We start from the raw sequence: 144,179 nt of genomic DNA, 5'->3' as shown, positions 1-144,179 counted from the left end.
AAGGAACTCCTGTATGTTTTGGTTGAGATATAAAAGACATTAGATACTTATAAATGAAATATAATGGGAAATATTGATGAAATGAATTACGTATTTTCATTTTCCGTATTCTTACTATAAATTTTTATTTTTCACTGCAGTGAAACATATTATTCTGTATTTTCACTAGTGTCTTGTTGGATTACTTTCTGCTATATTCAGCCTATATACAAAATTTAAGGTAAAATCTTTCAAATTCTTATGTCAAAAAAGGGAAAAATATATATCATAAACAGAAAATTCAAGTTTTTTTTCTACAAATACAGGATTTATTTTCATTTTGAGGTATGAAAATTATCATATTTCACTTTTGGCTACTGCCATTTTCACTCATGAAATATTTACTTTCATACCACTACTCTATGAAAATAAATACTGTTTTTATAGAAAAAACTAAAATATCTTCTATGTATTATTTGTATGTAAGTAATATACCTGCAGGCAACTTAGAATTTTGCCAAGTTTAACAATCCGTCTGTATGATCTAACATTGGATTAGCTTCCTATAGGCAGTGTATATGCACATTATGCACTTCTTATTGTATCTTTGGTGGAACAAGATCGTTTCTTGGTTTATACAGAGTTTATTTTAGTTCAATTGTGTAGGAAGCCAGAAGCTTAAAGACACATTTTCGAATCTGTTCCTGGGACCAACCAGTACTGAGCAATAAGTGTAAAGTTTTTTGCTTAACGAAACAACGACTTGCCTCTGACACACTGAATTTCATATAAATGTATTTGTAAATTTGCTTGGCATTACAGATTTGACACTTCCATTTGAATTTTAGATTTTAGAAAGTTATAGATAACAATAAGTGCAGTGTTGGTGGTGGTGTTGGTAGTTTACACTGTGGATCAGGACAGTAAGCCCAGTTTGGCCACAACATCGGTCCTGGGCAGGCTGTCAGGCAGTTTACCAGTACCAGTTGCCTTTACTTTAGCAAGGAAATGAAACTTCTGTACATAGCAAAGCAGTGGTACAGTGCGAATAACCATAGAAAAGATTTCATGATCAATCACAACGAAAGTGACCTGCGCCGTCCGGGAATCAAACCTGGGTTGCCTGATTCACAGTCCAACGCTCTACCTATTGAGCTAACCTGACAGCTCCTGTTTCTCTCTGATCTAAAGCTGTCTTTATACTGTGACCTCACCTTCCAAATCTGACAATGATAATAATTTGAATTGTTCCTGCAATTCCTCACTATATACAAACCTGTATGATTTTAAAACCAGCTGACATAAAACAGGTTTTAAATTCTAAATGAGAATTTCATCATTCCGACACCTTTTCATTGAGACGATTAACATCATTAAAAAAAAAGTAAAGGAAATACTTACTTCTCCCCAGAGACTGAGATAATGTTTTCTCCCAGACATAATTTCCAATGGTGATTTATAGAGTTGAAGATGTTTAACATAGTTGAACCTGTGATTGAATCCAGACAGGTTTTTGTAGACTATACAGCAATAAAGAATCTGTGAAAATCTTCCAGCTGAAATAAATGAATGTGCATAATTATTGAAAGGAATGAAGCTACTCTATGATATGTTGATATCTAATTAAGGCCATGTTTTTTATTCAGTCATGTTTCTTGTACTGCCATTATTATAATTGAGTGCACTAAGAAAACTTTACTTTTTGAAATGTGACACAATGTATAAATGGACATAAACTTATAATATGTGTTACAAATGCTTTATAAATTTGGTTGTAACATAACATTTATCTTTATTATTACATGTACAATGTATACCGAGCACCAATTAATTTTAGCCATGTCCAAACTCACCCCCTCCCTCCTCCCTGTCCGCTTTAGGGCAGTGTAAAGTATGAGCCTAACCAACTGATTGTACTTGAACAACCTAGCCAAAATTGCTGGAGTTTTGAAAAGGTGCAAAAGATCAATACATCTCACATTGCCATGGCATTCGGCTGTCCGGAAATGGTGGGCCTTCCCAGAAGTTTAAGTCCCATGCAGATATGACAATGATTGTTTAAAGAAAAAAATGGGAAAAGACTTTGAATCAATGATTTTGATTATTGTTTATTAAGTATTCTTTTAAATTTGTATATTTCAGGTCGACAAAGAAACTTTGGTGATATTCGATACACAGGAAATACTGATCCATCAAGTTATACACCCACTTATAGTGACCATACCCCTCACTACAGATCTAGTCATGGATTCTCAGGTAAGGAAACGGATTAAATAAAAAATCTAAATCAATGAATTTAACCTTTCATGTGCTAGAACCGAAGCATTATGCTTTTGCCACCAGTATAGAGCCAGGCCTGCCTGCACTTTCGTGCAGTCTGACCAGGCTCTATACTGTTGGCAGACAAACTTTAAATATTCAAATTGATTTACCTAAAATTGATAATGGACAGTGCCAAAAATTGAAGTCGGACAAGTCTATTTAAAATATTCAGCATGTTTAGGGTTAAGATGGTTCACAGGGCGTTCAATGTGACTCGGTAGCTGGGCCACATACCAGTTCAGTGTACTGTTATTTTTGGTTAAATTGTTAAAGGTTGGTAGTTCTACCCCAGGTTTTAGGCTCGTAGTTCATTATGAAGTTAAAGCTGGAAAGCACCTCATGTCTTTAACACAATGTATATATGCATATAACATATTAAATGAAACTGAACCAAACAAAAATTGTTCGTAGTTGTGAATCTAAAGAAGATCCTACTCTCAATATTGCTGAAATGAATGCAATTGGATATAAAACATACTGATGAAGTAAACAACAATAAGTGACTGTTACCTTGAATCAAGGTTCTGCAGATAGATAGATTCCTGATGGAATATTAAGGTTAGAAAAACTGATCATATGAAGGGTGATCATAAAATTTCCATAATGAAGGATTAGAACATAATTATGGAACATTTAAAATGAAAGAACATTAAATGATATTATACAAGTGTTACAAGTAAAACTGCCATACTTGTGTTGATAAATTCTTTCATGGAGCAATATGGAATTTTAGTTAAAGAACTGTGATGGAACATGAAACAAATGTGTGTTTAAAAAGATCATATTAGATGGATTCATTAATGGAATATTTCATAAAGGAGTGGAGAAGAAATTCAAGAATACATCAAGACAATGAAACTATTCTTAGACATGACTGAAGATTCAACTGTATAGAGAGGATCAGTACATTACCAAATAAGTTGATGAATTGGAATTGTTCATTCAGATGACACCAGTCAGTTATATCTACATTTAACCCTAACCAGGGGGAATAGCTTGAGACTTCAAGACATTTTGGATTTTTTAATCTCTGTTAATCTTTGTTCCTCATGGCAGTATCACTATAAAACACAGCAAGTTGAACGTTATTTCTGCCCAAATTTGGCATGAAAAAAACAACAACAACAACGAATAACAACAAAACTTGTGTGATTCCCCCATTATACCAAGGGTAATTGATCCCCCACTATACCAAGGGTAATTGTTCCCCCACTAAACCAAGGGTAATTGATCTCCCACTATACCAAGGGTAGGGGGAAGTGTTATAGAATTAACTGGTCCATGATTTGTTCAAGAAGCACCTTTTAGTTTCGAAAGTTATTAACTACATAATTGTTTTATCATTAAAGTTCTGCTGGCATGAACTATTAGACTCTTGTTTTGTTAAGTTGAGAGCATTGCCTTGGAATTGTTATGTTTACCAAAAATATATTTATATGATGATCTTTAGAATATTGTAAGATAAAGGCTTTCAGCCATTATATACAATGAACAACTGTAAGTAATGACCCAGATAGAACTTCAATTTTTCCTCAGAACAGTGTTGTTCTTAATAAAGATGAATAGACTTATTATGCTTCTAGATCTTTATCATATACAATGTACAATCATTGTATTATCACTTAATTGTCCCCCGCCTTTTCGAAGAAAAAAGGGGGATATAGAAATAGGCTCCTTCCGTCTGTCCGTCCGTCTGTCCGTCCGTCTGTCTGTCTGTCCGTCCGTCACACTTTCGTGTCCGGTCCATAACTTTGTCATAAATGAAAGGAATTTGAAATAACTTGGCACAAATGTTTATTATAATAAGACGATGTGTCATGCGCAACAACCAGACCCCTACCTCCAGGGTCAAGGTCACACTTGCTCATTCAAGGTCAACATTGCCTATTTGAGGGTATATGTCGTGTCCGGTCCATAACTTTCTTATCTATGAAGGGATTTTGTAAATACTTGCCATAATTGTTCACAATAATCAGATGATGTGTCATGCGCAAAAACCAGTCACCTACCTTCAAGGTCAAGGTCACACTTGGAGGTCAAATATTAACATAGTCTGTTACAGGGTATATTTCGTGTCCGGTCCATAACTTTGTCATTTATCAAAGGAATTTAAAATTACTTGGCACAAATGTTTGTTATAATAAGAGGATGTGTCATGCGCAACAACCAGACCCGTACCTTCAGGGTCAAGGTCGTACTTGCTCATTCAAGGTTAACATTGTCTATTTGAGGGTAAATGTCGTGTCCAGTCCATAACTTTCTTATCTATGAAGGACTTTTGTAAATAATTGCTATAATTGTTCAAAATAATCAGACGATGTGTCATGCGCAAAAACCAGTCACCTACCTTCAAGGTCAAGGTCACACTTGGAGGTCTAATATTAACATAGTCTGTTACAGGGTATATTTCGTGTCCGGTCCATAACTTTGTCATTTATCAAAGGAATTTGAGATAACTTGGCACAAATGTTTGTTATAATAAGACAATGTGTCATGCGCAACAACCAGACCCGTACCTTCAGGGTCAAGGTCGTACTTGCTCATTCAAGGTCAACATTGTCTATTTGAGGGTATATGTCGTGTCCAGTCCATAACTTTCTTATCTATGAAGGACTTTTGTAAATACTTGCTATAATTGTTCACAATAATCAGATGATGTGTCATGCGCAAAAACCGGTCACCTACCTCCAAGGTCAAGGTCACACTTGGAGGTCAAATACTTACATAGTCTGTTACAGGGTATATTTTGTGTCAGGTCTATAACTTTTTCATAGATCAAAGGATTTTGAAAATACTTCGCACAAATAGTCACTATAATAAGAGGATGTGTCATGCGCAACACCTGCATCCCTACCTTCAAGGTCAAGGTCACACTTAGAGGTCAAAAATTAACATAGTCTGTTATAGGATATATTTTGTGTCGAATCTAGAACTTCTTCATAGTTCAAGGGATTTTGGAATAACTTGGCACAAATAGTCACAATAATAAGCCGATATGTCAGGTACAACACCTGCACCCCTACCTCTTAAGGTCAAGGTCACACTTAGAGGTCAAAGGTAAACAGCGTCTGTTATTTGGTATATTTTTTGTCCCGTCCATATAATTACTTCTTCATAGATTAAGGGATTTTGAAAATACTTTGCACAAATAGTCACAATGATTAGATGATATGTCATGCGTAACATCTGTGTCCCTACCTCCAAGGTCAAGGTCACACTTAGAGGTCAAAGATTTACATAGTCTGTTATATGGTATATTTTGTGTCCAATCTATAACTTCTTCATAGTTCAAGGGATTTTGAAAATACTTGGCACAAATAGTCTCAATAATAAGACATTATGTCATGCACAACACCTGCTCTCCTACCTCCAAGGTCAAGGTCACACTTATAAATTTTTAAATTCCATGTTTCATTTTATTTCTTTAACAAATTTATTGTTACATTTGCAGATCTAGCATTAATCATAATTTTTGACTGAATGTCCTGAGATCCATACCTCAATCTTTTGAAATAGCACAATTTTATGCTTCATAGAAAACTCCCGAGGCGGGGGACGTTGGTAACTCTGTTACAAATTCTTGTATTTGAATGTAATGTCTTGTATAATGGTACCTGATATCAGTTCTGTAAAGTCTATTTTCAATTATAAGACGCATTTTTATAACTCAAATTTAAAGTATAGAGTAGGGAGTGCGTCTTATAATTGAATACTACATACAAATACATTATTCTAATACAGTAACGTTACAAAATATTAATATAGTGCCCCTTGTAGCTGAGGGGTTGTCTTCAATGGTTGAGGCAAAAGAAATTTGCAGCCACCTTTCAACCCTGCATGATTGTAAGAGGCAACTTAATGGGTTGGGATAACTGGAGTCTATGAAACTCATACATGTAGCTCCATCAGGTGAGGTGGCTTTGACCCCTTTGTATCACCAAAGTGAGCCAAAATCATCTTTCTTGTTTTGCCGTCTTGACTTTCACTGGTGCTCTGTAAAATCAGTCAAACAAGTGAATAAATAAACAGACTAGTGTGGTGGTGTTGAGTCTTAATGTATTGATATGTAATTAAAATTACCTGGAACTCATCTCTGCAAAACATACTTTCTCCCATTGAGTGATCCCACTCATTAAAAGCTCAATGTTTATAGTTTGTTATTTCCACTATATGTTTAATAAGCCTCTCAACTACCTTGATGAACTCTGCAGCCATATGGAACAGATCTTGCTGATAAACAAGTATTTTGTATCTATCATCCTTGTAACATTGGAAAAATTGATAATGAAAAACAAAAAGATGTCTTTGATTTATTATGAAAATATATTTTAGGAATTCTTGGCATGTTTGATTGTGAAAAGATAGATCATACTGTAAAGTCATCAGTGAATTAGAGAATAATGTTCTCCATATTGGACCAGCTACTGTTCATGCATAATTGTTTGAAAGGATAAATTGTCTGGTTGTAGAAGAATGTGTGGGTGGTTGTAAAATTATTAAGCAACCTGCTTTCCTCATTTCTATGCACATCTTTGCATGCAGCAGAAAAACAGCAAATAGCTCAAATGTCTCTACACCTTTTGCTAAAGTTATATTTCTGAACATATTATTCTTAAGAAATGACATTTGTTTTGTTAGGAAGGGTGTAATGAAAAAAATATGGAATATTTTAAGTCCCCATTCACTGACCCTTGTTAGGTATGCATGTTATCTGATTATACTCCTGTTTCTTTGATTATACCTCTATGGATATTATTTGTTTGTTTTGTTGGATTTTCAGTCACACCAACACTGTTACAGACATTCAGTCAACAGTGTATTAAGAGACGGCGCAAGGGAAACACCAAAAATGGTCGCTTAATGAAACGGTCTCTTAAGACAAAGCATGATAAAAAAAATAAAAATTAAATTAAAGTGGTCGCATAAGACAAAAGTCGCTTAATACACGTACGTGTTTGCATGGGCAAGTTAGACTGTATGTCGACTTTCCTTCTTCACTGGTATAGGAAGACCACCTGTGTCCCTTCATGCTCTGGCAGGAGTGGGCACCTGAGGAGAACCTCGGATCTTTCGTAAGCTAAAAAAAATCTATATCTCTCAATTTTTATGCTCCCACAGAGTGGGAGCATATAGCATTGCACCTGTCCGTCCGTCTGTCCGTCCGTCTGTCCGTACGTCCCGAAATCTTGTGAACGCAACTCCTCTTAAACCGGATGGCAGATTTTGCTTAAACTTACAGGGATGAACAACCTTAATGTGTAGATGGTAGTAAAGGAAGGAATTTTCGCTGCGACCAAATTTTTAACAGAATTATGGCCCTTTGTTGATTTTTTCACTAGATACTATGTAGAAATTTTGTGAACGCAACTGACCTCTTAAACCGCATGGCAGATTTTGCTTAAACTTACAGGGATGAACAACCTTAATGTGTAGATGGCAGTAAAGGAAGGAATTTTTGCTGCGACCAAATTAACAGAATTATGGCCCTTTGTTGATTTTTTCACTATATACTATGTAGAAATTTTGTGAACGCAACTCCTCTTAAACCGCATGGCAGATTTTGCTTAAACTTACAGGGATGAACAACCTTAAGGTGAAGATGGCAGTAAAGGAAGGAATTTTGCTGCGACCAAATTTTACAGAATTATGGCCCTTTGTTGATTTTTTTACTATATACTATGTAGAAATTTTGTGAATGCAACTCCTCTTAAACAGGATGGCAGATTTTGCTTAAACTTCCAAGGATGAACAACCTTTATGTGTAGATGGCAGTTAAGGAAGGAATTTTTGCTGCATACAATTTAACAGAATTATGGCCCTTTGTTGATTTTTTCATTATATACTATGTAGAAATTTTGTGAACGCAACTCCTCTTAAACCGCATGGCAGATTTTGCTTAAACTTCCAGGGATTAACAACCTTAATGTGTAGATGGTAGTAAAGGTAGGAATTTTTGATGCGACCAAATTTAAAGAATTATGGCCCTTTGTTGATTTTTAGTTTTCAACTTGTGGCACATGTAGTCCAAAAAATATTTGACCTAGAGTCATAAGATTGACAGAACAGTGGCGTATGGGGGCATCCGTGTCCTTTGGACACAGTTCTAGTTACCCACTACATTGATGGGCTATAGTAAGAATGATTTAGATGCCAGTAGGCACTGGGAACAATACAGTAGGAATAGTTTAAGTCGCAGTATGTGCTGGGAACACTATAGTAAGAATTATTTTAGGGCCAGTATGTTCTGGGAACACTATAGTAAGAATGGTTTAAGTGCCAGTATGTGCTGGGAACACTATAGTATGATTTATTTAAGTGTCAGTATGTGCTGGGAACACTATAGTAAGATTTATTTAAGTGTCAGTATGTGCTGGGAACACTATAGTAAGAATGGTTAAAGTGCCAGTATGTGCTGGGAACACTATAGTAAGATTTTATTTAAGTGCCAGTATGTGCTGGGAACACTATAGTAAGAATGATTTAAGTGCCAGTATGTGCTGGGAACACTAATAGTAAAGATTTATTTAAGTGTCAGTATGTGCTTGGAACACTATAGTAAGAATGGTTTAAGTGCCAGTATGTGCTGGGAACACTATAGTAAGATTTATTTAAGTGCCAGTATGTGCTGGGAACACTATGGTAAGATTTATAACTATAGTAAGAATGGTTTAAGTGCCAGTATGTGCTGGGAAACACTATAGTAAGATTTATTTAAGTGCCAGTATGTGCTGGGAACACTATGGTAAGAATGATTTAAGTGCCAGTATGTGCTGGGAACACTATAGTAAGAAGGATTTATGTGCCAGTATGTGCTGGGAAAACTATAGTTAGAATGATTTAAGTGCCAGTATGTGCTGGGAAAACTATAGTAAGAATGATTTAAGTGCCAGTATGTGCTGGGAACACTATAGTAAGAATGGTTTAAGTGCCAGTATGTGCTGGGAACACCACAGTAAGAATGGTTTAAGTGACAGTATGTGCTTGGAACACATAGTAAAAATGATTTAAGTGACAGTATGTGCTGGGAACACTAAAGTAAAACTTATTTAAGTGACAGTATGTGCTGGGAACACTATAGTAAAAATGGTTTAAGTGACAGTATGTGCTGGAAACACTATTGTAAAAATGGTTTAAGTGACAGTATAATATATGCTGAATGATTTATATTCTAAAATATGAAAGGAACACATAGTAAAAGGTGTCAGTTCTTACTCTTAAATTACAAGTAAAAACCAGGTGTTAAGCTTGAAAACATACAATAATGAACACAACTGTAATGAAGATTTTTCACTGCTGATAATGGAACTGAAAATACCTCTAGAAAATGTTATTTATGACTTTTGTATACCAATGATAGAGTACAGAAATAAAAAGTAGTTTCTTTGTGGCTCTTTTGAACCTCTTGTAAAATTCTAAGAGTAAAATATGTAATAAAAAGCCATAATGTAAGCTCTCATTGCAGGTAGTGATGAAACATTTATAGATTTGATAAGATCACTTGCATCTGGTGCTTAGTTATCTTTTGAACAGATATTTACTGGTATACCAATATACAGTATACACAGTAGGCAAAGGGAACACATTTGCAGAAATAGGTTTTGACTTTCTCTAAACTATTATTGATATACATTTTGTATGAGAAATGCTATAGATATGCCTGTTAAAGATTACCTAATGAACTCAACTGACTGAAAAACACCAAGGTTTGAATAATTTGTTATTGCTGTTTTCCATGATATTTCTTCTGGAATTTAGAGTTTCATACACATGGTGTGATTTTAATCTATGTTATAAAACTGCTGGCCATTAAGGTAAGTGAAAATAGCCTCTAGTTTGATGGAATAAGTCAGGAATGTATACAATTTATTGATGGTTAATCCAGGTGAGTGAAAACACACTGATATGAGTGGAATTATAAGATATTTGGAGAAAAATACAGAACCCAGCTATTATATAAGGATATTCATATTTGAAAAAACTATTGAGCAACACTTTTTCTATAGAATACTGTTGAAAAAAATACAAAGGAATTATAAAGTTCTGTGTACTTGGAATAAAATATGTTTTGGTAAAATAGCAGAACATTAAGAATAATAAAAGAAATATTTTATAGATTTGTGAAAGTATTCTAGTAAAGTATTTGTGAAAGTACACCAGTAAAAGATTTGTGAAAAAAATCTTGTAAAGATTTGTGAAAGTGTACAAGTGAAGGATTTGTGAAAGTACACCAGTAAAGGATTTGTGAAAAAACTCTTGTAAAGATTTGTGAAAGTATTCTAGTAAAGAATTTGTGAAAGTACACCAGTAAAGGATTTGTGAAAAAATCTTGTAAAGATTTGTGAAAGTGTACTAGTAAAGGATTTGTGAAAGTGCATTAATATAGGATTTGTGGATGTGCCCTAATAAAGGATAATTATGTGAAAGTACTCTAGTAAAGATTTTGTGAAAGTACCATAGTATAGATTTGTGAAAGTTCACTAGTAATAGATTTTTGAAAGTTCACTTGTACAGGATTTGTGAAAGTGCTCTAGTAAAGGATTTGTGAAAGTACATTGATATAGGATTTGTGAAAGTGCATTGATAATGGATTTGTGAAAGTGCATTGATAACTGATTTATGAAAGTACATTAATAATGGTAATGTGAAAGTACACTAGTAAAGGATTTGTGAACATTCACTAGAAAGGGATTTGTGACCTAATTAACTTAAAAGGGTTTGTGAAAGTTCATTATACACTTATAAAGGATTTGTTAAAGTACATTAGTAAAGGATTTGTGAAAGTAAACAAATAAGAATTTGTGAAAGGATTTTTAAAGAACAGTAGTAAAAGTTTTGTGAAAATACAGTAAATTTGGATTTGTAAAATTACCAGAAGTAAATGATTTATGAAAGTACCATTTTAAGGTATACAGTTTGTAAGAGTACCAAAGGTGTTAAGATGTATTAAAAATTTTATGCAGTAAAAACAATTTTTGATAAAAAAAGGGTAAACAATGTAACTTCTTGTTCAAAACATATGGAATCATCCGAATGTACTATGTTTCAAACTTAAAGAAAGGCGGAATGTTGTTATCAGGAATTTCAAGAAAGTTAAAGTTTAAATTCTCTAAAAAATGATACATATTAAAAGTAAAACTTTCCTTTCTAATTGGTAGTAATAAGTGAAAACATTTAGTTTGGTAAAAAATTGGGGGAAAAAAAACATATCTGTTTAATGATTATATTATTTGCAGAAGTATACTTTTTATGTCATCTTTTTCAGACTTTCCAAGAGAATCTTACGTCTCATCGCCAACTTTAAGTAGCAGAGGTATATTCTCCGATGGTGATAGTATGTCCAAGTATACACGAGGATATGACATAAGTAACAGAAATACCTCTGACTACACGGCCACCAAATCGTACGACTCACCAAGGTACGTGCACAATAAACTATGACATAGAGGATATTGAATGAGTGTTACTGTGTAGGTTCATTTCTGAATAAATTGAACGAGTTGAATAAAATTGTAAAAATACGAGCCTTTCAGGTGATCAAAATATTGTTTTACTCAACAAGTTCAATAAATTCAGTAATGCAAACCAACATATATATAATATTCTATTTATCACATAAAAAAAAAAAAGACTGTCTAAAGTAAAGAAGAATCATACTTCATTGACGTGCCTATAGTGAAACGATAACATTTTTGAGCGTCTTTACACTATGTATGGCTCAAACGACGTCATGTCAAAATATATGCATGGCGGTGCAATACCGTTTTATAGTTGCAAAATCGACATGGGAATGTGATAAATATTTATATTGAACTTCCCTGTTTGCATAATTTGTTACCTGAACAGTGTGTGATTAGCCTTAATCACCAGTATAGAGCCAGGCCAGCTTGCACATCCATGCAGACCTGTGGTCTTTCTCATTTGATTCCAAAGAGGCCTGAACCTCTTGATTTTGGAAAAAAATTATTGCTAAAATTTTTAATTTGAGAAGTAATGAAGGTGGTGTAGGTTAAGAATTTTAGGAAAACTGCATCAGATTTTACAGAAAATTTTGATAGGGAAGAAGCCTTTTTTAGGTATCTGCTAAATAAGGTGAAAAATCTCTGTAGACTGACCATGCCATATTCTGTTGGTAGCTCAATTTTAGTATTTGATAAGGAAATCCCTTAATCTTTAAATGAACTGTTTCAAATCTTAAACTGGGAAAATCTATTACACAAATTCAGCAGGTTTAAGTGTTAAACTCTTTTTATGTAATAGAAAGAGCATCAAAACAAGAGACGAGGGTGCATAGCCCCCCCCCCCCCTCACCCCAAAAATTTAACCAATGGACGAGCATCTGAATATATTTCTATCGCTTTCCCTTTCTCTGTCGTCACAATAAGTAAACCCCAGCAAAAATGAGCCAATCAATGGGCATGCTGTGGAGTGCAGGTAACTAATACCTGCACTCCAATTAACACACTGTGTATTATAGGTATATGATTTAACTGTGACACATTTTCAACAGACAGGTCCCCAAACTATGATACAACTTAGCTTTAGAGAATGAACATCAATAAATAATTATGTAACTATGTTCACAAAAGATATCTAGTTCAGACTAGTTGTAAAAACAGTTTCTTCTCTTTACTTTGTATGCTTCATTATTGTTATCTAATTAAATAAAGATTTTGACAGTTATTGATTGTTATAGATAGATGTTACAACTGTTTTCAAATAAATTGTTTCAAATTTTCAGATTTTATGATCGAGGTAAATTTGGTACAGACAGACCTGGTAGTGAGGCTGTATCTCCTCCATTTGAATTTGGTGTCAGTTACAAAAGTCCCAGAACCCATGACACGAGCACAAAAAGTCATGACATCACAACAAGAACTTATGACAGGAACACAATAATTGATGATGTCACCACCAGGAGATCACCTGCTAGAATCACAAGGTAACTGGTTTGTTCTTTGTATCTTGGCTTGTATCACAAGGGCCTGTATAGCTTAGTGGATGAAGATTGACAGTATTTGTCACCTTTATGACTTTACAGTTACACCACCCCCCCCCCCCTCATACCCTCTTCCAACTCTTCCAAACAGGTCATGCCTTTCAAATTTTGAAATTTTAGCTTGACAACCATAAGAAAAATGAAGAAAAATAAAAAAAAAACTATTAAAATATTCACTTTTCGTATATATAATTAAACCTCTTACAGCAGCATGCCTCCAGATTTCATGAAAATTATTTAAAAGTAAAATATTGTGAAAGCGAACAAAGGAAGTCATTTACACATTGTAATTGGGACTTACAACATAATTTACCAAAAGTGGTCTAAGTATGCAAAAATAGTCCTTACTAAGTTAGTCACACAGTAGAGATATGGTGATGAATACTTCTAGATCTTAGTGTATTATTGTTTTTCTCAAGTTTGATTTTCTTGAAATATTTTGGCTCATCTAAAGGCATACTGCTTTAAATCTATGATAATCAGGGAACAATTTAACAAAATACCTGAAACAACCATGATTCATACACATTAGAAATGTTACATCTGTTAAGGTATGGTCTTCAGGGACAAACAAATATTAATACATAAAGTGAACACAATATACATCTAACTGAATGTAATTACAGAACAGGATATGTCAGTGTTGCGGTGAAACCTCAAAAAGTAACTTCCTCTTTTATTATCATTCCTTGATCTTTTTTGTAATCAATAGGTAATTAATACCTTTGTTTAACTGATAGTTGTTATTTTGGAACATTCTCAAATCTCTGGGAAATATAGGAGGTGTTTAAGTATTTTGTGTTACTCAGTCTTGATGTTGTTTGACTTTGTGTTTTAGGGTAAGTGTTGGTTTCATGCACCAGACAAGATTCATTTTTATAGGCCCGTTTTTTAAACAGGTCGCATTTTAGTTTCCAGAGGCTGGTGGCATCCAATTTTTGTCAGGAACATCTCCTACATGCATGGAGAAATTTAAATGAAACTTAATAGAAATGTTCACTAGTATGAGAAGCAAGCCGTGTTGCTCACATGAAGTACATCTCTTGGTCAAAGGTCAAGGTCACACTTAGAGGTTATTGAAAATCACTTATCTGGAGCAAAACTTCTGCATCCACAAGGGGATTTCAATATAACTTGGCACAAATTTGTAAGGTCAAGGTCACTAGAGATGATAAAATATCCAGCTATTTTCCGGATATTGCTCAGAGCATATCTCCTATATGCATATCTAAAATGCCCATATCTCTGTCGAAAGCTTTTGTGACCTTGTTGCTAGATAATGATCTGTATGGTGACAAACAATTTATATCAAAATTCTTTGTTATCCACATATGTGTTCTCTTTTATTCACATATGTGTTCTTTCTTATACACATACATGTTCTGTCTTATTCACATGTTATCTTTACATGTATTCATATACACATGTGTGTTCATGTTTATTTACATATGTGTACATGGCTGAGAGGTTAAGGTTGCTGACTTGCCACTTACCACTGTTTGTTTCTGAGAATCTGTGTTACTTAAAACCCAACCTATAAAAGACTTACGTATTCTTTCTTTTTCTCTTATATGTTCTCTATGATGAGTTCTTTCTTACTCAGTTATTAAAATTTGGTCTCTCTGGACACTGCATGAACAGTAAATCAGAAAAGATTTTATTGTCCCCCTCCTTTTCGAAGAAAAAAGGGGGATATAGAAATAGGCTCCGTCCGTCTGTCTGTCTGTCCGTACGTCTGTCAGTCCTTCTGTCTGTCACACTTTCGTGTCTGGTCCATAACTTTGTCATTTTTCAAAGGAATTCGAAATAACTTGGCACAAATTTTTGTTATAATAAGACAATGTGTCATGCGCAACATGTCGTGTCCGGTCCATAACTTTCTTATCTTTGAAGGGATTTTGTAAATACTTGCCACAAGATGATGTGTGGTGGGCAAAACCAGGCACCTACCTCCAAGGTCAAGGTCCCACTTGGAAGTCAAAGATTAACATAGTCTGTTATAAGGTTTATTTTGTGTCTAGTCCATAACTTGTTCATAGATCAAAGGATTTTGAAAATACTTGGCACAAATAGTCACTATAATAAGACGATGTGTCATGCGCCACACCTGCATCCCTACCTCCAAGGTCAAGGTCACACTTAGAGGTCAAAAATTAACATAGTCTGTTATAGGGTATTTTTTGTGTCCGATCCAGAACTTCTTCATAGTTCAAGGTATTTTGAAAATACTTGGCACAAATAGTTACAATATTTAGACGATAATGTCATGCACAACACCTGCACCCCTACCTCCAATGTCAAGGTCACACTTAGCTTAACATGATAGATTTTTAATTTCCATGTTTCATTTTATTTCTTTAATAAATTTATTGTTGCAGTTGCAGATCTAGCATTGATCATAATTTTGGACTGAAAGTCCTGAGATCCATACCTCAATCTTTTGAAATAACATGGCACAGTTTTATGCTTCATATAAAAGTTCCCTGAGGCGGGGGGACGTTTGTAACTCTGTTACAAATTCTTGTTTAAATCGTTTCTGCTCTCTAATATCATTTATATGTGAGAATGTTGCTGATCTCTATTATGTGAGCATGGCCCAAAGGTTTATTAAAATATTTTGATGGTGTTGATGTAATCACCCTCCATAATAAAATAAAGGCTCTGTACTGTTGTTAGCTCACTTATTAATTACCTTAACCTTTCATTGAACTGTTTCATTTTCAAAGATGGGCAAAACCATTAAGAAATTTCAGGTTAGAGTCAAAATTAACCTTGAGTCAATTTCAATTATGAATTTTTGATTCATGATATACATGTTTATAGTTTAGATGACTGATAATATTTTCATCTGAACTTGAAGGACATAAAATAAAAAAAACCACTTCCTCCTTTATGAACAATCCCTAAATTATAGATAAGATATACTGGTGATACTGTGGTTTTATATATGAAGCATATGACATATTTCATATTGAAACGCATGATTTTAGGCCAAAGTCATATTGGCCTATCTAGTTGATGTCGAGAGTGAATGTCAAGGCACACTACTCATGCTAACATATTTAGACTTGGTTTTTTGGAGTTCCTTCCCTTGGATAAAGATAAAATATTGGTAGTGGTTATATAAATACCTATTTTTTGACAGTGATTTTTTTTCCAATTTTCAAAACTACCTGTGGCTTTCCGAAGGGGAAAATATAGCATGATAAATCATAAAAGGGGGAAAACCTGAAATCAAATTCCTACTACTGAAAATGGAATTTACCCACACATTTTATGAAAAAAATTGATATCAATTCAATATAACATGCATTGTACATAGCAGAGGCTATATAAAGGGACAGATTTCTGTCTTTTAGATGATATAAGTCAGATGCTGTTGAGTCATGTTTCTGGTAAGGAAGAGCACAAGGCATTTAAGGGGAAAATATTAGCATTTTTATGGGAAAATATATCTATTTTGGGCTAGGGGAAACAGCCATTATTCGGCTGTAAAATACAGTGAAAAAATCACTGTTTGATGAAGTCTTAAGCTGAATTTTTCAATAAGAAATGAATGCATATATTCTAATAATAACTTGTAATGGGTATAAACATTAATTTTGCAGTACATATTTAACTTATTCTTGGATGTTTGGAAATTGTTTTAGAAGAATAATTATATACTAGTCCAACTAATTGTACTACGCGACGAGATATTGTGCTATTTTGTGTCGGGGCAATATCTTGCGTAAAAGCGAGATTCTAACCAAGAACGTAAATATCGCAGAATCAGGCTTTGGCAAGTCAATATATTTTCACTAATTTATATGCATACATAAAATTTTACTAAAGTGTTGTAATATCCTTAATTACAACATACAGGATGTTTAAGCATCTTGTACATTCTGTAGTTTGAAGTCTTAAGTAATGATCATATTTTAATGACAGATTAAACTGTAACTAAAAATAAGTATTTTTGCTCCAGACACAAGGAGTAATTCAACACACAATTTGGCATATTATGTTTAATGATATAGCTTGTGTTAACACAGCATATATGTGTGTAAACCAGGTAAAAGTCTATGACATTGCTCAAGGTGTTTTATATCTTACCTATAATCAAGTTGTTTACTGGGGAAAATTGGCAGCTGCCCACTGTTACATACAAGCTACAATATTAATGGAAGTAACAGCATCAGTCTCCTTCCTTGTATTTCTTATGTATGTTTTATTATATAAATATGTAAATATATTGTATTTCTTATGTATATTTTATTACATAAACATTTATGTATATTGCACACAATTGATTGGCTATCAAATGTTGATAAATGTTCATTTAATAGATGAAGGCATACAATTCACCCCCACCCCCTCCTCCCCTTTCCCTTCTGTCTATCTGCCTGTTTGTGAGTTTGTCAACATTTTACCTACAAGACAAATTCCAGATGACAGTTTTTAAAATAATTGACCAGATTTTTATGAAACTTTACTAGAAGCATTAACATTATGTAGCTTTTAAGGAGTCTGTATTGAGTTATGTCCCTTTATGTAGTCAATTATTTAAACTGTGATGAAACAAACCAATGAACTCTGGTGTCATGTAAGGAAGCATTGTGTAAAATTTGTCACTTTGATTAGTTTGATTTTTCAATTACTTAGTATATTATCATGTGATAATGTTGATCATGGCTGATGACTGTAGTATTAAATACCCAATTTTGATGAGTTACTTCCCTTTAATTGTTTATGGTAAACTTTTCTTGGAAAGAAAATAAATATTGGTACAGATATTGGTACAGATCCAAACTGTAATAGAATTTTATCATTTTGTTTGATGATTTTTTCAGCTTCTTTAACATAGTCAAGTTCTTATTGGATGTATGTTTTTACTGAGTTATTTCCCTTTAATTGTTGTTAATTGGTATCAAAACAGAAGACCACCTATATTACTACAGGTGTTACATTTTCATCATGCTCTGAGCTTTGGCTTTCAAGGTATGTTTGATTCTAGCATTTAACACATCATTCTATGAGATATTTAGGAAACTAAGATTGTGAATGATCTATTCATTTTGTGCAAAATTCTAATTCAAGAGTTTCAGAGTGGCTGAATTTCCAGACTTTATACCAGTTGCCCCTTACTATGGTGGTTCAAATCTCACTACAAGTGGTGGCATGGCCGAGTGGTTAATTTGTCGGACTGTCAAGCAGAAGCCATTGTTTCCGTGAGCAAGAAACTATACACTCATTGCTTAGTACTGGTTGGTTCCAGGAACAGATTTGATAGTATTTAAATAAGTTTATAGCTTTGAATACAATCATACTTAAGTATATTAGTATAAACTAAATGTCCCTACTTGCTAGGACTTTGGATTATTTCATGTGAGCTATAGTAGCTTCCTTGGGTCAGTTGTTTTACTCCAATATCCTGTTGAGCCTTAGAAAAAGTATTTAGGAGCACCTTACATTTTCCTGTAGTCCCCACATGACCATAATATTTTTGATGGTACTTTAAAAACTTCAAAGTAAAAAAAAGAAAAAAAAGAGACACTATGGTTATTTCTAGAACAATGATGGTTGTGATTGTATTTGCTGTCTAAAAATAGTGCCGATGAACTGATACTTGTTTTAGTTTGTTTGTTTGGTGTCAGTTCTGTTTAATAGATTTATAGGTCTTTCACCTTTCCTGGAGAGCAATTTGGTGCTATTATTAGTGAGAAATTCTTGGAAATCATTTTGCTAATTGTTGTAATTAAGGGTTATTTCCCTGTTTGTATATTGATTTATTGTGGTTTAGTTGAAGTTTGTAAGAGTTATTTCCCTTTTGCAAAATTATATAATACTTTTAGTTGTAATAGTGGTATATTCCTTCGATTCTCCTAAATACTTTTGTTATATCTGATGCATTTTCCTAACTGTTCACTTTATTCTTTTTGTTTTTTTGCTTAAGCATATTACCCCCATTCTTTTTTTTCTGCAGATGAAAAAAAACATAACCAAAACAATTTAACACAGTTACATTCACCCTTCAACTTGTGTAGCTAATAAGCATAAATGGCGATAAATGATTCAAACATTTCACTCAGTGTTTTTTTTCAAAATGATTACATGCCGTATCATAACATCATTTTATATAGTGTATTTAAACTGTTGCTAGGAACTGATTGGCAGCTTGGTTGATAAAGATAGCTTTTCCAAGGAAACAACATGCTTTGTCAAAATGACAAGAAATGCACTAAGTTTTTTTTATTGTTTATCTGTTAAAATCTATGTAATGCCTCAAGATTGGTTTTGTAAATTGTTGTTATGGCATATAAATACTTGAAGTGTGAATTTAAGACTTGCATAATGACTTTGAGATTATATAAGTGGAAATTCTAGGAAATTCTATGATGCTGATTTCTGAGGTGTTCTGAGTTAAGTCAGTATGCATTGCATATTACTGAAAATTTGTAAAAATTGTTCTGTTTAGATAGTTAAATTTGTTGCCATAGTAATAAACATGTATTTTAATCATCAATATTCAAGTACATGTACATGTGAATCATTAAGCATTATGGTTTATTGATGGATGAAATTTTTTTTTACCCCTTGAAACATATCAAATTCATTGATTGAAATGATTAGATTATTGTCATATATAATTGACTCTAAACATGTTGGTGGACACAGATTCTACTTACTTACCTGTGACTAGTGTAGACCAAGGTCAGTCAGCACATCTGGAAATCTGATCTTAAATGTATGACACTGTTACCCTATTTAGTCAGTACATATTTTGAAGTTTTCTCTTTAAGTGCTCAGTGGATTTTCCACATTAAAGGGTAAACAAGTTCATTACAGATATTTAATAACATGGTAAGGGTTAATAATTATTATATCAGTTTATAATATTTTGATTTTCAAAACATTAAGGTTAAAATGATTTTAGCATTCTTTTTGCCCCTGCATGAAAACATATCAAATAATTAATATTCTGCCTTCCTGATTGTGTGTTAATACATTAATTTAGTTCCTCTCTCTCTCTAAACCACTTAGCAATGTGATGTTGATAATGTGGTAAGATCTTTGCAAAATGCAGTTAGTGTTTACTGAGATGTTATAAATTGGAAACAGCTGAAAGACACCCTGCCATGTGATGTAGTAATTTTAATCGCTCAAAACACCCATCAATTGTTGTGAAACAAGTTAATAAAATTTTGTACAGGAACAACCAGTCAGTGTTGTTGGCAACCTGCGGCTTTCTTGACGAGATTTTGAGATTTTTTATAGTGGTGTACAGCCTGAATTTCTATAGTGGTATATAACCTGTTGAGAGATGTATTTTGACAACTGATGGCCCATTATCTATCAGGAGGATAAATATTTGTCAGGAATTCCACCTCCTTATATATTGTGTTGTTTAGCTCTTTCCTGAACTATTGAGGGGTGGTCATAAAGATAGTTCAATGTTTTTTATTTACCTCTCTCAGGAGTTGCAGGAATATGAATGAGTGTGAAATATTGATTTATTACTTAAGTTTTTCTTGGAAAAAAAAAAGGTGTTTTCCATGTTTAAGTTCTGTTAGATTGAAGTTGAGCTAATATGATATGATCAATGCAATATGGTCAATAATTGGCGGCATGGCCGAATTGTTAACTCGCCAGCCGCATGGGTTCAAACCCCATCAGGGGAAAGTTGTTTTTTTCTTTACACTCATTGCTCAGTACTGGTTGGTTCTAGGAACAGATTTGAAAGTGTTTCTATAAGCTTATAGCTTGCTAACAACTGAACTAAAATAAATTCTGTATCAACCAATATGGTCAACAAGTAAAAAATTGCTGGGAAATGCAGCAATATGATTGTCACGGCGAAAAAAAAAAAAAAAAAAAAAAACCACACAAAAAAAAAAAACCAACAAAAAAAAAACCCAGTTAAATATATTGATAAGGTATCTCCAAATAGCATTGTTTTGAATTGACATGTTAACTTTTTTCAGAAGGTTTTTAAAAAATCATAATCATGTAACTTGTTACAAAGAGCCATGTTTATATGTAGTAGAGCAGAATAATTATCATTCTTGTGTACTGCATACCTCTCGAGTGAGATTTATCCACCTATGAAGGTTCATGTTGATATCTCAAAGGCCTTTGTAGTTATGCTCTGGACAAAATTAAGTATGAAAAATAACAAAGGGCAATAACTAAAAAATAAGGCACGGTAGGTGTCTTGTGTGCTGCACTCCTCCTCAATGAGATCTATCCACCTAATAAGTTTCAAGTTGATACCTCTAACACCTTTTTGAGATTATTATTATTATTATTATTATTATTATTTTTATTAGCTCACCTGAGCTTGCTCAGGGTGAGCTTTTAGGATCGGTGAATGTCCGTCGTCCGTCGTCCGTCGTCCGTCCGGCCGTCCACAATTACTTGTGAACACTCTAGCGGTCGCATTTTTGCCTCAATCATCATCAAACTTGGTCAGGATGCTTATCTAGTTGAAAGCTCGGATGAGTTCGAACATGGGTCATCTCGGATGAAAAACTAGGTCACAAGAGCTAAAAAATAGATAAACCTTGTGAACACTCTAGAGGTCACATTTTTGACCCAATCATCATCAAACTTGGTCAGGATGTTTGTCTAGGTGATAGCTTGGATGAGTTCGAACATGGGTCATCTCGGATGAAAAAGTAGGTCACAGGAGCTATAAATAGAAAACCTTGTGAACACTCTAGTGGTCACATTTTTGAACCAATCATCATCAAACTTGGTCAGAATGCTTGTCTAGTCAATTGCTTGGATGAGTTCGAACATGGGTCATCTCTGATGAAAAACTAGGTCACAGGAGCTAAAAATAGAAAAACCTTGTGAACACTCTAGTGGTCACATTTTTGACCCAATCATCATCAAACTTTGTCAGGATGCTTGTTTAGATAATAGCTCGGATGAGTTCGAATATGGGTCATCTCGGATGAAAAACTAGGTCACCGGAGCTATAAATAGAAAAACCTTGTGAACACTCTAGTGGTCACATTTTTGCATCAATCATCATCAAACTTGGTCAGGATGCTTATCTAGTTGATAGCTTGGATGAGTTCGAACATGGGTCATCTCGGATGAAAAAGTAGGTCACCAGAGCTAAAAATAGAAAAACCTTGTTAACACTTTAGCGGTCACATTTTTGCATCAATCATCATCAAACTTGATCAAGATGCTTGTCTAGGTGATAGCTCGGATGAGTTCGAACATGGGTCATCTCGGATGAAAAACTAGGTCACAGGAGCTAAAAATAGAAAAACCTTGTTAACACTCTAGTGGTCACAATTTTGACTCAATTGTCATCAAACTTGGTCAGGAAACTTGTCTAGGTCATTGCTGGGAATAAATCGAACATGGGACATTTCGGATGAAAAAACTAGGTCACAGGAGCTAAAAATAGAAAAAATCTTGTTAACACTCTAGTGGCTACTGTTGTGATCCAAATATTCTGTTAATTGGTCTGAAAGTTTGTTTTGATGATTTCTAAGTCAAGATCGAACATGGGTCATCTTGGATGAAAAACTAGGTCACACCGCCCAAATATGGAAAAACCTTGTTAACATTCTAGTGGTCACATTTTCGACTCAATTATCATCAAACTTGGTCAGGATGTTTGTCTAGGTAATTGCTTGGATGAGTTCGAAATCGCATGTGAAAACTAGGTCACGGGAGCTAAAAATAGAAAAATCTTGTTAACACTCTAGTTGCTACTGTTTTGATCCAAGTATCCTGGAAATTGGTCTGAAAGTTTGTTTTGATGATTTCTAGGTCAAGTTTGAATATGTGTCACCTGGGTAAAAAACTAGGTCGCACTGCTCAAATATGGATAATCCTTGTTAACACTGTAGTGGTCACATTTTTGACTCACCTGTCATGAGACTTGGTCAGAATGCTTGTCTAGGTAATTGTTTGGATGAGTTTGATAATTCAGGTGAGCGATCTAGGGCCATCATGGCCCTCTTGTTATTATATACCACATTTCTATAGCAATATTTTCATAAATAATAAATGTTCAAGAGTGCTTTACATAAATCCGATAAAACATAATCATATATATATAAGACAATAATGTACAACATTAATTAAGTAAACCTATTAAACAATAATGATAATCTAAAACCAGTAAAGGATGGTAAGAAATACAAACACATTTAGTTTAAAATCAAGGCTCAATTAATAATAATTGAGATAAGCTCCGGACAAAAAGTACGAAAAATAACAAATGGCAATAACTAACAAAAATATAAAGGGTATTATTTCTTGCGCACAACATTCCTCCCAAATAAGATCTATCCACCTATAAAGTTTCATGTTGACATTTCAAAGACTTTTTCAGAGATATGCTCCACTCAGCTGAAAAATTTAGTATGGAAAATAACAAAGGGCAATAACTCAAAAATTATGAAGGGTAGAGTTATCACTCTTTTGTACTGAATACCTCCTGAGTAAGATATATCCACCTATGAAATTTCATGTTGAAATCTCAAATGCTTTTGTAGTTATACCCCTGGACAAAAATAAAGTATGAAAAATAACAAAGTGCAATAACTGAAAAAACAATGCACGGTATGTTATCATTCTAGTGTGCTGCAATGCTCCCCAATAAGATCTATCCACCTATGAAGTTTCAAGTTGTTACCTCTAACATTTTTTTTAGATAAGCCCCGGACAAAAAGTACGAAAAATAACAAATGGCAATAACTCAAACATTATAAAGGATAGAGTTATCATTCTTGCGCACAACATTCCTCCTCAAAAAGATCTATCCACCTATGAAGTTTCATGTTGACATTTCAAAGACTTTTTCAGAGATATGCTCCACTGAGGTGAAAAAATTAGTATGAAAAATAACAAAGGGCAATAACTAAAAATTATGAAGGGTAGAGTTATCACTCTTTTGCACTGCATATCTCCTGAGTGAGATCTGTCCACCTTTGAAGGTTCATGTAGATATCTCAAAGGCTTTTGTAGTTATACCCTGGACAAAATTAAGTATGAAAAATAACAAAGGGCAATAACTGAAAAATAATGCACGGTTAGTTATCATTCTAGTGTGCTGCACTTCTCATCCAAAAAGAGCTATCCACCTATGAAGTTTCAAGTTGTTACCTCTACCACTTTTTTAGATATTCTCCGGACAAAAAAGTAAGAAAATAACAAATGTCAATAACTCAAAAATTATAAAGGTTAGAGTTATCATTCTTTCGCACAACATTCATCCTCAAAAAGATCTATCTACCTATGAAGATTACATTGACATCTCAAAGTTTGTTTTTTTTAGTTAATTTATGCTCCACTCAGGTGAAAAATTAAGAATGAAAAATAACAAAGAGCAATAACTCAAAATTTAGAAATGGTACAGTTATCACTCTTGCATTGCACACCTCCTGAGTGAGATCTATCCACATGAAGTTTCATGTTGATATCTCAAAGGCTTTTTGAGTTATGCTGTGGACAAAATTGAGTTTGAAGAATAACAAAGGGCAACAATGAAGAAATATGCAGCGTAGAGTTATCATTCTTGTGCACTGCACTTTTCCTAAATATGATTTATCCACAAATGAAGTTTCAAGTTGATACCTCCACCTATGAAGTTTCAAATTGATACTTTTTGAGATATGCTCCGGACAAAATGTAGAGTGACGGACCGAAGGACAGACGGACGGACGGATGGAGACTAATTCTAATCCGTCTTTTCGGTGGGGGGTAATAAACATTTTCTTGCTCATATCTAAAGGAAACTCAGAATTTTGCTCACAATAACGTGACATGAATTCTGAATGAAGTTTGATGTTGTGGTAAAAACTGATTTAAGGACCAAATTAAGTTATTTTACAACCTGGTATGGTGAATGTTAATTGTGAAACGCATATAGAAAAACCAAGTCTCATTTTAGAGAATTGCGCAAGAAAAAATGAAATTATTAAACAAGAGGGCCATGATGGCCCTGAGTCGCTCACCAGAAACAACTGCTTTTCAGTGTTTTGGAAATTTATTTTTTCAAAAGAACTTGCTGAAAGGCACGTCCAGCTCTTTCGGCAGTTCAGCTCGATCAACTTTAACTTGCCCCTTTAGTAATATACTTTCACAACACTGATTGTTTTAGCTTTTTTTCTTCATAATAAACAATAGGACCACTAAGATGGCCCTAGATGACTCATCTAACCCATCATTTTCATTATTCACTATAAAAATTGTAATATGTTTGCCCTAAATATTTTGGAAAGGATTTTGTTAAAATATGTATGTTGCAAGTGTGTTCCTATGAGACTATGTAGAATAAATGCAGAACAACTGACCACTAGAGCAGGATTGATTTTTATTGGACAATTTTTTTAAAAACTTTTTTTGAATGAAAACACAAAATGTCACAGGCAAAACATGTAAGGTGTAGATATTTGAAGTTCACAGTTTGGGACAAAAAATTTTTTTATACATTCTGTATGGTAACATAACTGTACCTCAAAAAAAAGACAATAGGTCAAACATTGTAAAAAAATATGAAAAGTAGGCCAATTAATATCAAATTCAATTCAGCATCAGAAATTACACCCCTAGTCCAATTTCAAGTCTGTATGTCAAGAACACAAGAATGAAAGTCAAATTATATCAAAAATATCAAAAGTAGGTCTGTTGATATCAAAATTCATTTCGGCATCAGAATTTACAAACCTGGTCAACATTTAAAATCTGAAATGTCAAAATACAGGACAGTAGGTCAAATGATGTCAGTAATAACCTAAAGTAGGTCAGCTGGTATCAAAATTGAATTCAACATCAAAAATTTACACAAATTACACCCATAGTCCAAATTTCAAGTCTGTACATAAAAGACAAAAAAAGTAGGTAAAGCGATATCAAAATATATCAAAAGTAAGCCAGTTTCATATCAAATTTCAATTCAGGAACAGAAATTAACCCTTGTCCCTTGTTAATTCAACAAAAAAAATGAAAAAATTACAATTTTTTACAAAATTCAATAAGAGAATTGAGCAGATAAACTCATCTTTGATAGTAAAGTACAGGAGAAACAAATTTTATGTTTCTTTAGGCCTATTTTTTTTTCCTGGTTAATGACCTACAACTGACCTTACAATGATGCAATAGTCCGAATTCCAGAGCTGAAATATATTAACACATCATAAACAGGTCATGACCCAAGCCAATGAAATTTATGAAATTCTTGCTTGGATAAAAATGAATATACTTTGTTAGCTTAGAATATCTTTAAACTTTAATTTAAAGAAATGCTAGTGCATTTAAGCTTTAGCTTTAACAGGACAGCAATCAAATTAATATGAGCAAACTTGATTAAAGACTACCTAAGAATGCTACTGACAAAGTTTAATGACCATCTATCAATTAGCTCTGCAGATGAAGATGTCTAAAGGTTTTTTTCTATTTTTTTTACCCTAGAGACCCCTAAAAGGGCCAATCAAATTAAGATGAGCAAACTTGATAAAAGACTTACCAAAGAAGGCTACAGACAAAGTTTGGTGATCATTCATCTATTAGTTCTGTAGAAGCAGATGTTTAAAGGTATTTCTATTTTTAGCTTTAGCGGCCCCTACAAGGGGCCAATCAAATTAATATGAGCAAACTTGATAAAAGACTACTTAAGAAAGCTACAGACAAAGTTTGGTGATCATCTTCAATTAGTTCTGTAGAAAAAGCATTTAAAAAGTATTTCTATTTTACGCTATAGCGGCCCTTAAAAGGGGCCAATCAAAAATAATATAAGCAAACTTGATAAAAGACTACCCAAGAATGCTACAGACAAAGTTTGGTAATCATCCATCCATTAGTTCTGTAGAAGAAAATGTCTAAAGGTTTTCTATTTTAAGCCCTAGTGACCCCTAAAAGGGGCCAATCAAATTAATATGAGCAAACTTGATAAAAGACTACCTAAGGATGCTACAGACAAGTTTGGTGATCATCCATCAATTAGTTCTGTAAGAAGAAGACGTTTAAAGGTATTTCTATTTTTAGCTATAGCAGCCCCTACAAGGGCCAATCAAATTAATATGAGCAAACTCGATAAAGACTACCTAAGGATGCTACAGACAAAGTTTGGTGATCATCCATCCATTAGTTCTGTAGTAGAAGATGTTTAAAGGTTTTTCTATCTTTAGCTCTGCTGAACCCTAAAAGGGGCCAATTGAAATGAACATGAGCAAATTTAAGTGTGACTATCAACAAGGATGCTACAGACCAAATTTTAGTTAAATCTGCCCCAGCAGTTTCAGAGAAGAAGATGATTGTTGACGCATGACGACGGACGACGGACGCCGGAGTATCCCCCTTTGTTACTAATAGCTCACCCTGAGCCTTCGGCTTCTGGTGAGCTGAAAAAAAAAGACAATTTAAGTTCTTAATTGCAAATATAGAAACTTAGGAATGTAATGTTCAAAGACATTTTACACGTGAAAAGATTCACTCCGAGAGAGACATAGATCCGACATGAGAACACATTAGTCAAAATATGTCGTCCCTTCGTGTTTTCGCATTTTCGCATTTTGAGGCGAAGACGCGAAAATATTTGGATGGCGTTAATCAGCCACCATACATAATCCATTCAAGGCGAATTTCTCAAGCATGTCGAAAGGATGTCCGGAAATGTATTAATATAAAACGCTGATATTTCGTGTGTTGATAAAAATACTGTTTAGATTCTATATGGTTTTAAAAAAAAACTGTTTCTATGTAACTTTTCACGGAAATGGGCTGTACAATGATTGCGTAAAAACAATAAAATGTCGGCTGTAGAAATCGAAAGGCATTTTGTCACGTGACTTTTGCCCATGCTACCGAAAACTACCCATCACAATATCACGGCGTTGAGACGCCGTGAAATAATGAGGGCAGTCTGGATTTGTACTCCAGGGATTGCTTGTTCAGTCCTTGGGCAAGGGCTTGATTTCTCTGAGACATTCAGTCTGATTGTCATTTGTCTTTCACAACTGATTATAAAATTATGTTGAACACTTGGGGACAAATTGGTAATAACTAGAAAGCCAGTTAGGTGGACTGATGTTTCAAATGGCAACATTTTATAAATTATAGTTTAAAATGGCAACTAAATGTTTTCAATGGCAACTATATTATTTAAATAAGTGTTTCCAATGGCAAGTGTAGTGTATAAAATATTGTTTCCATGCAATGGCAACTACTTTGTAAAAATTACTGTATACAAAGGCGTTACTGCATTGTATAAATTATTGTTTCCAATGGCAACTGAATTCTATAATGTATGAATTATTTTTTCTTATGGCAACTACATTGTTTAAATCATCTGAAATGCTGCTTCTAATACAATCTGTCAAATGAAAAAAAATGTTGAAGATAAGCTCTCAATCACTCATACCTTTCCATTCAATGAGACAATTACCTTTCCCCAGTATGTCTGTTCGGTTACTCCTTGATCGGCCCTCATCATTTTGGAAAAAGCCGAAAAACTACCATTGAGTGTATAGTACTGAATGTATCTGAATATATGTGAGAATTTGTCAGGGTGTATAATATGGAGTTTCTCTGGATTACAATGAAGTAATGGGACAGATTGGATCATGGTACTCATTATTATCTTTATTTTCTTTTTCAAAAATAATTTAAAAAAAAAAATTCAGTGTGAAAAAGTTATTTTCATATTATTTTTGAAATTTCATGTATCAGATATTTAAGGCTTAATTTTTTGCATTATTGCAATATTGTATTGTCAGTTAAAAGTTTGTCAAAATAGTTTTATGTTTACCTTTTTATGGTGAAAAATATCAAGAAAGCCAGGCTTACTTTTTTGTCTAATGATTTATTGCAATATTGTATCATCAGTTAAAATTAAAATAAATAAAGTTAAAATAATTGTATCCTTTCAATTTTTGCATTCTTTTTTTTACATCATTCTTTTTTTTTGCATTTTTTTTACGTCATTATATATTGAAATTTCTTCATTAACAAAAACTTCCCTTTGTTCTACTTTCAATTTAAGCTTATAATAATAATTTTAATTTATTGTTACTTATTAAAAACTTAATCTGTTGCAACAGAAAGTTGAAGCCTTTGCCATCATCATGGACTGCACATGCAGGCAGTCTGACCTGAGGCTAATTATTATACTGTTGGAAGCTTACTTTTGTGCATTTTGATATTGAAATCCTTTAAATTTCCGATGGACCATTCCACATTAAAAGCTGGACTATTCAGTTACACAAAGTCAGCAGTTTTAGTGTTAAGTATCAATTTTCAGTTTAGGGTGTATTAAGTATTCTCTGGATGTTTGGAAGTGGTTTAGTTTGACTTGATGGCAATGTCATAGCAAAAAAACACAAAAGACTTCATATGAAGGGTACAAAGTGGTTAAGGTTGTTTGAACTCCAAACTTCTGGCCCCTCATTTCTATGGGTGTAAGTTCTTGAAAAAAGCTTTTAAAACCTTATTTGAAACATTCAATTTCCAGTCAGCTGTCTGTAACAAACTACTGAAGCAACACAAAAAAGCTTTGAAAAATGTGACCCAAGTATTGCTTGAACTAACGCTGCTGCTGATACCTCAGCCAATATGCCATCAGTCTAACACTTCAGAATAAGCTTAACTACAGTCCATAAATTATTTTGCAAATTTCAGTAAGTTACTGAGTTTTGATATATATAATTCCCCGTAGAGATTTATCAGGATTTTTTGTGACGTAAGAGATTCCAATCTCACAGGATGTTTGGAAAATATACAAAATCAAAAAATAAACTGAGCGTTTGAAATTTTATATGTATAGAGAGAGAAGGAGAGGCACCAGAAATTAAATTGGAACATGCCTGAAGTGCTGAATGTTCAATAGATAAAATCTGCACAGATTAAACCAAACCAAATTTCACTTTCTCTTCTGATTTGAAATCAATGATGATAAGAAAGTGTTTTTTTAATGTTATAGAGTGAATCAATTGAAGCAACTACCTGGTTTTCTTGAATAAGAAATTTTGTAGATTTTAAAGTGACATTATATGCTAGTTTTTTCGTTATCAAGTTGAGGTGGATTAGATATATAAATATTTTAAAATATTGACTAATTTAATGGTGATTTACCAATAATTGATAATAACAAATTTATGTGAGCAATAACATATAAAAACTGCCTAAAATATAAAAAAAACTGCCTCACTTAAGTCTTAAAATAATTAATGATAATAATAATCATTGCAAAACAAATGAGTCTGCAAAAAACTGTACATTATTATTTACAGATTTTCAGCACTTAAGCTAATTGAATATGCTTTATTACACACATAATGTGATTATTGTAAAAAAACAAACACTTGCTGATTTAGATCATCAAAATGTGTACTTTTATAAATAAGTTGGAAATATCAAGTCAACAGACATTTGTAACTTAAGTGTCACTTTATTGTCAAAAATTTCTATTGAAACGCAGTCAAAGTAACCAAAATAAATCTGCCCAAAACCTGCTTTACTGGTGGTGGAAAACCTTTGCATAATTTCAGGCACAAACAGGCACCTTAGTAGAACCACCAATGTTCTGTAATCTTACTGGATAGCATCTCCACATAGAAGAATCTCAAGTTCCTTGCAGGATTCAGAACATTAGCGGTGAAGGGCAAGTGGATACTGAAGTCAATGACCTTAACCACTCAGCTACAGACAGCAATGACTTTTAGGCAGTTTATGTGACAGTTAAAAGCAGCCAACTTGACGTTTATTTGGGCTGATTTACTTGATGCAGATTTGTCTTATGTTGGCTATTACCTGTTACAAGTCTACTTTTAAACTGCTTTAATAATGCTTGCTGTACTCAAAGGATTCAGTTAGACATGATATTATCATCGGTGAAAGTTTTCAGGATTATTCCTGAAGTTCAGGATTTTCAGTCTCCTGAAAGTCTTCTATTTCCTGTGTAAAACTGTAGAAAAACTGCTAAATTCAGGATTTTTAAAATTTCCAACTTTCACCCATGTATTATATTACATTTCTGTTGTATATTTTCAGTATCAGTGACCGAGATGTTGTCAACAAACAAGCCCATGCCGATGCTCCGTTTGATAGACGTAGACAGAGGCAAGGGTCCTCTGACTCCTCCAGTAGTCACTCATCCGAGAAATCCGGGAGTACCGATGACAGGTATACTTCTATTTACATGGCAGTGTCTATTCTAGGATTTGAAAAACAGGGGGGATTTTTATCAAAAAGTGAGAATATTTTACATTTGTTGATTTTTTTCCATCTTTCTCTATGTAAAATTTTCCCCCTGCCTCTGAAAAACTAGGGGGGAATTCTAAAAAATATGAGTGAATCCCCCTATCCCCCCTCCTAGAATAGACACTGCATTGAATACTTTCTAAACAATCGATCTTATCTTATTCATGTAAGAATAGCTTCAGGTTGAAATATCAATTATATGTATCAGAGACATATAATAATTGACATTTTTGTATGAGATTTGTTTAACAATAGAGAAACAAATGGATACAGCAAATCATGTGTACCAGTTATTGCATTTGGGGAGTGTGTTATAATTGAACCTTTGGCTTCAATTTTAATATTTTCAGGATCATTATACCTCCACAAACGAAGTTTAGGGGGGGTATATAGGAGTCAGCTTGTCGGTCGGTCGGTCGGTTGGTCGGTCGGTCGGTCGGTCCGTCCGTCGGTCGGTCCACATCATGGTTTCCGGACGATAACTAGAGTTTTGGAAATGAGGTATTGTAATCAAACTTGGTATATAGCAACCTTATGTGGAAACTCTGGTTGGTATTGCATTTGGACCCCCTGGGGTCAAGGTCAAGGTCACCGTTACTAAAAATAGAAAAAATGGTTTCCGGACAATAACTAGAGTTAGGAATGAGATATTGTTATCAAAACTTTGCGTATATAGCAAGCTTATATGAAAAGACCTGGGTTGGTATTGCATTTAGGTCCCCTGGGGTCAAGGTCAAGGTCATGGTTACTAAAAATAGAAAAACGGTTTCCGGACAATAACTTGAGTTAGGAATGAGATATTGTAATCAAACTTTGGTGTATAGCAAGCTTATATGAAGACCTGGGTTGGTATTGCATTTGGACCCCCTGGGGTCAAGGTCAAGGTCACCGTTACTAAAAAATAGAAAAATGGTTTTTCCGGACAATAACTAGAGTTAGGAATGAGATATTGTTATCAAAACTTGTTGTTTAGCAAGCTTATATGAAGACCTGGGTTGGTATTGCATTTGGACCCCTGGGGTCAAGGTCAAGGTCACCGTTACTAAAAAATAGAAAAATGGTTTCCGGACAATAACTTTGAGTTAGGAATGAGATATTGTAATCAAACTTGGTGTATAGCAAGCTTATATGAAAGACCTGGGTTGGTATTGCATTTGGACCCCCAGGGGTCAAGGTCACCGTTACTAAAAATAGAAAAATGGTTTCCGGACAATAACTTGAGTTAGGAAATGAGATATTGTAATCAAACTTGGTGTATAGCAAGCTTATATGAAGAACCTTGGTTTGGTATTGCATTTGGACCCCCTGGGGTCAAGGTCAAGGTCACCGTTACTAAATATAGAAAAATGGTTTCTGGACAATAACTAGAGTTAGGAAATGAGATATTGTAATCAAACTTTGTGAAAAGGCAAGCTTATTTGGAGACCCCAGTTGGGATTACAATTAATTGAAATATTTCTTTGTACACAGTTGATAGTTTGTGTTGAAATTTTTCTTCAGACTACTTATTTTTCAAAAAGTTGCTGGTGGGGGTATTAATCACCTTCAGTGATAGGTCTAGTTTATTTCTGTTATAAATCTTTCTTTGAATGCCTTTTCCCTGCTTTGAATTTCCACTTGTCTATTATTATTCTGACTTGAAGAGCTCAAAACTTATGAAGACTTACTGATTTTCCCCTTCCCCACTTCCTAAAATTGATTGGAAAAATCATTGTGGTTTGTGGTTAGATTTTGTGCACATGCAGGCTGGCCTGGCTTCATATATATTTGCTAAAGGCAAATGATTGTCATTTTTTTCTGATCATGGTCTACACTGTTCTCTGTTCTATTCAGTCTGTACGATTTTCTCCTCTTGTGGTTGAGGGGTTGAGACATCAGAATTGCAGCCACCGTTTATCCCTGCATGATCATAAGAGGTGACTTATAAATGAGTATGAATTATTACTGGAATCTATGCATCTCTTAGTCCCAGCAGGTGGGGTGGTGTTGCTTTAAGTTTGTAACACCCAAAGTTAGCCAAAATCATCCTTGTTTCGGCACCATTTGACCTAATCTGTGTTGGTGCTCCATAAAGCCTAACAAATGTAAACATATCTTGAAATTTGCACTGAAAAGTAAAAATGGTTTGTCCGGATGAAAAGGTAAACAAGTCAATTTGATATATTTTATGTGCAAAGGTTAACAAATTTATGTTTATATATAACTCTAAAATAGAAGCTAAATAATCAAAAAAGAATCCCCCAGTAGTTCAAATCTCATATACAAACTGTGATGTCTGGATAGGTTTAAAAACAGCCTCTATTAAAAAATTGTGGATCTAAGACTTTTTTGAAATTATCTTTTGGTGATAAAATATGTGTTTAATAAAACTTCAAGGAAAAAAAATTTTAAAAAGTTTTTTAACAGTCGGGTGAGTTTTTTTTCGTAAAAAAGTTTTTATCGGGTTTTATTTATAGAAAAAAAAGGGTTTTATACTAAAGGAGAAGTAAACTTTGTTTATGATTTGAACAATTTTCTGTAAAAATTTTGTTTTTTTTAAATTTTTTTTAAAAGAATTTAAGAAAAAAAATTTTTTTAAAAAAGCCCATTTTTTTTTTATTTAAAATTTCCCTTACTTAAGAAATTTGATAAATTTTGTTTCGGGGATAGGTTTTATGTCGCACCAAAACCCCAGTATCGATCAAAACGGCAGTTTTTAAACCCTTTAAATTTCAGGTGAAATTAAAATTTTAGGCATGGAGGGGCTCCTAAAGTAAAACCCACTGAAAATTCCCAAAAGGCGGGGTTTTGAAAGCTTTTTCCCGCCAAAAAAGAACCCCAAAGCCCCTTTATAAATTCAAACCCACAGCTTTTGGGGGGAAATTTTGTTTTTAAAGCCCCAACGCTTAACCACTCACCCACAGATGTCCCTTATTGATGTCCCTTAATGATAAACAAAATACCTAATTTTATACAAAATGTTAAAGTAAAAAAACTACAAGTCAGAGAATATAAATTAAAGAGGTACATAAGCTCAATAAGTAATAATGAATCATTGCATTTCAGAGAAGACAGTGTTGGATAATGTTGTGAAACAGACTAAGAGATTTATTGTCTGTAATTTCAGGTCCCTGTTCAATGCACTAAAACATCGTTACAAAGAAACAGCAGAGAAACAGTATGATGATCCTGGTGCGAGGGCGCCGTTTTCGTCATGGCGACGCAGCGGAAATTTTGAGGAAATGGCATCATCAATCGCTCCAGAAGCACAAAAAGAGAAAACAAAGTCACTGGAGCGTAAAACTTACCATAGAGAAAGTGATAAGAGTTCTCCACGTGGAGGTTCTTATCATGAGGAAGATTCAAGGTCAAGTTTCAAGGACATTGATAGGTCAAGGTCAAATGTTAAAGACTCATCTGCTTATAGTGAAAAGCATGGGGAGATAAAAGCCCTTTGATAAATTTTTGATTTTTCCCAAATTTTCGGCAAGCGCTATGTCGCCTTTTGAAAATTTGGGGAAAAAGGAAAAAGGCACGGGGAAACAGGCAAAAAGGTTTGCCGTTTTCCCGAATGGGGCCCTTTACATTAGAAAATTGGGAAGGGGTGATGCAAGGCTAAAAGGGAACTAAAAAAAGACTCCGAGGGGCAAAAGAGCCAAGTTTAAATAAAACAAAGGAAAATTTTGATAAATTCATTCGCAAATTTTTCGCGACAAAATTTCCCAAAATTTGGATAAAAAACGGGAAATTTTGGAAAATTTCAAAGGTCTGAATAAACCCAGTAGTTTTTTCTTCAAAAAAATTTCTAAACAGGGATAGGGTTCACACAGATGAACCAGTTTCCATGTTAGATGAGCAGAAACAAAAAAATGCCACTAAATTAGCTAGACAGAAACTAGTGTCAGACGATTTAAAAGCTAAGTATATGATAAAACGTGATGACGATCGAGAAAAGACTCCAACAAATGATGATTGTCTGTCTAGGAAAAGGTCTAGCAGAAAGGATAGACTTGATGAACATAAAGATTTTTGGTCTAAAAAGAGTGAACATGATAAAGATACTAGCAGTGTAAGGTCTAAATCTTCGGAGTCAGATTCTGTTCCAACAATAGAGGAAATGTTACATGGTTCATCAAAACAGGCAAAGTCTTTTGTGTCAAAGAAGTTTGAAAATGTTGATCACTCATCACCATTTGGTTCAGTTTATTCAAAGCCATCACCTGTTGTTACTACATCATCAGTATCAACATCATCAACAGCAGCAGCAGCAACAGCAGTCACTTCAACATCATCTACATATCATACACAGCCAGAAAAAATAGAAAAATCGAAAAACGAAAAGTCAAAAGAAAAGACTCAATCAAAAAAGGTTGAAATAGATACCAAAGAATCAAAAGTAGAGACACAAGATACAAGTGATAGAAAATATAAGAAATATGCAAAAGCAAAATCTTTAGAACTAGGGGCATTAACAAAGAAAGACAAAACCGATTTAGTGAAACCAGCTGAAACTAAAGATGATAGTAAATTGGACAGTGCAGAAGATCAAGCACAATTAAATAGAGTTGAAAGAATAGCTAAATATAAAGAAGAGAGGAGAAAACAATTAAAAACTCTCCAAGAAAGGTTTGCGAAAGGAGAAAGCTCAGAGTTACCATCTTTATTCCTATCTAGCAAACCTGAGCAAGAAGACTCTTCTATATCTAGATCTAGAAGTTTTTAAAAAATTTGAAACATCTTTATAAAAAACAAGGGAAAGCTTTAATAATTTGGTCTAAAGTATTTAAAAAAGATGCAAGGGTTTTCTGAAAATCAAAGTCCCCGCTTAGGGTGAAAACCACATAAAATGCCCTTTGGGCTTAAAAATAAACAGAAAATAGGTAAATCAAGTAAAAACCCCTTTTGAAGTAAAAAAAAGGAAAAGGGCATATATGAATCTAAATGAACAGAAAAAATAATTTCTGATAATATCATTTACAAAAATTTAAGCTCTCAAGGAAAAATAAAAAAAGAAAAAATGCTAAAAAGGTCAGGGGCAATCAAAAATGAAGGGATAAAATAAAGGTACTCCTTTAAAAAAATCAAAAAATTTTATGAAGTTGATGTTGGTTTAAGCCTGTATTCTTATGCATCAAAAGCCTTGCTAAGCTGATAGAGTTATGGAAAAATCTTCTAGAGAAAAAGCACAATCACCAGTGCGTGAAAGAATAAGATCTAGTTCTATTGAGAGAGAAACAGCTGGAAAAACTGATAAAACATTTAAGCAACCATTACCAAAGGAAACAGAACAAAAAAGTTATTTTGAATTTGGAACTGTGTTTACAAAGAAAGAAAGAAAACCTGAAAACAAAAGAGATGACAAAAGTTTAAATTTAGAAGATAAAAAGGAAGTTGAAAAGGATATTGATTCAGAAAGAGATAGTGCTGATTCATCTTCAAGAATTCGAAGGAAGTTACCATCTGTAGAAGATGTTTTAGGTACAGGTTCCACTGTGAAAGATACAGATAAGGTTGGAAATATAGGTCAAGAAAAACTTTTGAAAAAAGAAAAGGAGGTAGAAAACATTAAGCAGTATAAAAATGAAGTGTCTAAGGAAGAGTTATCCTCTATGACTGCTGAACAGATAAGTAAGAGAAAAGTTGCTGAAAATATTGAAAGAGCAAAACATAAATTTGTGGAAGATGATAAACATGCAAGTGCTTTTGATGCTTCTAGATTTGAACTTGGAACTGTATATACCAGTAAAAAAGCAGATAAGAAATCAGTCCCTGACAAAAGTGTTAAGCAAGAAATAAAATCTGAAGAAAATTTCAATAAAAAAGACTCTTTAGAACGTTCTAGGCAGGTTTTATTAGGGGTGTTGTCAGAATCTGAAAATGTTCAGAAGAAACCTCAAGCTCATAAAGATGAAAAACAGGGCACTGCATTTGCTCAATCTGAGATTCAAACTCAACCAGAGCGAAAAACGTTCTCATAGAAAAGAAAAACAATTGAATGACGAAATAAGATCTCGCAATTAGATAAAAATGTAAAAGAGGAAAAACTACAATCGGTCACAGATGACAAGTCCCGAAAAACCTCCTTCCTCACCAAGAAGTGAAAGAAGAAAACAAGCTGAAGAGAGATTTGGTAAGGCATCTGAAATGCCAGGTTTTGACTTTGGAACTAGTTATGTTAAGAAAGAGCAAGTGGTTCCAAAGCAGGAGGAAAAAGCAAAAAGGTCAATGAAATCTGAAGTTCAATCAAAGAAAGAAGAAACAAATCAAAATGCAAAACAAATTTTATCTGGAAGTTTTGAAAATAAGGAAAAGTCTTCAAAGCCTACTCCAGAAATGAAAACCGGAATTATTCCAAAAACAAGGTCCGATAGTGAAAAATCAAAAATACCGAAAAGTAGGTCAAGGAGAGACCAACATAGACAACAAGAAGAAAAAGATTTTGTTTCCACGGCAGCACCATCTGAAGTTAAATCATCATTGGAATCTCAAGTCAAACTAGACATGAAAGCAAAGACTGTATCAACAGCTACTGGAAAAACACCTGAGGTGCCATCTTCACCTAGAGGTGTTTCACCTTCAAGAGCTTTTGCCAAAACTTTTGAAGGTGTTCCTTCAAAGCAAGATAATATTTCTGAAAGTGTTGTGGCAAAAACAGAAGTTAAACCTATGAAATTTGATGTTAAGTCAAGTAAAACTACTACTGAACTTTCTAGAAAAGAACCACCTAAAGTCACACAAAAAGTAGAAGAAGTCACAAGAGTGCCAAATATTGAAAAGACTGTTGAATCCCCCATTGAAAGACCTCCCGGCCGTCAGACTTCATTCACAAGTTTAGAAGTTAAAACACCAACTAGTGCTAAAACACCCGAGACTCCTGTTAAACAAACTGTTGAAAAAGCGAAAGAGAAATCAGTTTTTAGTTTTGAAAATCTAAGTAAACCTAAGCCTTCTTCTGTAACAGAAACAATAACAAGACAAGATATTGCGAAACAGGAAACAAAAATGGAAGTAAAGCCAGTAGAAATTATGAAGAAACCTGAAGAATCAAAAATAGAAGTTACTGAAACAAAAACAGTTAAAGATGAAAATATGACTGAAAGTTTATTTGAATTACATAGGAAACGGGTTGAAGAGAAACTGGAAAAAAAGCGAGAGAGTGTCCATGTTGAAGAGAAGCCAGTGGAGAAACATGAAAAGCCATCAGAAATATTTGAGCTTCACAAAAAACAGATTGCAGAAAAATTAGATCCAAGGCTTGTACCAATTCATGCTGAAGAAAAAATTACAACCAAACCTGATATAGATATGATTGGTAAACATGAAATAGATTCAAAAATAATTAAAATGCATAGAAAAGAAATTGAAGAGAAATTAGATATGATGCATGAACAAAAGCATGACCATAAGGAAGTAGAAAAACCTGACAAAGTTCTTAGAATTGAAAGATATAGACCTGATAAATCCAAGATTGTAAAACCAGTTGAGGCAAAATCAAAAGTGGAAAAATCTTTAATGGATACAAGTTTAGATGATATTTTAAGTAAAAATGTGGAATATCTAAGTGACCTTGAACCCCCTGAGTTTAAAAGGGGACGAGCAGGAGGTAGGGGTAAGAAAGAAAGACCTCAAAGTACTCATGAGCCACAGAAAGGAAAGAGGATTTTGAAAAAGAAGTCAACATCGAGGCGTAGCAAATCTGAAGACAGGTCTCACTTTAAGGTAAATAGCTTTGTAGTAAAGACCTCAAAAATAAGTTTAATAAAACTATTTGTCAATGCTTGATATGCTAAAGGATCACACATCAACTGTCTGTAAGGTTTTGAAGAATATCTTTATATTATTATTAGCGTATATTTTAAAGATCATAATATTTTGTATGGATTACTGAAGGAAAAACAAACAACCAAAAAAAACAAACAACCAAAAAAATTATCTTTTAAGTTTGACTCATTAACATTTGCTTTAAAAAAAATCGTTTTTAAAAGTATGTACCATTTTCTATTAAAATATGAATAGGTTTTTTACCCTGAGCAAACAATTTAGGACTTTTATTGACATTTATCAATATCAAACCAATAAATAATACTTTATTGATAAAGTGAAGTATCAAAAGTGCAGCTAAAATATTACATTATAATTTGAATGCACTCATTTTGACCTAGGTGGAAGTATACCAGATATATTATATAGAAAATCTCTCTTAACCTTTTCCCTTATATAAGCGTGTTTCGACGGCTTTTTGCCCCCCCCCTTTTTTGAGGCCTCAAACAGTGAAAAAATGCCCTATTTAGGCCCCAAACACTGTCTTTTTGTTTGAGAAATGTTGTTAAAAAAGTGACCATTTTTTCGGCGCCGTCCCCCATCCAAATATTACATCAGGGGGTTGCCAGAAGGGGGATGTGCCCCCTTCTGTTTGGGGGGTTTGAAGGGGGGCGGAGTCCCCCTCTTCGCCAAGAAAATTTTGGACTTGTGAGAGGCTTAAAATAACCCCAGGTTGATCATAAGGTAACGTGTAACCAATGCTGAAAAGCCTTTGACTCTATCTCAATCCCTTGAGAAGTTGCAGCACTTTGAAATAAATTTTGATGGAAAAAATGGAGGCAAAAAAGTGATTTTTGGCAATTTTGAGATGTCCCCTCGTTGCCATGGTAACAGGAAATTTAAGACTGAGCATGTCGTTACAAAGGCAATGGTCCAGTCAACATTTGTGCCAAGTTTGATTAGTATTGAAGCATTTTTCATAGTTTCATAGCAGTTTGAACTTGTAACAGGAGGCTTTTCAGTGAAAATGGCCATTTTTCACAATATGCTCATGGGGGAAAGGGTTAACTAAAAAAATTATAAATGTTACAAAACAACAATTTTTCACCAAAATAAGGTAAAAGACCACATGTTAACATGGAAAATCTAGATTTTGGGTGATTCCAAGGTTTTTCATCATTTTTTGTTAACCTTTACCCTTATATAAGCGTGTTTCGACGGCTTGTTGCCCCCCCCCTTTTTTGAGGCCTCAAACAGTGAAAAAATGCCCTATTTAGGCCCCAAACACTGTCTTTTTGTTTGAGAAATGTTGTTAAAAAAGTGACCATTTTTTCGGCGCCGTCCCCCATCCAAATATTACATCAGGGGGTTGCCAGAAGGGGGATGTGCCCCCTTCTGTTTGGGGGGTTTGAAGGGGGCGGAGTCCCCCTCTTCGCCAAGAAAATTTTGGACTTGTGAGAGGCTTAAAATAACCCCAGGTTGATCATAAGGTAACGTGTAACCAATGCTGAAAAGCCTTTGACTCTATCTCAATCCCTTGAGAAGTTGCAGCACTTTGAAATAAATTTTGATGGAAAAAATGGAGGCAAAAAAAGTGATTTTTGGCAATTTTGAGATGTCCCCCTCGTTGCCATGGTAACAGGAAATTTAAGACTGAGCATGTCGTTACAAAGGCAATGGTCCAGTCAACATTTGTGCCAAGTTTGATTAGTATTGAAGCATTTTTTTCATAGTTTCATAGCAGTTTGAACTTGTAACAGGAGGCTTTTCAGTGAAAATGGCCATTTTTCACAATATGCTCATGGGGAAAGGGTTAACTAAAAAAATTATAAATGTTACAAAACAACAATTTTTCACCAAAATAAGGTAAAAGACCACATTGTTAACATGGAAAATCTAGATTTTGGGTGATTCCAAGGTTTTTCATCATTTTTTGTTAACCTTTTCCCTTATATAAGCGTGTTTCGACGGCCTTTTTTTGCCCCCCCCCCCCCTTTTTTGAGGCCTCAAACAGTTGAAAAAATGCCCTATTTTAGGGCCCCAAACACTGTCTTTTTTTTTGAGAAATGTTGTTTTAAAAAAGTGACCATTTTTTTCGGCGCCGTCCCCCATCCAAATATTACATCAGGGGGTTGCCAGCAAGGGGGACTGTGCCCCCTTCTGTTTGGGGGGTTTGAAGGGGGGCGGAGTCCCCCTCTTCGCCAAGAAAATTTTGGACTTGTGAGAGGCTTAAAATAACCCCAGGTTGATCATAATGTAACGTGTAACCAATGCTGAAAAGCCTTTGACTCTATCCTCAATCCCTTGAGAAGTTGCAGCACTTTGAAATAAATTTTGATGGAAAAAAATGGAGGCAAAAAAAGTGATTTTGGCAATTTTGAGATGTTCCCCTCGTTGCCATGGGTAACAGGAAATTTAAGACTGAGCATGTCGTTACAAAGGCAATGGTCCAGTCAACATTTGTGCCAAGTTTGATTAGTATTGAAGCATTTTTCATAGTTTCATAGCAGTTTGAACTTGTAACAGGAGGCTTTTCAGTGAAAATGGCCATTTTTCACAATATGCTCATGGGGGAAAGGGTTAATCTTACATTATATCATTTTTAGCTCGACTATTCGATAAGAATAAGTAGAGCTATTGCAGTCACCCGAGCATCGGCGTCGGCGTAACCACTTATGTTAAAGTTTTTGTAATAGTTCAAATATTTTCAAAGTCCATTGACATATGGCTTTGAAACTTTGCACACTTGTTCACCATCATGAGCCCAACCTGTAGACAGGAGGAGGTAACTCTATCAAGCATTTTGACAGAATTATGCCCCTTTTTCGACTTAGAATTTACGTTAAAGTTTTTGTAATAGTTCAAATATTTTCAAAGTCCATTGACATATGGCTTTGAAACTTTGCACACTTGTTCACCATAATGACCCCAACCTGTAGACAGGAGGAGGTAACTCTATCAAGCATTTTGACAGAATTATGCCCCTTTTTCGACTTAGAATTTACGTTAAAGTTTTTGTAATAGTTCAAATATTTTCAAAGTCCATTGACATATGGCTTTGAAACTTTGCACACTTGTTCACCGTCATGACCCCCCAACCTGTAGACAGGAGGAGGTAACTCTATCAAGCATTTTGACAGAATTATGCCCCTTTTTCGACTTAGAATTTACGTTAAAGTTTTTGTAATAGTTCAAATATTTTCAAAGTCCATTGACATATGGCTTTGAAACTTTGCACACTTGTTTACCATCATGAACCCCAACCTGTAGGACAGGAGGAGGTAACTCTATCAAGCATTTTGACAGAATTATGCCCCTTTTTTCGACTTAGAATTTACGTTAAACGTTTTTGTAATAGTTCAAATATTTTCAAAGTCCATTGACATATGGCTTTGAAACTTTGCACACTTGTTCACCATCATGACCCCAACCTGTAGACAGGAGGAGGTAACTCTATCAAGCATTTTGACAGAATTATGCCCCTTTTTCGACTTAGAATTTACGTTAAAGTTTTTGTAATAGTTCAAATATTTTCAAAGTCCATTGACATATGGCTTTGAACCTTTGCACACTTGTTCACCATCATGACCCCAACCTGTAGACCAGGAGGAGGTAACTCTATCAAGCATTTTGACAGAATTATGCCCCTTTTTCGACTTAGAATTTACGTGTTTAAAGTTTTTTTGTAATAGTTCAAATATTTTCAAAGTCCATTGACATATGGCTTTTGAAACTTTGCACACTTGTTCACCATCATTTAAACCCAACCTGTAGACAGGAGGAGGTAACTCTATCAAGCATTTTTTGACAGAATTATGCCCTTTTTCCACTTAGAATTTACCGTTAAAGTTTTTGTAATAGTTCAAATATTTTCAAAGTCCATTGACATATGGCTTTGAAACTTTGCACACTTGTTTTCAACATCATGACCCCCAATTTGTAACAGTAGGAGGTAACTCTATCAAGCATTTTTGACAGAATTATGCCCCTTTTTCGACTTAGAATTTACGTTAAAGTTTTTGTAATAGTTCAAATATTTTCAGAGTCCATTGACATATGGCTTTGAAACTTTGCACACTTGTTCACCATCATGACCCCAACCTGTAAACAGGAGGAGGTAACTGTATCAAGCATTTTTTTTACTATCAAGCACTAAGAATAGTCGAGCGTTGCTGTCCTACCGACAGCTCTTGTTAACTTTATTATATATGTTTTGATGGTTGCATGCAAACATTTTGACATTTTGAATCATGTTTTCCATAAGCGTAGAAAAGAAGAAGGAAAAAGAAGGCATGAGAAGACAATGCAAGAATTTATTTAGAAATTAAACTTTCAAATCATTATTGATCATTATGAAGATTAATCAACATAAAGATAGTTCTTTGTAATGGAATGAAATGGCCCCAAAAGGTGTTGAATATTGTATTTGTTTTGTTTTCAGTCAGACATTCTTTCAAAATCTATTTTCATCATTAGTTATCTCAAGCAATATAAAGTCTCTGCCAAAGAAAGCTATTTATTTTTGCCTTTCTACGTCTTCATTTTAAAATTCTTCTACCTGTAAAATCAATTGCATGTTCAAGGTTTGGGAAATGTATCAGAGAAAATCTTGAAGAGTTTGGGGATATCAAACCTTTGAATGTATTGGGTGATAAGGTTATTTGCAGACCTTCTCCTTGAATGAAACGAAATTTTTGTTTTTTGGTATGGGTAGCTTTTAAATCTCTTTAAATCAATAGATAGGTCCCGGGGGGTCAGATGAAGAATGAGAAGGGTCACTAGGGGCCCAAAAGGTCTTAGAAAAGATTTGCCAAGGTCATCCTGTCAAGGTCAAAGCGCCAGTTCTTCAAAAATGGACAAACAATCCAGGGTCACATCTTTCCAAGGGTTTAATTGTGTTTTTGGGCATGGTTTGATGATAACATTTTCAAATTACACTTCTTCAAAAGTTCAAAACCATTAAAAAAATGAAAAAGGTTAGGGGTTAAAGGTCGAATGGAATGATGACTTAAGATTTGAATGATATCTCAAGAACATTCTTTTTAGCTCTACTTTTTGAAAGAGGAAAAAAATGGAGCTATTTACATGGCCCTTTTGTTGGTGTTGGTTAACCTTTTGTTTAGGTCAATTTCTCAGAATTTACTAAAAGACTATTTACTTCAAACTTAGTATACATGTAAATTGTCATAAAAGGACACCTTAACAGATAACCCTTAAATTATTTTTTTTAAAATTTATGTTTTTCAACTTTTTGCACTGCTTAATATACATGTATATTCACTTTCAAAATATGGCACCATTTTAGACAGCCAGATAAACCTAAAATTCATTTTAGGACTTATATTTTATAACTAAAAGCAATATGTAGAGATGCTAGGGGAGGTCACTCAGAATGAGTAATTGGGATTTGTTTAACATCAGACAGATTGGAGAAAAAATAGTTATAAAATTTGCTGAAATAAGAGGCTGTCCAGATTATGAGATTGCACTAAGTTCTAACAGTATTTGATGAACCAATCCTAAAATTTTCTTATGCCAGAGAAGTATATCAAAATATCATTGTATAGGCTGGGAAGCTATTTTAAATGTGTGCAGTTGTTTTTTGAAGCCAATGCATTTTATGTGATCATTTTTTGTTTGCTTTCCTAATTGTTTAGTATGAGGACATATATTAGTTATATTGCCTGTAGCTTGCATAGAATAAAATAATTATGTCATACAAACTTTTATTTACATACAGTATAACCTATGCAGTGCAACACTTTTTGTGATCTGCTAAGATAAGTCATGGAAATAGTAAACCAGTGGTCACTTGTTCGTCCCTCAGCTGCAAATAAATTTTCCTGGTGACAGAGGGGTCTAAAAGTTATTCCTCTCTCAACACTGATACTGAAATCATGTGGTATAAGTAGTTTTTACTTGGGACCACCAAATTATGACCAAAAATGGGCTGAAATCTGTGTTAAAACCAAAAAAACAAACAAAAGTTTTTTCTAACAGGTGTTACTGTAGAGTGTTTGAACTTATGAAGTCTTCTTGTTGGCCTTTCTCCATTATCCCTTACACACATTCAAACCAAGTCTGCAATTTTCATATAATTTGTTGTTTTCATTGCTACATGGGGATCTCCCCTTTTTCCAGATTTTTTCATTGAGAAAGAATTGATACAGCTTCTAGTATAATTCTACAGAGGGCTTCTTTGCACAGGTTCTACTGTATATAAATACCATAGAGTACATGGTAGAGAAATGTTTCTCTTAGGTATGAGCCATCCCCTGTCTGATTAAGATACAGATCTTATATCTACATATCTCTGATATGTTCTTTGTATCTACCTACCTTTAACATGTACTCTATCAATGATATATACTGATTATATAGAAAGATCTCTGAGAGAGCAACATGTACCTATTAATTAGTGAATCCAGGTGTGCAAATTATTTGGTGCACTGTAAGAATACAATTTTGTGCAGCATAACATGTCTTCCTTCAGGCTAGAGAACACTAAATTTGGAAAAGTATGTTTTTAGATTTAGAGTCTTGATTCCTGGAATTAACCATGGTACTTAGGTGTCATGTAAGGAAATATGGTTGCCACTCTAGTATTGCAATGAGGCTGATTAACACCTTAACCTGTAAGCTACGTTTCTGACATTATTTCTTGAGAACCAGAACTTGCAAGCCAACTAATAAACAAGATTTTTTTTCTCTTTCTTTTTTCTTCCTTTTCTTTCTTTAATATTGTGATTTTTTAAATCCTTTTTTTAATATTAAAAAATACTTTAAGATTTCTTTTGAAAAAAAAAAAATTTGGGGAAAAGTTTGGCGTTCCTTTGGTTTTTTATCATGATATTTTCAAAAATGTATTGGGGGGATATTTACGAAGGCCCTTCCTTTTAAGGACGTGGGTGGAGACGAGAGTGAGATTAATCCATTTTTCTTTTGATTATGACTGACTTAATCAATGTTATATCCGAACTAAAACTAATAATAACTGCTTGGAGTGATATTTCTATCTTGTGTCATTAAAATTACAAGATATCTTAGCTGAATTTAAGTAATAATTTATGCAATTTGCAAAATCATGATGCCTTTGAAATAAGAGAAATGCCAAGTCATTATTTTACGATGCTTAATGCAAAACTGTATTAACTTTGTATAATTATAGAATAAATTACTTCGATGAACCTTCTGTTTAAATGATATTAGAGTGATATATCAATAAACTAGAGTTGAAATGGGTTTAACAGTATTAAGTGTAAATAGGCCAGAAAATTTAAGGCTTAAATGAACTTAAGAAAATTTACAAAAGCTACAACAATTGCTTAAGAAACATGGGTATTAGAGTATTAATCTTGTTACAATATCAATAAATGTTTTTTTATGTTGTTTATATTTTTCTTCAAACCTGGGACATGGATTAGTCATCAATTTATTTTTAAAGTATGGATATGAAATGTTGACAATGTCTGCGAAATTTTACTGTGATGATACTTTTTAGCCTTAAATAAAATTTTTAACCTTAAATTCTAGATATTTTAGCCTTAAATCCTGTATGTTTTAGCCATAAATCCTGGATATTTTAGCCTTAAATCCTGCATATTTTAGCCTTAAATCCTACTAATTTTAGCCTTAAGTCCTAGATACTTTTAGTCTAAAATTCTGGATATTGACTAGCCTTAAATCCAAGATATTTTAGCCTTAAATCCTAGATATTTTAACCTAAAATCCTAGATATTTAAGCCTTGAAACCTGCATATTTTAGCCTAAAATTTACATCCTAGATATTTTAGTATTAAATCCTAGATATTTTAGCATTAAATTCTATATATTTTAGCCTTAAATCTTTTGATATTTTAGCCTTAAATCCTAGATATTTCAAGTCCTGGATATTTTATCCAGAAATCATATTTTAAGCCTTAAATCCTGTATATTTTAAGCCTTAAATCCTTCATATTTTACCCTTAAATCCTAGATAATTTAGCCTTAAATCCAAGATATTTTAGCCTTTAAAATCCTAGATGTTTTAGGCTTAAATCCTAGATATTTTTAGCCTTACCTCCAACCCTGCTCTGGGCAGCAACTGATTTAATCTGTGCCATCAGTGCTGACCAAGGCTAGTCGGCATATCTATGTTGTCTTAAATCATAGTCTACCCTGTCTAATCAACTGTTTATATAGGACCATATAAAAAAATCTTCATAACTAATGATAATAAAAGACTCGGCTGCAAATAAGCATAATTATAATAATCTTTCTAAGAAGGAGATGCCTTGTAAAGTATGAAGTGCGATCTTTATGACAGAAATATTTTGCATCCTTTCAGGACGTGGATCAAAAGGTGAACAATAATATTTTCTTTATGGTTGTTATGCATGCATAAATATCAACATTGCATATCTATTACGATTAAAAGTTTATAACATTGGTATTTAAAATATTAGCAATGAGATTTGTTTCAATATTCTAGGAATTAAACATATAGGAAGAAAAATCAAACATAAATACTTCTGGAATTTATGGAATGAAATGTCATATTTTACACCTGATGAGCACATAGTCCAAAATTTTATTGAAAAAAAAAATACAACAAACAAAGCACTATAACATCATTAGTATAAAAATGCCATTGAAAATTTGGATGTACATTTTACAAAAATGTGTAGCAATTTCAATCATTTGTTTGTCTGTAAAACAAAAGTTTTGTTTTTGCAGCTTAAAATTTCAAATATGTACAATTTTGACAAATGTTTGTTCACAGAACAAACAATAGCGGGGCATTTATAGAAAAATTTGTTAACTCAGAGATACGTTTATGGAAGGATTAGCAGCTATTTAACGTACTTTATTGATAGCTTTAACCAATTTAAACCCCAGGTACAGTTCTGTTACTTCAACAATGGTACAAATGTTTGCCTAATTTATGAACATGACTGGTCTTTTTAATAGTTCGTTTTTATTTACATAGTGTATTTATATTTGGCATAGCAAAATAAATAGTATATACATGAATATGGATTAATGCTATTTGAACAAAAAAAAAAAAAAAAGAATAAAAAACTTTACATTGGATTAACTTTTCCGAAGTTTTTTTCTTTTTGATTGGATATTAATTATATTAAGTGGAAAAATGCTCTGCAAACTAATTTTAATTTAAATGTTTTACATGACCTTTATTGTTAATTATATACATGTTAGTGTAATTGTACATTTTAGAAGAAAATTTAATGAAAACTTGGAATACTTATATACAAAACGTGCATAATATATAAATGCAATATATAGTAGGTGACATAATTATAGGCCCAGATTATTGCTTTTAATTAATAAATTCAGAAATGTGCTTGCTAAAACAACCGATTTTCCAGGGGTCAAGGCTAAAAACTAGAAATGCAACCAATTTTAACAGCGTTTTAACTGATGATATGGATTGCCAATCTGTTAATAATGAAAACCCTGTAACTGGTATTTTGATAAACAAAATAAGTTGATAATTAAGTGAATAAACAAAAGAAATATAATTTATAAATTTAATAGATAAATAAAATGACTGGAAAACAAAGCTTGGTAATAAATGACTATGTATTACAGTTTACATTATTGATTGAGGGTGTATTACAGTTTAACATTATATAAATTATCGTAATGGTTTATAAATCAAGTAAAGTTTTAAAATTGTAAATTAAAATGTTTTCGAGTGTCATAAAGAACTTGAATAGAGCCTTTCTTGTTAAAGTATCTAATAAAGGTACTACATAGAGGGGGTGGCATATTTTTACATTGTTTAAAAAGCCGATTTCCTATTAGATAAATAGATATGTTAAATACTCAAGCATTTATTGATACAGATCAATAGAATTTTGGCATGACATTACATTCTTTATGCACAGTTTTTATCACTCTTTACGTAATGCAAGAATTTTTTGTCGAGACAAAATCTATTCTGCTTTATACAATTAGTGTCAGGTGGGAATTTAACTTAACAAGTGAAAGAAATCGGATACAAATTCTTTACTTTTTTACATCGGATAATTTTCTATATGAAGTGACTTTCAAGTGAAAAATATCGTGATGGAAAGGAAGTTTTATTAGAATTTTCTTATTTTAGTGAATATATACATGCATGTATACTTTTATTATTATTTATTCCAAAAAATAACGAATTAAGATTAAAGATTTTTTTATGAATTATCAGAATACAAAGGTGATTCTGCATTATATAAACGAAAAATTTGGCAAAAATAATTGTCTAGTTCTATTACACAATTCAAGTGTTCATTTAACCAGGAGGAACCAGTACTTGACTCAGGTAACCCTGCCTTCCAGTACTGGTTACTGGCTGAAAAACTGGTGCTAAATATGTGCTTATGATCAGCCATTAATTATAACAAACAAAAATGTAAATTTAAGTACATATAAATAAAATACTTCCTACAAGTTACTGGAAACTGTTCAAGGTTAAATTAAAAATGTATAGAGTTTATTATATTTGAGAATTATACAAAACTTTATCAAATCCTTAACTTCTGACACATTGTTTTTGTTGGTATAAATTGCTGTTTGTACTTACTATATAGCTCTTAATAAGCTTTGTATATCAAGTTGGCAGATACGATCAAAAAGACTGTTATATTTATACAAAAGATTATCATTTGGAAACTTGCCCTGTCTTAAAATAAAGCATGCTTAACATTAAAAGGGAGACAACTCCTATAGGCTCATGTTAAATTTTTTTTTGGCAGTTGTATGTACATAAAGCAAAATGAACAAATAAACAAACAAACATACATATATGTATGATTGAATAAACAAACAATCATACAAACAAAATAAATTAATAAATAAATAAACTAACAAATGATGATTGAACCAACCAACAAACAAAAAACAAAATGAATGAATAAATAATGAATAAATGAATGAATGAATGAATAAACAAACAAACAAATGAATGAAAGAGAGAGAGAATGATTGCACTCCCTTAGCAATGTATATGGCATAAATTAGCCGTGTTTATGTCATAAAGGTGAAATGTTAAAGACAGGAAGGTTTAGTTAGGCGGCTTTTCTTCCTAAATAAGTAATTGTTATATATATATACAGTACTGGACACGCGAAACCCGCAAAAGTCGCGTTATGCCGCGAGTGTAGTCTATGTCGCGACGGGACACTTCGCGGTAAAACATCGCCGCGTGCAAGTTCGCCGAATTTCGTGGCGGGTCACGAAAAATCGCCGCGATGTATCGCCGTAATTTACGGCGAATCTTCAGCAATAATTGTATTAATAAATAATTTGTAAACAATAAACGAGATTGAAATTACAAAAGGTAATTGGTACTACATCAAAGAACGCACGATAACAAATTGTCCAATTGTTATTTTTGATAATAATACAAATGTAATTAAAATCCATTGTTTACTTTCGCACATATTCTATTTTTAGAACAATGCAAAGCGACATTTAGCACCGATTCACAGGTGTAACTAATTATTACGTCTAATACGCTAATTATGATTGTTGAAAATTGTAAAAGTTTTATCACTTTAAATTGACATTCTTTTACCTTCAATTTCACGAGTAAAAAATGCCAGGTGCATGAGTAGGTGATGAGTAGCAAGATGCAAATCAGATTTTTTTTTATTCCCGCCAAATCAGCCAGGGCATTTGACCCAAAAATTCCCTCGAAAACAAAAATAAAATCGGAGTTAAATCATACATTTAATATGTAAAGTAACGAGTGATCATTCATGAGGGCATTCTGTGCATAAAATTAGGGTGTTTACTATTTAAAGTATTTACATAAATAGCGACCAACCAGGGAAGGATAATAACCTTACGTCACGCAGTACTGCATGCGCGCGGCAATTAAGTTGAATTAACTAATAATAGCACGTATCAAATTAAGGTGTGGAAACGGGATTAAAATTTTTTTTTCAAATTAATGAATATTTGTAAAGCATTTATATGGTCACTAGTTTACCATGTGGTAATTTTAATGTGCTTTGGGGTACATGTTCGTTTGTTTATGACTGACGACACTGATTAAATACTATAAGCCCATGCAATAAAACATTTCTGGTAGAAGCGTGGTCATAAAATTGACCGAAAAAAATATCCTTTCATATGCATTATTGTTTTGATAGCAGACACAAGTATTGCACAATATCTTCAAGATCATTAAAATGTAAATAAAATATCACAATCAAAATGCACTTACGATTAATAATATGTCAACAATTGACACAATCAATATCCAACATTTTTTTTACTTGAGCAATAATTAAACATGTGTAATCATTCCTTGACAAAAAGAAATGACAGTTTTTTTTCTGATATATAAAAAAAGAGGTGAAAGTCAATCGAGTGTCGGCATTTCTTTGATGATTCGGCAACAACTACGGGTGTGTAAACATCAAAGATTCACAGATTCTTCAGAAGAGCCGACCAGTCATTTGTCAGAGGTCATTTCGTGTGTAAATTTTGTATTTATTATTTAACAATGAAACATTATATTCCTTTTATTTATGGATGCTTCTTTTTGCGCGAGTGTTTTTGTGTCTTTTAGCGCTATGGAATTTCAACAATCGGCGATAATTTTCGGTAACTAACAATTAAATATTTTAACATTTTTAAAACAGGGGTGCAAATATCCGCCATTCAGAAATTATAGCAGACAAATCTTGCGTGTGTTATTTTTTACAAACGTGTAATAAATTGAGTAATGATCACCCGAGAGAACGAAATGTCCCGGTGATCCACTACATTTAGAAATGAACAAGTTAATGTCGTATCAATTATGTATCTTTTTATGTAACTAAATATCTTTTTACACATATATTATATTTATATCTCTACTTTAAACTCAATATGTACCCCCCCCCGCCGCATACTTGTACTGCGTGTATTGCGTCGCATTTATACATTGAGGTCATGATTCCGCCATTCACGGAAAGTTTTTAACGGTGTTATTTGATTTCGCCGTGGTTATTTATATTTGCTGTTGGCATCAAAGATAAATAGAGAAAGGGCATTTTAGCAAATTACAAGATTTTCTTGATACAACTTCATGTAGATCTACTAATTAATTTTCGTACTTGTACATGTATATCTGGTTTCAAGTTCACAGACTACACTTATAAATAGATCTACATTTATTATACAAATGAACATGTATTATTCCCCGCGAATCGCGGCAAATGTTCACGGCAAAATCGCCGCGAGTTGAATTCGCGGCGATTGTCTCAAGTTGCCGCGAATTCGCTCGCGTTATAAAGCATGAGAGTTCGCCGCGAATACGCGAATTGTGCGGGTTTCGCGTGTCCAGTACTGTATTGTATGATTAATTGTATATGATCATTAGTAAACTTCACATTGTAAGGTATCAAAAATAGAATAAAAGGATTGTAAATTAAAATGTACAGTTTCTTTCCATAATTTATTACCTAAATTTACATAATTCTGCATTGTGATAGCAGAGAGTGAATTTTGTGCAATGTCTGAATTCACAATGACATCATTTATAATTATAAGCACCTGTATTATATCTAATTTGCATTTAAAATTTTCATTATAATTATATGCAAATCTTAAACTGTGGTTTCGGAAACCTTATTTTACAGGAAGCAATTTTCACGTTTGTTTTAAATATAAGTAAATTGTAAGGTTAATAAAGAAAAATCAGCGGACATTTTGAAGGTTGGAAGTAATACTGTATTATCGTTTTCTATAAGCCCGTTGAAGTTTTACGATATTTCATTGAACGCTGAAACTATTACTCCTTCAAACCTGACAGATTTGTATATACAAACTGGGTGTTTCTGGTCAGGTAATTTTATGGTTTCACTGATAAATGTATATAACAGAAACAAAAATCCAGAAAAACAGAATAAGGCACAATGAATTACTACACAAATATTTGATAAATACTATAAAATGAGGGACCTGGCAGCCTGAGTGATCTCCTAAATGGGGTTGGGGAATATATTTCTATATTGCATCTTTGCCTGTTAAATCTTTGCCTCCGTGGTCGAGGGGTTATAGAGTTGATGACTTCTAATCCAGTTACCTCTCTGGCATGGGTTCAATCCCAGATAGATGCTTTGGTAGTTTAATAGCACGGAGGAAGGTGGTCTAGTACTGGTATAACTCTCCAGGAACGATGGTTAGGAAACTACCCGCCTATATAACTTAAAATACTGTTGGGAAAAGGCGTAAAATGAAACAAACAAACAAAGAAAACTTTTTAATAATATGCAATATTGACTTTTAATGTTTTTCATCTTTGTGGATTGAACTTTTATTGATGAAACAGAGAATGATTTATATGAAACTAGACTCAACATGGTCTATGTCCATTTAAATTAATCGTTCACATACAATATATGGAATTTTTTATGTTGATAGATAAGAATGAAACTAGTATTGTTACAAATAGAGGCCAATTTGTATTCCATAACATACATGTACCATTCTCTCATGGTTTGTTATATGGATATTTACCTATATGAATTACCTGTACCACTCTATATTGTATGAAAAACTCAGACTTATGTTGATATGGGAAAAGAAAGTAAATTACTTCTGGCTAAACTGTTATATATACTAATGTATTACAATAATTTACGAATTTGATAAATTTACGAGTTTTTTACCAAAAGAAAGTAAAAATTATAGATCTTGGGTTTTAGCATAAAATTTACATAAAATGCATCATAACGTTGTTAGAAAATACATTAAATGGGTGTTAAGTTTGGAAACGCTTTAAGGTTCTTTTCTTACTCGAGCTGTCATATTAACTGATGAAGAAAAGTTACAGTGAAAAAAAATTAAGTTTCGTTATAGGGTTACGATTTTTTTTCTAACGAACTTTCGTAATATGAAGTGTCAATACGTCAAGTGATAGGGGTTTTAAATTACAAGGTACAGTTTCAACAAGAATGTTGCTAATATAGTCGATGCATTGAAAGGTTGAAGGTTAAATGCATTGAATGTAATGATTTGGGGTTATTTTTGTAAATCTAGTTGAACAATAGGATTGCATAATATGGATGGCAGTGGTTGCCAAATTTTAAATTTTATTTTTTTGCATATGGTTTTTAGATATGATATGATTAAAAGCAGAATGAATAAAGTGTGTTAAAATATCACACAAGATGACATGTTTAAGACAGGCTAGAGAAACGATATGTGTTACGAAAATTGAACAGTTAACAATTTAAATATTAATCAAAAGCCATGGGGATGACTGTTGTGGATTTATTCAAACTTTTATGGAATTATTCTTTCGGATTAATCTTCACATATTTGATTAGCCTACTTGGATATGACAGGTAAATATTGTTTATTTTTATTGTCAATTTAGAAATTAATAATTATTTAAAAAAAGCATTATTTTCTCTGCCATTAATACATATTGCTATTAGGAGACAAAATTCTTTTACACAATAGTTTTTGTGTCGCCTTGAAAAGGTGACATATAGGGGTTACTTTTGTCGGCGGTGTCGGCGGCGGCGTCTGTGTCGTTGTCGGCGTCGTCGTCGGCGTCCCCTAAAGCTTGTCCGGAGCATAACTCAGTCACTATAAGTCTGATTGACTTCAAACTTGGTATGCATGCTTCTTTCAATAACCCGAAGTGCAGTGCACAAGGACCGGTACTCTGCAGTTCTTATTTTTTGAGTTATTGCCCTTTGTTAATTTTCATACTTTAATTTTGTCCGGGCCATTTCTCTTCAACTAAAAAAGCTATGGACTTGAAACTTCATAGGATGATAGATCTCATTATTAAGAAGTGCAGTGCACAAGAACCAGTACTCTGCACTTCCTAATTTTTGAGTTATTGCCCTTTGTTAATTTTCATACTTTATTTTTGTCCGGGCCATTTCTCCTAATGTATAAAAGCCATGGACTTGAAACTTTATAGGATGATAGGTCTCAATAAGAAGAAGTGCAGTGCACAAGGACCGGTACTCTGCAGTTCTTATTTTTTGAGTTATTGCCCTTTGTTAATTTTCATACTTTAATTTTGTCCGGGCCATTTCTCTTCAACTAAAAAAGCTATGGACTTGAAACTTCATAGGATGATAGATCTCATTATTAAGAAGTGCAGTGCACAAGAACCAGTACTCTGCACTTCCTAATTTTTGAGTTATTGCCCTTTGTTAATTTTCATACTTGATTTTTGTCCAGGCCATTTCTCTGAAAGTATAAAAGTTATGGACTTGAAACTTCATAGGATGATAGATCTCATTAAAAAGAAGTGCAGTGCATAAGAACTGATACCTTGCATTTCTTATTTTTGAGTTAATGCCCTTTGTTGATTTTCTTACTTTATTTTTGTCCTGGTCATTTCTCCTCAAGTATGAAAGCTATGGACTTGAAACATCATAGAATGATAGATCTTATTGATAAGAAGTGCAGTGTACAGAAACTGCTGCTCTGCACTTATTATTTTTTTAGTTATTGCCCTTTGTTATTTTTCATATTTCATTTTTGTCTTGGCCATTTCCCCTAAACTACATTGTTCACAAGGCGACACATCCGACTCGCGGAGTTCTAGTTTGATAATAAGGAGTCTGTCTGATTAGCCCAATAGGGAGTGTTTCTGATTTGTAATCCAGGGGTCACTCATCGTTCTATCCTTGGTCAAGGCAAAATTTCTCTGTTACAGTCAGTTGATGTCGGGCATTGATGTCGAACATTAAGTCTTAAATGGACATTGCGTCTAATGGTCATTTTTCTCTCACCAATGATTTAGAATTCATATGAAATTAGTTTGTTGGTCACATGCAGAGAAATTTGTTATTACTAGTAAGTTAACAAGGAAATTGGTGAAAATTATAACAAGGCAAACAATGTGTGTCTACTTGGGTCTAATTTGTACCATAGGAACTCGAGAACGGGATTGCAGATTGCGGCGCATATTTTCGATCGTGTAACGGTTTTTAAAAACGTTTCTGCTACATCTAAATATCTTTAAGTATTATCCGAGTGTATGGACTCAAAAAATATATTATCAATTGAACCCAATCTGTCTCTTTTAAAACTGGTCAATTTTTACGGTATTATAAAAAAAGACAAGGAGTGACATCCGCCATTCGCCGCAACGTTTTCGGCATGGGTTTTTCCCCTTTGGCTACAATTGATTACTTTTTTTTCAGAATTTTGTTCCCGTTATTTTTGTCAACTATCAGGTATCGTCCGGATATAACGTTAACGGTTTATTGTTTACACGTGTTGACATGTTTAGGCGGCATTATAACGGGCGTATTCGTGTTTTGATTTGTTAACATGGAGAAAACAGACACTTTAGTAATATGTTCCAACTGATTTTGCCTAACTGAAAAAAGGAATATTAAAACATGATCCATAGATAAATATTTTAGGCACTCATCTGGTATTCATTACTAGAAAAATTAAAACAAAAATCAAGCATATCAAGGGGGATAACTTAAGCCGAACGTTGCGGTAAATGGCGGATGTCACTCCTTTTCTTTTTTCAATATACCGTAAATTTGACAGATTTTTAAATTAGCAGATTATATTACATTGAGATTAGATAATTAAGGACCACCCGCTCGAATAATATGAAAAGATATTCAAAGGTCGGACAAACAATATGTATAGCCGGTACTGATTCGGATTTATGCACCGCAATATGCGGTCCTGTTCCAGAGTTCCTATGATTTGTACACATATGGCCAGTCCTCTGAGGTGCTGCAGACCTGCATAGAGCTGGGTCCATAAATAAGACTCTAGATTAGTAAAATAGTAGTTTTGAATAGAACAATGGTTAATATAATTTAGATATAGGTGCATCACTGTGTATCCCATAAGGGACAAAAAAGACATAGTTATCATGAGTGCTTGCTAAATATTGCCAAAAAAAATGCATGCCTGAGGTACCTGTTTGTGCTAGGGAGTCCTAGTATGATACAAAATACCCTCGTTTCAACTGCTAAATTTATGAAACAATATTATAGTTTTTGCCCAGCAACAGTTCTCTTCAAAGTGTAAGGGATTTCAGTACATGTATTAAGGTACCAATGTAACCTAGAAAATAAGTAACTGAAATGATAGGTGTGAAGATGGTAGGGGACTAATGGGATGCCAAGCTCAAATCTTTTTTTACCCACCTGCAGACACCAGAGAGTTAGAAATTGTGGAAATAGGCTCACTAAAACGAACTTAGGGAAATACATTCATGAATTACTGTAATATATATAGATCTTATATACACAACAACAGTGAACTTGATTCACCAGTCAGTTGATTCCTGGATAATTTACTCAAAACAAAGTCAAGAAACATTTGGCACAAACACTTGTTCTCTGTAAATCTAAGTAGGAAAGCATCTGATTTCTTCATGTATGATAACTGGGAAAGGAGGAAAAGATTGGAACATAAACAATTCTTCTCTGCAATATGATTTTATGCCATGGGTCTGGAAATGGATCTATCACATCACATTTGTTAAATGTAGATGGGGTGGGATGGGGGGAGATCAAGGTTGTAAGTGGGTAGCAATGTGTTTTAATGCCATTAGTCTCGAAAGGGTTTTATCATAACAAAAGTGAAAAAATAATGTCGTGGGGTGGGGGGATCAAGGTTGTAAGTGAGATGGCTTATGTAGAAAGGTGAAGGGTCTGGGGTGTGGATGGGAGGAAGATAAAGGTTGTGAGATGGCTTATGTAGAAAGGTGATGGTGTGGATGCGGGGAGATAAAGGTTGATAAGATTGCTTATGTAGAAGGGTGTGGGGTGGAGTTTGGGTAGGGATGGGGGTGGGGGGAAATCAAGGTTGTAAGTGAGATGGGGCTTTATCATAAGGTGTTTCACACTTGTAATTAAATTTAGGAGACTGGAGTTGGGGTGGGGGATAGATCAAGGTTGTAAGTGCATAGCTATATTGATAGAGGAAGGAAAGTGGGGGACTGCAGGAGGGGGACAAAGGGGGCGCCTGTAAGTGGGTTTCATTTTATTGTGCAGGATGAATAGTTGGAATTAAAAGTGTGAGAATTACATCCTGAGAGGATAATAAGCTTCTAGACTTGCCAGAATAAATCACTTATCAAGATATGTTACCAAACTATTGATACCTATAGACAATTGATTTGCTTATGTTAGGAAACAAAAAACATATGTTTATCACTTAACAATGATGTGTGTTTATTTACCTATGTCATTGTATAATTGTATCATTGCTAAACATAGAAAATTATGTTTAAGGCACAATGTAGACATAAAAAGGTTTATTATGCAAAACCAATTATCTCCAGCTGATGGATGTAATGTAGAAAAAATTACCTTAAGGTATAAGATAATAAATAGTCAGTACAGAAAGGTTATGGTGATACTACTATATTGTACCAGGTATATCAACTAATGATACTATATTGTATTGGGGTTTATAGGGTGATACTAGGAGCATGGTACAATATGTATCCTCATCAACATCTGAAGGAAAAAAGACAGAATAACCCCCCCCCCTCCAAGTTAACTTGTTATATTTATATTACATAATTAGTAACTGCAACAAAAAACTTTTAATGGCAGAAAGAGTACAGATTTAAGCTCACTTCAACAGTCCCACTATAAAAGAAAGTTTGACACATGCTGCCAAAGGCTGGTTTGTATAAATTGGTGAATCCATTTTTGTTGACATTTACTTCCCTTGATCAGTGATAAGGAAAATGCTGTTAAAATGTACTGTCCATTATGGTAAGGCTGTTCCTTATGGTAAGGCTGTCCCTTATGGTAAGGCTGTCCCTTATGGTAAGGATCTATCGATGTCCATTATGGTAAGGCTGTCCCTTTTGGTAGACTGTCCTTTATGGTAGGACTTATGGTAAGGCTGTCCCTTGTGGAAAGGCCGTCCCTTATGTTTTGGCTGTCCCTTATGGTAAGGTTGTCCCATATGGTAAGACTGTCACTTATGGTAAGGCTGTCCCTTATAGTAAGGCTGTCCCTTATGGTAAGGTTGTCCCTTATTGTAAGGGTGTCCCTTATGGGAAAATTTCCCTTATTGTAAGAGTGTCCCTTATGGTAAGGCTGTCCCTTATGGTAAGGCTGTCCCTTATGATAAGTCTGTCCCTTATGGCAAGGCTGTCCCTTTTGGCAAGGCTGTCTCTTATGGCAAGGCTGTCCCTTGTGGTAATACTGTCCCTTATGGTAAGGCCGTCCCTTATGTTTTGGCTGTCCCTTATGGTAAGGCTGTCCCTTATGGAAAGGCTGTCCCTTATGATAAGTCTGTCCCTTATGGCAAGGCTGTCCCTTATGGCAAGGCTGCCTCTTATGGCAAGGCTGTCCCTTGTGGTAATACTGTCCCTTATGGTAAGGCCGTCCCTTATGTTTTGGCTGTCCCTTATGGTAAGACTGTCCCTTATGGTAAGGCTGTCCCCTATGGTAAAGGCTGTCCCTTATGGTAAGGCTGTCCCTTATGGTAAAGCCTTTCATTATTGTAGGGTGTCCCTTATGGTAAGGCTGTCCCTTATGGTAAGGCTGTCCCTTATGGTAAGGCTGTCCCTTATGGTAAATCTGTCCCTTATGGTATAGCTTTCCCTTATTGTAAGGGTGTCCCTTATGGTTAGGCTGTCCCTTATGGTAAGGGCTATTTATGATGGACCATACCAAACAGTGGCAATTACAGTAAACCTTGTCGGGCCATGTTGAGCAGGTCCTTGAATAGCAGGGGCATCAACTAGTTCTTGTATTCTTTCTTAATTCTCTCAGGTTTTTTGACATGACTGGGCTAGAAATAATTTTTCGAGATTAATGTTACATTCGGTTTAGGTCTAGACCATTAAAGAGTTATTTCTGGTTTTGAAATGTTGAAACACTTCAGTGGAGTCCCTTTAATACATAAATGAATCATAGGCCAAGTCCATGGGAATGCATTTAGTATTAATTTAAAAAAAGAAAGAAGGCACATCAAAGATTGTACAAAGCTGTATTCTATGACTTTACTTACTTATCCAATCATGGGTTGACTTTTTTTCTGTCTGACTAACAATGTTTTTATTTAAGATTAATACTTTTAATGAATGGGTATGCAGACGGGCACAAGGTAAAAAATCTTATAGCTAAACTATTGTAAATATGTTATTAATTAAGAATGAGATAGAACAGTTTAGAGCTGATGCGACAAAATGTAATTTTTGATGTAAAAATCTCCTTTTCGCTTAAATGGGATATTAAACCAAAATGTGTTAACCGTATAAAAACCGTCGTATATGATACTTCCTTCCCGTATCGAGCTCAGTTTGAATTAAAGACAGTTTATAGCGTGAAGTATACACGGGTAGTTTTTATGCGTGAAAGTAACTAAAATGTGTCAGTCCTATTAGTTTACAGGATAAAAGTGATTTCAATCATTTCAAAAAATCTTAAATTGAATTTGTTAAAAGTATACATGAAAGTTTTTATGTGATTCAGCGTGAAATATAATTTTTATTATATCAATTGAGTAGGAATTTTTTCAGCATTGGATTGACTTTCTTTATACCATTTTGTGATTATATGATTTGTGACATTTATTGTTATGGTCTCGGTCTCTCAGCCAGGAGATAGTCGGTTCGAGTCCTAATGGGGCCGCAACCATGTTTCCTCGTATGACCCCAGTACTCAGGTTAGTTCCATGAAGTGTCTACTCAGTTGTTTAGTTTATCTTTATTAGCTACAGGGGTTTTGTCACCATCATAGATTTATTTATGTTTTAATCAAATTTTTGACAAAACCTACAGTTTCGTTATTTAAAAAAATCCAATTTTGTATGAATTTTGAAAGAAAAATGCTGTTAAAAAACATTTTATTCACAAAGATGTGTAAATTTTCTTCTAATGTTGTTTTATCACACAGTGAAAGTGTTTGTTAATTTAATGTTATCTCAATTTCAAAGTATCTGTTTTATAATATTGACAGTATAGGCACTGTTTGAATTCAGGTTATTGGCTATTTGTAACAGTCTTGATAATAAGGTGGTTTTGTTTCTTGTAAATGTAGGTGTTACTTTAACAATAGTTTATTATCCATGTACATTTCATGGGAACTTTTCAGCGTAATAGTACTGAAATATATCAGCCCTTTGATTGTCACTCAGTGTGAACTTTATCCTATCTTATTTCTCCATTACAAAACAATAGAAGATTTTAGAATAATTAAGTAACATTAAAGTCCAGGTATAAAGCATTAATTATTCAAAAGGCCAGGTAAAGCATTAATTATGCATGCAATTTTGTCCTTTGGTCATTTTAAGCTAGTTTCAAGGATAATAATTTTTGTTTATTGAAAGTGGTTGAATTATATTGAATCATCTTTTCACCCAATTCAAAAATGAAATGCAATTTTAAAGATATGAAATTTTTAGATACTTGGTTAACTGAAATATTTCGTTTTCAGACCTGTTTATAATTGTTTTCATTATGAAGACAGTAATGTTATATTGTTTAGTTTTAATGCCACTTATTTTACTCAGCAATAACTTTGCCATGTATGGGAAATAGATGGCTGCGTGACCACACCTGGAGTGAGATTGGCTTGGGCCTTGATTCCTGTGTGGAGAGCTAATGAGCCTTTGCCATTCACCTTTTTACTACTTTGCTTAGATTGTATTCATCCAGTTAAAAAAGCCACTCAAGATTTCTTGCTATGTTATTCTCTATGAATATATTTTCAGCAGTGGCACCACAACAGTACAGCAAAAGACACCAGCTGTCCGTAGTCAGGAATCATCCAAAGAGAAATCCAGTGATAAGCTTTCCCATCAAAGTGTCTCTAGTCTTGGTACAAAAACCATACAAAACGATAAACCAGTCTCGAAACAGGAAGTTCAGTCTGTGTACCAGTCAAGAGAACGATTTGATAAAAAACAAAACGAAAATGAATACCAGTCAAGTAGTGCTTCGGGAATTCAAAAATCTTCAACGTCAGTTTCGGAAATGCTTTATAGCGCGAATATTCACAGGAATGTTTCCGATAATGCTGCAAACATCAGTCAGACCGAGTTAACGAGTGGGATGACGTCAGATGCGTCGGATTTTTCCGAAAGACGGAGGTTCGTCACACGTGAAACTGATGCTCATAGACTCGGGACGGACAGTGATCAAAGTGCATCGTCATCGGCTATGAGCGAGGGAAGTCGCAAAAGACGTAAAGACAAAAGTTCAATGCGTAAATCAAAACTGAATGAATCCAGTGAAGGTAGGTCTCTTTTTTATACCTTATTTGCATTGCTTGATATTTTCTATTTTGATTCTTGTATAGGGAAAAAAAATGAAAGTCATCAAGTTGACAAGCATGTGATTATAAGATTTAAATAAGAACTTGAAATTTATGTTTTATTTGCTTGATTTATCAAAATACAAATAATTATAATGTACTTGATTAGCGACATTTAAATGCTTGAACTTACAATTGCTCATTTAACTTATGTTAACTTTCTAATAAAACATGAAACAAATTGGGACAGAGTACATAATTAATGTATTAAAATGAGTGAAAAACACCCATTAAAATTCAAATGTACTTAAATTCACTGCTTTTGATGGAAGAAAATTACATATTCAAGCATGAAATAATGATATGGTTTTGCCATGCCCGAGGCTCTAGTTATATGTAAGTAATCCCCACCATAATATGGGTATCATGTCCAAACGTTAAAGGTGGGTGTTGCTTTGAGGTGAAAACTTTGAAAACATGTAAGTCACTTTTGTGAAACTGAAGACAGCTATGTGCAAAGAAGTTTATAGATATTAATGAAAATAAATTGATATATTTTTGTCATGGAAAGTACTAAGAATTAATTTGTTTGAATTTGTTCTGTTATGCAAATGAACTGTTGTATATTACAATATAATTTTTAAGTGATGAAAGTAAAAAAAAGATCATATACTAGTATATTATTTTATTTTATAAAAACTGTTGGGTGGCAAATCCATATGATCTTTTAGCAAAGTGCACAACGAAAAAATCTAAGGCGTTTAGCTGAAAAAATGTCATTTGTAATACTGGATTTTCTTCCAATGTGTAAATTCTTCACTATAATACATAGAAAATTAAGACATTCTTCTGCTGTTACTTATCTTGCTTTTTCATTGTCTTTTCCAACTTGTTCAGAAATTATCATTGACGGAATCAGTTGAGAAACTTTGAAGTCTTAATTTGAATGAAATTGTTAGCAGTTGACTTTGTTGAAAAGTCATGTGGATAAGCCACCCTGAACTGATTTCAATCAGTTATTTTAGAATAATTAGTCGATTGTGATCCATTATTAAATATTAAAAGCAATAAGAAGTCTAAATTAGGCTTATGTTGGTGCAGTAGAGATGTTTAATGATAGTTTAAATTGCAGGAGCATATAGGATAGTTAAAGTTTAAAAAAAAATAATAGTAGCTGTAGTTGTTATATTTGTAGTTTAAAAAAAACTGAAAAAAAACCAAAGGTCAATAAATTAAATTTAGGGAGTAAGAATAATTTTAAAGTTAATTACAAAACAATTAATGTTTATAAAGTGCAATTTCAAATTTTTGACAATTTATGTATGCTGGTTTATAGCAAGCCACAATCATTGACAATCATTCTCCCAGCTGTAACATTAGGTGAGGTACCTTTAACTTACAGAATTACAATACCCATCTTTGGAGATTAATACTTTGAATGGAGGTTATACCTGCTGAAATCGAGACCAAAGTTGCTTTAAATTACCTGTATAAGATTCACCATATTCTTATTAAAATTCATAACTTAATTTTATATGCTAAACGGAATATTATGGTTGTGCTGAATATATTTGAATATTTTGATGTTTAGGTAAGTTTGCGATTTCAGAATTTTGTAATATGTGTATAGTTATTATGGCATGATTACTTAGAATGTTTTGATAACTTATTTTGCTAATTTGTTATAAAGATTTGATAATTATGACAAGAGTTGATACTTATGACAAAGATTTGATAATTTGTAACAAAGATTTCATAATAATGATAAGATTTGATAATTATGACAAGGATTTGATAATTATGACAAGATTTGATTATTATGACAAGATTTGATTATTATGAAAAGATTTGATAATTATGACAAAGATTTGATAATTATGACAAGATTTGATAATTATGACAAGATTTGATAATTATGAAAAGATTTGATAATTATGAAAAGATTTGATAATTATGACAAGAAAAAATCCTTTGAAATTAGGGCAACTTAAGAGATTAGAAATATTTTCAGAGCCATTAACGTTCTTCATTCTTCTTCATTTTTCTGCTCACCCTCTGCAACTTTAAAGGAATTGTGGGAGAGGAAAAGGCTATATACATCTTTTTTTTTTATAGATTACTATGAATATCTTTCGACTTAATGTCATGTGTTACCGTTAAATGTAGCATAAACACTAAGTCTTGCTTAGTAATAATAAGCGTGTTAGATAAAAAAATTGACAAATTCACTGTAAACTGTTCTGATTTTGGGTATGTGATAAATACAATATATATAGGCTCATTACTTAACTATTGAATTTGTCGAAAAAAAATACTGTTAAGAATGTCCAAATTTATACAAGGGAGGCAATTTTGTTTTGCTTAAATATTCTTCCAATCAGCATGGTTATCTTTCCCTAGATGTATACTTTTATATATTATTTTATAGCAAAATTTATTATGCTTTGTACATTTTTATGACATAATGTATATAAAAAGAAAGACTGTGTACACAGGTGTTAAGTGTAATAACCTTTGTTTTAGAATATGATTTACTTTTATGACATCTTCTAAATTGATATACAATATAATAGTGTACTAAACAACTCTTATTCTTCAACACAAAAAAAACCCGTCAAAAGTGACGAAACAGAAAAAATTGCATTGATATATACAATGTGTAGTTGGATCTTTTGCATTTGGCCGAAATTATCATAATTATAATGTTACTGTTATGCACATTATGTTGTCAACCTTACAAGTGCATCTAATTAGCGCATGAGTCATACTGCACTTCCATACAATCTGATCCAGGCCTCTCAGCACTTCTGTACAGTGAATCTGATCTAATTACTTTTTAAAAAAGAAAATGGTTTTTTAACGATTTTTTTAAGGGGTACTTTTTTTCCCCTAAGAAAAAACACGGGGACCCCAGGGGAAACCCCTCGGGATGGTTGTTTCCGAAATGGGTTTCTCTGCTTTGCCCTCACTTAAAATCCTCATTTCCCTTTGGGCCCAGAAATTTATGGTAATTTACCAGGTTTTTACTAGGATTTTATTGGGGAAATCCAGGAATTTTTTAAAAAGGATTTTTCCCTTTGGAATGCAAGGAAAAATTTTGATGGAATTTCCATTTATTGGCGGGGGTTTTTGGAACGACCTGAAAACTACTGGTAATTAACTAGAAAAAAAATGTGAATTTCCAGGAATGCCTTAGATTGACTTGTTACTGGATAATCCTAATTACTGAAGAATGACCTGCCCACCTGGTATTTGGAACATTTTTTCTAGTCGCATCCCCAGGCATTCTTTAAAGGCATTTCAAAAGACCCCTATGGATTAATACCAGTAACTTCCTGGTTATTTTTTATAATCTTTAGGAAAATGACTTGAGAATGACTTGCCCACGGTAATTTGGAACATTTTTTGTTCTAATGTAATTTTCCTTGGCATTTCAAAGAACTTGGGATACCCAATGTTCCTTGGGGTATTTTCCATGATCTAAGGAATGGCTGGAATAGCCCTAGGATTGCATTGTACTTGGAAATTCCTAGCACCTTGCCCGTATGACTTGGACACAGCTGGACTTTACTGTTTACTTAGGGTCACTCGAAAGGAGAGAATAGATAAAATCAAATAATAAATTTTTTTGAAAGAATATCATTACAAAAAAATTGCGAAAATTTACAAGATCCTTTTTGGAACAGGGCAACATAAACTTACTTAACAAAAGGGCACATTTGTACTGTTTGTAAAACTAAAAGGGTGCACTTTTAAACCCATTTAAAATGGAAAAAGGTTTAAAAACTTTCAGCCCTTTAAAAGAAAACTATTAAATTTTTTAATAAAAAGAAATAAATTGAAATTATAAACAAATTTTTTCCCTTTTAACAGTTTAAATTTTTTTTTTTTGAAAAATTTTGGGTTTTAGAACACTTTTTTAGATATATTAGGGGTATTATTGGAAGGGCATGAGCTTTGGCAATAACATTTAAACCTTAAAATTCCCTTTTTTTTAAAATGTGTAACATGTGCCCCCTCTTTGAATTTACCCACTAAAATTTTAAAACATTAAATACTTGACTAGGTCACCCCTAGATTTTAATTTGCTTTTCATCATTTTCTTAACTGATTGAATGAGGGACATCACTTAAACAGTCTAAGAAATGTCACTGAAACAGTACAAAACATGACGCAAGAAACCTCCAGTATTACATGCAACTCCTACATTTTCTATTGCTGTCTTCTGAAATGAGTAAATCCTTGCTGTAAGATCCATTTTTGCCGGTTTAATAATTTTCTTGTCATCAAATCTTTCATACAGAGAATCTCAGTAATCCAGTGAATTGATGATCTCTGGTAATCAAATGAAATGTTGATCTTGGGTAATCCAACGACTTCTTTGCATTTTAACAGATATATATACACACAACAGAATGGAAGCTCTAAAAATAGATAATAGTCAGATTCAGACCCACAATCCTTTGCAGGCTTCGGTGATAATTGGGTTTTCCGATAGTCTCCAATTTTCGCACTCTCGTTAAACTTGGACGATATCCATGAAATTATTGTTTACATACCCCTACATAGATTTTCATCAGAGAAATATTTTGTATAGAAAAGTGTGTATAGTACCTTTTACAATAAATAACTATTGCTTCTTATTTAAGCAAAAAAATGTTTTCATCTTCCTCCGGGAATTCAATATGACGGTGTTTTTGGCTATTTTTACCCAGGATGCATCAAATCTCTGAAAATCCCCGACATATGATAACTTATAAGAACACAATTCTGCCACAATTCTGACACAAATACTGAATTTAACTGTGTGACATCACAGTTTCTTCTCCATGTATATTTAGCTCCATGGCATTTTTGTACAACTTGCCCTCTTTCAATTAACTGAAGAATTTATGACAGTTTTCTATATCAAAAGTTTTTTTGACCCGTTTTATAGATTTAAGCTCTCACTCTCCTCAGCTTTGAACATCATCCACGAGTAAGTTGAACTCCTCCCTTTGTGGCCTTGTGGTACCAATTCTTATCTGAAATCAAACAAATACATTTCTCTACATATGGAAATATACCAAGATATTTGAATACGAAATAAATACAAATCAATCTTGGCAGAGACGTGAAGTGAATGCACACTTGGTTCAAGCGAGTAAAATCATTGCAAACTTGACAAAATGGTTTCTGTGTCTTAAATATTTACAAAACTCTCACATATATTTTCAGGTAAGTGGGTTTGTATGTTATTTGATTTTCTTTTTAAATGGCCATTCATGAAGGAAGTGTTTATGACACACTCTGTTCTGGGCCTCAGATTTGTAGCTTTTGGTTATACAAAGCTATTGAAGTTATAAACTGGTCATGTACATATTTTGAAATTTGATAAGTGAAAATCCAGGGCGGTTTTTATGCTCATTTTATTCACATATGTAAGTTTTGAAGTTCACCAAAAACGGCAAACTTATGAAAAATATACTGTGTATTTTTTTTATTATTATTTATTATCATTGTTATTCCTGTAATTTAGTGATGTTGATCATTATTTCTGTAAAGTTTGGTTGATTCTAACTTAAGCACTCAAGGAACAAATAAACACAACATAATGAAACGGTTTTTACAAAGTCAAGGGAAATAACTCTACAAATACGGATAAATCCACAAGCAGAACCCAAGGTACACAACTAGTCATATGCTGACTGACCTTCCCGTAAGGCTTAATGACTAGGTCAAATCCTTTTTGATTTACATGCGACAAGTTGAAAATTGCAAAAATTTTCTAAGTCAAGGTCAATAACTCTAAAAGATAATAAATCCACACGAATATATCCAGTGCACAACTTCACATGCTGATCAACATTTCTGCAAAGTTTCATGACTCTATGTCAAACCCATTTTGAGTTACATGCGACACAAGTTGAAAATTGCAAAATTTTACTAAGTCAAGGGCAATAACTCTAAAAATACTATATAAATCCAGACAAAAAATACCCAGGTGCACAACTACACATGCTGATCAACATTCCTGTAAAGTTTCATGACTCTAGGTCAAATACTTTTGAGTTACATCCGACACAAAAGAGAACAGACGGACAAGGGTAAATCTAAATGTTCGCCACTAAAAGTGGGGCCACAAAAATATCTTGTTCAAGCGTGTTCAACCACTTCACGTCCTGCCCCCTAATACAATAACAGATTACAGTCATCGAATTAAGCACTGGCCCGGTGGCCCATGACCAGTGTAAATTTTTTAGAGAATTAAGTTAAATATATAGTAGAATAAATTCAAAACTGGAATTCGGACAAGTATATTCAAAAATCTTAAAATTCAATGACTGAGATTAAGGCAATGTATTTCAGGTTAGTGCTTAAAGTATGACAGTCACTGTTTGTGCTATTTTGTTCTTTGCAAATCATCATGTGGGATTTATTTTTAATGGACCAGTATTCAGATTCTCTAGTATAGGCTTAGGCAGTGTCAAAGACAAACCATTTTTAGCTAGGCTGTCACCTGGGACTGGACCACTGACCGATAAATTTTGGTGGCCTTGACAACTTTTTAGTGGTCCAATAATTCCTATACACTGCACAGAAATCTAGAGATTAAATCACACTCAAAACACACACATACAAATCAAAAACAAACAGAAAACTCTATTTCTGTTTCAAATAATTTTTTGGAGGTATCTTATTGTGATTTAAAAATACAGTCAGTAATGTGTTATTTTAAAATACAGACATGATGTAGGCTTATTGAAAATTATCTTTTCTTGTTGATCTTGTTTATCATATTCTAATATATAACTAGATCTACATAAATTAATGGTGATATAAAAATATTGTTTCTTTATGAAAAAACTTTTTTTTTCTAATACAAGTGCAAAATTGCTAAGGTAGTGAACTGTCTGCATACTAGGGTATTAAACTGTCTGGAAGTAAAAAAACTTGCTAACATGCATTTTTCAAAACAATATTTTAAACTTTTAGAGGGCATAAGCAAATAATTTCCTGCAGGGAAGCAACAACCATCTTCAAACGATGCTTTGTTTTTTTATTCATTATTATTATATCTTTTCCTGTTCAACAAAGAAATAAATAAAAACAGGTCGCGAAAATATGTGACAAATGTCCGTTTACGGCATTTTTTCCAGTAAAGGTTTAAGTATCTTAACTGTAACTAGGAATAAGCTGGAAATACAATTATTATTTCTATTGTGTTACAGTCGGCAAATTGTTACAAAATAATGCTCAAATTGTTACAAAAATAATGCTTTTAGAAGTGAAGAAAGGTCAATTAAAATAATTCTCTAGACTTCTTATAAAATCATTTTTTCTAGGGGTCATAAACCGCCGGCTCTGTTTGGGAAAAAAATCCTAGTGCATTTATGATAATACTCACAGTGAAATTTCATCCGATTGGCAGCTTTTGAAGGTCTTCTTTTGATAAAATTTGCTTGAGCTATTTCACTCTTTCTCGTTGTATGTCTTTATTGGGGAGACGATATCAGTTCACTGTTTGATAAGAGACGAATGTGGTCTGCCGTCTTTGAATATTGCGCGCACAAATAAACCTGTGTTCTACGTAATAAACATGTGTACTACGTCAGTAACATGTGCTTGATTCGCAAAATTTCGTGTACTTCTTTGTTTTTTGCCGTCAATACAAATGACTGAATAATTTCAATTATATCGTTGAATTTTATTTCAAAAATCTATTATTTTAAGAAGCCCAACAAGCGCTTGAATTTCATACAATGCTACAGTAGTTTCCAAAACAATTGTGTTGCTACGTCATCAGTATACAGTCAAAGGACATAATTATTCGCCACCCCTGACGTTCGCGCTACGCACCATATACATGTACCCTTAGAATTTAAGCTGCGCGCTATAAATAACCGATAGTATTATTCATGTAAACAGGGCCAAAGTTCAATCAGTCTTTGGTGACGTAATATACAGGTCAATAATTCGTCTGCATTGTTTACAAGTTTATTTCGTGGGCGTTTTTAAAAATGGCCCCGAAAACAAAAGAATTAAGTAGGGATGTACGAGAATTGATTATAAATAGTTTTAAGGAGAATAAAAAATCAGTCAGAATTGTCAAGATTACTGGGTATTCCTAGATCAACAATTAAAAGTGTGATAAAGAAATATCAACAGTATGGAAGTGTTGAAAATCGTAGTGGGAGGGGTAGAAAAAAATTATTTTACGGAACGAGACAGAACAAAACTTTCTCGGATTATAAAATGTAACAGGAAAAGGACTTTGAGAGATGTTACAGATATGATGAATACAGGTATGGATCGAACTTTTTGTGATAAAACTATTGAAAGAAAAATTCACGAGTTGGGGTATAAAAGGAGGGCTGTACAGAAGAGGATGGTTGTTGGCGGGGGTAGTCGAAAAAAAAATCGGGTAAAATGGTGTAATGAAAGAAAACATTGGACTGTGGAAGAACACTGGAGTAAGTGGATCTTTAGTGATGAAAGTCAGGTGGTGATCGGGAAAAATAACAATATTTTTATTTGGAGGAAAGATGACGAAAAATATAAACCTCACTTAGTTTTGTCCCGCTCCCAGGGCTAAGCTTAGTGTTATGGTCTGGGGATGTGTATGCTTTGGGGGTATTGGAACTTTGACTGCTGTTGAGGGTAATATAAATGCACAGAAATATTTAGATGTGTTAGAAAATAATTTATGGCCAGTTATTGCCAGGCATTTTGGAAATAATGACTATGTGTTCCAGGATGACAATGCCCCCGTTCATAGAGCCGGATTAGTAAAAAATTATTTAACAGAAAATGATGTAACTACAACATCATGGCCAGCATACTCTCCTGACTTAAATATAATAGAAAATCTTTGGTTACACATCAAACGACGATTGAAACACCGGGTAAATTACATACATACCCGCGAACAGCTGATTGCCGAAATTTCACATATATGGGAAAATATATCACTAGAGCGTGTACAAGGTCTTTATAGAACAATTCCACATAGAATTAAAGAAGTAATAAGAATGAAAGGAAATCTGACAAAATATTGAGGTAAGATGATTACTTTTAATTCTATAATGACCGTCTCCTTTTAGTTGCTTACGATTGCGTAATTGGCCGCCATTTTGAAAGTGGCGAATAATTATGTCCTTTGACTGTACGTATCCAATACGTCATGAAATTATGCTCGTCTTGGTTAGCGTAAATATACGGACATTGCTCGAGTATAATCGTAAAGGTTCGCTGGTTAAGTAAAGACTAAGTTATCATCGTTAATATCCGTCAGCCTACTTTAATTCAGGACTCTCGATTGACGCGGGGATTCGGGTTTTGACTCGTGAAAATTTGGAAATGCACAAATATGACACGTGAAAAAATCTGCACAAGAGTCAATTTGCCACTTTGGATTTTCAACTATGCAATAATTATCACCTTAAATCCACCCCTAATTAGATCTACATATGTTCAAATCACACTCCATAAAAATGTCAACAGGCAGTATAATGTATAAAGTGGTTTATACACACAGCCTGTGCACTGAAGCATGACATCAGTGGATGCAATTTGACAGCGCTAAAAATAGCTCTACACAACTGATAAAAATTACATACTTCAGATGTCAATTATTGATTTTTTTAAGGTTTATAATAATACGTCTGATTTACTTGGAGTGCCTGTACATTTGTTATTTCTTTTTGGATTATATACTCCTATTATCTATTAATTAAATGGCCAATGATAAAATTTTCAGAAATGCAGGTTGACCATTAAGGTCAATTGATTATTAAATTTCAATTAGAATCTAAATAATAATAGTAATCCTAGAAAAATATTATTAAATAGATCTAGATCAGTAGGCCCTATGTTGTTTTATTTAAAAAAAACATTTTTATTTTCAATTTTATTGTCTTCCTTCTTTATCTACTTGTTTACTTTCAACAAAGAGAATTCCTAGTCTTTAGGAATTTATGTAAGATTCAAGGAATTTAGCACAGATGTTAAGGATTTTGTTCTACAAGATAAATTCTAAGTAATTCCTAAAGACTAGGAATTTTGAAAAATCTTAAGTCTAAGAAATCTCAGAAAATAAATTACAATTCCTAGTATAATTTAGAAATTGATGAGTTGTTAAAAAATTATCAGAAATGCATAGTTCTCAGTAACTGGTATTTCCTAGGCCACACTAGAATAGCCAAGACTGGTTTTAACATTCTGGAATTTTCTAGGATCATAACTGGTAAATACTGGGACTTTTTAAATACCAGTATATATTTCTGCAAGGGTGCTGCGGGTTTGAATCCTGCCAGTGACTTTTAATTCCCTAGCTAATATGCAGACTTAAGATTTCTTGTAACTCGTCTCTACGAATAACAGGTAGGGGACACTTGGAGTAGTTTCTCTATAAAAGTCATAATGATCTTCATAGTGACAACTCCACCATCAACATAAAAAAAAACAACAACAAACAAATGATAAGAAAGAAAAGATAAAAAGTGAAGATTATTATAAAACTTATTAATGTTGATTAATGGATCAGGGTCCATGTTTGATCAGATGGCGTAATGAATTACACATGACTCATGTGTTTTGAATAATAATGATATGAGCCGTGTCATGACAAAACCAACATAATGGGTCTGCAACCAGCATGGATCCAGACCAGCCTGTGCATCCGCGCAGTCTGATCAGGATCCATGCTGTTCGCTATCAGTTTAGAGTCTGTAAGCGAACAGCATGGATCCTGATCAGACTGCACAGATGCGCAGGCTGTCCCAAACCAATTATGTTGGTTTTGTCATGACGCGGCTCATTAATATGCAGTACAATAGGTGCACATGTTTGCAACTATAGCTGCGTATATGATTTTGTTTCGCATATGATTTTAATGATGCTATTAAAAGATATGTTAAAGGTAATAATAAATATGTTTTGAATAATGTCGGAAATTTGGGTTTCCTTTTTGAAATATAACAGGTGTTTAAAAGGAAAAAGTTTTTTTTTTCTTTGCATTTTCTCAAGATATAAGAGATGTTGGATACATTTTTGTTACCTATATTTAGATGAGGCTGGCTGTTAAACTTGCACTGATTGAAATAAATCTTCTACAAAAAATGAATGAAAACTATACCAAAATGATGTCATTTTATTTTCCCACATGAGTATGCACTTTTATTACAAAAAAAACCTCTTTTAGGGAACCACCCGAGGTACAGGTCACGAAAGATAATGTTTAATTTTATCTGAATAAAAATGTTAAACAAATCTCGATATAAATTACAGATACATTAGTGTAACATGGATTTTATTGATACATTATATAATAGCTTTATTGGTACATTATACAGGGGTTTTATGGATACATTATACAGGGGTTTTATGAGTTCATTATACAGGGGTTTTATGGATACATTATACAGGGGTTTTATGGGTACATTATACAGGGGTTTTATGGATACATTATACAGGGGTTTTATGAGTTCATTATACAGGGGTTTTATGGATACATTATACAGGGGTTTTATGAGTACATTATACAGGGGTTTTATGGGTACATTATACAGGGGTTTTATGGGTACATTATGCAGGGTTTTATGGATACATTAAACAGGGGTTTTATGAGTACATTATACAGGGGTTTTATGAGTTCATTATACAGGGGTTTTATGGGTACATTATACAGGGGTTTTATGAGTACATTATACAGGGGTTTTATGAGTACATTATACAGGGGTTTTATGAGTACATTATACAGGGGTTTCATAAGTACATTATACAGGGGTTTTATAAATACATTATACAGAGGTTTTATGAGTACATTATACAGAGGTTTTATTGGTATATTAAACAGGGGTTTTATGGGTACATTATACAGGGGTTTTATTGGTACATTATACAGGGGTTTTATAAATACATTATACAGAGCTTTTATGAGTACATTATACAGAGGTTTTATTGGTACATTAAACAGGGGTTTTATGGGTACATTATACAGGGGTTTAATGAGTACATTATACAGGGGTTTTATGGATACATAATACAGGGGTTTTATAAGTACATTATACAGGGGTTTTATGTGTACATTATAAAGGGGATTTATGAGTACATTATACAGGGGTTTTATGAGTACATTATACAGGGGTTTTATTAGTACATTATACAGGGGTTTTATTAGTACATTATATTGGGCTTTTACAGATACATTACACAAAGGTTTTATGGGTACATTATACAGGGGTTTTACAGGTACATTATACAGGGGTTTTACAGGTACATTATACAGGGGTTTTATTAGTACATTATACAGGGGTTTTATTAGTACATTATATTGGGCTTTTACAGATACATTACACAAAGGTTTTATGGGTACATTAGACAAGGGTTTTATGTGTGCATTATGTGAGGTTTTTATTGGTACATTATGTGGGGTTTTATGTGTACATTATACAGGGAGTTCAGGATGACATTGATGGTTTCTTGTAAAATCCTTACTGGGCCTAGACATTTGTGGGCCTTAATAATAACTTATGTTATGTAAAATGAAACAATTGATTGTTATTTTCAATCAGATTGATTGTTAGTCTCAGCCTTTAATATCATTCCACATTTATTTTTTTTTTGGTTTTATTTTTTTTTTTTTTTTTGGGGGGGGGGGGGGGGGGCAACATATATTTTCCCATATTGATTTTTCTTTCTTATTATCTCCCTTTTCTATAACCATTTGAAACATCAGACTGTGAAAAACAACTGTCAAACCTATTTGTAAGATCTTTTATTGAGTTAAAATAACATTTATTTGGTCAATTAACTTCACTTCTTTTTACTTTACCATTTTTTTTCTGCATATTTACCTTTTATATTATGTTTAACCTTGTACAAAATGCCACATGTATAAACTGGACCTTGCCATTCTTTATATAAGATTTTCATATGGGGGGGATTTGTTTTGAAAATGTTGTAATAAAAGTTTTTATCATTTGAATAAATCAGAGGGAGACAAAGTTTTAAGATGTAGTGGGAGATAGTGAAAGAGATAGTTAAACTTGTGCAAATATATTGATGGGTTTATATAAGTTTTGTACGTTGAAAGTTATGTCATAGAATGGTTGGGTTTTTTTTTTTGGTTAAAGAAGATGCATTACATAAACTTTCTTTAGGGTTGGTTTAACGTTCAATCATGCAGTCCTATCATCGTGTGTTGGTAACAAATTGGATTTAATTTCATCTGTTTTATTTTATATTAATGATATTATGCATGCATGAACAGTATATGATGTGTAGCATATGCGTGTGTCTATAATTATGCGCTGAGACAGACAAGAAAGACGCCGGCATGGTCAGATTTAAATTCAACAGTTCAGGATTAAGTGTGAATGTGTTATTTTAATTAAGAGTTATTTTAATAGAAGTGTGTAATTATTTTCTCTGAATAACTGACATATTTATTATATGGTATTTTAACAATGAATTTGGAATGATTTGTTGGATGCTAAAATATCGTAAAATATCGTGTTGAAATGATTTTTCAGTATTTGAACCATGGTATTTATAACCTTACATTTTTGGACTTATTATACCAGAAAGTTTTTTTAAGCAAAAATGTTTGTTTGATTGTAAAAGAAGTACTGATTCATTTTCACAATTTTTTTAATTATGCCCCCAAAGGGCGGCTTATTTAAATTTCACTTTACATTTTGGGACTTACCTGAAAGGATTTCTTCACAGAAAGCTAGGTCAGTTTTATTGTGAAAGAAGAACTGAATCAGTTTCATAAATTTTTTAATTTATTCGTAAATTTATCATATTTTAGACTGAACAATTAATTTTCTTTTTTCTTAATTTTAAGTGATGTATATGAAACTTTTTCAAAGTTTTAAAGAATGATGACTCAGCTGAAGACAGTTCAGTTTGTTCTTTTGAAAAAGTTGTTGAATATTTACAGTTAATTGTTCCAAATATACTGGTTGCTTTGCAGTTTCCAGGCTCCAAATCGCAGTTTTTGTAAAAATAAAATAAGAATTCGTTAACAGACGAGTACAAAACTGTGACCAACCATGTTTTGATGTTGCTCTTTATTATACATAACTTTTTAATTGGAATATGGGCCCATGAAATGTAACACCTTTTCTGGCTCTTATTTAAATTACATAGGGTTTCTGACCTTGTTCTTTAAGAATTTTATTCAGTACCAGTAATGTTTTTAGAATATGACCTACTATTAATAAAGTTTTGAATTAGGATATTGAATTTTTTGAAAATTTCAAAATCGCCGACTCGGCATTTTTTTTTAAATGACGAAAAAGCAATAAAAAACAGTTTTTGATTATTTTTTTCCTTTTGAACAGTTTATTATTTATCAATTTTGGAAACACACTGTTTACTATCTTTTTTTTTAATGTTTTGATGTAAATTTTGGAACTTTAGATTTTAATTTGAAAGTTAATTTTTGAAATCTTCCTTTATGCAAATCAGTGGGAGGCATTTTTATGAGATTTTTTTTTTTTTTACTTTTTAATGTATTTTCTTACATAGCCAGGTTATTAACCAATCTTTTTTTAGAGGTCAATATCTGTTCATCTGAAAATGTTTCCATTTTTCTGTGATTTAAAATACAGAGTACTGGATATAATATTGTTTTGGATTTTTTTGCTCTGCAAAATCTTGTTTGTTTGTCATAATTAGGCATATTTTATTCAAAACATAAGATGTATTGTATGAAAATTTGATTTTATGAGTTCTTTGGTGGATGTTTTAATGTCGTAAAATTTCAATGAAATTTTATACAGTGTTTTCTTATATTTTTTATATGAAGATGGAGGATTGTAAAAAGGTTACTCAATGAGTTGATTTTATTGCCGGGCTACAGTGTTTATGATTCTGTAGGTTTCGAAAATGTAAATTCAGATAAATTTTCTTAACATCTGTCTTATAAAATTGTTATCAAAATGCATTGCGAAAACGGTTGCGCAATTCTGATAAGAAAATTTTACTTTTTTAGTGTTTTTTTCATTCAGTTCAAGCAGTGTAATTGAGGGAGGACATTTATTTACCTTCACATGTAGAGAGTTCATTAGTTTGACTTTATTTACTTTACAATTGAAGAGCACTTTAAATAAGGGACATTATCAATGAAAGAGCATAAAATTTGATCTCTAAGTGAAATTTAAGTTTGAAAATTTGCCTATATATTGGAAAAATATGTAAACATACCCCGTCCTCGATGGATTTAACTGTCATTGATAAAAATTTGCGATCAATGAAATAGTGGGAAAACTATGGAGAAAAGATGTTTTTAAAAATTTATTCGGTTTGAAAATTGACAAGTTGGACGTTGTGTAAATAAACTTTTTGTGTTGATAATAAATTTGAAGATTCTTGAAAAGTGGAATAAAAAAAAACATTTGAAAATACTGGAAATATAATGGATGTGTGGAGAAAACTTGGTAAGTCTAATGTCTTTTATGTATATACATGTATATATATATTTTTGAACATTAAAATGTTTTCTTTAAATAAATAGGTAATTAATTATGTCATAATGTGTGATGAAATTTGAAGTCATTTAAGGTGCTTTTTTTGAAGAACTATGTATAAACATATTAAAATGTTAATGCATTTCCAGGTGTTTATTTTTTGTCTAAGACATCTTGTTTAGAATCTGAGACAAATCATATTTGCTTTTGATCACATACAACAAAGCATGTTTTCTTGGTAGTTTTTCAGCCAAAAATGCAATAAAATTTGCCATGGAAGCTGGTAATACAGTTATAAGACTGATTAAAATTATAACTTTTTCTTTTCAGTGAAAGAGAAAAATATATGTTTTGTATTAATAATTGTATTTGATGAACAATAATGAGTGTTCAGTGAAGTGTTTAAACTAAAATTTGTAAATATACTTTAATATTACCCCCTTTAAAGCTCGTTAACATGTCCCCTTAGGCTTTCCCTATACTTAAAATTCCCATCAACAACTTACAGAAATAGTTTATCATAACTGAACCCCGACTCTGAACACTCTTTCATTCATAAAAAAACTCCAACTCATTTGTCATTACAGAAAAATAAAAATTTATAATTATTGTTTTATATTAAGATGGATTTGATACATGAGTAATGGGCTGTCAACAAATATACGATACCTTAAATAGGAAATCTGACCTCCAACTTCTTTTATGGCTTTTGTAGGGACGTCATTTTGAATCGGTTAAATTAGAAATGAGCGAAGAAAATAAAACTATTGTAGCCCGATCTGGAGATCTCAAAGATCAAACTGTGTTTCCTTTTAAGTATTGAAAAGTAATGTATTGTCACAAATGAGATCTTTACATGTTGAATTCTTTGTGAAGTTGTTATATTTATTTGTACAGGTTTTATGAATGGCAAGTTTTCATTTCAGATTAAGTTTTTATAAAATTAATGTAAGAATGAATGTTTTAACTATATAAGTGTGTAACTTTGTTTAGAATTGTACCTGTTTAAAAAATAGGAAAAACCGTCTCTTTCTCAGCGTTAAATCATATGTTTTCATTATTGTTTTTTTATTCAAAAAAACTATTTGTAGTTTTGTATTTTGCATGTCAAGGGCAATGAATCAGTTTTTAAGGCAATTAAGTATCCTAAAGCAGTTCCTATGGTAATATTTAACCCTATATGTCCTTTTGGAATCAGAAAATGTTTATTTAGCCTTGAGGTGGCATCCGTGGCAGAATGGTTTAAAGGTGGTTGACTTAAAGTTACTTTAATATTAAGTTTATTCTGGAAAATAACTGAGTGAGCTTATGATATGAAATTTTGCAAACAAGTTACCTGTCTTATTAGCTACCTACATCAAATGTAACATGAATCTTCCAGACCCATCCTGTCAAAAAAAAACCACAGTGCAGTCCCTTTAAAAAAATTTCAACAACTTTTATTCACATTAACAGAAAAAACTTTTGAAAAAAAATCACAAACATTGACTCTGATGATAATATAATTTATGAAAGGATAGGCACATTATTTCACAATCTATCTTATGAATGAACTTGTGGGAAACAATTGGCAGGTTATAATAAATAATAGTGTCAATAAACAATGTTAAAGGATATCCTTGTCTACATGTTGACTGTTGTGTATTTTGAGTTTGCTTTTTATAAAAATAGCAATGAATATTGGTTTATTTTTAGCTCACCTATTCCAAGTATAGGGATAAGCAATTTGTACCTTACCTTGGTGTCACTGTACAGCCGTCACACTTTGGTATGCAAGTTGGTATATCCAACTTCACATACTTGAACGTTGTTCTACATGATTATATTACATGATAGGCACAGGTTCTATAACTCTGAGTTACCTTTTGGCAGAGTTATGCCCCTTTCGTTACTGTCAAGCACTGAGAATATTAAATGGACCACACTGTCTTATGGTCAGCTCTTGTTTTACCTATGTAATGAAGAAAAAGATATTATTTTAAACTTTGGTATTTTGAAACTTTAAACTTTAAATGATATTTTAAATATTTCCATTTAAATTTGAAGATTTTAGTGAAAACGTGAGTGTCAGCTGTATATATCTTTTAAATGTCAATGTTTTGTTTAATCTGAACTTTTACCAATCTTCCATTTATTGAACTTGAAACTTGATATAAGCACTTTTATATGCAGACAGCATTGCCAATTAGAAAATATTTCTAGACATTTTTTTCCATATTGATTTAGAATCTTCACATTTTTACTATTTTAAAAAAATTCATCCTAAACATCCTCTTGATATTGATGCTAATTTTCTTGGGAAACTAAAATTCCTGAATTGTGACTCACATGAAGTTTAGGGGAAAATTCTGATAAAAAAAAATGTTTGACATATTGGAATTAGAAAGGTTTGAAAGTATTGGGAAGTTGTAAATTTTAAGTTACAAGGAAACCCCTTCACACTAAATGAGAGTGAAAAATTAATTTGAAAGTGAAAAATGACATGAGCGGCGTCACGATAAACCCAACATAATGGGTTTGCGACCAGCATGGATCCAGACCAGCCTGCGCATCCGCGCAGTCTGATCAGGATCCATGCTGTTCACTTACGAATCGTACAACAAGTAGAGAAACTGATAGCGAACAGCATGGATCCTGATCAGACTGCGCGGTTGCGCAGGCTGGTCTGGATCCATGCTGGTCGCAAACCCATTATGTTGGTTTTGTCGTGACGCAGCTCATATGATAAACAAGAATATAATGATAATATTCACAGTTAAGTTTTCATAGATATTTTATAAGGAGTTCATCAAAACACACATTTGACAATCTGATTTTCTAGCCAGGCATGATTTAAACTTAGAATGCATTCTTAAGATGCATTTACAGTCATGTGTTTCCCATACATGTATATAGATGTATAATTTATTTTATGTCATCTGTAAAACCACAAACATTAACACACATCTAAGCCTCGCCCATTGTAAAAAATTCTAAAACGTGAACGTACGAAAAATGATTTTCATATTGTGTAAAAAAATACATATAATTCTTAAAATATCTTATTACAATGAACTAATGTCCATCTTTCAATCTGGGCACAAACATTAACTTTTTTTTTCTGTGGTGACATAGGTAGCCAAGTGGTTAAGGTTGTTAAATTCAAACCACTTGCCCCTCACTGCTGATGGTTCAAATCCTGTGAGTGACTTTAGATTCTTTCATGTGAATATAAGCTATCAAGCTAGCTTATTAAATGTTGATGTTTCTACTCAGGTGCCCATTTGTGTCTGAAATACTGCACGATTGGTATTCCTCCACAATTGGGGGGGGGGGGGGGGGGGGGGGGACCAAGATCAGCTGGCCCAGTTGTGGTACCATTCATGGTGTGTACTTCAGTCAGTACATATTATTAAATATTCTCTAAAAAAAAGAGAAATGGTTTTGTATTAATTTAACAACGGACAAGTTTAGTTAAGAAATTTAGTGCTGTACAGTTCGTTTATAATAAGACAATTTTTAGTTAAGAAATAAAACATTTAAGGACCAGGCTTAAAATTTGTGCAGGTGTTAGAAATATTTAATAAGTCCTTTAAGATAGGAGAATGAAAATGCATATTTCAATTCTAATTTATCTTAATACTTAAGCGAAATTGCTTTACATTAGTTAAAAAAGAGACCTTGTAACGTACCACATTTAGTTATTTTTAATCTTTTTATCGTTTGAACTTCACTCGATCTGGCGATCATAATAAAACTGCATAATAAACAATGCATGTATAATATAACCGCAACAATTTTTCACAAAAATGTTTTAGTAAGTTATTCAAAGTTCAAAAGTTTTTCTCTCCATAAAGGGATTTGTCACTTTTAATAAAAACACAATAATATTTTCATTTTAAAATCTTGTTAATTTATTGTGGACGATCATCCAGATCAAAAGTTCAGTATAGGTGAGAATTGTGTCAAGTGTGTTTATATATGATAATAATAAAATTGCCTTATTTGGTCGTATATACAGGGCTATTTTAGAAGTAAAATTGGGTTGTGTATGCCTCGTAGGCTATAAAATTTACAATCTAAGGAATTTAATGTTTCTTTATTGTAAAAACTTGAAATCTTGACCTATTAATTCTTTTGTCACCTAGTTGTCACCCTTTGAATTACAAATTCAGCTGTATTTGCCTCCCTTGGCCAAACAAAACACATATATTCATTCCCTAGGTGGCAGTTCAATTTTTCTGTCCATGCAACCAGTGCAGACCAAGGTCAGTTGCACATAAATTATTCTGTGCTATCTGGTCATAGTCTGCACTGTTAATTGTATTGCAGACAGTGCATATTTTGAAAGATTCTCTTGGTCAGCACTGTTGGCTATTTCAGTCAATACTTACTGTACGCTTTCAAGGCTTAATGAAGGTCTCTCAGCCTTTTCAGGCACTCAGAGAGTATGGACCTTGGACATGTGAGCATTCATGTCCTTAAATGTTATTATCAACTCAAAGGTGACCTATTAATTTTGAATTTAAAGTACTTACTTAAAAATGATGAATGGTTTTGTCCAGATTAAAAGATGGACAAGTCCAGTTAAGATATTTAGGGTGGTAAGAGTTGAGTAATTTATGTCCTGCACAGTTATCTTTTAATGTAACCCTCCTGGCTCCTCAACCCCTCAGTTATAACAGGGACTTTGATTTTTTTATCGCATACTAAATTATAAGAATCAATGTTCAAAACTAAATTAAACCCCTGTTAAAAATTAGCGATAATCTAATATAAATCAAGATCAGTAAGTATAGATCAATAAACAATAACACAAATAAAAGATATTAATCAAAAATCTTATAATTGGATATGACAAAATTGTATTTTCTTACAACTTGTCAAATTACATTTATTTTCCCAGATAATCAGATCTGATACATTCAGATGATTTACTTTATCAGGGTTTTTTTACAACATGAACTTTGCAGTTCATTAAACTATAAAGGCAATGACTAAAATATAAATACAGGGTTAATGATGAAAAATGGTTATTTTGGGTTTTAAATATTCATTTATTAGTGACATTTTACATTTATTTTAATCTTTAACAAAGATGGTTGCCATGTTGTAGGTTAATGTATTTTTGGTGTAAATCTTTTTGATTTATGATTTATTATTTAAAAATTGTGCACACTTCCCTAGCGAAAATTTCATGATTGAAACATGTCTTAACATGTTTTAAACACGTTCTTACATGTTATTTCGAAATGTTTGAACATGTTTTGAACATGTTTTAAACATGTTTAAACATGCACGTGAAATGGCACCATGATCTAACATGATCAGTCAACAATCGTGATTAGTCATGTTTGATGATCAAAAAAAGAGTAACATGGTCAATCACATTTTGACATGTTTTTGTTCTATCCAGCAATCATGTTTGAAAACGTTCACAGAACATGTTTTAATATGGTTGATCATGTAACTACTCCTTTACTTTCAAACACATCTAAACATGATTAAAAATGTCCCCAAAACATGATGGAACATGTTTAAACATTCACATTAAATGGCAATTATAACGATCCAAACACATCTAAACATGTTTAAACATATACAAATCAAGATCCCATAACATGGTAGAACATGTTAATACATGTATATCCAAATCAAGGGGTCATTTGACATTTTCAAACATTTTCAAACATTTCCAAAAGAACAAAGCTGACATTGTTTTAAACCAGCACAGGTCAAAGGAACAGAGCTGACATTGTTTTACATCAGCACAGGTCAACAGACAAAGGCAATCACAAAAGTTCATCTGGAGTACGCTCAGATGATGTAAAACTTCAATTACACCTTTTTAGATCAGAACCCTGGACACAATTCTTTTTTATTTCTTTTCTTTCTTTTTTTTCAGCACAAAAGTTAATTTTCATTATGAATACTTGATTAATATTGTCACTTGGAATACTTCTGCTTCACATTTTGTGTCTGAATGACCACTTCCTTGTCAGTCAAAATGTTTCTGAACGAGCTTGCTGATTATGTTAAATTTGGCAGGATCAAACTTGGTCTTTGTTGGCCTTTTTACCAGTTGCACTATGGTTTTGAATTTCTTCGATGGTGAAGAACATACCTCTCCAGGACATCCTCCAGATGATCAAATGTTGCAAACCTGCCAAAGAAAGCACTGACTTTGAATAATGTTTTATGCTAATTCAGTTTTATTCACCTATATACTTTTAAACCTTTTATTATTTAAAAAATTGTTTTATCATCAAAATATCGGATCGCGACAACATGTGACAATTGAAATTAGTGGGTGCTGAAATTAAATGCTGATTTCAAGAAGTGGGTACATTAATCAATACATATTCATATAAGAATGTATTTTCAATTGTATTAAGTTTAGAACGGGCAAAATTCGTGTGCTACACAAGCAAAATAAATCATTTTATTTTTATACTTATCCGGACTTCGAGTTATCCGAAAAAAAATGTTAATAAATGACAAAAAAACTTTATAATTTGACAGTTAAAATCTCTTTTTTAAGTTAAGTTTCATTCATTTATAAGTGGAAAATTTTGTGCTATGAGAATTTAAATAATTTCCTCAAAAATCTCCAGATATATGGTCGATTGTTCCTTTAAAAAAATCCGGACAGGTTGCCAAAATTTTCGGTCGGCCGTCTGGACCGATAACTTTCCAGAAGACTGGCATTTTGCTAGGTATATTTTGGATGACCTTTTTGAATTTTAATTGAAAGCAAGAGCAGTCTTATTTTAATTATCAAGATTGTCCTTGTGCTCGGAAGCATGCGTGCAGATGAAGAACTTACTTGCGATGGGTATAGCAGGATACCATTTCTCCTGGAACATGGCAAATGTTCTTGTCCAAGGCATTAACCCTCCCCGATCAGCGGCAGTGCTGACAAAACGACCAGTTGTTCTCCAAAGTCCAATAAATAAGCACTTTCATTTTTCAGCCATTTCAGCCGTATCGTATGTTCAGGCCATTTTGATTTTTCCCTCGTTTAAAACTAACTAACCGCACATGTATTCTTGTAATCTATTGGTTGCTAAATATAAACTTTGGGTTAGGTGGCGCTGAAGGTAACGTGATTTTCTAAACCGGAAGTATAGAAAGATAACACTTGAAGAAACTGTAAACATGCGACTTTTGTGTGGATTTCGAGGTTTTTAGAAGCTGAAGAAGGTAAATGTCATTATATATAACAATATGTTTTGTTCTGACACCACGGCAAGTGCTGCAACCCGTTTGCTAGCTGCATATTTATTATTAGAATAACATCCGGAATAGTCCGAAGTTCCGTATTTTAGCCAGCCTCCAGGATTTTTGTGAATCGCGTAAATCCGTTTAGATTTCTGAGGGGTAAAGGTTGCCTCTTATCTCGAGTGAGAACTGAAAGAACTCTATTGCCCATTTGATTTTATAAACAGGTGATGTTTTTGTCCGTTTGACTTTCGTTAAATACAAAAAGTTTTTTTGTGCATTATGAACAATTGTGTGCATTACGCACCTTGGTATGAATCAACGCTTCTGATTGGTCGAACAAGTTGTGATTGTCGAATCAGATTTTAGAAAAACGAGTGACCGGCTAGTTTGTACTTCCGTAAAAAACAAAACAAAAAAATTCTCATCATGAAGTTTCTGCCCGCGAGGCAAAATACCAAAGACCTAGAGAAAAAAGGAATGTTGCAAATATTTGGCGATGGCCGTCCTTGAATGAAATTAATTCCGAGGGGTATTTATGGGGATATTTGGCTACGGAAACATGGGAAACCGGGCGGCACAAATCGACCCGCACGAAAGTACCCAGACTATACCCAGAATAGATACACCCAAATAAAAGGCAAATATAGTAATGTTCATCTTTGTTTGCCTATTATATAATTATTTTTGTAATGAGAAAATAAATTATTTTTTATAAAATAACTTGAATAAGCCGGCTGTAACTGTCTTTCATTTACATTTTTAAGAAAATTAACTTGTGAAATTTGATTTGCTGATCTAGATTCATTAATAATTGCAATTTAAGATAAAGATATGATAATATTTGTTGTCTACATTTAAATTTTTAGGGTATAATTTTGTTGTTATTTCATACAAGTGTCCATCATATTATTTTTTTTAATTTAATTTTATAAGGACAACTTTTAGGGCGTCTGTGGCCGAGTGGTTAAGGTCGTTGACTTCAAACCACTTGCCCCTCACCGCTGAGGGTTCGAATCCGACAGGGACTTTGGATTCTTTCATGTGAGGAAGCTATCCAGCTAGCTTACGGAACGTCGGTGGTTCTACTCAGGTGCCCGTTCGTGCCTGAAATGATTCCGGGTCAGCTCGGCCCTAAAACGTACTCGGCCCCCGAGTCAGCTCGGCCCTATACCAACTGGGCACGGGTCAACTCGGCCCACTTTTCAATTATTTATATTTAGGTTTGTGTAATCACTATTTTTTGTAATATTTGTAATTATGTATAATACACGGACTTAATTTTCAGCTTTTGACAATTACAAACAAATTAAATGAAATTGGTTAAAGACATTAAAGGGACTCTTATTGTCACAGGCTATTATTATCAATCAGTGTGTTCGTAAGGATACCGATTAATTAGGTGATAATTATGATTGACGCATTCATTTAAAATTGATTAGTGACCACCTGCAATTAATTAGAAGCTTAATTATGATATTAAGTAAACATGTTTTTGTTTGATATTTTTTTAAATATTACCATGTTAAATATATTTTTTTCAAGTGGGCCGAGTTGACCCGTGCCGAGTTGACCCGTGCAGAGTTGGTGTAGGGCCGAGTTGACTCTTTTCCCCTGAAATAATGCACGGAAGGGCACCTGAGGTCTTCCTCCACCAGTAAAGCTGGAACGTCGCGATATGACCTATACTGTGTCGATCTGACGTAAAACCCAAAACAAAACAAAAAGCAGTAGCAAAAAATCTACAAGGTTGAGTACCAGTTACTTTGTGATATTTTGCATGTATAGAAAGTTGCTAAAGCAGAGACGGTATTCCTTTAGCCTGTATATTTGATTTTTTGCCAGAGGGATGAAATGTGTGTTGTTTTGGGGCTCCGTCCACTGTAGATTTTGGGCTTAAACGGAATGAATTGCATTTTTTTTACTGCCTGCCTATTGCAGATGAGATAATTTCTTTGTAGATTTGCAATCTTATGTCATATATGTTCTCAACAAAATGTGTTTTCTTTTTCCAGGTTGTGTAGTTTGGTATCAGAATAAATAGACGTATTGCTTGTAGGACATTGACGGCTGAGGAACTTGAAATTAACTGTAGAGTGCTACCTTAAACATGTATGAGTGTGACAATTTCTATGACCATGAAAATACAAGAAAGAGTAATTCGGACATAAATTTGGATGTAAACAATAAACTTCAAGTTAACAGATCTGTATGTCAGAACTAAAAGTACAGAAATGATTGCTGATGCGAACCCTGTTGGTTAGATTTTCTATCAAGAGTTTGTCCAAATAATACTGGTTAACTTATGTCGGGTGATGAAAAACCCTCTGGCACTGAATATTCAAAAGGAAATTTTGCATCTAAAGAAGAACAATGCTGTTTTCTTGCTAAGATTGGTTTGAACAATGTAAAAGATTATAGAATAACACACAGAATATTACGACAAAGGAAAATTTCTTTATTCCGAAAAGTACAAACAAATGAAAAACTGTTACACTGTTTTGTGCCTGGATAGTGTGATATTAGCTATATCATATTTCATAGAAAATATTGTGGATGAGAAGTTGTTTGCTGTTGGACATATATGAACAATAACAGAACAAGTACATCCTTTTTGTGATGTTGGATACCATCTCAGATGATCTGTTAAGAATGAAAACTGAAGAGGATGTTCATGTTGTTCTAATAGATAAGATAATTGAAGAAGTGTTTGTTATTCAAACTGAAAATACATTTTTTAAGTTAGTTGTGTTCCAAATTTGTTCAAGTGACTGGCGTATTTTAGATTGCATCATTTGAATCGTAGTTTGAGACAGTAAATTTATATAAGTCTAATATTACAAAATACAACTTTAATGTGACATTTAGTGTTAATTATTATAGGCACAATCCCTGTGGTAGTGATTTACGGGTCACTTCTTCAAATCTGTCTTTCATAATAGATACTAAAATGATATGTTAACTAAAAAGTATTGATTTCGGATACAAATAAATTCAGATTCTTTCATAGGTGTTCAATTTCATGAAAATATTTTCTATTCCAAGATATTTTCCTTTGTTTTGATAAATTTTTTCAAGTTTAAGTAGTATTTTCAGTAACTCTTGTCTGCCAAAAATGGTGGATGGCGAGTTTTGAGCTCTGCTTTGCAACCATAACCTTCATATGAAAAAATTGGTAATTCTTAACTGAGTTTTTTTTTACTTGCGCCAAACTGAAGTTCAGCGTCCTGTATGGAATATTTTATTTTGTCTGTTGTATATTTGTAATTGGTAGGAACATAATTATGTTATTTTTGTACCTAAACTTTTAGCTTACCTAGTAATTTAGCTTTTATGGCTACAGTAAAGGGTAATATATCCCACTATCAATTTATGCTTCATATTGTGGTACATAATCCCCGGCTTCTGAAATTAAGATCCCACCTTAATTTATCATTTTAATTAATTTTGCTACATTTACTTCTTCCCAGTGCCCTTTTATGCTTTATATCAATGCTTATCTTGTATTCCGATAAATGCTGTAAAACTGTTGAAAATGGGGACAATATGTTTAACCTCCATTTATGGCCTGGCAGATGGATTCTAGGATTATAACCAAGGAGATGCTGAATGATGAATCATGCTCTGAGCTGTCTGAAAATTTTGTTATATTCAAAATTCAGTCATGTTTAAACATGTTTGCTTTCCTATAAAAAATTGTAAACAAAACAACTGAAACTATTCTTTTTATCAGTGTTTTCACAGAAAGTAAAATCCTGTTGTAAGATGTAATTTAAAAAATGCTTATTTGTTAAAAAATATTGACTTGGAATTTATCATGTTCAGCCATGTTTGATCATGTATGACTATGTTATTCTCTTAGTAATAAATGGGTCAATGTGTCAGTAATTATTAAAGCGTTTAAGGCTATTTTTACACAAAGTTGAAATGTATGGATACTTTTTTATCCAAAAGAATAACTTATTTGATGAAAGTAACAAGAAAAAAGAGAGATTTGTTTGATTTTTTTTTTTATAAATTTATCATGTTTATTCATGATTGAATATGTTGATTTCTTGTAAGATTGTTTGCAGGAAAAAAAACAATGTTTATGATTTTTTCCTGACTCCCTGAAAGTCATTATAATATTAGTTGAAATAAATACAGATGTTTTATTGAACAAATTGTAATTTTCATCCACAATCATGTTTGATGGTCAAACATGTTTATAAGACATGATTGAACAACATGGTCAATGAAGAAAAAAACATGTTTGTACACATCTTATCATGTTTAATCATATAACATGATTTATTTTTCGCTAGGGTTGTTTGAAGAAAGCAGAGGTCCTTTAAAGGAATAAGGTATCAATTTAGATATATTTATTAAAATTTAGAAGTATATTAGTGAACAAGCCCACCCACCCTAAAGGAGGTAAGTCTAATATTTTTATAACCTTTAAAGGGACTCTTGACTGAGAGTTTTTATCATAACAGAATATGAAATATGACACAAGTAGAGAAACTCATCAGATAGCGAACATCGTGGATCCTGACCAGAGTGCCCGAATGCTCAGGCTGGTCTGGATCCATGCTGGTTGCAAACGGCCATGTTGGTTTTGTCATGGCACGGCTCAAATATTTACACCTGATTTGCATACCATTTGAATAAGGTCTTGTCCAATAATTTGGGTGCAAATTTTCAGGTCAATCCCTTATTCCAATTTTTTCTAGAATCATCATTTTTCTTGTGGAAAATGACCAAAATCTGTCCAATAATAGAATTACAACAGTCTCAGAAAAGTAACTTTTACAAGGAAGGGAAAAGCCTTTGAGCTGAAAAGTCAATATTTTTCCAGGTGTATAAAAATAGTATCTGAATGTGTAACCATACATTTATATTACCACTTAACCAAAAAGTGACTTTGACTGCCAAGTCAAAAGAAAAGACTGGTCAGTCAATGGTGATGATAATAAGTTTGTTACAATCGTGACATTGGTATAAACTATTAAAAAAGGTCATTGTCATAGGATTTGACCCTCGAGGCGTTGATCTGTTATGACCGATTTCGGAAAAACCATACAAATTAACCAATTGACTTTTTTCATTTACGGATTTTTCAGTGTCCGGTTACCATTAAACATGTGTGTTATGATGCTGTTTTATATATTAATACATGCTCGTGGATGAATCATTCAGTCTGGATTAATAAAAAATAAATAAGGATTATATTTGAAATGTGAATTTTTGGATTTTAGATAAAGAGTAATTCACTCAAAAAATGACATTTAATGAAATGATTAATCTATAATTTCTTCCCTGTTAAGCTGATATTATTAATTAGATTTTTTTTTACCTGCTGGTTAATACAGGTACAAACAAAAAGAAAATCACAAAAAGTAAATTTTATAAATGCTATACCATATTATAAAAATTTGGCTACAAAAATTTTGCGTTAATTAACCTTTGACCTTGTACTTAATGTATGAGTCATATTAGCAAAACTTATAATTAAACTGTATTAACTTAATTACCTTAATTAATAATGTAGGTAGAAAAATACCAGTTTTAATCAAAACCAACCACATGGTCATTGCTTTAATTAAAAAAAAAAAAAATAATGCAAAATTTAAGATGTTTATAATGAGCGTTACCTTTGTTAAGCAGAGATAAAATTATTTGTGATTTGTTTACAAAAGGTGCAACTAAAACATAAGGAGGTTTTGAAATGGATAAAGATTCATGAAAAACTTGGGTGCAAATATAGATTAAGTGTTCCAGTCACCCGCTAAAAATAGGAATTAAGTGAACTTGGTAGTGTGTGCAAGTCTCTTTAAGGTACTAAGAATGGTGTGCGAGTCATCTGACGAGATAAAAAGTGTTCGAGAAAAAAACTGTTAGTAATGTAATAGTATAGGGGAAACTTCTGTTAAAAAGATGTGATGACTATGACAATGAAATGGGAATTTTATTACTATGTACCTTGATGACGAGCTCGATGGCAATCTGATTCGGAAATTCTATACCAGTTTAGGACGGCAATTTGAAAAAAAAAGCGAAGAAAAGAAAATTATATTTTTCTGTATTTTTTAAGTGCGTGTGTCTTGCGACAATACACCGAAATAAACCGTGCTGACAAAGATTTGTATGGGATAAAGTCATTGAAGTGACTATCTTATAATTAAGAGAATGTCCTTAAGGTTTATTAAAAATTAAAGATTGTGTTTTTGATAAAGCTGCTATTAAGTACAAGGGCAAAATACAAAAAAAAAATACAAAAAAATAACATAGCAAGTTTTAGCCATAATGAAGAAAAGTCAACAATTAATTGTGAAGAGTTTTAGCGGTCATCATTATAAATAGATAGATGAAAATGAATATTTAGTGAAAAAATGAGTTTTTAAAAATGTTTGAAGGATTTGATCAGTTATTTTCTTTTAAGATTTAATCTATGATTTTAAGTTGATTTGAACTTGTGATTTTGTTAATGAGTCATTTATAGCTTAAAACCGCAGACAGTCATTTTAAAGGAAGTAAATTTTGTATTTTGAATTTTTGATGATAAAGAAATCTATAGATGTGGCCAGAATTTTGATGTATAAATAATTATTGATAAATATATGATGCAGAAGTGGAAAACAAAATGATAATTAATGTTAAAAGAATATAAATAATTAGTTTTTGATTGGTACTTACTGTATAGAACTTTGTGATGCCATAAAAGATGGAATGATATAGGAATATACTTTTCATAAAAAAATATTTCGAAGATCTTTAATTTCAAGCAGGGATTCTAAGTTGAATATTAAGGGTGACTGTAAAAATTTAATATTTGAATGTGATAATAATTATATAGTGACTATGAAAATAAATTGAATAAAAATTTGACCTTTAAAGACTTGTTTTATTGTAGTTAATTAAATAAATGTAATTTAATGATGGACTTCTAGCACAGGTTTCATTATACACATAAAACTCAATTCAAGTTTTAAATGTTAATTCATATTAAGCAGAATAAAACAAGTAATTTCTCTAAAGCTAAAATACATTAGAAATGTAGATGTTTTATGTAATAGAGTGCTGTATTTATATTGTTAGTTTGTTACATGCCCTTAAACCATTTTACATTATATGCTAGCTCAATGTAACATATTGATACTTTGTAATGTATAATGCTGAAAGCAAAAGTTGCCTGCATATATAATAGAAAAAAAACAATACATTGACATACATTTGACAGACTGACAGCTGAATTCAATAATGGTTAAAACAGTCTTTTGCACTAAATGGCAAAACAGCATGACTGTATTGTAGGATATACACCAGCTGTGAATATAAAAATAATGTTTTTGCTGACATTTTTAGGTCATTTTGCGTAATTTTGGATTTAACAATAGGAGAATCAATGAAGAATTTTTTAATGATTTCAGAGGGAAGAAATTTTTTTTTTTTTTTAAAGGGAAATAAATGAATATTGACTAACAATAATTGAAATACAGTTACTGGAGAAAACCTTGTTGTTTGAAATATATTATTAGTTTATAAGTTTTTAGGGGATGTAAGGATGTCTGACTTATAATTTGCCAGTGGATTACAAAGACATTAAGTATGCTCTATATTAAAAAAAAATGTTATAATAATTAAAGAAATTTGTATTTGTCATTTTTGAAGGTTTCCTGTAAGTGGATCTATTAACATATTTGAAACAGAAAGTGAATAGCCTTTAATAGATTTACTCTGTAACAATAAATACATCACTCTTTTACATAACCTATGTAAAAGTTTGTTTGTACCATGGGATTTAAGCTTGGAAAAACCCACATTTGCCGTGTTCTGGACAACATCTTTTGCCATCAGTATAGAGCCAGGCCTGAGCTTGCACCTCTCAGCAGTCTGACCAGGCTCTATACTGTAATACCATTTGTAGTTCAATTTTTTGTATTTATTTATTGACTTGTTCCAAATTCAAAACAGGGCAACTCCATCCAACAAGTTCAGCATGTCAATGGATAAGATAATTTTTGTGCAAGGTTGGGACAATTCATGTTGATAAACTTTTCCTGATCTTTGTCAGAAAGACATGTGATTAATTGATGAATGAAGAGATATTGCAAATCCCTGCACCAGTAGACTGATAAATTCATTCCTTTTTTGGGATAAAAATAATGGAAATTTAACACAGATAAAACGATAAAAGAAAATGGTTGACAGTGTGAAAATGTTACTGAATTAAGCGATGGATATTGGATGTTTTATGAATTTTTAAATGACATGATAATAACATAGTGATATGAAGCAGGAACTGTCAAATTTAAACATGCATGGGAAAATATATAGATCAACTTTTACGTTGGTCTTGAGCCAGCCAACTTTCATCAAGGGTAAGATGGTATTTATTTTCCTGCAAAGTTTTTCAATATAATATTTGCTGTAATTTTACTTAAATATACATGTATGTGTTCCGTCTTTTGTTGTCTGCACATAGTTACTTTATTATATATATCTGTATAATATTATATGTTTATAAGAAATATCATTGGCAAGTTTTACTTTGTTAAGAAATCTGTTTCCATCTAAATTTCATTGACTTTGGAAAGTCTGTGATCTCATCATTACCCTTACATAATTGCCTCATTCAAGGGAGTTCACTCTTGTTGAACTCTTTTTTTATACTTACAATAATGAATAGTCTTCATTCATGTTTAATTATCAAATAATTGGAGTAATGAAGAACAAAAAAAGTCATATCTTCAAATAGGGACAGCAATTACACTAATTAAATTATCCAGTGTATGTTTTTTCATTCAGTTTATTATAAACAATACATGACATATGGCGTGACCTTGCCTTACCCCTAACTTTGGGTATAAGTATAATTTATCATTCACAAGATACCTGTCATTTCTAGAGACATTAATTACCATGCTTACCTAACAGCTAATATGCCTGTCAAAATAAGTCATCATTTGTTGTGTCTTCTAATCAATTATAAATCTATTTTTTTGGTGTGAGAAAAATTGAAAATCTGAATATGTGTTGTTTTTATTATGGTCATTTGTCTCTCACCACTAGTTCAGGTAACATGTGTGAGATGATTAGTCAGTCACTTACCTGAGCATTTTAGGGGCGTCCATGGCCAAGTGGTTAAGGTCGTTGACTTCAAACCACTTGCCCCTCACCACTGTGGGTTTGAATCCCCGACAGGAGCTTTGGATTCTTTCATGTGAGGAAGCTATCCAGCTAGCTTACGGAACGTCAGTGGTTCTTAACTCGTGTGCCTGTTCGTGCCTGAAATAATGCACGGAAGGGCACCTGAGGTCTTCCTCCACCAGTAAAGCTGGAATGTCGCAATATGACCTATACTGTGTCGATATGACGTAAAACCCAAAACAAACAAAACAAAACCTGAGCATTTGGTAACTACTGGAAAGCTGGTTTGGTTGACTTACTGCCAAGATTGGACCAAAAACTGCTTTAAAATTTTCATTAAAAACCTAAACAAACAAAATTAATAAACTCTGCAAGGTGATGAAAATTTAATAAATTTATTTTATTTGGCAAAAATTGTCAAAACAAATGATGATTATTGTTTTGAGTTTGTTCCATTGACATCGGACACAATATGATTGTAAATGTTTAGAAATTGCACTTACCACAATCATACATAACCTTCAGCTTTGTCTTTTGAAATTTCATTGATTATATTCAATGAAAATTGTAAAGAAAAATGGTATTATAAATCGTCTATCATTTACAAACAGCAAGGTCAACATAACAAAAAGGTTTACTCCTGAGAAAGGCTAATTATAGGCCCTAGCTAACTAAGATTAGGAAGTAGAAGAGATATGTTATAATAGTTACAACAATGAAGATGATGCTAATGATGATAATGATTTTACAAGGACTATTGAGTGATCATGATACTGATAATGATAATTATGTTGATGATATTGGTAATGCTGTTATATAATAATAAAGTGATAATGATGAAGGTATTGATTACAGTAATGTTTGAAAAGTTAGTGATGATATGAAAGAATACCTTAGGAATGGGAGTGATTAAGATGATAAAGATAATGATAATAATGATATTAAAGAATACCAATGGGAACAGAGGTAATGATGATGATGGTTACGATTTTGGTAATATTGTTAATGACATTTGAGAGTTCAATCATGGTAAGAGAGTATTAATAATAATGATGATGATGAAAACAATGCCCTAGTGAAGAGACTGATCATGGTGATGATATTGCTGATGGTAATGCTGTAAACATCACTGATGATTCTAAGATTACTATTCTCTTTCTTATAAACATATTTGATGATACTAATAACATAAATTACAATTCTCTAATAAACATCACTGATGATACTAATAACACAGATTACAATTCTTTTGTTGATGATATCTCTAATGACAAAAGCATCACCAGTGATGGTGACAACATTATCCTCATTGATTATAAATACTAAAATATAACAATATAAGTATTAAGTTAGATAAAATCTGTCTGGTGTAAACTTTAATCAGTCATCTGTAAATTGATCTATCAGCTACAAGGTGAGAGAGGGGGTGTACTGGTTGATCTGATTTCAATCCTGATTTATTTGGGGTATCATCTAGATGTACAGGGGTATATCAGGATAGGTTAAGCTATATATCTTGATGTATCTGGGGTATATTTATATATAGGTGGGAACAGTTGGGTGCAGACTTTTATAATCTTGTGGATCAAATTACAAACATGACCTAGTACAGTGTCATGCCATAGCTAGGTCACATCAATATTGATTCAATTTTAGATCAGAATCAACTTGATGGGATCATCTTGTTTATCACTAAGTTCAATAAGGTGTTTTTTCTTGTTTTAGATTTCTTTTGCACACATATTTTCAGTCACTGATTTGTTAATGTATGACAAAGATTTTGTACTTGTTTTGAAAGAGTTGACAGGGTTTGGTAACATTTATATAAAGATAGGATTTTAGGAATACTAAATGTCATAATTGCAAGTGTAAACCATTACATAGATAAGTCTTCAATTAAAAACTTAGACATCATGGATATGGTTTTGTACAGGTTGATTAACCTGCAGCCTTTATTAATAGTAATCAAATATATAGATGTAATCTTTTATCACAGGTGATTTCAATTTTGTAAGTTTTTAAAAGGGGGACTATTTTGCCATTTTCTTAATTTGAGACCTTGTTTACCCTTATATATATGCAATAAAAAAGTCTTCTATATGCAAGTCTGAAAATATAATACTTTAACTAATAATTGCGCTAGATACTTGTTATCAGAGCTATAACTAAGCTATCAGCTTTACATATAAATTGTTACCTCCCTTTGCTATGTATTTAATTGCTTGTATATTATATCATATTTCATTCCATTGATATTATATTGATGTGGTTACCTCCCTTTGCTGTATATGGAATGACTTGTAAGTTCCAGTCGTTAAATATAGAACATAACTGATCTAATACTGGGTGTTTTGATCAAAATTTAATATTATATTTGCTTGAATGGACCTGAAAGATATTTGTAAGACATGATCATGTGAGATATATCTGGGCACAGATAATGAATGTTTATATATTTATTGATTATGTTACAAGAATATTGCATGATGAAATTTTATCAAAATTAACTTGGTTCATTTGTAAGCTTAATTATAAGGCATGTCATCATCTTAGTGCAGTAACGGATTAACTCCTATTGAAATTTAAAAGGAGTTAATTCGTTACTGCTCTAAGGTGACAATATGATTTAAAAAAGTCATTTAATATTAATGATGTGAAATATGGTAGACCTGATGAACCATGTCTTGTTACCTTAAAATACATAATTTATATGTTAATTTAAGATAATGTGTTTTATATATATTTTATAGCCATGATCAATGTTGTGAAAGCTATTTCTTTATTATGTTGTATTTTTAAGTGATTATTGGTTAGAAATTTGTTTGTTTACAATTTTGATATTTTTTACAATATGTAAGTAAGCACTAACTTATATATTATATTTTATGATGTATAGGAACTTTATGATATAGCTATTAATTATAAAACATAGTTTATAATGACTAGAGAATTGAAGTATTGTACTTCTTATTTGGAAAATCATGTACAATTTATCAATGAGATATTAATAGTGGTTGTTTAAATTTCCAATACTTCTTGTGGTAAGTTCTGTAAAACAAAAACATTAGTAATTTGCAAATATGAAGAAATTTTGTAATATTTTACCATATTGTTCCTAGATATAATTACAGAAGTATAGATATAAAGATCAGTTTCAAGCATTAGGCTTTCCATAGCCTTTAGTAATTATATAGGTACAGAACTTATTTGGAATTTCTTTAGTTAGTTATAGGGTTTTTCTATAGAAATTGCAGGGAATTTCTATTGAAATAAAAGGGGAATTTCACTATAATTAACTTACAACGGATTAAAAAGATACAAAGGCATCTTAAGATTTAATGAGATGGAGTAGATTTCCTATACAGACCTTTTCCACTCCTGTGAACTTCTCAACTTTTGTGACAGACAGACTCACTTTTCACTAATGTGACTGACAGACACACTGACACAATGTGCAGCAGCTGTGTGAAGGCGAACTATTGGAAATCATTTCACAACCATTTTCCTTTGCATAAAATTTGTCGCAGATATAAGGAATAACCGATAATGTGAGTGTGGGGGACTTTCAGTAAAGATTCTGTGTACATGATATTGGGAGTCTAATACCATGAGATGAGTCAGTTCTATTTTCAGTTTTGATCTCACATACTGGTGACTGGTCCTTTTGTGTTGTTGTGGTCATGTTGTAGGCTAATTTTTAGGGGCTCTGAAACATTTTAAGACATTGTTGTCTCTTTACATTATGTGTATAGAATGTTGATGGATATTTTGAGAGGGTGATTTTACTGCATGGATAAGACTAGTGATTTTGAAAATTAAGTAATGTTTTGAATTATTCAGTGACATCATTGGACTATAACTGATTCAGAAATTGATAATATTGTTTCATCATTTTAGTCTTCATGTCAAGTAAGTGTTTGAAATTTTTTTATATAGAATTAATTAATGAACAATTGTTAATTTATAGCAGTATGTTGAAAAAAGACTTAAATGCTTTAAATTTTGTTCAATGATGTTGTATGGAAAAAATTCAAGGTTTATTTTTGGTTTTAATCTGATTATAATTTAAGATTATAGCAAAGTTAAATTGTTATCATTCATTATTTTAGAGCATACATTATTGATTTTTAATCCATACCATACTAAATAGTTACCTTAATTAATTGGAGGAGTTAATTCAGGACTCCTCCATATGTTTAAATCTTGACAAAACCATTCATTATTAAAGACAATTTCGAAATATGTGCTGACCTGAGAAAGAACCCAGTGCAGACCATGATCAGATGGCACTGACAATTATGCCTGTCCACTGATCTTGGTCTGTAACTGGTCACATTGGTACAGCCAGTTGCTGCTATCAGGCTAAAGGGTTAAAATGTCAGGTTGTAAATGTATTAATATTGTAATCTTATGATATATCTACTCGAAAATTGGAATCTTGGATTCCCCCCCCCCCCACCCCCTCAGGATTCCCGACAAAACATAACATTTCACAATATCTCTACTATGAGGCCTTAGGCCTCCTTTTATTATGTACTTTTTATAGATTTAAAAAATGTAGGAAAATTTATGTCCGGTTATGATATAAAAGCATTATTCAGGTTGACTTTTAAGGGCCATCAGGCTTTGAATAACACATTCATTGGCCAGCAATTTTCACTTAAATCATTCCTAGACAATGAAAATTTTATGATCTTTATTTTGTAATTTAATTAAGTCTTATATTGTTATATTGCTATTATATTAATACCAGTTTTCTTGTGATGGCATAATTAGTTCTAGGTTTTAATGCCTTAACAATTATGATAGTTTGTGGTGAAAGTTTACGTTTTTGATGGTGATTTATTCTTAAAGTGGTCTGCCTTTGATATTTCAACAACCCATGGAAGCCGTGGCCTAGTGGTCCGCGTCTCAAGCCAGAGATAATGGGTTTGAGCCCTACTTGCGTCACAGCCATGTTTCTTCATACGACACCAAGTACTAGTTGCTCCAGGATTTTAGCAGACTCGAAAGTGATTGATATAAGTTGCAAGAACTTGTTTTGCAATCAAGCTTAAATAAAATATGTTTAAACCAACAAACCGTCCCTGAATGTGTACACAATAAATGCAAAAAACAAGTCCTAGGTGTTGCAATGTATTCTCTTTCGATCGTAACATATTATTCATCATATGGGTGTTGAACAAATTTGTACTCGTCTAGTGCAATGAGCAATCAATTGTCAAACAAAAAAAAACCCCGGACACTTTAACAAGGAAATTACACCATATTCAAGGTGCACATTTAAACGTCTTAATGTAAAAGGCTGATTTACAAGATGTTATCTTACGCAGTGCAGAAACGTGCACAATTAATAACTTTTTTTCCCTTTCGATGAGACACTGAGCAGATCTGATAAATAGATTTTCTGGCAAGATTTTACTATTAGCCTTTGATAATTATTGCATTGGTTTCCTTAGATACAGACATTTTATCCGGAGTGTGTCATAACTTAATGATGATTCTGCACCAATATTGTTATAACAAGATTGATATTTTCCTAGTTATTTTGCATTGTAATGTGTGAGTATATGTCTAAAAGTAAATAATATTTAACTTTACATTCTAAAATTTTGATAATGTAGATTCATATGCCAAGATTTGTTAGCTTCAATTTCTGGGCTCATATATTTATATTGCACGTCCAAGGTTCAGATTTTAGATTTCACATGTCAGGCTCAAATTCGAGACTCTCATATTCCTGGGCTCATATTTGTGATGAGCAGTCTTTTATTTTCAAATCTCAGACTCAGATTTGTTTCACATTCTAGGCTCAAATTTGTGATTTCACTTCCTGGGCTCGAATTTGTGATTTTGTGTCAAGGGTTCAGATTTAATTTGTGATTTAAAGACATACAAAGCTTAACTATTTGTCTGAAATGCCATTTTGGCCTTTAATCTTTGGTATATGACTTAAATACTGTTAAAATAATACTACATTCAACAAATGAATAGATTGATATATATGTATAATTGCTACAAAATTATCAGGTTTTGAATTCATTTAATACTCAGTGATATCTGGTATTAAGAAGGATGTACATTATAATAAGGTCTTCTGTATGCAGATTCTTATTTATCTGGACCCAAAACTTTTCATTTGTTGCCCATATCCTAGATGATAAAAATTTATATATAAACAATTAAGTAAAAATGTATCCATAACTATAAAAACCTGGGAATCGAGACTGTTTTTATTGTTGATATTTACTTTAGAACAGTTTATGCCAGGTTTCTATTGATTCAGATAGAAAATTCTATACATTATTCCATAAAGAATAAGGTAGATGGTGCAGTCCATTGATTTTCGAGAATTGCTTCTCTCTGAGGTAACAATTGAATTTTGTTTTAAAACTGCCATAGAGATGTTATCATTGCATAGTGACAATAAAATTGGTTGCTATGTTACAGAAATTTATGATTGTTGAATATTTTCAATTGTAATTCTTGACTTAATAAGTCCATTACCGGTATCTAATTCTTGCTTTTAGATGAAGGACTTACATGCTGTTATAAAAACTTATCGATTTATTCCGAAAAAATGCATAGTCCTTGCTTGTAGAAAAAATTTTCTTTAGTCTGGAACTTATTATGATGTCATGCATTTTATGACATCAGAACTCAAAATGTCATAAAACCTTTAAAATGGCAACCATGCAGGTTTAGACTATTGTCCCTGATTGGTGGATCAGTGTTTGAACTGACCAATAATTGTGCTTCTTTTTAGGTCTTGACTTTAATTTCCATTGTATGTCGTTTGACCATATAAATATGAATAATAGGTCTACAAGGGAAATCAAAGACAATTAGTTTGCTGTAGGGGAGAAAATAATTAGGATGAAAAAAAAATAGGTATGACTGAAATGTGTATACATACATGTGACAACTGAAACGGGCCAAAACTGGATTTTCAGCTGGATTTTGGGGCTCAAAACTGGATTTTTTTATCGACTTAAATTTCAATGCGCGTTAAGCAAATTTGGTAGAAACCTTTTACACAAAGACCATTTTATAATAACAATGACAGAAAGTAAAAAGCAAAGTTTCTATTATTTTATTCATGATCTAATCAAGCACATTTAACAAAACAAAAACTTAATACTATTACATGTCCTATATCTAATTTCTAGTCACATTTCAATATCAATGTCACATTAGTTCTTTCTGGAACAATCACATTCCTTTATCAATCATTGTCATCACATCACTTCTCTAATGTCATCACATCACTTATCTTTATACAGTTGGCATGCATTTTTAACAGCAGTCATGAGTGACTTTTAGTGACTTTTCAAAAATATGCCAGGAAAGGGCTTGACAAATCATATTATTCTCCATCGTAAAATAATTATACAAAACATGCTAAAATAATTAAAGTAGATCAAAAGACGAATAGTTTTTCTCTGACAGTGTCCTATTATCCGGACATAAACATCTTTTGGACATCACAAAATACCGCCGCGTATTAAACAAATCCGCTAATTGCAGTCAGATGGCTATTCAAAGACACACTTAACGTGTGATTTCAATAATTATTATCCAAACAAACAATCAATTATCCAATTATCCAATAAACAATATCATAAAGTGTCACTCGTTAATCCTCTCATTCGGCACACTTGGACACTTACGTCCGAGATAATCGGCACACTTTGACTTTACCGTAAGGTGCGAGATATGGAATTTTACCGACGATTTTTTTTTTTTTTTTTTGTGAGAGACAAATATCGGGATTTCATAAGCTGATATCGGGAATCGGGATTAGGGTCTCAATATCGGGATTTTTTAAAATCCCGTCGGGATATCACATGTATGGTGTATAAGGTAGATTGATAAGCTCTCTTGCCATGAAATGATTCTCATCATTTTTCCATGGTCACAAGTTTCAGATGTTGAAATTTTGGTTGAAAAGATAAAAATAATAAACAGCATGTCATATTTAAATTAAAGAACACATGTTTAATGTACCTTTTTTATTGCATTGAGATAACAAAACATATTGTTTTACAATCAGGAATAATATAATTATTTAAAATAGGATAAGATAGAGAGGTTTTAGGATAGATATGGTAGTTTCCCAATTAACATTGGTAGTATAATTATGGTTAAAATAGGGTAAAATAAGGGTAAAAATAAGGGTTAAAATGTTTTTGATGTATACATGCTTTCAATAGAGTTGTAGAATTTTTTTTTAATTGGCAGATACCACAGTAAATGCTTATAAATGATTATATAGTTGCTAACAATTTATAATTTTATTTCTAGATGCAGCATCGTCTGGAAGACGTTTTGATAGCTCTGACGACAGTTCTAAGGCGTCGAGAGTTGGTGTACGACGTGTCTCGTCATCTAGGCTCTCCAGAGAGTCAAGGGAAGATAAATACAAGGGAGAGCAGCAGGAGGTATATACAATGTGTTTGAAGTGATTAACTCCCTTGATTTGAAAAAAAATTATCACACTGCCTGATTTTTTAGTTGCTGACATGTTTTGAGTTAATTTTTGTTGCGCTAAATGTTTTTGCTAGGTAACTTGTACTTAAATTATATGTTATCTAAGTGTCACATCCCATTTAAGTAATCTCTAAAATACAGTCAATTGAAAGTGATTGTAAGAAAATTGAATGTGTTTTTCCTGGTGAAAAAAATCCTCATTTTATAAAGAGAAAGATTAGCTATGCATAATTGAATTTTATCTGTGATATGGGTTTTAGATTGAATTTATTTATTCAAGTACAATGTATTATGAGTGTCAATTATAGTTGTGCATTTTGCTAGATAAAGTATTTAGATGTCATGTTACTATGTTTTTAACTGTTGTAATATTGCTTGTGTTTTACGTTTCCATGCACCTAGTTATATTTTGTGTGTTATATTCATATGAAGCCATATCTATATGTAGAAATTCTTCTGTTAGAAAATCAATTTGGGTGAGCCCATGTGGCCCAAATTGTAAAGGCTATAATTTCTCATTGCTATCGGTTTGATATTTTTAAATTTCAAGTTCTTCCAACACCAGTACAGCTGGAGAGACCTCATATATTTTTGGAGGCTAATTTTGACTTGATACGGCTTCATATGAACACATGAATGTTTGTTTACATTTTAATTTCATTTCGTTTGTTGCATTTTTATTTTCTAACATCACAGGTTTTTGAAGCCTTGAAGAGACATGACCTTGAAATTTCATTAACTAAACCAGGAACCAGTCATTTATCCTCATATGGGAACCAGTCCACAGACAAGCATGCTATTAACACTGATCATAAGCATCTGAATAACATTGAATCACCTCGATTTGCAAACAAGTCTGTTTTAGATAGTAATTCTGTTCTCCCATCAAGATTTGCTTTGCCTTCGAAAGTAAGTTTGAAATTGAACCTGATTTACCAAATTTGTGTAGATTTTTCAGATTTAATTTTAAAAATTGAAATAAGAATTCTCTTTCAATTATTCCGATTTTGCTCAATTTTGTTGAGTTCTGATATTTTGAATTTAATTTAACAAACTTCCATTTCTTTATATACTAATAATAATTTAAGCATATTCTGAAGTCCTGAATTTAATTATAAGCACTTTCTGAAGTCCTGAATTTAATTATAAGCACTTTCTTAAGTCTCGAATTTAATTATAAGCATATTATGAAGTTCTGAATGTAATTATAAGCACTTTTTAACCAGATTTTCCGAAGGAAAAACTGGTTATTAGATTGAGGTATGTCAGCGGGCGGGCGGGCGGGCGGATGGGCGTACGTAAACAATTTCTTCTGTGCGCAACTCCTCCTACATTTCTCAATGGATTTTGATGAAACTTTCACAGAAGCTTTGTCTTCAAGTGCCCTGGTGCATATTGTTGGGGTTTTATGATTGGATAATATTTGACCTAATTATGGCCCTTTGTTTTTTTTCCTTATACAGAATATATAATGAACAATTTCTTCTATGCTCAACTGCTACATTTCTCAACGGATTTTGTTCTAACTTTCACAAAAACTTTGTCATCAAGTCCCTGGCACATAGTGTCGGAGTTTTGTGATTGGATAATTTTTGACCTAATTATGGCCCTTTGTTTTTTTCCCATATACAGAACATATAGTGAACACTTCTTTTGTGTGCAATTCCTCCTACATTATTCATGATTTACATTGCACATAGTTACATTGTTTGTTGCTTGTATTTGTATTTCAACTTCAACATATTTATCTACAATGGTGATAATTGAAAACCTGGTTTCATGGCATTGCCATGTTTCTTGTTGAAGTTCTGAATTCAATTAAAAGCACTTTCTGATGTCCTGAATATAATTATAAGCGCTTTCTGTAGTCATGAATTTAGTTATATGCACTTCTTAAAAGTTTTAAAGCATTTTACATAATCTACAAGCCTTGTAAATGGTACAGGATAATCAATAGGCTAGAATTTCACAAAATATCAAAATAATAACAATAACAAACATCTGTAACACATGTTATAATAGGGATCAGCTGTGACAAGAAATGAACATATCAGTAAGATTAGAGTACTTGCCTGTTGTAACAGCTTTTACCATGCAATTATTCTGATATCACAAAATCAGGACTTTTTTTTTTACCCGAAATTTTATATTTTTATAACAGTTTTTACCATGACTTTGTAGTTATTCCGGTTTTACAGGATCAGGATTTTTTTTTACCAGAAATTTTATACTTTTAGTATTCATATTTATGTTTTAATTAATACATAAAGAGATTCCTTAACTTCTTTTGTTGCTGAAACTGTTGTCAGAAGATTTCAAAACTCAGTGTTTTTTGTGTTAAGATGATCATCAAATACATGTAATAAATTGTGAAATCAGGTTGTACATAAAAAGTATGTTTTATCACTCATGAAATATCAAAATTTTATTTTAAAGTAGCTACGTAACATTTTATATAATGTTTGTATGTCTTTCATTGAAAACCTTTAGAATTTATAAGTAAATCTTTAATAACACATCTGCTCTGATTTATTTTTAATGCTTTTTCCATTTCCATCAACTTAACATTTGCCATAATGAATATTAAACAGAACAATTCCTTACATATTTGTATGTAATCTTTTAAATGTAATAATATGATATTATATTTGAAGGGTAAACACTACTGTTTTTTCCCCCACAATTTTCAGGTCTCTGCTGCCATATCCAAACTGACGGAATCTTCTGACAAAACTTCCCAAGAAGGTTCGTCTAAGAAAACAGAGGAAAGTCATTCTCCAAAGCGAATACGCAGAGGGAATAATTTCTCCCAACTTTTACAAAAATTTTCTGGTTCCGAAGCTTCAAGTTCCGAAAGATCCGACTCTGAATCTCCAAGGAGGAATAAAATATTCTTAAAACGCCAACAAGCATGTGCAGTGAGTAGTGGTAGTAGTGATGAGACTAGAAGAACTCCAGAACGCACTCAGAGCTTAAAACTACGTAATAAAGAATCTCCAGTCATGGAGAAAGAGTCGGTCAGTTCAGTTCAGCGTTCATCAAGTTTTAAATCGGATTTTATGAAGCGAAAGTTCAGTCCAGAGCCTGATAACAGGAGAAGACTGCCAAGTACTCCAAATGAACAATCTGATCAACCTTCGCCTGAACTTGCTAAAGTTTTAAGCAAAAGAAATGAAATTGTTGCAAAGCAACAAGAAGATGGAGAAGGTTTAGAAAGGCAAAGGATTCATGATGGTAGGGTTGAGAAATCTGACAGGCATTATGCAGCTGTGGATGATGAAGTTATAGCAGATTCTGAAGTTCTTAAAATGTTAAAATCCAGAAGGAAAGAAACTGATTCTTCTATAGAAGCTTCATCTGTCTCAGAGAGTGATAATAAGTCTCAAAAATTAACTTCTAATGTTGAAAGTGCCTTTAAATCTGACACAAGAACTCAGCTGTTTTCTCTATCACCTCATTCGTCTTTGGAAAGTGGTAAAGAAAGAGGGAGGTTGCAATCTCAGTCTTCTGTAGAAAGTAAACTTACAGTCAATTTAACTACAACAGGAAAGGAGAAAAGTTCTCTCCCTGCCTCTAACAGTGATAAATCAGAAAGTGCCAAATTAAAATCTGATGTCCCTCATTTAGATCTCGCTTCAATAGACACAAGTTTAGACGTTCTTAAATCTGTTACTGATGATTTAGATGATACAAAACATTCCAGTGATAAATTCAGTTCAGATCTATCACATTTAAAAGTCACTTCTCCGACCCAAGTTGCCACATTTATTAAATCAGTAGAAAGTGATAGTAACAGTCAGTCAGAAGCTAAAATGAAATCTATTCATACCAGAATTGAGGCAGAAGAACAAAAATTTGCCAGAAGTACAGCAATTGAAACTAAAGCTGAAACTGTTCAGAGGCCTTCTTCACCAACCTCCCCATCCCAAGGCAGTATTAACATTACAAGCAAGAGTGAGATAATGAGGAAGATCTCAACAAAAGAAAGAACTCCAGAAAGGCAAAGTCCTAAAAGATCTGGACCTATGAAAGTGACAACACCATTGAATGCCTCTGGTTTGTTTTTACTCTGTACTTATTCCTGTCAGTCTTGTTTGATAATTGTTATTACTACATCAAATTTCTTTATCAATGTTTTTCCCGCTAGATATGTTTAATGGACCTGTTCTTCTTTCAATCTGGAAAAAATCTGTCATCAATTAAATGGGAAATTTTAGAAATAAGTACTGACGAAATAACAAACAATGCAGACAATTTGAAAAATATAATTATTAGATTATGATCATTTAAAATATTCTATTAAAGTTTTTTCTTACACTAGTTATTATCATTGTGGACAACTTTGTTATCATCAAATTGGTTAAAAGCCCATACTTCTTTAAACAAACCAGATATTCTATGATTTAGGCTCAGGACTGACAAGGACGGAATCAGTTGGTCGTACAGAGTCAGAGAGACCAAAGGGTATTTTGAAGAGGACACCTTCATTGAAGCAGAGTGGCGTTATCGTAGATCCAGAATTAGCTGAGGTGTTGAAGTCAAGGCGACAGAGACATGATGAGGTGGATGAGGAAGAAGAAGAGCAAAAACTTACAGCACAAGAAGAGATACAAAAAGCCAGGTATGATGCTGAATCTTTTCTTGATTATTTGTATGGTATCAATATTTTTAAAGTTGTTCGGTTGCTATTTTAAATGATGATTTTTTTTTCCAATTCATACTAAGATATCCTGTGTTTCCAAAGCACAGGCTTAAGAAAAATTCAACATATAAACATGAAAATGGCAAAATGATTACTTAAAAAAAATCGGCAGATCTATCATGGAACCATATGACATGTTTGTACCATTCTGTGAAAAGTGGCTTAATGTCCCCAAGTAAGGGAATGTCAGTGCCCCAAAGGAGGAAACAAGTAGTGTTACAAAATTAAATGGAATTTTGGCAGGGGAATTCAGAGGTTATGAAGCCTGTATAAATTATCATAGAAAAGATGTCAAGCACAATTTTAAAAAAAGAATAACTTAATTCCTCACATTAGTGCAGTAATGGGTTGACTTTTATTGAAATTTTGTATGAGTTAATCCATTACTACACTAAAGTGACGACAAATGCTGCATATAGATGTCTAAATTGAAGTGAATTTACCAAAATTTTTTAAAAGGACAAAATTCTGTCACTTTGAGGAACCAATTTATATTAAGATTCATGACATATTAGAAAAGTTTAATATGGAAACTGGTTGAGGATAGTTCTATGTGCAATAAGATCTCAGCATATGACATTTTTTCCATAAATTGAATACATGAGCCATGTTATGACAAAACCAACATAATTTTTACCTTCCAATCCTTATTATTGTTTATTTTGTGATACTGTGATACAGTGCAACAGTTATAGCAATAAATGAAAATACTTCTGTGAAATATTATATTGCATGATGGAACCAGCCTGCTAACAGATTTTTGTAGAAAGTTAAATGCAAGACTGGCATATCTCTGTATGCAATAATATTATAGAGAACAAAGAGTTATGACCTTATTGCAATGAACTGGTAGATAGATTCCAGGCAGTGTGATAAAAGAAACATTGTTCCATTAATAAATGATATTGTAACACTTACAAGTAATTAATGCATTAATGGAGGGAATCAGTTGTTGCTATTATTTTACTTTCTGCTGATTTCTGATATTCAAAGAAAAATCATAAAATTAGGTTCGAATTATTGCTCTCTTACAGAAACAAGCCAATCAAAAGGTAACAATATGCTGAACTAATTAACACTTTATCATGTTTTGCACAGTTGCAGTTAATGTACATGTGATTTTATACCCAAAATGAATTGAGAGATAACCCACTGTTTTCAGCTTTCTTTGTGTATGTAATGAGAGGAAAGTCTTTACCATTAATTGATTGGTGTGTCTTTGGGAAACAAAAGGGAATACGTGAATTCTTATGAGAGGATGTCATAACCATGAATAAGTTTATCTTTAGGAAACAAAAAGGAATAGGTGGCTCCTTATGAGGGAATGTTTTTACTATGAATTAGTTTGTCTTTAGGAAACAAAAAGGATTAGGTGACTCCTTATGAGGGAATGTCTTAACCATGAATAAGTTTATCTTTAGGAAACTAAAAAGATTAGGTGGCTCCTTATGAGGGAATGTTTTTACTATGAATTAGTTTGTCTTTAGGAAACTAAAAAGATTAGGTGGCTCCTTATGAGGGAATGTTTTTACTATGAATTAGTTTGTCTTTAGGAAACAAAAAGGATTAGGTGGCTCCTTATGAGGGAATGTCTTTACCATGAATTGGTTTATCTTTAGGAAACAATAAGGAATAGACAGCTTCTTATGAGGGGATGTCTTTACAATGAATTAGTTTGTCTTTAGAAAACTAAAAGAAATAGGTGGCTCCTTATGATGGAATGTCTTTACCATGAATTAGTTTGTCTTTAGAAAACAAAAAAGAATATGTGGCTTCTTATGAGGGAATGTCTTTACTATGAATTAGTTTGTCTTTAGGAAACAAAAAGAAATAGGTGTCTCTTATAAGGGAATGTCTTTATCATGAACTGGTTTATCTTTAGGAAACAAAAAGGAAAAGACAGCTTCTTATAAGGGAATGTCTTAACATGATTTTGTTTGTCTTTAGGAAACAAAAAGAAACAGGCGTTTTTTATGACCATGAATTGGTTTGTCTTTAGGAAACATAAAGAAATAGGTGGCTTCTTATGAGAGGAAAGTCTTTACCATTAATGGGTATGTCAACAAAAAGGAATAGGGGGCTCCTTCTGAGGGAATGTCTTACCATGAATTGGTTTGTCTTTAGGAAACAAAAATGAATATGGGGCTTCTAGTAAGGGAAAGTCTGTACCATAAATTGGTTTGTCTTTAGGAAACAAAAAGAAATAGGTGGCTCCTTATGAGGGAACGTCTTTTCAATGAATTGGTTTGTCTTTAGGAAACAAAAAGAAAAAGGTGGCTTCTTATGAGGGAAAGTCTTTAGAATTAATTGGTTTGTCTTTAGGAAACAAAAAGAAATAGGTGGCTTCTTATGAGGGAAAGTCTGTACCATGAATTGGTTTGTCTTTAGGAAACAAAAACAAATAGGTGGCTTCCAACCAAAGACTTTTTGGGTAAGCTAAGATGATCTAGCTATGAAACAGAAAGTCAGTTGTTGTAATGATGTGCCCGTAAATGCCTGAAATAATAAATGCAAGGCTACCAAAAAGGTTTTCCTTCATCACTAAAAAAAAAACCTTTACAGTGCCAGTAATGACCTGATAATGGAAATAAAATTGAAGGTTTCAGAATCTGATGCAAATTTCACCTTTGTGTGTTTTCTGTCTTCACCAACCTTTTCCTTCTGTTGATGAACTGCATCAGCTGAGCTTATTTGTTCGTCTGACTCTGTCTGGTATACATGTTTATGTCTAGATTGTATATTTTGTAACTAACACAAAAATTGGTTGAATACGAGTGTGAGTTTCTCTTTTTCACTGAGATTGCTTTTATTTCTAGTCTAATATTACATACATTATCACCTGCACTTGTAACACTCATTTTCTGCAATAATTTATTTGAAGGAACATGGTTGGTTCTACTCAGGTGCCTATTCGTGCCTGAAATAAGGCACAGAAGGGCATCTGAAGTCTTCTTCCACAAGTAAAGTCGCCATATGACCTATACTGTGTTGGTGCCATGTTAAACCTACAAAAAAATGTTTTCATTCAAACAGTCGTTGTGGAATTGGCCAAATGATGTCTTAAGCTTTCAGTGGTCACAGTTATTAATTTACTATTTATAGGGGAGTTTAGGTGATTGATGTAATTTCAGGGAATTATTATGTGCATAATTGTAGAATAAAATATAAAGTCCAGGTCAAATTTAAGACCAAAATGAATTAATGCGACCATTTTTAATTATTGTCCAATCTTTTGTTTTTTTCTTACTAGATATCTATAACAAATTCTTTTTTAGAAGTGCTCTATCACTATTCATGAGAGATCATTCAATTTTCTATAACTTGCATTTTTCATGCACAAGTCAATTTGAAGCTAAGACTGAGAAACTATGTAGTTACATACAAAGTTTAATTGTTGTTGAAATGAACATCTTGCATTTAATTATGTTATGTATAAAGAAGGAAAATAATTGGGATAAATATATATCTGTATTGGTTGTTAGTCATTATAAACACTAGCCATTGGATATGTGGTATCAGTTAGGGTTCAACCTAAGAACACTATTATTATGTTATGGTGTAGAAAGTTACATATGGTTATAGTTTGTAAGATACTAATTAATGTAGGCTTCCTGATAGACAGTATACATGATATATGGATTATTATTATTAATTAACAGATAATCTGATTCACCAAAGCCTAAGGCATTTATTTGAATAGATGACACTAGGCTTTTGAGTTTTAGCTGAATATAGTAAATATATGTACATGTAGAATAGGTCTTCTATTGACCAGCATTCATATGTCCGTGCCATGTCGCACCTCGGTAAAAAGAATTTGTAGCTGTAACCTATACTTTGAAGCTTTTTCATTTCTGGCATTATCTTCTCTTGCAGGTATGAGTACAGTTTCAAACTCAATCATGGATTTGACAAAATTATGCCCTTTTTGAAACTTTGTAAGCTGAAATTTTGGTAAATTTTCATGCAGAATTTTATCATTTCTCTTGTATTTTTCCAAAATTTTAGTTTTTGAAGATATATTATTCTACTCAACTAGACATTCTATGAATTAATAATGGTAAATGTGTTGCAGTTTCCAAATTTGAGTTGATACAAACATACTATAATATTATTATATTAATTTTACAGTTGAAAGTTGATACTTTGACTAAGTTAACTTATGACTGTAATAGAATCATTGTCTGAGACCATTGCCCCACCCCCTCTCCACAAATATAAAATATACATAAAAAAAAGAAAGATTAACACCGATATGACTAAAACTTGCAATGTACCTATTTTATATTAAAGATGAAAGATTTGAAATTGTGTAAACTAACATCATTCTATCAGTACCTTCTTTTTATCATGTCACTTCAAAATGTCTAGATTAAAAGTTCTAGGTAACTGGTTATTAAACTAAGGTAAGTAATTATAAAAGTGAACACTCCAATTGTATTACCTTGATGGTAAGAAGATGGGGTATGTAACTGTGGCAGATTGCCATTACGTTTGGCATTGCCGGTGATTGTAGCGGAAATTTCTAAAAATAGACCAGTTACCTGTGTAACAGTGGGTCGTTTGTGTGTTGGTGCTTATAGCACATGTTTACATATTGTGTGAACAGAAAACCTTGGGACTAAAACAAGATTGTTATTCTGATTAAGTTTTCTTGGAATATTATAAACGTGAAGAAAGTTTGTATATTTTGAGTTTTTGATATCACTAAGGCATAAAATTTTGCTGTTTAATCTATCCGTCATTATGTTGCACTGTTTTAAAATGTTATTTCGTAAGAATGTGCCAATATTGTGCATCTGTATCATACTGTATTTATTATCATACATAATGCTTGTATATTGTCAGAAAATGCAGGTTTTCTTGTCAGTCATTGCCAGTGGTATGTTCAACATCTGAATGATTTGATTATTTCTACTTCAAGGGTTTGAGCTTAGTGTCATTTTAGGGAATGATATACATAATTGTGCATTCTGGAATTAAATGTTTTGTTTACAACTTGGCCAAGTGAAATAGTGTTTACGGTCTTTTATTTTATGTGAACTAGATGTATAGATGTAATCCATTTTAATGCTGAATAAAATATGGAAACAATGGTTACTTTAAAGGCATGGTAACTGTCAGAATTTATACACTTTTCATTCTTTAGAAAGGTTAAACATTTTTTTTAATGGATTTAGAGTATGTTAAATGTCTATCACGATCCTGTAGGAAGTAGCACTAAATGTGAGTATCCCTGTCAGGGGCAGGCCGATGTTTCCTTGCGCAAGACATTATGGGGTATAATGGGCCTGGGGTATAATGTGCCTTTAAATGTTTACTGACTTCATAAAATCATCGTATGCCAGAATGATTGTTAAGAGACTGATACTCAGGCATTTTCAAGAAAACACAGAATACAATGTAGAATTTGTTTATGTGAGGAAGCTTTCTTGTTTATGGTACAAAGAGACTAATGGTTTATAATTAAAGAGTATGTACATGAAATTTAACACATTGGCAGCGCAAGTTTTTCTATATAGGCTAGGTTATGAAGATCCCTTAACAATGTTACACATTTATGATGTACTATAATTATTATTATATAACTATACCAGTGTTGAGATGTTTGTTCATTCACAGCCAAAGATGATCATAAAACATTGTTGAATTGTGTAGATAACTGCAATATAGTTTGGGTTTTTTCTCTTGACATGTTTTGTCCTTTTGCCAGATAGTGTAATAATATTGATATGATTGAACGAGAAATGTTATAACTGAAAACATTCAGTACAGAATATTGTTATTATTATTTCAACTAAAAGAAATATATATCTTTGGGCTGTGAATTTTACTTTAATACGTGATTTTGTAGGGTTGTTAATTAGGCTTTAAGAAGAAAGACAACTCTTACATTGCAAATTGCAGTATCATTTTTCTCCCTTGGTCAACATCTGGCAAAAAAAGGCAAGTTCTTGATAGTCTGAAAAACTGAACCCTGTTGGAACTGACTGTGATTAAATTTTTGTCAACAGTAAAGACATTAGTCAGCTTTAAACTGTTGATAGCTTTGATAATTATAACATTTCTATCATCTTCGTAAAATCGCCTAGGTTTCCGAGGATGTTGTTCTGTAAACAATAAATGGACTGTTGAAAATTGAAAACTTGGCAAATCTTAACCATAATCTCTGCAGGTGAAGGGTTAATATTTAATTATCCTAAAATACATGTACATTTATGTAAAAATAAAAATATTTTTAACCATGAAATCAGTAAAATTATTTACACGGTACTTGTGTTAGATATTGTATATATATTATAAAATAAAATCACTTGATAGTTGTTTATCTAATTTGATAATATTTAACTTATAAACTTGTAATCATTACTAACATGATAATTACTTTGGTCAAATGCTTAGTTTAATGACTTCATACTTTGACCTTTATTAAAGGAGCTCCACCGAGGTCAAAAAGCCTAAAAACATACAATTTGAAATTCTTATATGTTTGTAAATTTGCAATGGATAAAAAGGAAATATATTCAGAATCAAATTGTATATTGATTTTCTTCTGCCATTCTTTAAGCCCCATTTAGTTGAAAGCGTTGCAATTAACAATTTTCATTTTGGGTCACATTGCACAAAGGAAAAAAAAAATATCTGAAAATTTGCCCACAAGTTACTGGTCCAGACTTACATCGAATGGTACACAAATCTTGGGAAAATATTTCCACTAACCTCATGTAAAAAAAAAAAAATCAGTGGAGTCCCTTTAATTTATCAAATGCTTAGATTAAGAATGATGTCATTCCACTTTAAATGAGATTGTAACAAGTCCTATGTCAATTTAAAAAAGAAAAGTAGTACTAGGAAAAAATACTGGTTTTCTATATGAATAATAATTACGTAATCATGAAATCTGCAAGAAAAAAAAACAACATCAAAATATGGCTGATGTCACAGACTGATATTATTTTGGCTTTTTTGTCAACAGGACACTTTTTACCAGCTTAAAACTTAATAGGAGTTAACCAGTCATTGCACTCAGGGCATTTTTTTTCAGATAATGTTAACCGTCTCAAATATTGTTGTATGGTTTTGAACCATGATTTTGGGCTTGAATACTAATTTAAGGTATCTCTTTGTAAAATCTTTCAATCTATATCTTATCTTTTAATTTTGTACATAGAAAGGGAGATTAGTAAGTTTTGACATTTTGACATATTTATTACCTCCCTTGTACAATATGTTTTTCAGAGAAGAAGCTCAACAGAAAGATGATGCTCCAAAAGAAAGGGAAGTTTCTGTGGCTGAGAGAATCTTTCAGATGCACACAAAGATTGAGGAAGTAAAGTCATGTCCGATAACTCCAAAAGCCCGATCAGGATTTACAACACCAAAATCATCAGCTCTACAAAGGTTAGTCTTTGGTCAATTTTTAGCTTACCTGTCACAAAGTGACATAGTGAGCTTTTGTAATCGTCTCAGCTTAGATATTTATCATGAAACATCTTCTAATGGGTATCTACCAAAATTTTTCAAATAAAAGCCCTAGGGTTAAAATTGGCGCTACCCCATGGGCCTATATACAGGTGAGCAATTTCAGGGCCATTATGACCCTCTTGTATTTGTGTGTAGAGCCTAAGGCCCTTATTTTAACCCTCAAACTGCATGAACCAAAAATGATAAAGTCACAGTACAGTCTGATCTGGCTTTTTACTGTTGATAGCTGGAATGACAGTAATAGACAACAATTTTTTTTAATCTTAATCTTTAGGTCCCTACTGTTTGTAATTACAGAAAATCCATTTGTGCTTCATATTCCTGTCCTGTATTAAGATTCAAATACTTTACAGTGAACTCAGTTTCACCAACAATAAGGTGTAGATGAAATTTCCACCTATCTGGCCATCCACCTGATGGTGGTAGAATTTTTATTGTTCCTACTTCGCTACAGCACTCCTCTATACAGTAATGAGGATCTTCACGGGTAGATCTAAATAGAAATACATATCTCTCAATACATTTTTCTACTGTAGTGGTTATATCATACCCTTCATATTTAAATGTCTGTCCATACTCCACTATCTGACCTTTTTCAATCATCTTCCAATATATCATGTCACAACATAAGACCCCATCACAAATAATCATAAGTTGAATTGGATCTATTCCCACTCTGAATTGTCTTTTATTTGCAAATCCATAAGAGTACCTGGACTTACGTTGTATGATATTTTTAGGTTTCCAGCCCATCATCACTGCCCCATTTAACACAGCCAGTCTAGCATCATCTACAAGGATAACTCTCATATTTCTGAACTGTGATTGAATTCTCTCCCTTACATAGGGAGATTCACTGTATCCTCCAACTAAAATGATTGTTTTGATTTCATTTTCATCACATTTATTTAGTATTTCAACCAACTTGCTAATGATTTTATCAACTGATGGCTTAAATAATTCTTCCAGCATCTCTCTGTTAAGTAAAAGTCTAGCTTCAATTGAATGATACTCGAGTTTTCTGGCATATTTCGACTTATTTACTATATCATTCAAGTTCCTTTTTTCCCTCTTATGAAATGCACCAGAGCATTTTCCATTTTCAGTTGTATAGCATTTGTTTCTGATTTAAACTCTTTCTTCTTCAGTCTAAACTCATTAACAAGGCTTACACATGCTGATGGGAAGGTAGTTGAGAATTCACTCCAAACCTTTTTTCCTATTAAAGTTTTCATCATGTTAATAAAACAATCATCAACATCACTGCCACCAGAGGTTTCTCCTGTTGTTCGGTATATTTCTTGTATTTTCCTACCATCTATTATTTTATGAGCACATATGTCTGTTGTCCCTCCACCTAAATCAGCAAGTATGTACATAAATCCACACGGTATTTCTTCTGTCATTATTCGTGGTGTACTGTATAAAGCTGCTGCTTCAGGCTCAAGAACAAGTCGAAGATGTGTCTCTGGAATTCCTGCATTTGTTGAAGCTTCTCTCATGAACTGACGTGCTGAGTCAGATGATATTGCTGGAATTGTTATCATCCATTGAATGTCAGTTTTTTTCAGTTCAAGTATTGATTCACAAACTATCTTTGATGCTTCATCTTTTAGATGTTTTATTGCTATTGAAAACACTGTCATAGCTTCAAGTGGTTTACCAGAAATATCTTTAACTACCATTTTTCTTTCAATTTTACTTTCATGATATATTTTCATTTTAAAGTTTTCAAAGTAGTAAAATTTGGATCTGTCACATTGAGAAAGCTTGTAAAATTCAGTCTGTGCTTTGTATCCAAATGAATGGAATGTTTTGTCTGGTTTTAATAACAATACTGTAGGTACTCTATCTTCCTGCATCATTCCTCCATGTTCTGCTGATTTTATTTTGTCTTCATTTCCCTTAAAGGAATATGCAAACCCGGAATGAACTGTTCCAAAATCTATGGCTACTACAACAAGAGGCTTGTCCACTTTATCTTCATGTAGAGAATCCTGAGATTCTTTCTGTCTCCTTTCATTACTCTGTTCAGTTTCTTGTCTAACTGTAGGTTGTATGGTTGCTCCCATACTTGTTACAGTTTTAATTTAATAACTTATCCTAGTTAATGAATCTGAAATTAAAAATAAAAAGGTTTTTTTTTACTCTATATATATTGTACTGCTACTGTTATTGATATCGTTTATATACAAATAGAAAATTGAATTTGACTAAGTTTTCTACCTACCTTCATTTCTATTTAAATATTTTCAAGTGATAACAGAACTCAGTTTTGTGTTTGTATTTTTTCTTCAATTTTGTTTCTTTTATTTAGATACACCTGAATGTCAGACAAAAATCCCCTTCATGTATTTTTGTTTATCTGGACATAATCCCCTCCATGGGTGGACATAATTCCCTTCATGTGTGAAATTTTGAAGTGGACAAAATCCCCTCAATAAAATTGCAACAAAATCCCCCTCATCATTTTAATCAATTAAAATGAACACTGTTAAACTAATTAAAATGTTTTTCATACTAATCAATTTAAAGCAGTTAAAGAAATTGCTTAATCAAATTTATCACACACCCGTGCCGATTTTGCGACTCCGTAAATATGGTATTGCACGGCCGTGCATATATTTTGACGTGACGTCATTAGCGTTATTCAAACATTGTGTAAAGACGCGCTAAATGTTAGCGTTATACTATAGGCGCGTCAATGAAAAACGACTCTTATTTTACCTTAAACGGTCTTTATTTTGGGTATGTGATAAATAGAATATTAAATTCGTGTAACTTCATTACTGAATTTATTGCACTCGTTGAATAAAATAATATTATGCTCGCCAGAGGCTCGCATAATATAATTTTATTCAACTCGTGCAATAAATTCAGTATTGAACTTACACTCATTCAATATCCTCTATATATTTGTTATGCAGTTGATAATTTACCACAATTATAATGAACACTGATAAACCTGTTAAATCGTTTTTAATGATAATTTGGTTGATAATTGATCGGAACAAATAATAAAAATATGTCTTATCAAGCTTATATAATTATAAAGGTTAACTTGATACATAATTATAAATAAAAAAAACAAAAGTTCATTATAATTCATCAATTTTTATTGAGCATAAAAATACATTATTCATCAATTTTATGGACCATAATAATACATCAGAAAACTATGAAACAAGGCCGAAGGGGGTTTTGTCCTGGTAGGTTAGGGGATTTTGTCCGGCCTTGCAAAAACATGAAGGGGATTATGTCCACCCATGAAGGGGATTTTGTCCGGGTATGGGAAGGGGATTTTGTCTGAAGGGGATTATGTCCATACACCTATATGGCGCCCTTGGAGATTTTTGTTATTGAGAATTTGAAATATGATCATTCAATATATTCTTTATTGTATTGGCCTTGTATACATATACCTTTATCAAAAAATGAATAGATGTATTGAAAATTGTGATATTCATAACCTTAACTTAAATTTAATTGATTTTTAGAAAGAAGAAAAAAGTTTTATAGGATAATAAACTGTATTAAATCTAATAATTTAATAATTTTGCCTAATTAGGATTTGTCATCTTAAAGTAATTAATTATTACAATCTTCAAAAATTTATTCATGAGTCCGGGAGGGAGGGGGGATATACTTAAAAAAAGCACATGCCGATTTTTGTGTGATATTCATTATTTATATATTTCTAGGATATTTATATATATATATATTGATACTGTCATATCAACTTTATGCTGATTGCAAATACAAAAAAAAAATGCAATTTATATAGCAGGGTTTTTTTTTAAGGTTAGAAAATTGAGCTCATGTATAATAATTTGTATTTATTTGGGGGTTAGTATTTAAGGTTTTCTGTCTGCTACAAATAATTATGTAGTTCATTCGTAGAATCTATGTATTACAATTTTTTTAAGTGCCATTTAACTATATACAGGGCTTCTTGTTGTTTATTGTAATTTACTGTGATATTGACATTTTATGGCCAATATTTCAGTAATTAATTAATTTTTTACCTGAAATTTTGATAGAGTATTAATTTTGATAGATATTAAAGGGACTCCAGCGATGTTTTTTTTACAAAACTCAGGCCAGAATATTTTTTTTCAGCAGTTTTGATGTAGGTTCCCGACCAATAACTTGTGTGCATAGTTTCACATCTGAGTCCCTCTTTTCCTAAAATTAATATTTATTTTATGCATTACAATCATGCTAATAATCAGACACAATTATTTTTTAGCTTAATTATCAGCATATTCGCTATTATCCTTTGCAAATGTTTCAGTTTCAAGTGCTTCACTTGATGTATGTAAAAATTTAAAATTTTATATTTTAGGCTTTAGGCCAGATTGGAGCTCCTTTAATGATAGGTCAAAAGTGAAGAATAAATAATTAGAAAAATGCTGATTTATTATTATAGATTTTAACATTTCATAAATATTTCTGTTAAAAAAGATTTTAATTAATTTCACTTACCATTACTCCTTATCCTATTTCACAAAAATGTTAAATTTCAATTTAGACTTGTGCCATACATTAACATATTGATTTACCTTCATCCACTGTTTTAGCTTAAAGATTAAGTTGAAAAGCCCTATAGATATGAATTCTATAGCTCTGTCTTATTGTTTCAGATTTAAAATAAGATGAATTTAATCTTGGCATCAAAATGTAAAGGTGTTCATAATTTGTAAAAAACCTTTGTCTTGATTGCCAAAAATACTATTTGTTTTGTTATTAAATTATGATGGAACAATCTAAATCTTATTGATAATATTCTATGCTTTATTACTTTTGTCTACACTAAAAGAAATATCTTTAATTTAAAGTTGCATACATTTTGGTAAATAAATTTGTATTGATTCTGAAATATACCCCTTCCTTATAATAAGCTCCCAAGCACCCCATTATGCAGAACTTTAAGCACGATAGCATGTTCAATAATAAAGCTCATATTTTTCAAGAAAATAATGATGACAAATATGAACAATAATTTATTAAACCAGAACAAATATTTACTTGAAACTTAAAATTTATATGAATGGTTACAAGCAAGCTCAGATGACGAAAATTCTACATTTCCATTGAATTATTACACAAGTTATGCCCCTTTTAGGCTTAGAAAATGTTCTGATATAACCATTAATACTTAAATGTTTCTGAAACTAGAACAGATATTCACTCGAAACTATATAATATATGAAGGGTCACAAGTAAGCTGAGTATGCAAAGTTTTTCCACTCTTAATTACATTTTGACATAATTATGCTATTTTCTTAACTTCACTACTACTTTTGTTTGTTTTACTACATTGGGAAAATGATAGGTTATTTGTAACTGTTTTGAACATGATTTGACAATATATAGTAAAACTATTACCTGTACAATTTGGTTTTTTTTCCACCAGAGATATTTTCTTTTTATGTATATGTATTTGTGCCACTTAAGTTATTCCCTTAACCACCTTTCAAAGTCTTCTTCTGTCAAGGACATTGGTCGGGGTATGAATCGCATTCAGCGATAGTTCTAGTTTCTGCGGGCTCCAAATTCTGCGTTTTTCCCAATTTTGGCATGTTTTTATTACCGTGACTTTATTTCTGTGGCACATTGTTTGGACAAAACAATATTCAAATTCTGCGGGTGACCTTATCATAAAATGTCGCCATTGTCATGGTGGAGCTACAATAAAGTTTACTTTTCGTACAGACTATTTTGTTATAAGTATCACAGATATCACCATAGCAAAGATAAATTACAACTGCAAGGGAGCTAACCGAGAGCTGGACAAAAAAAAGAAAGCGGTGACCAGACTTTATTTGAATTTATTTCAAAACAAACATTTAAATACATCAATGACTAAGTCATATTACTCTACCTATAACATTTGCATAAACATATTTTCATTTGTTCATCTTTGGCACTGCAAAAAAGTAATTAATACTCATTTGGTGATGTGCAAACAAAAATAATGTGCAACAATATTAAAGTATGCATCTTTTGATCAGCGTGAATAGAAGTGTGAAAAATATTATTAACGGGTATATATGATGTTTAAATATCTTTATTCATAAATTGACATAATGAACAGTAAGTGCATCCTTGCAAACACCCATTTCATACTTAGCCCACAGCAATTTCATACAACACAATGACCGGCCAACCGTTATAATCCGTTAGTTTTTTTACTTTAGATGACACAGGTCATAATGTAGGACACAAATCATAACGGGGTAAAAACAAAACATGGGGAATTATTCTGCAGTTTTAATTTCTGCAGTGCTAAAACTGATCGCAGAATAGGCAAAAATAAAGTCACCACAGAAAAAAACACTTACCACAGTATTGATTTTGTAATTTGATTATGATAGAACTATTTAAATCTTGTTGATAATATTTCATGCTTGATTAATTTTGTCTACACTAAAACAATATCTTTTATTTAAAGTTACAAATTGGTAAATGAATTTGTATTGAAACTTATATAAACCCCTTCATTATAACAAGTACCCCAAGCAAAAGTTATAAAGCAAGATATGTGTCCAGTAACAAAGGTCAGATTTTTCAGGGAAATAAATAAAAGATAAAGGACAATAAATTTGTCATTTATTATTGTTCTTCATTTATTGATTAATGTTTCATGAAACAGCCTTGGTGATGACAATTTATTTTACTTAATATATATTACACTTTGAACTTTGTCTGCAAGCCCACCCCCTCTCCTGCTCTTTATTATTAACCAGTCTGTAATTTGCCCTAGCTTTTTGTCTACATTAATTTCAACACTCAATTGATGTCTTCATCAGCCATCCTGAAGACATAATAAAATGGTAAAATCCAATACCAATTCTTTTGCTTTACTTATTCAGGGCAATTCCATTCTGTAGAGAGGAAAGATTGGGAAGAAAAAAATCTGCTCATTTCCCTCTTCTTTTCCTTAACCAGTCTTATACCCTTGTTTCTTGGTATATAACTGAAAAGTACTACAATGAAATATTTAAGAAAACAATAATTCTGTCTAAGGTATGTCTTTTCTACAGTCTGAATCATTTCTTCCATTAGCACATTACATGTAGAAATATAACACTGTACTTGTGAGAATAAAATTAATATATTTCGCAGTATCTATTTAAACATCACTATCTTGTTATGTTAAAATGGCCATCACTTCTACTTTATCCTGTGAAAGGAATGACCATTTTAAGAAATGAAAGTAATAGACAACAATTGTTTTTCAATCTTAATCTTTAGGTCTCTACTGTTTGTAATTACAGAAAATCCATTTGTGCTTCATATTCCTGTCCTGTATTAAGATTAAAATACTTAACAGTGAACTCAGTTTCACCAACAATAAGGTGTAGATCATGATCCCACATATCTGGCCATCCATCTGATGGTGGTAAAATTCTTATTGTTCCTACTAAGCTACAGTCTTCCTCCTCTATACAGTATTGAGGATCTTTTTGGGTAGATCTATATAGATCTACATATCTCACTTTATATTTTTCTTCTACTGTAGTGGCTGTTTCATACTGTTCAGATATAAATGTCTGTCCATACTCCACTATCTGACCTTTTTCTATCATCTTCTGAAATATCATGTCACAATAAATGTCCCCATCATAATAAATCCTAAGTTGTTCTGGATCTATTCCCTTTCTGAATGGTTTATAAACTGCAAATCCATAAGTGTACCTGGACCTACGTTGTATGATGTTTTTCGGTTTCCAGCCCATCATCACTGCCCCATTTAACACAGCCAGTCTAGCATCATCTACAAGGATAACTCTCATTTTACTGAATGTTGACTGAATTCTCTCCCTTACATAAGGAGATTCACTATATCCTCCAACTAAAATGATTGTTCTCATTTCATTTTCATCACATTGTTTTAGTACATCAACCAATTTGCTAATGATTTTATCAACTGATGGCTTGAATAAGTCTTCCAGCATCTCTCTGTTGATTGTAAGTCTAGCGTCCATAGAATTATACTCAAGTTTTCTGACATATTTTGACTTTTTAACTATATCATTCAAGTTCATTTTTTTCCCTCCTATGACATGCACCAGAGCATTTTCCATTCTCAATTGTATATTATTTGTTTGTGATTTTAACTCTTTTTTCTTCAATCTAAACTCATTAACAAGGCTTACACAAGCTGATGGGTGGGTAGTTGAGAATTCACTCCAAACCTTTTCTCCTATTAAAGTTTTCATCATGTTAATAAAACAATCATCAACATCACTGCCACCAGAGGTTTCTCCTGTTGTTCGGAATATTTCTTGTATTTTGCCACCATCTATTATTTTATGAGCACATATGTCTGTTGTCCCTCCACCTAAATCAGCAAGTATGTACATAAACCCGCATGGTATTGCTTCTGTCATTATTCGTGGTGTACTGTATAAAGCTGCTGCTTCAGGCTCAAGAACAAGTCGAAGATGTGTCTCTGGGATTCCTGCTTTTGTCGAAGCTTCTCTCATGAACTGACGTGCAGAGTCAGATGAAATTGCTGGAATTGTTATCATCCATTGAATGTCAGTTTCTTTCAGTCCAAGTATTGAATCTAAAACTATCTTTGATGCTTCATGTTTAAGATGTTTTATTGCTATTGAAAACACTGTCATAGCTTCAAGTGGTTTACCAGAAATATCTTTTACTACCATTTCTCTTTCAATTTTACTTTCTTGATATATTTTCATTTTAAAGTTTTCAAAGTAGTAAAATGTTGATCTGTCACATTCAGAAAGCTCATGAAAATCAGTCTGTGCATTGTATCCAAATGAATTGAATGTTTTGTCTGGTTTTAATAACAATATTGTAGGTACTCTATCTTCCTGCAGCATTCCTCCATGTTCTGCTGACTTTATGTTGTCTTCATTTCCCTTAAAGGAATATGCAAACCCGGAATGGACTGTTCCGAAATCTATGGCTACTACAACAAGAGGCTTGTTTCTGCTTTTATTACTTTGTTCATTTTGTTCAACTTTTCTAACTGTTGGTTGTTTGACAAGAGTCTTGTTCACTTTATCCTCTAGCTGAAAATCCTGAGATTTCTTTTTTCTGCTTTCATTACTCTGTCCAGGTTGTTGTCTTGCTGTTGGTTGTACAACAAGTTTAGTTTTTCGTTTTGCTGTTGGTTGTACAACAAGTTTAGTTTTTCGTCTTGCTGTTGGTTGTACAACAAGTTTAGTTTTTCGTCTTGCTGTTGGTTGTACAACAAGAGGCTTGTCCACTTTATCCTCATGTAGAGAATCCTGAGATTTCTTCTTTCTGCTTTCATTACTCTGTTCAGTTTCTTGTCTAACTGTAGGTTGTATGGTTGCTCCCATACTTGTTACAGTTTTAATTTAATAACTAATCTTAGTTAATGTATCTGAAATTAAAAATAAAAACATTTTTTTTTATCCACATAATTATATTGTACTGCTGCTGTTATTGATATCGTTTATATACAAATAGAAAATAGAATTTGACTAAGTTTTCTACGTACCTTCATTTCTATTTAAATATTTCCAAGTGATCAGAACATTAAAGTTTCTAACCGAAATCAGTTTTGTTTTTGCATTTTTTTCTTCTATTCTGTTTCTTATAAGATACACCTATATGGCGCCCTTGGAGATTTTTGTTATTGAGAAGTTGAAATATGATCATTCAATATATTCTTTATTGTATTGGCCTTGTATACCTATACCTTTATCAAAAAAGGAAAAGATGTATTGATAATTGTGAAAATCATTGCCCTAATTTAAATTTGATCGATATATAGACAAATAAAAGGTTTTATATGAAAATAATTATACTGTACATATTTAATCTTATAATTTTGCCAGTTACATTCCCTCATTTTGAACAACTAATTAAATGTGCCAAAATATTTGTGAAAGATTGATTTAGATTTGTCAGCTTAAAGTAATTATTACAATCTTCAAAAATGTATTCATGAGGTGGGGATGGGGCATATATATAGAAAAAGCACATGCCAATTTTTTGTGTGATATTTATATAATTATTTGCTAATTTTTATCATCCTCATGATATCAATACTGTCATATCAACTTTATGCTGATTGCAAATACAAAAAAAAAATTATGCAATTCATATACATGAAGCAGGGAAAGGGACTCGAATGAGGTTTTTTTTGACAAGACTGGGCTAGAAATATTGTTTCTGAAATTTGTGTATCATTTTATGTAGGTCTGGACCAATAACTTTTGTTCATATTTTCAGATCATTATCTCTTTTCTCAAAATTATTATCAATTTTGTATTTTAAATGTTACGGTCGTGCTAATAATCGCACACACACAAAATCTAATTCTCAACACATTCTTTATTATCCTTTGATGATGTTTCAATTTTAAAGTGCTTCACTTGATGTATGTAAGAATTCTAAATTTTATATTTTAGTCTTTAGACCTCATTGGAGCTCCTTTAAAGATAGGTCAAGAGTGAAAAATAATTGATTAGAAAAATACTGATTTACTATTACTATTTTTAACATTTCATAAATAGTTTAATTAATATTCACTTACCATTATTTCCTGCTATCCTATTTCACAAAAATGTTACAACTTTAATTTAGACTTGTGCCATGTTTTTACATGTTGATTTTCTTTCATCCAATGTTTCAGATTAAGGATAAATTTAAAAATTAGTAGTATATAGATATGAATTCTATAGCTCTAATCTCATTTAAACATTATATCTTTTTTCTCAAGAGTATACTGTACGCATAAAATGAATAAGTTGTATCATGTATCAGAAGTGATTTTAGCAAACAAAATCATTGATATAATTCACGAATTTGATAACCTAGCTAAACATTGACTTCCATTACTTTCTGTACATAGCTCTGGGAAATTCACCTAAATGGCTTGTAATAGTGACAAGTATGTTTTTGGCCTTTTTTGGATTAAAATGAAATAAAACATTTTTTTTTGGGGGGGGGGGGTAAAAATGTTTAAATGTCATTGTTAAAATAATTCCATGTAAAAATATATATGTTAATACATAAGTTTGCATGGAAAATACCTCTTTGCACTATGGCAGGTGTCACTATGACTTTTTTAAAATTTATGTATTATTTTCATTGTAAACAGTCTAATTTTTGTAAAATTTGAGATACATAGCAAAAGGAACATTGTTTTGTTATTTCATAGTAAACTCAGTCACACCAACAGTATGGTGTAGATCAGAATCCCACATATCTTGCCATCCATCTGATGGTAGTATAATTGTTCTCCTTCCTAACAAGGAGTCAATCCTCCTCCTCTATACGGCAATGAGAATCCACTAGGGTAGATCTATATATGGGGGATGATCCAAAATACTGGGGGTAAGATAGGCTTACTTTGCTGTTGCTTAAGCAAAGTTAAATCATATACAACACACTGTTAATAAGTAAGAACAATAGAAAGGTATCATTTGGATATCAGGATATTCTAATATGAACATTTATATGATGAAAAGTATTTTGTTCTAGAACACTTTTATTATCTTCTATATAAATTTATGTTAGGAAACATTTTTTTTTTGGCCATTGCCGTCTGTCCGTCAGCCTGTCCATCCCTCTATCTGCATTAAGCTTGTCCGCCTTTCACAGGTCAAACTACTGATAGGATTTCAACGACGAATTGATCAGTACCATTCCTAGTTGTGCACTTTGCCAGCACATTCTACTTTGCTGTGTAAAATGGCCCCAGAGCAAAAAAATAGAAAAATCTTGTCTGGCTTTCAAAGGTAAAACTGCTGGTTGAATTTCAATGGAACTTCACAGTAGAGATCAGAACCATCCCCAGTTGTGCACATCGCCTGCATGTTCCGCTTCCTGCCAAAAAAAAAGAAAAATCTTGTCTGGCTTTCATAGGTCAAACTGCTGGTGAGATTACAACCAAACTTCACAGGAGTGATCAGATAATGACATCTAGGGAAAGACAGGGATTATGAGTTCAGTCCCAAATTCCTTTTCCTTTACCTATTAAGTGCAATCCCATTTTCTAGGGAGGAAAATTTGCGAAAGAAAAAAATCATTATCCTCTTCTTTTCATTAACCAGATTTATATGCCTTGTTTCTTGGTTTATAACTGATATATATCACAATGAAGATTTAAGAAAACAATAACTCTGTCTGGGGTATATCTACTCTACTGTTATTCCTTTATTGTATTGTTCTTAACTTCCATTAACACATTACAAAGAATAAATATAACACTGTACTTGTGAGAATGAAATAAATATATTTTACAGTATCCATTTAACCTTTTACCCCTTGAGCATATTGCTAAAATGGCCGTTTTCATTGAAAAGCCTCCTGTAACAAGTTCAGACTGCTATGAAACTATGAAAAATACTTCAATACTGATGACACTTGGCACAAATGTTCACTAGACCATAACCTCTGTAACAGCATGCTCAATCGTAAATTTCCTGTTACCATGGCAATGGGGGGACGTCTCAAAATTGCCAAAAATCACTATTTTGCATAGTTTTTTTCCATCAAAACTGATTTCAAAGTGCTGCAACTTTTCAATGAATTGAGATAGAGTAAAATGCTTTTCAGCATCGGTTACTAGTTACTCTAAGATCGACCTGAGTCCATTTTTAGCCTGTCACATGTCCAAAATTTTATTGGCGATGAGGGGGACTGCTGCCCCCCTTCAAACCCCCAAGCAGAAGAGGACAACCCCCTGATGTAACATTTGGATGGGGGACAGTGCCGAAAAAGTGGTCACTTTTTAGCTCACCTGTCACAAAGTGACAGGGTGAGCTTTTGTGATCGCTTTTCGTCTGGCGTCCGTCCGTCCGTCCGTCGTCCGTCCGTAAACTTTTACTTTAAATGACATCTCCTCATAAACCACTAAGCCAATTTCATCCAAACACAGGAATGTTCCTTTGGTGGTCACCTTTAAAAATTGTTCAAAGAATTTAATTCCATGCAGAACTCTGGTTGCCATGGCAACCGAAAGAAAAAACTTTAAATATCTTCTTTTAAAAAACCATAAGAGCTAGAGCTTAGATATTTGGCATGAAACATCTTCTAGTGAGTGTCTACCAAGTTTGTTCAAATAAAAGCCCTGGGGTCAAAATTGGCCCCGCCCCAGGGGGTCATTGATTTTCCCTATATGCATATTGTAAAAACTTAAAAAATCTTCTTTTAAAGAACCCAAAGAGCTAGAGCTAAGATATTTAGCATGAAACATGTTCTAATGGGTGTCTACCAAGTTTGTTCAAATAAAAGCCCTGGGGTCAAAATTTGCCCCGCCCCGGGGGTCATTGATTTTCCCTATATGCATATAGTAAAAACTTAAAAAATCTTCTTTTAAAGAACTCAAAGAGCTATGGCTAAGATATTGAGCATCAAACATGTTCTAATGGGTGTCTACCAAGTTTGTTCAAATAAAAGCCCTGGGGTCAAAATTGGCCCAGCCCCGGGGGGTCATTGATTTTTCCCTATATGCATATAGTAAAAACCTTAAAAAATCTTCTTTTAAAGAACCAAAAGAGTTAGAGCTAAGATATTTAGCATGAAACATGTTCTAATAAGTGTCTACCAAGTTTGTTCAAATAAAAGCCCTGGGGTCAAAATTGGCCCCGCCCCGGGGGGTCATTGATTTTCCCTATATGCATATAGTAAAAACTTAAAAAAATCTTCTTTTAAAGAACTCAAAGAGCTATGGCTAAGATATTTAGCATCAAACATGTTCTAATAGGTGTCTACCAAGTTTGTTCAAATAAAAGCCCTGGGGTCAAAATTAGCACCGCCCCGGGGGTCATTGATTTTCCTTATATGTGTATAGCAAAAACTTAAAAAATCTTCTTTGAAAAAACCCAAATAGCTAGAGTTAAGATATTAAGCATGAAACATCTTTTAGTGAGTGTCTACAAAGTTTGTTCAAATAAAAGACCTGGGGTCAAAATTGGCCCCGCCCTGGGGGTCATTGATTTTCTTTATATGTGTATAGCAAAAACATAAAATCTTCTTTGAAAAAACCCAAATAGCTAGAGTTTAGATATTAAGCATGAAACATCTTCTAGTAAGTGTCTACAAAGTTTGTTCAAATAAAAGCCTTGGGGTCAAAACTGGCCCGGCCCCAGGGGTGTCATTGTTTTAAACTATATGTTTATAGTAAAAACTTTAAAAAAAATCTTCTTTTAAAAAGCCCAATGAGCTCAAGCTGAGATGTTTAGCATGAAACATCTTCTTATGGGTGTCTACCAAGTTTGTGCAAATAAAAGCCCTTGGGTTAAATTGGCCCTGCAAGGTGGGGGGGGGGGGGGGGGGTTGGGGGGCCTATATACAGGTGAGCGACCTCAGGGCCATCATGGCCCTCTTGTTTTAACAACATTTCTCAAACGAAAAACAGTGTTTGGGGCCTAAATAGGGCATGTTTTCATTGTTTGAAGCCTTAGAAAAGGGTTGGGGGCAGAAAGCCATCGAAACACGCGTATACGAGGGGTGTCCCAGAATTACGTGGACTTTTGCTGTAACTCAAAAACAACTGAAAATAAAAACAAACAAAATTAACATGAACAAAATGCAACTTTATTGCATTAGTACAAAAAATTTCAAAGTTGTCCGGCAACTGGATCAGTGTCTGTGGGCAGGGTTATGAGACAAGGGGTAGCAGGTGCGGGGCAGTCCATTCCGACGTTACGACGTCATTCCGGTTGCGTCGCTAGTTGTTTATAAACATGGCGTCGAATGTCAGTTTTTCTCAACATACTCGGCGCCTCAATACACCTATGGTGTTGATATATCCACTGGTCGTACACTGTGATAATAATAATGATAATAATAATAATAATAATAAAGCATACTATTAACTTTTGTTACGATAATAGTGTTAAAAACGACGGTGATAATGCTGGCGCCGTATTATTATTATTATTTATCATTATTATTTTTATGCCCCCGCCATGTAATGGCCAGGGCATATAGTGTTACCCTGTTACGTCATTCCGTCCTTCCGTCCTTACGCCCTTCCGTCATTCTGTCATTCCGTCATCATCAGTTTCCGTTCATTATCTTAAGAACGGTTGCACACATTCAACTCAAATTTGACATATGGATATGTCATGAGAAAATACAGGTCAAATTCGAATTTGGTCATGGTTCGATGAATTTTGGCAGAGTTATGCCCCTTTTACTTTGAAAATAATATGAAATTTCAGTTTCCGTTCATTATCTCCCCAACGGTACAACACATTCAACTCAAACTTGACATATGGATATGTCATGAGAAAATACAGGTCAAGTTCGAATTTGGTCATGGTTGGATGATTTTTGGCAGAGTTATGCCCCTTTTACTTTGAAAATAATATGAAATTTTCAGTTTCCGTTCATTATCTCCCCAAAGGTACAACACATTCAACTCAAACTTGACATATGGATGCGTCAAAGGAATGCGCAGGTCAAGTTCAAATTTGGTCATGGTTCAATGATTTTTGGCAGAGTTATGCCCCTTTCACTTTGAAAATAATATGAAATTTACAGTTTCTGTTCATTATCTACCCAACAGTGTTACATATTCAACTTAAATTTGACATATGGATATGTCAAAGGAATGGGCAGGTCAAGTTGGAATTTGGTCATGGTTTGATGATTTTTTGGCAGAGTTATGTCCCTTTCACTTTGAAAATAATATAGATACATCTTAGGAATAAGCAGTTTAAGTTTGAATTTGGTCGTGGTTCAATGATTTTAGACAAACTTATCTTTCCTGAATGTTGGAAAAATTTTGAACTTTCAGTTTCAGCACTTATGCTTTTAGCCATTATTTTGGCTACAAATATGCAATATGCTATTTTTAAAAGGTTAAGACTGAATAATTTCAGTGCCTTGAACATTGTATGAAAATGGTTTGTGTTAACATTGAAAAGTTTTAAGGGCTTTTGAACTTAAAATGAAAAAAATAATTATTGTACCATCTGAAATTTTGGCTGCATGCGGGGGCATCCATGGCATGATGACACATTTCTAGTTATTATTATTATTTTTATTATTATTATTATTCTTTTTATTATTATTATTATTATTCTTATTATTGTGGAGTTTATTTTGTACGCAAAGACAATGTGCGTTAACAAGGGAAATAACCTATCATGCGCACTGCTTACTATAGCAGTTTGAGTTCACTTTCTTAAAAGCTGAAGCGGATAAATTGCGTTTAAAATAATAAATTGTGATTAGCTTAATTTTTAAAAATCATTTTTTTTAAACACAAAATTATTGCTTATCCTTGAATAGTACTCAGCATTGTAACGCCTGTCCCGATCTATGACGTCCTTGACTTCCTTAATTGACGCCGCAGTCAACGTTGACTTTCTCCCACGACCCTTGTCGTCTTCAATGTCCTCCCGGCCGTCTCGAAAATGCTTGTGCCACTTGAAAACGAGTGATCGACAAACAGGAGGTCTCACTTTTGCAGTCTCCAACATTTCCTGCGTCTGTGTTGGCGTCTTCCCAAGATTAACACAAAACTTGATGATAGTCGGATGTTCCGCGTAATCCGTGGACGTCATTTTTTGTTAAATATCCAAGAGCAACGGTTGTCAGTTGTCCGCTGGTAAACAATAACGGAAACAGCTATGACGTCAAAATTTCAAACGAACTTTCATATGAAGTCACTGCATATGCTTACGACGTCACGCCATTTTTTATTTGTTTGGGTCGTCAGACCAAACAAATAATGGTAGCGAAATTTCAGAGTCTAATGTTGTTAATTGCAAATGCCGAAAGTAGTCCACTTTTTTGAAGCGGTTACTTCCCTTTTGTATGTACACTAAAGCCGAAAAATTCAGGGGAGATCACTGCGTAAAGATGGTCAAAGACAGGCGCATCAATTTTCAAGCAAAGTAATTCCCGAATGGTTGAAGATTTCTAATATTGTTTTATTGTATTTTCTGATCGAAAATAACTAAATACAAAGCGGACATTCAATCTCTGACACAGAAGTTTACGACAAACCTAACAACAAGTAGTTCTCAAAAACAGCTTAAAACTAGCGATTTAAAAAAAAGAAATATTTTATTTTGTTACAAAGTATCAACAAATTACAACGCATTTAAAGTTAAACAATAGCGTTGGCTTATAGAATTGTCGTCAATAAATGCACAATCACAAATTACGCGGATGAATATGATTTTATCAATGAAAAATACTATTTATTACCGAATACTACACAAAACCGAGTAGTGGAATATATAGATTCTACATGTCGATGACTGTTTGGCGAGAGGATTTTCGCTAAAATATTTACTTCAAATTTTAAACAACAGGTTTACCCTGAACAAAATACCTCGAAATTAATAAGGATATTACAAACCCGAAATGCAATGGAAGTTCTAAATTTAGAATGACTTGATATTATTCCGACTATCTCTGTATAACTTCTCCGTGGTACAGTGGTAATGCGCTCGCGTAGTGAGTGAGAGGTCTCGAGTTCGAATCCCAGTCAAGGAAACTTTTTTTTTTGTAAAATTCTTTTTTAAGTGTTTTTGTTAAGGAAGTAGCCATGATATGCAAGGATAAAGTGTGACTGTCGTAAAAAATGAACATAAATGATTTTTTGATGCAACTCTAGTTATGCAGAATTCCGTATGTATCCAACTCTGGTGCCTTGCAAAATGAATTATAATACATAAAAATAAACATATACAGGAAAATGCATACAGATATACAGTACGATTTAGATTGCAAAGATCAGAAAATACCACAGAACTTGCAGCCCTTTGCTTCTTTATAAATATAAAAGCTTATAGTAAGCTCCAGGATTATTTACATCTGTGTTAAACAACAGTTAAAGTCGTTACAAGACCTAATTTAGAATAATATGGTTTTCTTCAGCCCGTTGGTGGCACTATACATATAATCTCACAACCTGCACCTTTCTTACATTCTGAGACCCAAACAAATTCAGCGCCTTCTGTGCTTTGATTACGTATAAGTAAAGACAACTTATTAATACAAAATATTGGACTGCCCAGCCCTGCGCATACTGTGTTACTATAGCGACGTAAAATATAGAGAAGCAATATTGGAAATTTAAAAATAATGGACATATTCATTAAGGATATGTTAAAGGTATTGTGTACAAATTTGCTAAAAAATGCATTAAAAAATAAAAAAGTTATAGCAAAAGTCCACGTAATTCTGGGACACCCCTTGTATAAGGGAAAAGGTTAAACATCACTATCTTTTCATGTTAAAATGGCCATTTGAAAGTTTTCTCAGTTACTTCATCACTTTTTTCCTGTGAAAGGAATGACCATTAGTAGAAAACAATAATTCTTTATCAATCTCTATTCTTAGGTCCCTACTGTTTGTTATTACAGAAAATCCATTTGTGCTTCATATTCTTGTCCTGTTTTAAGATTTAAACACTTCACAGTGAACTCAGTTTCACCAACAATAAGTTGTAGATCAAAGTCCCACATATCTGGCCATCCATCTGATGGTGGTTTAGTTTTTACTGTTCCTACTAAGCTACAGTCCTCCTCCTCTCTACAGTAATGAGGATCTTTTTGGGTAGATCTATATAGATGTACATTTTTCACTTTGCGTTTTTGTCCTGCTGAAGTGGCTGAATCATACCCTTGAAATATAAATGTCTGTCCATACTCCACTATCTGACCTTTTTCTATCATTTTCTTAAATATCATGTCACAATAAATGACCCCATCACAATTAACCCTAAGTTGTTTTGGATCTTCTCCGACTCTGAATGGTTGTCTAATCACAAATCCATAAGTGTACCTGGACCTACGTTGTATGATGTTTTTAGGTTTCCAGCCCATTATCACTGCCCCATTTAACACCGCCAGTCTAGCATCATCTACAAGGATAACTCTCATGTTACTGAATGTTGACTGAATTCTCTCCCTTACATAGGGAGATTCACTGTATCCTCCAACTAAAATGATTGTTTTCATTTCATTTTCATCACATTGGTCTAGTACTTCAACCAACTTGCTAATGATTTTATCAACTGATGGCTTGAATAATTCTTCCAGCATCTCTCTGTTGATTGTAAGTCTAGCCTCCATAGAATTATACTCAAGTTTTCTTACATGGTTTTGACTTTTTAACTATATCATTCAAGTTCTTTTTTTTCCCTCTTATGACATGCACCAGAGCATTTTCCATTTTCAATTGTATTTTATTTGTTTGTGATTTAAACTCTCTCTTCTTCAGTCTAAATTCATTAACAAGGCTTACACACGCTGATGGGTAGGTAGTTGAGAATTCACCCATACCTTTTTTCCTACTAAAGTTTTCCATCATGTTAATAAAAACAAATCATCAACATCACTGCCACCAGAGGCTTCTCTCCTGTTGTTCGGTATATTTTCTTGTATTTTGCCACCATCTATTATTTTATGAGCACATATGTCTGTTGTCCCTCCACCTAAATCAGCAAGACATGTACATAAACCCACAATGGTATTGCTTCTGTCATTATTCGTGGTGTACTGTATAAAGCTGCTGCCTCAGACTCAAGAACAAGTCGAAGAATGTGTTTCTGGAATTCCTGCTTTTGTCGAAGCTTCTCTCATGAAACTGACGTGCTGAGTCAGAATGAAATTGCTGGAATTGTGATCATCCATTGAATTTGTCAGTTTCTTTCAGACCAAGTATTGATACAAAAACTATCTTTGATGCTTCATCTTTTAGATGTTTTATTGCTATTGAAAAAATGTTCATAGCTTCAAGTGGTTTACCAGAAATATCTTTAACTACCATTTCTCTTACAATTTTACTTTCTTGATATATTTTCATTTTAAAGTTTTCAAAGTAGTAAAATTTGGATCTGTCACATTGAGAAAGGTCATGAAAATCAGTCTGTGCTTTGTATCCAAATGAATGGAATGTTTTGTCTGGATTTAATAACAATACTGTAGGTACTCTATCTTCCTTCAGCATTCCTCCATGATCTGCTGACTTTATGTTGTCTTCATTTCCCTTAAAGGAATATGCAAACCCTGAATGGACTGTTCCAAAATCTATGGCTACTACAACAAGAGGCTTGTCCACTTCATCCTCATGTAGAGAATCCTGAGATTCCTTTTGTCTGCTTTCAGTACTCTGTTCAGTTTCTTGTCTAACTGTTGGTTGTATGGTTGCTCCCATACTTGTTACAGTTTTTTACATTACCAGCTTATCTTAACTAATTTTCCAGTTGATTTTTGTATCTGGGTTTATTTTGAAACTCTGTCTTGATGTTTTTTCTCTTGCTTACAGTGTTTTGTTGAATTATTGTTAGTTGAAGGACTGTGCTCATGACTGTTGTAGCATTGATAAAGTGTTCAGTGGAGCTCTCAGTAGTGAATTTATCTAAATAGAAAGGAAAATATCTTTTGTCATCTTTTGTTATTGTATTATACTGTAATATTGACAGTTTTATTGCAAATATTTTAAGAGTGTTAATTTTGATAGATATAAAGGGAACTCCAGTGATGTTTTTTGACATAACTCGACAAAAATCTTGTGTGCATAGTTTCACATCATAATATTTGTATTTTATGCATAACAATCATGCTTATAATCAGACACAAAATTTTCATTAGTTTAATTCTCAACACAGTCTTTATTTTCCTACGCATATGTTTAAATTTTAAGTGCTTCACTTGATGTATGTTAAAATTCTAAATTTTATTTATTAGGCTTTAGACCACATTGGAGCTCCTTTAATGATAGGTCAAAAGTGAAGAATAATTGATTAGAAAAATGCTGATTTATTATTATAGATTTTAACATTTCAAAAAGATTTCTGTTAAAAAAGATTTTATTTAATATTCACTTACCATTACTCCTTGTAATTATCCTGTTTCACAAAAATGTTACAACTTTAATTTAGACTTGTGCCATGCATTTACATATTGATTTACCTTCATCCACTGTTTTAACTTAAAGATTTAGTTGAAAGGCTCTATAGATATGAATTCTATAGCTCTGTGTTATTGTTTCAGATTTAAAATAAGATGAATTTAATCTTGGCTTCAAAATGTAAAGGTGTTCATAATTTGTATAAAACCTTTGTCTTGATTGGCAAAAAATACTACCGTATAAATGGTTATTTCTGTGGGCTCCAAATTCTGCGTTTTTTCCCAATTTTGGTATGCTTTTATTTCTGCCAACTTTATTTATGTGGCACATTCTTTGGACAAAACATTATTAAAATTCTGCTGCTAATCTTATCATAACATGTCGCCATGGTCCTGGTGGACTATTTTGTTTTATGTATCACAGATATCACCATAGCAAAGATAAATTACAACTGCAAGGGAGCCGAGGTAAAAAGTTGGACAAAAAAAAGAAAGCAGTGGCAAGACTATTTGTATTTATTTCAAAACAAACATTTTAAATACATCAAGGTCTAAGTCATATAACTCTACCTATAACATTTGCATAAACACATTCTTATTTATTTATCGTTGTCACTGCAAAAAAAGTAATTGATACTCACTTGGTGATGTGCAAACAAATATAATGTGCAACAATAGTAAAGTATGCATCTTTTGATCAGCGTGAATAGAAGTGTGAAAAATATTACTATGGGTATTTATGATGTTTAGATATTTTTATTCATAAATTGACATAATTAACAGTTAGTACATTATTTCTTTCTTGAAGACATTATAAAATGGTAAAATCAATTATAATTCCTTTTCTTTACTTATTCAAGGCAATCCCATTCTGTAGAGAGGAAAGATTGTGAAGAAAAAAATCTGCTCATTTCCCTCTTCTTTTCATTAACCAGTCTTATACGCCTTGTTTCTTGGTATATAACTGAAAAGTATCACAATGAAGTTTTTAAGGAAACAATAACTCCGTATGATGTATGTCTACTCTACTGTAAATCCTTTATTGTATTGTTCTTTACCTCCATTAACACATTACAAAGAATAAATATAACACTGTACTTGTGAGAATAAAATAAATATGTTTTGCAGTATCCTTTTTGAACATCACTATCAAGTCATGTTAAAATGGCCATTTCAAAGTTTTCTCAGTTACTTCATCACTTCTACTTTTTTTCCTATGAAAAGAATGACCATTTTAGGAAATAAAAGTAGTAGACAACAATTGTTTATCAATCTTGATCTTTAGGTCCCTACTGTTTGTAATTACAGAAAATCCATTTGTGCTTCATATTCTTGTCCTGTTTTAAGATTAAAATACTTAACAGTGAACTCAGTTTCACCAACAATAAGGTGTACCTGGCTATACCAATCATCTGGCCATCCATCTGATGGTGGTAAAAGTTTTACTCTTCCTACTAAGCTACAGTCCTCCTCCTCTATACAGTATTGAGGATCTTCACGGGTAGATCTATATAGACGTACATGTCTCTCTTCACGTTTTCCTTCTACTGTAGTGGCATTATCATACCCTCCAGATATAAATGTCTGTCCATACTCCACTATCTGACCTTTTTCTATCATCTTCTCAAATATCATGCCACAATAAATGTAACTATCATGATTAACCCTAAGTTGTTCTGGATGTATTCCCTCTCTGAATGGTTCTGCAATATAAAATCCATAAGTGTACCTGGACCTACGTTGTATGATGTTTTTAGGTTTCCAGCCCATCATCACTGCCCCATTTAACACAGCAAGTCTAGCATCATCTACAAGGATAACTCTCATGTTACAGAATGATGACTGAATTCTCTCCCTTACATAGGGAGATTCACTGTATCCTTCTACTAAAATGATTGTTTTGATTTCATTTTCATCACATTGGTCTAGTATTTCAACCAATTTGCTAATGATTTTATCAACTGATGGCTTGAATAATTCTTCCAGCATCTCTCTGTTGATTGTAAGTCTAGCGTCCATAGAATTATACTCAAGTTTTCTGACATATTTTGACTTTTTAACTATATCATTCAAGTTCTTTTTTTCCCCTGTTAATACATGCACCAGAGCATTTTCCATTTTCAATTGTATATTATTTGTTTGTGATTTAAACTCTTTTTTCTTCAATCTAAACTCATTAACAAGGCTCACACAAGCTGATGGGTGAGTAGTTGAGAATTCATCCCAAACCTTTTTTCCTATTAAAGTTTCCATCATGTTAATAAAACATTCATCAACATCACTGCCACCAGAGGCTTCTCCTGTTGTTCGGTATATTTCTTGTATTTTGCCACCATCTATTATTTTATGAGCACATATGTCTGTTGTCCCTCCACCTAAATCAGCAAGTACATACATAAACCCACATGGTATTTCTTCTGTCATTATTCGTGGTGTACTGTAAAAAGCTGCTGCTTCAGACTCTAGAACAAGTCGAAGATGTGTCTCTGGAATTCCTGCTTTTGTTGAAGATTCTCTCATAAACTGACGTGCAGAGTCAGATGATATTGCTGGAATTGTTATCATCCAATGAATGTCAGTGTCCTTTAATTCAAGTTTTGAATCTAAAACTATCTTTGATGCTTCATCTTTTAGATGATTTATTGCTATTGAAAAAACTATCATAGCTTCAAGTGGTTTACCAGAAATATCTTTTACTCCCATTTCTCTTTCAATTTTACTTTCTTGATATATTTTCATTTTAAAGTTTTCAAAGAAGTAAAATTTGGATCTGTCACATGCAGAAAGCTCATGAAAATCAATCTGTGCTTTGTATCCAAATGAATGAAATGTTTTATCTGGATTTAATAACAGTATTGTAGGTACTCTATCTTCCTGCAGTATTCCTCCATGTTCTGCTGACTTAATGTTGTTTTCATTTCCCTTAAAGGAATATGCAAACCCAGAATGGACTGTTCCAAAATCTATGGCTACAACAACAAGAAGCTTCTGTCTGCTTTCATTGCTATCTTCAGTTTTTCGTCTTGCTGTTGGTTTTACAACAAGTGGCTTGTCCACTTCATCCTCATGTAGAGAATCCTGAGATTCTGTTTGTCTGCTTTCATTACTCTGTTCAGTTTTTCGTCTAGCTGTTGGTTGTACAAGTGGCTTGTCCACATTATCCTGATGTAGAGAATCCTGAGATTCTGTTTGTCTGCTTTCATTACTTTGTTTAGTTTGTTGTCTTGCTGTTGGTTGTATGGCTGCTCCCATACTTGTTACAGTTTTACATTACCAGCTTATCTTAACTAATTTTCCAGTTGATTTTTGTATCTGGGTTTATTTTGAAACTCTGTCTTGTGTCTTACAGTGTTTTGTTGATTCATTTGTTAGTTGTAGGACTGTGCTCATGACTGTTGTAGCATTGTTAAAGTGTTCATCGGAGATCTCAGTAGTGAATTAATCTTAAAAAGAAAAGGAAAAAATCTTTTTGTCATCTTTTGTTATTGTAATATACTGTAATAATGAAAATCTATTGCAAATATTTCAACAGTATTAATTTTGATAGATTTTAAAGGGACTTGATTGAGGTTTTTTGACAAGACTGGACTAGAAATATTGTTTCTGAAATTTGTGTATCATTTAAAGTTTATGTAGGTCTGGAACAATAACTTTTGTTCATATTTTCAGATCATTCCCTCTCTTTTCAAAATTGATATTAATTTTGTCTATTGTTGGAGGGGCGATGGGGGTATTCACCCATATTTTTGAGAATTCCCCCACTAATTTTTCAGAGGCAGAGGGAAATTTTTACATAGAGAAAGAAGGCAAAAGATTAACAAATGTAATGAATTCTTACTTTTCGACAACCCCCCCCCCCCCCTGTTTTTTTTAAATCCTAGAATAAACACTGACAGTCGTACTAATAATCACACAAACACACAAAAAATTTAATTCTCAACACATTCTCTATTATCCTTTGAAAATACTTCAATTCTAAGTGCTTCACTTGATGTATGTTAAAATTTCAAATTTTAGGCTTTAGACCACATTGGAGCTTCTTCAAAGATAGGTTAAGAGTGAAGAATAATTGATTAGAAAAATGCTGATTTATTATTATTATTTGTAACATTTCATAAAGATTTTAATTAATATTCACTTACCATTATCCTATTTCTCAAAAATGTTACCACTTCAATTTAGACTTGTGCCTTGCATGTACATATTGATTTTCATTCACCCACTGTGTCAGCTTAAAGATTAATTTGGAAAGAAGATATGAAGTATATAGCTGTTATCTCACTGGGACACTCAAAATCTTTTTCTCCAAGAGCAAATTGATCAGTTTAACCGAAGTGATTTTAACAAACAATTTCATTGATTTAAATCAAATCACCAACTTGAAAACCTAGCTAAACATCGATTTTCATTTCTTTCTGTACATAGCTTTGGGGAATTCACCTGAATGGCTTGTAATAGCGATAAGGATATTTTTGGCCTATTTTGGGTTAAAATGCAATAAAACAATTTTTTTATGAAAAAAAAATGTTTAAATATCATTGAAAAAATAATACCATGCAAAAAAATATGTGTTAATATATGTTTACATAGAACATAGCTCTTTTCATTATGGCAGGTGTCACTATGACTTTTTCAAATTTATGTTTTATTTTCATTGTAAACAGTCTAATTATTGTAAAATTTGAGATACAAAGCAAAAGAACATTGTTCTGTTATTATCCCCCGCCGATAATTTTCGGCGGAGGATATAGTAATAGTCTCCGTCCGACCGTCCGTCCGTCCTTCCGTCCGTCCGTCCTTCCGTCCGAAATTTTTGTCCGGAGCATATCTCTAAAAGTATTTGAGTTATCAACTTGAAACTTCATAGGTGGATAGACCTCATTGAGGAGGAGTGCAGTGCACAAGAATGATAACTCCACCTTGCATGATTTTTGAGTTATTGCCCTTTGTTATTTTTCAAAATTGATTTTTGTCCAGAGCATAACTCCAAAAGCCTATGAGATATTAACATGAAACTTCATAGGTGCATAGATCTCACTCAGGAGGTGTGCAGTGCACAAGAATGATAACTCTTCCTTTCATAATTTTTGAGTTATTGCCCTTTGTTATTTTTCATACCTAATTTTTCACCTGAGTGGAGCATAACTCAAAAAGTGTTTGAGATATCAACATGAAATGTCATAGAAGGATAGATCTTATTGAGGAGAAATGTTGTGCGCAAGAATGATAAACTCTTCCCTATACAATTTTTTGAGTTATTGCCCTTTGTTTTTTTTTTCATGCTATTTTTGTCCAGAGCTTATCTGAAAAAGTATTTGAGGTATCATCTTGAAACTTCATAGGTGGATGGATCTCATTGAGGAGGAGTGCAGTGCTAAAGAATGATAACTCTGCCCTGCATTATTTTTGAGTTATTGCCCTTTGTTATTTTTCAAAATTAATTTTTGTCCAGAGCATAAAACTCAAAAAAGCCTTTGAGATATCAAAAATGAAACTTCACAGGTGCATAGATCTCACTCAGGAGGTGTGCACTGCACAAGAATGATAACTGTACCTTTTATAATTTTTGAGTTATTGCCCTTTGTTATTTTTCAAACTTAATTTTTCAATTCAATTTTTTTCTCAAAAGTATTTGAGGTATCAACTTGAAACTTCAATAGGTGGATAGATTTTACTGAGGAGGGATGCAGCACACAAGGATGATAACCTACCCTGCATTATTTTTCAGTTATTGCCCTTTGTTATTTTCAGCCATCAGTATTCACATAGGTTTAAAATCTGTAATCACTATAGCCATCAGTTTTCATTACCAAAAGACCTCTTAAAATGGAATTATTCTGCTCTACTACATATACATTCTTCAAATGAGCAAACACATTCGGCGGGGGATGGCCATTTTGACATGGCTCTTGTTTCATAGTGAACTCAGTCACACCAACAGTATTGTTTAGATCAGAACCCCACATATCTTGTCATCCATCTGATAGTGGTATAATTGTTCTCCTTTCTAACAAGGAGTCAATCCTCCTCTATACAGCAATGAGAATACGAAGGAAGATCCAAAATAAAATGAACTTACTTTTGCTGTTGCTTAAACAAAGGTGGTTAGAATTTAGTAAATCATATACACATGTACAATGTATTATCAATAAGTCAGAACAATAGAAATGTATCATTTGGATATCAGGATTTTCTTATATAATATTTCTTTGCAAAAAAAATGCTATTCAAGGTCTAAGTGATTTAATATGAACATTTATGTGGTGAAAAGTATTTTGTTCTAGAACACTTTTATTATTTGCTATATAAGTCTGTGCTAAATTCGACCATGTATCTCAGACGCCCCGTCCATGGCCGAGTGGTTACGGTCATTGACTTTAAACCACTTGCCCCTCACCTCTGTGGGTTTGAATCCCGACAGGGACTTTGGATTCTTTCATGTGAGGAAGCTATCCAGCTAGCTTACGGAACGTCGGTGGTTCTACTCAGGTACCCATTCGTGCCTGAAATAATGCACGGAAGGGCACCTGAGGTCTTCCTCCACCAGTAAAGCTGGAACGTCGCGATATGACCTATACTGTGTCGATGTGACGTAAAACCCAAAACAAACAAACAAAATCTCAGACTTGCCAATAACGTCTGTCCCAAAATTTTTGGTTGACATATTGTTTTTGCCTTTGCCATCTGTCCATACAAACTCAAGTGACATTATGGTGTGGGTTCATATTTGCAAGGTCAAGGTCACTAGAGATGATAAAATATCCAGATATTGAGAGCATATCTCCTATATTCATATCTTTAATGCCCACATCTCTGACAAAAGCTTTTGTGACGGGCATATTTTGCGACACTGTTGCCCTTGTTTGGTATATAATATCATCTAAAGGTCCTCTACCATAGTTGTTCAAACTTTGCCCCTATTGTTAAAATTGGCCCTTACATAAATAACTGTTTGTCTTTAAGTGTGCACTTTGGGTTCTAATTTTACTAATCAAATTTTTCCTCATCGGCCAGAAACTTGCAGGGACAGTGACTTTTTGGGTATATTTTTTCTTTCTTGAAGATTTGATAAAAAGGTAAAATCCATCTACTTATTCAGGGCAATCTCATTCTATAGGGAGGAAAGTTTGGGAAGAAAAAAAATCTGCTCATTTCCCTCTTCTTTTCATTAATCAGTCTTATACGTCTTGTTTCTTGGTAGATAACTGAAATATTACAATACAATACTTTAAAAAACAATAACCCTGTCTCACTGGTATGTTTACAGTAAATCCTTTATTGCATTGTTCTTTTCTTCAAAAACACTTTACAAGTAAAATATAACACTGTGAGAATAAAATAAATATATTTTGCAGTATCCATTTAAACATCACTATTAAGTCATGTTAAAATGGCCATTTGAAAGTTTTCTCAGTCATCACTTCTACTTTATCCTGTGAAAGGAATGACCATTTTAAGAAATACAAGTAGTAGACAATAATTGTTTATCAATCTCTATCTTTAGGTCCCTACTGTTTGTAATTACAGAAAATCCATTTGTGCTTCATATTCTTCTCCTGTATCAAGATTAAAGTACTTCACAGTGAACTCAGTCTCACCAACAATAAGTTGTAGATCACTATCCCACTCATCTGGCCATCCATCTGATGGTGGTATAATTTCTATTGTTCCTACTAAGCTACAGTCCTCTTCCTCTATACAGTATTGAGGATCTTCACGGGTAGATCTATATAGATGTACATATCTCACTATACATTTTCTTTGTGCTGTAGTGGCTGTACCATACCCTTTATATATAAATGTCTGGCCATACTCCACTATCTGACCTTTTTCTATCATCTTCCGAAATATCCTGGAACAATAAATGTCACCATCATAATTATACCTAAGTTTTTCTGGATCTATTCCCTCTCTGAATGGTTTACCAACTTCAAATCCATAAGTGTACCTGGACCTACGTTGTATGATGTTTTTAGGTTTCCAGCCCATCATCACTGCCCCATTTAACACAGCAAGTCTTGCATCATCTACAAGGATAACTCTCATGTTACTGAATGTTGACTGAATTTTCTCCCTTACATAGGGAGATTCACTGTACCCTCCAACTAAAATGATTGTTTTGATTTCATTTTCATCACATTGGTCTAGTATTTCAACCAATTTGCTAATGATTTTATCAACTGATGGCTTGAATAATTCTTCCAGCATCTCTCTGTTAAGTATTAGTCTAAAGTCAATAGAATTATACTCAAGTTTTTTGGCATATTTTGACTTTTTAACTATATCATTCAAGTTCTTTTTTTCCCCTCTTAAGACAAGCACCAGAGACATTTTCCATTTTCAATTGTATTTTATTTGTTTGTGATTTAAACTCTTTTTTCTTCAATCTAAACTCATTTACAAAGGCTTACACAGCTGATGGTGAAT

The 144,179-nt window shown here is 32.8% G+C and overlaps 9 protein-coding genes across 9 annotated transcripts in view; 3 read left to right on the top strand and 6 right to left on the bottom strand.

Annotated features, from left to right (window-relative positions):
- LOC132751129 (uncharacterized) overlaps window positions 1-34,941 on the top strand; it is an 89,527-nt gene extending 54,586 nt beyond the window's left edge. The window contains exons 2-6 of the mRNA XM_060741250.1: window positions 2,122-2,235; window positions 11,564-11,717; window positions 13,040-13,240; window positions 31,295-31,426; window positions 34,611-34,941. Of these exons, the coding sequence (XP_060597233.1) occupies window positions 2,122-2,235; window positions 11,564-11,717; window positions 13,040-13,240; window positions 31,295-31,426; window positions 34,611-34,941 (932 nt within the window). The remainder of the gene's footprint in view (window positions 1-2,121; window positions 2,236-11,563; window positions 11,718-13,039; window positions 13,241-31,294; window positions 31,427-34,610) is intronic.
- Window positions 34,942-34,978: 37 nt separating this feature from the next.
- On the top strand, window positions 34,979-37,461 carry LOC132751128 (myb-like protein X). The gene is made up of 3 exons (XM_060741249.1): window positions 34,979-35,037; window positions 35,297-36,198; window positions 36,815-37,461. Exons 1-3 carry the CDS (start codon window positions 34,979-34,981, stop codon window positions 37,459-37,461), a joined length of 1,608 nt encoding a protein of 535 aa, XP_060597232.1.
- A 16,907-nt stretch (window positions 37,462-54,368) lies between these two features.
- LOC132751127 (caldesmon-like) lies at window positions 54,369-115,060 on the top strand. Its single transcript, XM_060741248.1, has 9 exons — window positions 54,369-54,573; window positions 61,913-62,436; window positions 102,546-102,682; window positions 103,428-103,640; window positions 105,422-106,787; window positions 107,139-107,352; window positions 108,468-108,485; window positions 114,673-114,834; window positions 115,054-115,060. Exons 1-9 carry the CDS (start codon window positions 54,479-54,481, stop codon window positions 115,058-115,060), a joined length of 2,736 nt encoding a protein of 911 aa, XP_060597231.1. The 5' UTR covers window positions 54,369-54,478.
- A 149-nt stretch (window positions 115,061-115,209) lies between these two features.
- Window positions 115,210-115,890, bottom strand: LOC132751125 (heat shock 70 kDa protein 12A-like). Its single transcript, XM_060741247.1, has one exon. The coding sequence runs from the start codon at window positions 115,888-115,890 to the stop codon at window positions 115,210-115,212; it is 681 nt and encodes a 226-aa protein (XP_060597230.1).
- Window positions 115,891-115,970: 80 nt separating this feature from the next.
- Window positions 115,971-116,990, bottom strand: LOC132751124 (heat shock 70 kDa protein 12B-like). The gene is made up of 2 exons (XM_060741246.1): window positions 116,678-116,990; window positions 115,971-116,449 (listed from the first exon to the last, which is right to left on the bottom strand). Exons 1-2 carry the CDS (start codon window positions 116,988-116,990, stop codon window positions 115,971-115,973), a joined length of 792 nt encoding a protein of 263 aa, XP_060597229.1.
- Window positions 116,991-122,192: 5,202 nt separating this feature from the next.
- Window positions 122,193-124,259, bottom strand: LOC132751123 (heat shock 70 kDa protein 12A-like). Its single transcript, XM_060741245.1, has one exon. It carries the CDS (start codon window positions 124,257-124,259, stop codon window positions 122,193-122,195), a length of 2,067 nt encoding a protein of 688 aa, XP_060597228.1.
- Window positions 124,260-133,256: 8,997 nt separating this feature from the next.
- Window positions 133,257-133,973, bottom strand: LOC132751122 (heat shock 70 kDa protein 12A-like). Its single transcript, XM_060741244.1, has one exon. The coding sequence runs from the start codon at window positions 133,971-133,973 to the stop codon at window positions 133,257-133,259; it is 717 nt and encodes a 238-aa protein (XP_060597227.1).
- Window positions 133,974-137,054: 3,081 nt separating this feature from the next.
- LOC132751121 (heat shock 70 kDa protein 12A-like) lies at window positions 137,055-139,004 on the bottom strand. The gene has a single exon (XM_060741243.1). The coding sequence runs from the start codon at window positions 139,002-139,004 to the stop codon at window positions 137,055-137,057; it is 1,950 nt and encodes a 649-aa protein (XP_060597226.1).
- Window positions 139,005-143,273: 4,269 nt separating this feature from the next.
- Window positions 143,274-144,083, bottom strand: LOC132751130 (heat shock 70 kDa protein 12A-like). The gene has a single exon (XM_060741252.1). The coding sequence runs from the start codon at window positions 144,081-144,083 to the stop codon at window positions 143,274-143,276; it is 810 nt and encodes a 269-aa protein (XP_060597235.1).
- Between the last annotated feature and the right edge of the window lie 96 nt (window positions 144,084-144,179).

This window comes from Ruditapes philippinarum, unplaced genomic scaffold (genome assembly GCF_026571515.1).
Source record: "Ruditapes philippinarum isolate M1 unplaced genomic scaffold, ASM2657151v2 ctg1509_1_1_1_1, whole genome shotgun sequence".
NCBI classification, from domain to species: Eukaryota; Metazoa; Mollusca; class Bivalvia; order Venerida; family Veneridae; genus Ruditapes; species Ruditapes philippinarum.
This window is presented reverse-complemented; position numbering and strand designations above follow the sequence as displayed.

Excerpts from the sequence above, each read along its gene's own strand:
- LOC132751128 (XM_060741249.1), top strand. The coding sequence starts at position 34,979 with ATGTCGCCTTTTGAAAATTTGGGGAAAAAGGAAAAAGGCACGGGGAAA. Across the intron at positions 35,038-35,296 it reads ACGGGGAAACAGGCAAAAAG|GGATAGGGTTCACACAGATG; the intron begins GTTTGCCGTTTT and ends ATTTCTAAACAG. Across the intron at positions 36,199-36,814 it reads TTCTATATCTAGATCTAGAA|AAAGAAAACCTGAAAACAAA; the intron begins GTTTTTAAAAAA and ends TTACAAAGAAAG.
- LOC132751122 (XM_060741244.1), bottom strand. The coding sequence starts at position 133,973 with ATGGAGGCTAGACTTACAATCAACAGAGAGATGCTGGAAGAATTATTC.
- LOC132751123 (XM_060741245.1), bottom strand. The coding sequence starts at position 124,259 with ATGGGAGCAACCATACAACCTACAGTTAGACAAGAAACTGAACAGAGT.
- LOC132751125 (XM_060741247.1), bottom strand. The coding sequence starts at position 115,890 with ATGCTGGAAGAATTATTTAAGCCATCAGTTGATAAAATCATTAGCAAG.
- LOC132751124 (XM_060741246.1), bottom strand. The coding sequence starts at position 116,990 with ATGGGAGCAACCATACAACCTACAGTTAGACAAGAAACTGAACAGAGT. Across the intron at positions 116,450-116,677 it reads ATTTTACAAGCTTTCTCAAT|CAATATCATCTGACTCAGCA; the intron begins GTGACAGATCCA and ends TAACAATTCCAG.
- LOC132751130 (XM_060741252.1), bottom strand. The coding sequence starts at position 144,083 with ATGTCTCTGGTGCTTGTCTTAAGAGGGGAAAAAAAGAACTTGAATGAT.
- LOC132751127 (XM_060741248.1), top strand. The coding sequence starts at position 54,479 with ATGGGGATGACTGTTGTGGATTTATTCAAACTTTTATGGAATTATTCT. Across the intron at positions 62,437-102,545 it reads ACTGAATGAATCCAGTGAAG|ATGCAGCATCGTCTGGAAGA; the intron begins GTAGGTCTCTTT and ends TTTTATTTCTAG. Across the intron at positions 106,788-107,138 it reads AACACCATTGAATGCCTCTG|GCTCAGGACTGACAAGGACG; the intron begins GTTTGTTTTTAC and ends TCTATGATTTAG.
- LOC132751121 (XM_060741243.1), bottom strand. The coding sequence starts at position 139,004 with ATGGGAGCAGCCATACAACCAACAGCAAGACAACAAACTAAACAAAGT.